We start from the raw sequence: 113,979 nt of genomic DNA on the forward strand, positions 1-113,979 counted from the left end.
CAAATGATGCTCGCACGGAAATGTGGTGCAACATTTGCCGTGAGAATCCCAATGTCGCTGATAAGAGCAGCGCATTTAATGTAGGGTCAAAGAATTTTAGCCATCCAAACTTTGAAAAGCACGAAAAAAACAGAGCATGTGGCAATTAAGCAAAGTATCAATGTCAGACAGGACCCCACTCGCCCTATGGACAAGTGGCGGAATAAAGTTATTGAAGAACAGCGACATGCACTGACAAACGTGTTTTTGCTCGCATTTCACAAAGCTAAACATGCACGTTCAATGAGCTCTTATGAGGAGGACATCCCACTTTTACAGAGGCTTGGAGTTAATGTGGGAGCCGCATATGAATGCCCTTTATTTTGAATTAGTACTTTTATGTTTATTTCTTTACATTTCACTTCAAAGTAATGGCAATTTTGTTGTACTAATTGATGTTCATCAAGCGTTAATTGTTTATATAATTATTTAAAGGTAATTGGCTCTATGTAAAGCTTGTCATAATTTTATCGCATCAGGCGGGTCGGCTCTCAAGCTCAATGAGGACCAAGTCACATCTCCAGGTCCTCCTCTGAGAACCTGGGCAAAAAAAATATGTGCACCCCTGGATATAATTGATCCGACCATTATTAAGTGAATTACAGTACTTTCATTATGTTCAGACTTACATTGACACCTTTTCACTTGCTGAATGTGCCAGTCCATTTTTTTCCCTCAAACGCACAGTTGATTGGCTGATGACATGACCCACCCAAAACACACTTACACACGCATTCACAGCCCGACAGAAATACAACATGCTGCCCCCTTCAAAGACGAGGGATGTTAGAAGTTTTTTTTTCCACCAGCAGCAGCCACTGTAAGTAATGTAAAAAGACTTCAATGTTGTTGATGTGGGGAACACACCACTAATTTTGCTACTGAAAGTCTTACCTGCACTAGAGTTAGCATAACATTAATCTGTGTGAATTTCTTGAACTCGAGGAGGAAGCTGTGTTGAAAGAAATATCCTCCTGTATGTTTTCTACTGTTAATGTTAATTGAACTGTAAGAAGTGTAGTGAACTAAGGATTACCCATATAGATACTTAATTGATGATTAACCAGTTTGTATTTCTTGTGTATTTTCATACAATTTGTATTCAAATATTGCAATTTAAAATTTGTTAATAAAATCCAGACATTTATTCTGGAAGTTTTCAAAATGTTTCTTTAGTACTTTTGGAAAACAAAGGTTTGAATCGAACGGTGTATCATCTGAACCAATATATTTGAAAGTTAGTATAAGTCAATACATATTTATTTTGCATTGATCATTTAACCTATCAATTAATTTGGTTCATATTGATGAGAAATGCATCCCTGACACCCGTTCACCCAGTCTGTTTGGTTTTATAAATGTCCCGTCCCAGCAAAAAGTGTACATGCAGGTTATACTGTTATATCGTCCCTACCAATCTTGAGACCAAACCTTGACTGGTGGATATAAATCTTGATCCTGCAAGAGAAGTTTGCTCAAGTAGCGTAAAACCTTGAAAAATTGGCACAAAAGCATCACGGCTAAGACTTCCCGGAAGGACCATACTTCTTCTGGAAGCACATTGACACGTTATGGCGTATAACGTCATAGAAGCATTCCTTTCATACTGCGAGTTCCATATCTTTGTGCAATATGAACAGCTATGCAAAAATATCAAAATGAAATTAAAATTGAATTTAAAACTTAAATTTATAAAAAATCCTATTTCAAACAAAGTCAATACAGTACTGTATGTACCGGATTTTGGCACAAATTAAGCCCAGGTGTTAGGTCTCCTCAGCCTGAGGCTTGTAGTGTCACCCTGAGAACCAGGACAAGGTAGCCAGACAGCGCGAAAGATGCTAACTTAATCCTGGTTCTTTTATTCTGTGTGGTGGAAATTTTCAATAAGAGTCGACACTGCTTAGTAATCGAGTTTTTTTTTTTTCCTTAAAGAGAAGCATTAGTTTAAAAAAAATTTTTTTTAAGCAAAATACACTTGGAAATAGGAATCCAACACTGGACCCTCATCAAGAGCGTGAGTTCGCCTAATGGGCACCTTTGACCTAACACGAGTCAGTGTCAATATTGTCACGTGTGTTTAGTTGAGTATAAATACACAGTGTTTTATACATTGCGTGAGTAATAAATACTGTATACAGCACAGTGTGTATGTTCATGCAAGATAGGCTTCAGTGGTGATGACTGAAACACTGGATGAGCTTGAGGTTCACTGAGGATGTGTCCAGAAATTTTGGGTTCTTCTTTATGAACTTTATAGTAATTAATTATTTGTATGCAGGGCAGGGAGTTTCATCGAGATAGCTAGAATATAACCAAAGTCACCTGCGATACGTTCCATCTGACCATTACCTTGAAACAAACATGCAGCATGGAAAATTGAGTGTTTAGTTGATTCTTGACCATTCTTGTTATTCTATTCTTGCTATTTCAGTTAACATCTTTAATTTAAATCTGAATCGAGCCGGATGATGCTTTTCTTCTCCGTAGGTCAGTACTTAACAAGTCTTAAATCTCAGTCAATCTGTTTTGAACAACTAAGCAGTCTCTAGTAGTAGTAGTAGTACCAGAAATGTTTCCCATTTTCAATAGAATATTTTTACATGTGTGGATGTGTAGAATGTTGATTTAAGTTTTTTAATACACTCTCCTATAACAGTGATGAAAAAGTAATTCCAAGCCATTTCAGAAGTGAGTGATGATAGGTGAGATGAAATGGATGGAAGGACTCCAAAAAATTTTGGCATTTCATTATACAAGAACTCCAATTTCAAGTTGAAAGAAAAACACTGTGGTTTTCTCTGTGTTTCTTGCCTGTTCAGCCTATTTTTGTGTCACAAGTGAAATGAAAGACAGAAAATAGTTTCTTGTGGCTGAATTTTCCCTAAAAGGACAACGTTAGTTTGTGAAAATCGCCTTTTATTCTTCAGTTTAGTTTTGTAATGATATACATTATTTTTATCTTAATTTAATCTGGGATGCCTCATTGAGATTAGAAACATCTTTGAGGGAGTCGAGGCTATAATGATGGTTATAATAATGTCTGCAGGTGAAAAATGCCCCCCAAATACCATCTTTAGAACTTTACATTTGTTTTCTGATGACATTTGTTCTGACATATTTTGATTGGCCCGTATCAACGTCGAAATTTGTGTGATGTTCTGACTTTGATTTAAATTGAAAAATAATTTAGGAGTTACCGTTACTCAGTGCTTGAGTAATTTTTGTACACTAAGAACCTATTTATTCATACTAAAACAGCTATTCGTATGATTGCCTTTTCTTTTACTTGACGCATTGTATTCCTATAAGCAAAAGTACTCGTTTTGTGATACAATTTACCTCTGTTAATTACCTGCCACTGCCCAAACATTTCTAAAACACTTTTTCTGTTTGCAGTTGAGCTAGACTATGTCCGTCATGAGACCCAAGACTCGGTCAAGGCTCTTCTGAATTTTTCCATTTATTTTTTTGTAAACGAACAGCGAGTGGTGTAAAATTAAGGATATATTAAATATATATTGTTGTTTTTTTTTATATGTGCATTGAATGGTTTAGAAAAGATGTTTGATTGAATTGCAATGGTAGCATGTTTAAAATTCATCCTGAAATTTCACTTGAAAGCCAAGTATCCTTAAAGAGCCTGTGACACAAAAAAAGCATATTTCATATTACACGCTGTATTTAATGCTCCTAAATGAAATGGACCACTTGGATGTGTGTGGAAGTGATTGATATATTTATCTAATTTTTTTAATCCCGCGCTATGAAAATGAGTGACTTCCGCTCGGGTCTCTGGTTGAGGAAGAAGGCGAATGTGACGTCAGCGAAGTAATCATCTCACAATACAGCATTTACTATAGCATCCAGAAGGACTGCAGATTCAACTGATTGCGCGGATTAATTCGTTTATTTTTTGTGTCACGCCAGCCCAGGCTTTTGTTGCAACACCAGGGAGAGTGGTGTGAGGCTTTTTGGATTTCCAAACGATCCTTGTTCACCACGATGGGCAAAACAACTCCAACAACCGAGGAACCATTGGACGGACAAGGAAGTGAGTAAGCTTCGTGTTTTATATTATGTCAAATACTGGGATCATGGCAAACATTTTAATAAGGAGGTGGCTTGTATTTTCTGGGTGATAACATTCCTTGTCCACCATGTGTGACATGAATCGGGGTAGTTTTGTGTGATTTCATTTTCCAAAGGCAAGAAAGACTTGAAAGAGCCGCTCGGTTCGGGTTAGCATGTCGCCTCGCTTTCACACCTCCTGCTTGGTTTACGCTCTTTCCTCAGTCTCCAAAGCCGGGGCAAGGAAATGACAAAAGCTCGACTAACTCCGGTGACATAAAATACCGTTCGGGAGGTTTAAGAAGTCGGCAGTTTTGACCATTATGCAGTAATTTAGTCGTACTGAACAAATGCATCGTTAACATTTCATACTCCATTTAACACAAGAATTATTTGTCATTTCCAGTGTTTTCACAGATTACTTGAAAAAGTAATTTAATTACTGATTACTGATTACTCCTCAAAAAAGTAATCTAGTTATTTTACTGATTACTTTATTATCAAAGTAACTAAGTTACTTTAAAAGTAATTTGTCAGTTACTTTCCCCAATATTTCTCCCTTTGCTGCCTCAACAGAAAAAATTCATCGCATGTAATTAAATTTTTCAGATAAGGCTTTATCTTCGAGTTAGCAGGTGTTTAGTTATTCGATGGAGTTGATTTCAACCACCATTGACTTGCGCTAGCTCAGCCACTCCGGAGCCCTGAAACTAACAAATAACTGACAAACTGCACAGAATTTGTTCAAAACAACTACAACGACTAATTAAAACCCCGCTAACTCGAAGATTAAGCCTAATGTCAAAAATTCTGAACTCCCCCTTTAAAATAAAGACCTAGCCGTTAAAATGCTGACTATAAAGTTGTACAGCAATAAAACAAACTACAAAAACAAATGAAATGAACAAGAATCCTACAAAGTATTTCATAATGCATGCAGTATAGGCCAAAAGTTTGGAGACACCTCAAGGGTGGATACTTTGAAGAATGTAGAATATAAAACCTGTTTTCAAGTACATACAGTGCCTTGCAAAAGTATTCGGCCCCCTTGAACCTTGCAACCTTTCGCCACATTTCAGGCTTCAAACATAAAGATATAAAATTTTAATTTTTTGTCAAGAATCAACAACAAGTGGGACACAATCGTGAAGTGGAACAAAATTTATTGGATAATTTAAACTTTTTTAACAAATAAAAAACTGAAAAGTGGGGCGTGCAATATTATTCGGCCCCCTTGCGTTAATACTTTGTAGCGCCACCTTTTGCTCCAATTACAGCTGCAAGTCGCTTGGGGTATGTTTCTATCAGTTTTGCACATCGAGAGACTGACATTCTTGCCCATTATTCCTTGCAAAACAGCTCGAGCTCAGTGAGGTTGGATGGAGAGTGTTTGTGAACAGCAGTCTTCAGCTCTTTCCACAGATTCTCGATTGGATTCAGGTCTGGACTTTGACTTGGCCATTCTAACACCTGGATACGTTTATTTTTGAACCATTCCATTGTAGATTTGGCTTTATGTTTTGGATCATTGTCCTGTTGGAAGATAAATCTCCGTCCCAGTCTCAGGTCTTGTGCAGATACCAACAGGTTTTCTTCCAGAATGTTCCTGTATTTGGCTGCATCCATCTTCCCGTCAATTTTAACCATCTTCCCTGTCCCTGCTGAAGAAAAGCAGGCCCAAACCATGATGCTGCCACCACCATGTTTGACAGTGGGGATGGTGTGTTCAGGGTGATGAGCTGTGTTGCTTTTACGCCAAATATATCGTTTTGCATTGTGGCCAAAAAGTTCAATTTTGGTTTCATCTGACCAGAGCACCTTCTTCCACATGTTTGGTGTGTCTCCCAGGTGTCTTGTGGCAAACTTTAAACGAGACTTTTTATGGATATCTTTGAGAAATGGCTTTCTTCTTGCCACTCTTCCATAAAGGCCAGATTTGTGCAGTGTACGACTGATTGTTGTCCTATGGACAGACTCTCCCACCTCAGCTGTAGATCTCTGCAGTTCATCCAGAGTGATCATGGGCCTCTTGGCTGCATCTCTGATCAGTTTTCTCCTTGTTTGAGAAGTTAGTTTGGAAGGACGGCCGGGTCTTGGTAGATTTGCAGTGGTCTGATGCTCCTTCCATTTCAATATGATGGCTTGCACAGTGCTCCTTGAGATGTTTAAAGCTTGGGAAATCTTTTTGTATCCAAATCCGCCTTTAAACTTCTCCACAACAGTATCTCGGACCTGCCTGGTGTGTTCCTTGGTTTTCATAATGCTCTCTGCACTTTAAACAGAACCCTGAGACTATCACAGAGCAGGTGCATTTATATGGAGACTTGATTACACACATTTGGATTCTATTTATCATCATCGGTCATTTAGGACAACATTGGATCATTCAGAGATCCTCACTGAACTTCTGGAGTGAGTTTGCTACACTGAAAGTAAAGGGGCCGAATAATATTGCACGCCCCACTTTTCAGTTTTTTATTTGTTAAAAAAGTTTAAATTATCCAATAAATGTTGTTCCACTTCACGATTGTGTCCCACTTGTTGTTGATACTTGACAAAAAAATTAAATTTCATATCTTTATGTTTGAAGCCTGAAATGTGGCGAAAGGTTGCAAGATTCAAGGGGGCTGAATACTTTTGCAAGGCACTGTACAGTAATTCCTCATGTTCATTCATAGTTTTGATATTTTTTTTAGTGTGAATTTACAATAGTAGTGAAAATATATAAAAAGCACAAATGATGAGGCGTGTCCAAACTTTTGACTTTTGACTCACTCCTTTGCCCCCCCCCCCCCCCCCCAAACACACACACAAAGTCACACTCCGCCTATGGTTAAAAACTGCAGCTATAAAATGTACGTAAAGGCTGGTTACAAACTGTAAAAGTGCTGGCTGTCTTGTTCCCTGATGGCTTTGTTTCGATTTTTGTCGCGTTGTGCTGTAATTCCAAGTGGTTCCTTGAATTAGATATAGAGTTATTAGCGGTTGACTGCCCTTTTGAGCTAGCGCAAAGTTTGCGACGCACGGAGATATTTTTGGTCATCTTTAATGGAGAGAAATGTGAAGTCATGGCTGTATGTCCAATAAGGAAATGCAGCCGTTTGTAGTTCTTCTCCTACGTCTTCCACTGTTTGCAATCTGAGAGGTAACCAGTTGTTTGTTGGCCGCCAACAGCACTCATAGCATGGTAATACGCGTGACCCGTTTTTATTTTCCCCCGATGAGAAAACGTGACATCCGATGTCACTGCCAAACTCAAGAGCAATATTTTCTATTCAGATTCTCTTCGTACATGACGACAGTATTCTTTATTCTACATACATCATGAGGATAAAACAAAATAGTAACGCACAGACACTAAGGAAACAAACTTTAATCAGATTACTGGCTTCGAAAAAATCAATGCGTTAGATTACTCGTTACTGAACGAAAGTAATCAGATTACAGTAACGCGTTACTTAGTAATGAGTTACTGACAACACTGGTCATTACCATACAATTTATTTAGCAAATGGGAAAAATACTTGGATGAAAAGAATATCTTGTAAAAATACTGGAGTATAGAGATTAAAACAATTATGACATTTTGCTGCTCTCTGTCGCATTTTGCTCATTCTGAATCTTCCCCCTCAATGGTCTGAATTTTAAATAAGATGAAATCGTTACTCTGTCAACGTCATCACCCAGCTGGAGGCGCTAGATCACTATAATGACAGGCGTGGCTGAACGGCAGATTTCTCGTCATCCACGCTTTGCCAAATTGTTGTATATAGTCAAATCGTCTCAAAACATGATTTTAATTCACATAATAATGCAATTTAAGATTTTTTTAATGGTGTCACAGGCACTTTAACTGTTTTTTTATTGTCGCTCTTTTTCTTCGGTGGGAAGCAATAGGAGACTTCCCTTCTATGATGAAATTTAACCTGGTTGCCTTTTTAAGAAATATCTAGGTGACCTAGTGAAATGCAGCTCTTACGCCCAAACTGACTAAAGCAGATTATACGGACAACTCAGGTCCTTCCACAGAGGCGATTAACACAGTGTAATTAGGTCTGACAATATAATCTCTCCGGAATGACAATTTAAATCAGAGGTTAACTACAACTCCTGGCATGGTTCATTAATCCGGTAATTATGTGTTTTTCAGATGTTCACTTTTGGACAAGCTTGTATACTTGATGGTGCTTATTGAAGGGTGAGGACTTCACATGTAACGGGAAGATGGATGCATTTGAGTCAGTTTGAAGATTTGTCTTTTTTTTTTTTTTAATCCTCTTTCTATTACATTTGCATGACTTGCTGCATGTTTTTTTTTTTTTTTTTAATCTTGAAATTACATATTTGTTGCTTTCTATCCAAACTGGAATTGACACCTGAACTCTGATGTTTCGAGGGCAAGTCTGGAATTCCGCTAGTTCTGAACTATTCCCATTCAGTAAAAGTTCACTACTAGCAGAACTCAGATTTGCTCCCGATGACCGACAAGAGTCAAGACCCTTCATGACCAGCAATTATCTCATTTACTTTAAAAAACAAAACTGTTTTCCACAATTAGATGATGTAATTTTACACTGGTGTGAACTGAACAGTACCTACTTTTTTCCAAAGGTCACATGTTCATTTGACAGCAGGTAATATTCACCGCAAAATGTAAAGTAATTTTTCTTTTAATCATTTTGCTTTTGAAGGTGCTGAATTGGTGAGTAAATGCACAATTTGTTCTTGGGTTGTGTGATTATGGATTGAAACGGTGTCAAGGAGGCTGTTTGCAATAGAATTGCTTAAAATCTGTCTAATCCTGAGAGTCATTAAAGATTTGATTGTAGTCTCAGTATTGATGTAAACTTTGCTTCTCCTAATTTTTTGGAAGTACCTTACAAGTGTAAATGAAAATTCCTTATGTGGATAAGAAATATGATGCCATCTGGAGGTACATATGCACTATGCTACATGTAAGGCCTATACAGTAAATATTTAAAACGAATTTGGAAAAAAAAGTTTGTGTGCCAACAACAATTTTATCGAGTTGTAGTAGGTTTAATTTGGATTCTATGTCTTGTCTTGCTACACATCTGTGGACTTTGGACAATCTACTTACACAGAAATTTGAAGCTCGATGAACAAAATGAGGACTTACAGAAAACTAGCAGACTTCAAAAAGCTAAAGGTAAGCGAATATAACATTTTAAATTCAAGCTAAATTGAGGTGAGACTGTTGGAGAAATAATGCAAAATTCCTTTTAAAAGTTTAATTTTCAACTTGACTTTTGTTTTTCTTCAGTGTAAAGATCTGAATTGAAATATGTGTGCATTATAATAAAACAGGTTTTAAAAAATGAGCTGCAAATTTCATAATAAAGGCCAAAATAAAAATTATATTTTGTTTTTTAATGAGTCACCTCATAAAAGTTGGAAATGATGTTATGTGTGCGCTAACATTGTGTTGAATAATAATGATGTGATTTTTTAAATATCTGATTTTAATGTGAATCTGCTAATTCTATGGAAAATATACTACTCTGGCTCATAAATATTTTAATCTGATCTCACTAGCTATGAACTGTACTGCACGTCCCTTCGTGTGACTGTCTCATGAAAACAGCAAATAACATTTCATTTGTAAATACAGTAATATAATGCCAGTGATTCAATTTACAAGCGTCTTTTATTCATAAACAACACCTCTTCCAGTATTATAAGAAATACATGAAACACATACTGTAAATCCTAAATCGACAATGCTTTATACAATACACATAATTTAGTCCTTTTCGGTTTTCTTTTCTTTTACGAGTCAATCAATTTATTGATATTATGCAAGCAATCTCCATTTACCCTAATACAGTTAAGCAGGACCAACTTTCGAGACTTCAGTGGTTGATTGACTTGATGATTCATCGTCATCGGCTCCACTCAGCCCCAGCATCATCTTCATGCATGAGCGAAACTGAAGGACAGAAGGAACATGACAATCTTTATCAGCATTTTTGTTTTTTACAAGACAAATACATTATAGCTTAATTTGACATTTTTGTTTTGCAAATACAGTGGGGCAAATAAGTATTTAGTAAACCACCAATTGTACAAGTTCTCCTACTTGAAAAGATTAGAGAGGCCTGTAATTGTCAACATGGGTAAACCTCAACCATGAGAGACAGAATGTGGAAAAAAAACAGAAAATCACATTGTTTGATTTTTAAAGAATTTATTTCCAAATTAGAGTGGAAAATAAGTATTTGGTCACCTACAAACAAGCAAGATTTCTGGCTGTCAAAGACTTCTTCTAACGAGGTCTAATGAAGCGCCACTCGTTACCTGTATTAATGGCACCTGTTTTAAGTCATTATCAGTATAAAAGACACCTGTCCACCTGTCAGTCACACTCCAAACTCCACTATGGCCAAGACCAATGAGCTGTCGAAGGACAGGAGAGACAAAATTGTAGACCTGCACCAGGCTAAGAAGACTGAATCTGCAATAGGTAAAAGGCTCGGTGTAAAGAAATCAATGTGGGAGCAATTATTAGAAAATTGAAGACATACAAGACCACTGATAATCTCCCTCCATCTGGGACTCCATGCAAGATCTCACCCCGTGGCATCAAAATGATAACAAGAACAGTGAGCAAAAATCCCAGAACCACACGGGGGGACCTAGTGAATGACCTACAGAGAGCTGGGACCACAATACAAAGGCTACTGTCAGGAACACAATGCGCTGCCAGGGACTCAAATCCTGCACTGCCAGACGTGTCCCCTGCTGAAGCGAGTACACGTCCAGGCCGGTCTGCGGTTCGCTAGAGAGCATTTGGATGATCCAGAAGAGGACTGGAAGAACGTGTTATGGTCAGATGAAACCAAAATAGAATTTTTTGGTAGAAACACAGGTTCTCGTGTTTGGAGGAGAAAGAATACTGAATTGCATCCGAAGAACACCATACCCACTGTGAAGCATGGGGGTGGAAACATCATGCTTTGGAGCTGTTTTTCTGCAAAGGGACCAGGATGACTGATCTGTGTAAAGGAAAGAATGAATGGGACCATGTATCGAGAGATTTTGAGTGAAAATCTCCTTCCATCAGCAAGGGCATTGAAGATGAGACGTGGCTGGGTCTTTCAGCATGACAACGATCCCAAACACACAGCCAGGGCAACAAAGGACTGGCTTCGTAAGAAGCATTTCAAGGTCCTGGAGTGGCCTAGCAAGTCTCCAGATCTCAACCCCATAGAAAATCTGTGGAGGGAGTTGAAAGTCTGTGTTGCCCAACGACAGCCCCAAAACATCAGTGCTCTAGAGGAGATCTGCACGGAGGAATGGGCCAAAATACCAGCAACAGTGTGTGAAAAGCTTGTGAAGAGTTACAGAAAATGTTTGGCCTCCGTTATTGCCAACAAAGGGTACATAGCAATGTATTGAGATGAACTTTTTGTTTTGACCAAATACTTATTTTCCACTCTAATTTGGAAATAAATTCTTTAAAAATCAATGTGATTTTCTGTTTTCTTTTCCACATTCTGTCTCTCATGGTTGAGGTTTACCCATGTTGACAATTACAGGCCTATAATATTTTCAAGTGGGAGAAGTTGCACAATTAATGGTTGACTAAATACTTATTTGCCCCACTGCAGATAACAAAATAGTATAATTTGGTTTTATATACCGTAATTTTCTGACTATAAGCCGCTACTTTTTCCCCCCTCTTTTCGAATCCTGCAGTTTATAGTCCAGTGCGGCTTTTTTGTTGATTTATTGGGTTAATCGGTAATACTTTATTTGACAGCGGCATCATTAGACTGCCGTAGGACCGTCATAATTATGACATGACACTATAATGGGCATTAATGAATGCAAATGACAGATGTCATTATCTGTTATCCGGGAAATTATGTCACTAACTCAATTTATGTTCAGTTTGGATCTTTTACATCCATTCAAAAGTGAGATAATTTGCCGGGTAACACAAAATGACATCTGTCATAAGCATTGATTAATGCTCATAGCAGTGTCATACTTAAGATGGTCTTATGACATTCTTATCACGCCATGTCAAATAAAGTGTCACCAAATACCATAACTAGCAATTAGTGAAACAACTGGAACAGTAACTGAAGAAATAATTAGCACAGAACATGTTGACCAAATGAATCTTCTTGAAGCAATGAAGCTTTGCAGCTAATTGTTTCATGGTTGTTCATTTGGTCTAACGATGCCGCTGTCAAATAAAGTGTTGCCGTTTTATATCTTTTGGTGTAAATACCCCATTATACAGTGCGGACAGCTGCGGCTTATAATCCAGTGCTGCTTATCTGAACAAATGTCGTTTTTGTGTCAAATTTGGTGGGTGTCTGCTAATAGTCAGGTGCGCCTTATAGTCCGAAAATTACGGTATACAGTATTTATAAAAGTGACTGTAGGGTCGCAGTAATTTTTACAAGTTCATTGTGCAACAATAAAACAACCTGTTTGTTGAGAAATATGTAGATAAATGGATTGTAGACAGTTGAGGCTTTAGAAAGACAGGAGGGTATAGTGGCGAGCCTCAGGTCAAAAGGTTGCCCGCGGTTGTTGACGACCCAAACGGCAAAAGAGGCATACGGCAACCAGCACACCAGAAAGCCCATTACCATGACGACAACCATCTTCGTCACCTCTCTCTCCGCTTTCTGGGTAGAAGCCGATTCAGCCTGGGCCCTTGCGGCCTATTTCATTGGAGACAACAGACCAGGTGACATAAATGGACTTGTTTTCCTTTTTTTTTCCTATTAATGTATTTTTATTTTTACAAAGGTTTGTCGGTCACATCACTTGTAACTTACTGATTTCAGCACAAAAAGAAGCTGTGAGTAGCAGAAAACAATAGTGGAGAATGGTACTGCAAAGCAGAAGCAGAAGAGGAACATCACGTAGGACTCATTGTTAAACTTGTTGTCGGACGTGTACCAATCTGGACCACAAGAGCACTGCATTCCTTCAGGGATATACCTGGAGGAAGAGCAACATTACATGAATACGTGTATAACAACACAGCATCTTAAATTTAAATAAAGTTTTTGTGTCTGCTTTTAAGCTCTTACCGACTCCACCCAAACAGTGGAGGAAGAGCAGCCATCAAAGCAAAAACCCAAGTTGCTGCACAGCAAGCGATTGCATGATTAGGTCTGAAGGCAAAGTTTCCCAAAGGTTTGCACACAACCAGCCACCTTTCAAAAGCCACCACTGCCAGAGACCACAGGCTAACCATACCTAGAAGAAGACAGAATGGCAAATAATGAATTTCCTCACAAAATGCACATTCGGAACAAAAGTAATAGGAAATCTGACTTTCTGCAATATTTTCATTTCTGTGGAAAGAAGTAATGGTAATGAAAACACTCTTCCAAACTTTCAAAAAGTTCTCAAAATTGAATAATGACCATAATTTTCGGAATGCCGAACCGACTAAATTTGACAAAACTATTTGTTCATGTACAGGCCGTGCTGGCAGGTTTCCACATTGTATTACGGAGCCCTTTTCACACACATATCCAGGGAAATTCCCGTGTAAGGTGACGCAGGATTTACTCGCGTCATTGCTTTCTCGCATGTAGAGATGTCTCATGAATGACGTGGGTTGGACACTTTCACAGACTTGTCCCATGTTGCCCACTGGCGCTCTCTGTGCGGGAAGGGCTCCTGGCGCGATTTTATAACCCGAACTTTACGTGAATTTTGGTCAGCATGGGTTGTCATAATGTTGATCAAATCGTGTTTTGTTCCGTCAGTGAAGTTCAATTTTGAACTCCAAGACAAGTAGCAATCAATAGCTCAACTGAGAAATAAGAATCAAACAGCCAAGGATTGCCTGCTTCGAAGACTTTATATGCAAGATATATATCAAGGGTACAGTTGATTGATGTGGTCCAGTCAGGACTGTGGCCACGCAAAAGTACAAAGTGAGAATACAAGTCTTGTCTCTTTATACAGAAGAAAGGGCCTTGCTTACTGTGTAACGACACCTTTTTCAGAAACACAAGTGAATGCCTTTTACGGAAACAAGTGAAAGTTATTATTGTCCAAATGTGGTGGTCTTCCACAGAAAAACATTCGGAGCCTGTCCTTGGAACAGGCTGTTCTTGGACAAGAGCCTGTCCTTGGACGAGAGGGAGTCAAGCCAGATAAGGCAGTCCACAGAAATCCACAGTAAAATTTTTGTATACTTTCGAAGGAATATATGTATAGCACACGTACTTGGATAGATACAGACTCTCAAATGAATATGGTATTACAGCAGTTATGTGTTTTATAAGCATGAATAAAAATATTCTTTCACAGTTCCGAAGGGAGTGTTGCTGACTTTGTAACTGCAGCCAATTCAAGCTCATCAAGACTGTATTTAAGCCCTGGCGATCCAACAGAAGGGTGGAAGGAAGAATCCCGCTGGCTCAGGAAGGAAGAATCCCGCTGTTTTGCTTTGTTTTGTTGTCTCATCGGCTCTCTGCCAACCGCTTAGGTTAGTATTGATCCCTGTCAACCTACTGTCATGGACCTATTGTGTTATTCCCTCTTTTCCGCAATCGCATGTATTTTTGTTTGTATTCAATAAACCCTTGAATACATCCCTCCATTGTTTTCTGCTTTGAAGTACAACCTTGTTTCCGCAGTAGTGGACCCTAACATCGGCAACAAAATAAACCACACATTTTCAAAGATGGACGATGGACTTTCTTCCTCGGTTCTACGATCCCGTAGCAATTTAATTTCGTTATGTTTTCACTAGTTTAATTGAGCTATTTCCAGCTTGCTATGTTGATAATTGTGATGTTTGTATACCGCTTTTCGTTTTACTGCAAAGAGAGAGGAAGTGACGATCGGCCCGCCATGATATTTACGTTATCAGCCATAGTGCTGTGACCCTGGAATTTAACGCCTGCTTTCACGCACACCACTTCCTGGGAAAGTCCCAGACATTATACTAAGACGCGACCCATGAAATGTCCGCGTAATCTCCGTGTCAGTCGACCTGGGAAATTGTTTTCACATACAACTGCAGCACGGTTAAACCCCCTCATATTCCCAACGTTTCGGAGTGTGTGAATGGGGCTTATATGCACCTGGAACAATCCATAACAAGCAGCATGGTTCAAAGAAGGAAGTAATAGTGGTTTATTCTCTAAATATTACTTATTAATAAGATACTTAACTTTCTTGTTCATACTATAATTATTGTTGCACGATTTATTTCATTATCTTATCAGGAGTTGTGTCCCAACACTTTTGTTAGTTCATATGTAGAAGCCACAGCCCAGTTAATCAGTATTTAAATTTTAATACACTGTAAGCGTACAGGCATTTAAGGTTCAACACATATGATTCTTTCATGTTATTTACTTTATATTACTGTTTCCAAAAGAAAGAAATATTTTCATTGGTATCATCTGGAGGTTAGAAGGGATCTATGAAAGAGAGAAAATGAGATTTTAGTAAAAGACAAGCAGTGTAGCACGGTATTGCCGGGCATACTACTTGTGCTTGGTTGCTGGGGCAAAGGTTTGTTACATCGACACATTAGAAAGCTCGAAATCAGGGCTTCCCCAGGATTTTTGGCTGCCAGTTCAAAAGTTCCACACTTACCACCTTGGGCCGCACGTAGTTTAATTTTGCTCCCCCGAAAAAGTTTCTAAAAGAAGTTTTTAGAAATGAGTCTCAATTTTTTAAATTAAATGAGTTTCGACGATGCTGGGCACTTATCGTAGCAGGAGAGGATGAATTCCGGCATTACCTAAGCAGCCAAAACTTGTAGTTTTGTCGGAAAAAGGGACACTGAAACGTTGGAATACCCGAGCATGTCAATTTTGTCTCATTCGTACCAATCCAGGCCACACGGGTGCACTTCTGGAGATCTTTTCCCCAATGGTAGAACCATAGTTATCTGGCCATATAAGGCTTGAACCCATTAATAGCGGCTCATTTTAAAATTGCCAATTTAACTCTGCAGCATCCGACTTGCACTGCACTGTTGTAACGGGTACACGCGGATCCGTTGTGGAGCGTAGAAACTTCCCTGCCGATTCCTTCATGTAGGGACGCTGGTGGTTGTACCTACCTGCTGTGTGGAAGCATTGTGTCGCGCGGGATCGCGTCCCAGCCTAGTCAGAGGTGGGAGCGGAACGCGGGGCGGCGCTGACACACCGGTTACAATGGTGCTGTAGCCCGGATCGGCAGCAAAGGTTTCGGGGGGTGAGTGTAACGGGTACACGCGGCTCCGTTGTGGAGTGGAACGCGGGGCAGCGCTGACACACCGGTTACACTACTTCTCCTTCTCGTGTATAATGCGACCATACCGCAGTGGTGTGCTGAGGGTGCTGCAGCACCCCCTGGTCATGTGGAGCGAAAAAAAATGTTTTGGTAGATTATTTTCTTTTTAACAAATTAATAAAACATAATGAAACAATAGCATATTTAACTTTGGGGATTAAAAATACACTGTATGTTGAAAAGTTGAAAGTTTGAAAGTTGAAAAATTTTTGTTGTTGTTAATAACTAGGGCTGTCAAAATTATAACGTCAACGGGCGGTAATTAATTTTTTTAATCAATCAAATTAAAATATTTGAAGCAATTAACGCACATGCCCCGCTCAAACAGACTAAAATGACAGCACAGTGTCATGTCCACTTGTTACTTGTGTTTTTGTCTCCCTCTGCTGGCGCTTTGGTGCGAATGATTTTATGGGTTTAGGGTACCATGAGCATTGTGTAATTATTGACATCAACAATGGCGAGCTACTAGTTTATTTTTTGATGGAAAATTTTTTGAAAATTGAAAAGTTTTATTAAAATGAAAACATTAAGAGGGGTTTTAATATAAAATTTCTATAACTTGTACTAACATTTATCTTTTAAGAACTACAAGTCTTTCTATCCATGGATCGCTTTAACAGAATGTTAATGTTAATGCCGTCTGGTTGATTTATTGTTATAATAAACAAATACAGTACTTATGTACAGTATGTTGAATGTATATACTGTATCCCTCTTGTGTCTTATCTTTCCATTCCAACAATAATTTACAGAAAAATATAGCATATTTTATAGATGGTTTGAATTGCGATTAATTACGATTAATTAATTTTTAAGCTGTGATTAACTCGATTAAAAATTATAATCGTTTGACAGCCGTATTAATAATATGGTCACCACCTGACACCTTGCTCGCTACTAGGTCACGTTGAATAAAGCGCTTTTGGAAAGGAAAATTAATTGTCGACAGATGAGGCGTTAACATGGCGCAAAGCTGAATTAGCGATTTTTTTCTTTACATAAACAGCAAAATTTTCTAAAATTCAATCTGAGGTCGAAAATGAAGATGATTATGATAGTTTAAAGTAGTGCCCAGCGAGGAAACGTTAGCTGCAGATTTAGACTGTGGAGAAATTCAAAAAGGTTACATTGTAGCATTGTTGAATTGTATCGTTTGTTGTTGTTGTTGCGCTGCTGCCGTACAGAGCGATGTCAAATATTCGGGTGTAATTTATTTGAGTGTTGTGAAAAGTGGGTGTTAAACCAAGGCTTATTGGACCTTTTAGTTATCAAATGTGTTTGTGTGTCATCGCGCCAGGGATGTGCATTATAATACACATGCGCTTTTATTTCCAATACAAAAATCCAACACACGCTGTAGGTGATATAGAACGCTGTCTTTGTTGTTGCCTGGTAGTAGTACTTAAACTATTCAGCATGCATGTGCAATGCCATTGTGCACGCCTTGTATGGAGACAAAGCGCGAGCATGACAAATTTGCACCAAAAGGGATGATTTTGGTTGGTACAAACAAAATAAGGTCCTCAGCACCCCTTGCTGTGTGTGACTTCCAGCGCCCCTGCCTTACCGTGACCTACATTCCAAAAACACTTTTGAAAGTAGTCCTGTTAACACTTTATCGATTGTCAATTTGTCGCTCTATTTGGGAGCGCCCCCAGTGTGAAAGATTCCATGGTGACTGTCAATGACCCAACAACGAATCTGCCTATTTTCATTAAAATCCAACATTGGTACCTCGGCATACAAATTTAATTTGTTCCAGGACCTGGTTTGTAAGTCGAAATAGTAGTATGTCAAGCGGGATTTTCTCATAACAATACATTATAATTCGATTAATTTGTTGCACAACCCAAAAACCTATGCTAAATCCTTAGTGCAGTGCAGGTACAATTACAAATAGAAATTACACATAGCAAAACAAACAAATTATTTATACAAACAGCATCATAATAATAAATCAGAATTTAAAAAATGTTTTTATTGTCACCTTAATTTATCAAGACTGGCTCATTTTCCTTAATCCATATCAGCAAAGGCATTCTATCTCTTCCGAAATGGCGCGACGACATTTAGTGAGGATAGTCGTCCCCTTGGATGCTATCATCATTTTTATGGCTTCCATCTGCTTGAGGACTGTCGAGATCGTAGACATATTCCGGCCGTGCTGTAGAGCCAGCTCCCTGACGCGCACACAATGCTCATATTTTTCTGTCATTTCTTTCTTAATTTCAATGGTAAGCATCACCGTTTTCCTTTTTTCATCATATGCACTAACCTTCTTGAGACCCATGTTGATTTCTCTCACAAGAATATCCACTGTGCTGAAATTGCGACAGTTGTAAATCATTGTATTTTAAGCTTGTCGTCATATGTCGAGACAAATAATGAGTCAAATTATATGTCGAATGTCGAAAGGATCGTATGTCGAGGTACCACTGTATATCGGTTTTGGGATTTTGCCGATTTACTGCACTATTGAAAGCTCTGAAACCTTGGAACTTCTGAGAAACACTATTGATGTTACTCTGTATGAGTGTGTCAAATTTGGTTCAAATCGGGCTATTCCTTCTGCAACCCGATTTTTCCAATTAGAAATTTTCGATACTTGGAAATACTCCGATAGAAAACCTATCTAAAGAACACTCGCAGACACTTATAGTACAAGTGTGTAAATTTCAAGGAAAATCGGTCGAGCCATTTCGGAGTCCATAGCGAAAGAACACACAAAGACAAAGTTCCATTTTATATAAGTTTAGATTTGATTTGGATACGAATGTCTAAGAGAAGGTAAAAAGGAATGGATAGAGCGGCAGCATAAAACATACCCCGTGGCCACAGACCTTCGGCACTTGACAGTTTTAAATGTCTTTTTTGAAAATGCCATCTTTCTCTTCATTTTTTTTGTATTATATTTTTCGAATTGTAAAGAAAATGTATGGGTATTCTCTTTAAACCAAACGAAGCGCGGAAATGTGATGTTTCGAGCATGTGATAAAAGAAACTGCATATCTCGGTTTAACATCCCATTCAGCAGAAACTGAACAAACATGTAATCATTAAAACTGAAAATTTAAACACATTTAATAATACAATGCAATAGATCATTATGCATTGTATTGTTGCTGTTAATGTAGTCATCAACCTATTTACAGTATATTTCTTACCGCCAATAGTTGCAGTAAATCCTTCAATCTTGCACCCAAGTGGTCCGAGAATCATGTATCGGAAGGCAAAGCAGTAAAAGCAAGTAAAGGAGCCCACGCATGAGACAAGAAGGTTTGCCACAGCCAGGTTTACCAGAATGTAGTTCAGGTGAGATCGAAGCTTCTTGTATTTAACTGTGCATGCAATAGTGGCAATATTGATTAATGTGCCAGCGACAAATAAAAAGAGCATAAATGCTGACATGGAATAAAAAACGGCCTTGCTCCCTAGATGATCTTGGGGAACCAGGTATGGGCTGAATAAAGAGATGTTGTTGGTGTCCAAAGGAACTGGGATCCAGAAGTCCTCTGGGAGCTCCATTGGAGAATTTCTTCTCATTTTTATATCTGGGTCAGTTTACTTTGTAAGCAAAATTGGAAAACGTCAATAGGATATTCAGATTTAATTTCAGATCTTCTCACGCCAGGAGATTTTTCCAATTGTGACTTCAGGCAGTATATGTAGGAACTTTAACTGTTACTTAGGCTTGACTTAATTGACTTAGGATAAGGATTTAAAGCTTTGTTTTAAATCCAAGAGAACACTCGCATGGCACAGTTGTATGTGTGCTGTACTTCTCACATGTTATGTGTGCTACATTTTGTACGGGAACTGACAGACTGTCAAGAATAATCATTTTGTCTAAGGGAGAACTTAATTTGAGCCTAAGAAATATAGACAAAAAAAACTTTCATCCTGATTTTTGGGTAAAAATCTCAACTAGAAAACAAATAAAATAGTAGGTTTCCGTCATTTACAGAAAGTATTGGATTGTAAAGTGACTTTTCTTTGACAAATGTGACAGAAACTTTTAACCTAATTTCCTATTTTTTGTGCTTCTTATAAACCAAGAAAAAAAAAATTTAAATCATAGTAACTCTTTGTAATTGATTTCTCTGTGTGTAAAAAATGTAACGAAAATTACAATATTCTAAAATAACCTTATGTGATGAGTGAGTAGTGCTGGTAAATATTTTGTAGCATTCAGAAAGTTGCAAAAACATATCACTTTATTATGTTTTTTTTTTTTTTTTTTTTTTTTTACGTTGCGAAAGCATGCATTTAGTTATTTACAACTGACTCATACAACTTATTAGTGGCAAACAAATCGGACAAAGTTTACACACAGTCTAAGCAGGTCCAACTTTGGAGACTTCAGTCACTGATGTTGTTGATGTTGATGACTCTTCGTCACCACTACCCATTCCCAGCATCTGCATCATGCATGACCGGAACTGTAATGGAGAAAGAAATGTAGATTTAGATAGAAAATAAGTATGTGAGTGCAGTCTTGTTTCCAACCTGACAGTACATGGTTTGACTGTATTGGATATTAATTGCTGAATTATATCATTGGTGTTTCATTTATTTTATTTTATATATTTAATTTCTTTAAAAGTGACAGTGCATATTAATGAACATTTACATTTAAATACTGACATGGAAACCTTCAAGGAAAATAACTCCCTAAGGAGAATTGTACACACTGCTTTCAGGGTGGCTGAAGTGAATTTTAACTGCCTAGATCAGGTTTTCAACACTCAGATGCTTAAGAAAGCAGAAACCATCCGACGAGATGATCCTCACCAGGAATACAAGCTTCTTACTTCTGGCCTTTGCCTAAATGTAAGATCCCCGATACAAATTCTCCTTTGTTCTTCTCTCCATCCAGGCTATTACGGTAATACTTATTATTAAGGCACTGTATTATATTTATTTCATTTAATTTAATATTGTATACATTCAAACCAGATATGATTTGTCTATTGTATTTAAAATTTTTGTTTTTCCTTTATTCTCCCTATTTATGTTTTTAAATTTTATTAATTTCATTTGCAGCTTCTGTACATCTGTTGACTATAGAAGTATGCCATACTATGCTGCTACAAAATAGTATGCACTTTATTTTCTATGTACTGTACATGTCCTTCTGTCGCGTGTCTGTAACCTGCCATGAAACAAATCGCCTTACAAGCGACATCTAATAAAGCGAACGGAACTGAACACTGAGGTAACATAAAACAAACCTGTTTGTTAAAGACGACATAGATGACGGGGTTGTATACTGCTGAGGCCTTGGAAAAGCAAGATGGTATGGAGGCCAATCGCAGGTCAAAGGTTTGCCCACGGTTGAGGACAACCCAAACAGAAAAGGACGCATAGGGTAACCAGCAAACCAGGAAACCCAACACCATGATGACCACCATCCTGGTCACTTCCTTCTCTGCTTTCTGAGTGGAGGCAGATTCAGCTTGGGCTCTTGCTGCCTGTGAGGAAAGAGGTAAAACATTTCCTGACAGTGCTTTTAATTTACTGTATTAGGTTTAGTTTATCGTGATCTTTCAGGTTTAACCGCAAACCAAATCCGAAATCATATGAGATTTTTCCTCACCATTTTCATTGTAAGGAGAAGCTGACCATAGCAGAAGACGATAGTAGCGAATGGAACAGCAAAGCAGAAGCAAAAGAGGAACATCACATAACTTTCATTGTTGTATTTATTATTTGTGGTGTACCAATCCGGCCCACAGGAGCACTGCAGGCCCTCTGGAATATATCTGAAAAAACAGACAATCATAATTTCCCTGAACTTTTAAATGTGCAACAACAACATGTAAAGTTCTGCTGATACTGACCTACTCCATCCAAAAAGTGGTGGGGTCGAGGCTAGCAATCCAAAAAACCAAGTGAATACACAGCAAGCTATAGCATGGTCCGGTTTGAAAACAAAGTTTCCAAGAGGCTTGCAAATGACCAGCCATCGTTCAAAAGCAATCACAGCAAGAGACCACAGGCTTACCATACCTAGTAGAACAAACAAATGCTTTGAAACCTGTTTTTAAAGATTTGCAATTCAGGTAGGGTTATAAGTTTCTAAAATGAGACTTTAGCTCACCACCGAGTGTCGCCATGAAACCTTCAATCTTGCACATCAATGGTCCAAGGATAAAATATTTTGCTGAAAAACTGAGGAATGCAGTAAGAGAGCCCACTATTGACACGAAAAGATTTGCTATTGCCAAGTTCACCAAGATGAAGTTCAGGTGGGACCTGAGCTTCTTGTATTGCATGGTGCAAGCAATCGTAAGGACATTGATGCCTGTTCCAAACACAAAAATGAAAAGCATGAATGCAGCCAATCCATAGAAGGTGGCTGAATTCCCCAGATGATCCTGGGGAACCAGGAACGGACTGAGTGATGTTATATTGTTGGTGTCGAGAGGAATGGGTATCCAGAAGTCTTCTGGCAGCTCATTGTTTCGATGTCCCCTCATTTTGCTGAATTTCTTTTTGTCACAAAAAATCAAAAATGCCTTTCTGCTCCCTCACTTAGTGTGCTTCAACCAGTCAAGTGCAGCATCAATCAAAATGCTGTAGATCAACAGCGAATGGATTCTAAGTATCAAAAACAAAATTCGAAATAAGAACGCTGCTACACCAGTGTCCCCAATGTCTTACTCAGTACCTGATGGAACGCCTTTTATATAAAGGGTCAATTAATTCACTTAGCCCAATTAGAGGATAAATGACTTAAGTTTGCAATAATTGACGTAATTCATTTAGTGGTTCCTGTTTTGTCTGTGCTGCCAAATAGGTTAAACAGCACTCGGACTACATTTTGTGAGTGGCTGGAATCAACATCAATGTCATTGAACAAAAGTCTACAACCAACATAAAAATTATTTGTACTTCCTCATTGGAGGTGTATATGGAAGCTGTGGGTCTAATTCTGACAGATTGTTTGAATCTTAAGAACTATGTTTTTAAAACAAATTGCCGATGCTAAATATTAGTTTTCAACTACACGTTACAGTGCACTCAGTCCAGAACTTCCAAGTATTTAGCTAAGGGCCAAAATGTAGAAAGCATGTGGTATGACACACAAACATGAACTGTAGTTCCCAACAACAAACGATGTTTAAGAGGTTAATCCCACTCCTTAAAGTCGCACACAACAGGTCTTTACCTGCTAATCTGGTTTGCAACTGCATCAAATCTTCTAATCTGACTCGCTGTAGCCCTCTGTAATCCACTCTGCTGGTTTAACTTGAGATTTGTGGTGCCTCTTTGGCATTTTGCCCCCTTCATGGTTGTAACCAGCACTCCGGATGTTGAGAAAGGCTTTTTGAACGATACTGAAGAATAATTATTCAAATGAATGCAATTATCACTTCAGAGTTCCCAAACAGCTAAAATAAGTACTGTAAAATAGACATATATGTGCATTGATTGATTGATTGATTGATTGATTAATTGATTCATGAATTCATTCATTGGATTTGATCGGTATCGAAAACTAATTACCGTAATTTTTAGACTATAAACCTCTACTTTTCCCCCTCATTTTGGATCCTGTGGTTTATATTCCAGTGTGGTTTATTTGTTGATTTATTTTAGTTCGTAGGTAACACTTTATTTGACAGTGGCGTCATAAGACTGCCATAAGACCATCATAATTATGACACGATCATGGGCATTAATGAATGCATATGACAGATTTCATTAGGTGTCATCCGGCAAATTATTCCACTAACTCCATTTATGTCTGGCTTTGATCTTTTACATCCATTCAAAAGTGAGATAATTTGCCGGATGACCCAAAATGGCATCTGTCATAAGCATTCATTAATGCTCATGAGAGTATCATGTCATAATTATGCAGTTCTTATGACAGTCTTATGACGCCACTGTCAAATAAAGTGTTACCCAGATACCATAACTAGCAATTAATGAAATAACTGGAACACAAACTGAGGAAATAATTAGCACAGAACATGAATTTAGATTGCTATTTGCATCTGTAGTGCCTCAATGCATGCTAGGAGGCATGTTGGACGAAAACAATGTTGACAGCCGGTGGCAAGAGAGGTTGACTGTCTCACCCAGGGGACAGTGATGGCCGAATTAAGCTTCTTGAAGCAATGAAGCTTTGCAGTCAATTGGTTCAAAGCTTCATGGTGGTTTATTTGGTCTTATGACAGTTTTATGATGCCGCTGTCAAATAAACTGTTACCGATTAATCTCTTATGGTGTAAATATCCCATAACACATTGAGGACACCTGCGTCTTATAGTCTGTTGCAGTTTATCTATGAACAAATGACGTTTTCGTGTCCAATTTGGTGGGTAGTGGCTTATAGTCAGGTGCGCCTTATAGTCTGAAAGGTGAGATTAGCGATCCATTACTGTTGTATCGGTTTTATTTCCTAGGAGTCCAAGCTTGCATTCACAGGAGCACCGATGCCCCTCCATGAAGTGCAGAACAAGAACGTATACTAAATCGTAGCGTACCTTCTCTGAGAAACTCATTGTGATACTTTTCTTTTAGTTACAATTTATCTTGCTCAATATTATGTTTAGAAAATGAAAGATAAAGATAAAATATAAAAGAACAAACATTTTGCAAAAAATATATGAGATGAGCACTTGCCAAGATGAAAGGTAAGAGCAAAAGTAATATTTGTAGTCAGAAAATACAGACGTAATAAAGTTAAGGGATTTGTTTTGTGTGTTTTTGGGAAATTCATAGATTTTTTTTTTTTTTTTTTTTTTTTAAACAGCGATTTTATGTGCAATCATGTGTGGGTAATTTTATGCTCTAATAATCATATAACTGCGGTTAACTGAGTGAAAAAAAATACACTTTGTATTACAACTACAAAGGGTGAATCCTCATATAAAACTTGGAAGGTTCATCACCTCCACGAGGTTAAAAAGCACTGCTCTGTTTTCTTATTAGTCTGGGTTGAAGGATCTGAACAGTTGTCTTTCACTTCCTGGCTTATACATCATGAGCTCTTTAGGGTTTCAAAGTTGATTTCATGGTTGGTCTCTAATGCTCTTACTGTGTATAAACGATTACAAGCAGGTCAAAGCAGTGCAGAAGATCAAGGTGTTTCTCTGAGCCTGTTTAAACCCCTTGCACACTCACTGTAGTCTCATGTTACCATGAAAACCTGAAACTACAGAATGTAGAACTTGACTGTATATATGATAAATAATTAACATGTTGATGTTTCTTGTTTAGATTCTTGGGGAAAAAAACATCAACTCTTTCAATCCAAATATAATCACAAATAAATTATGTCAAACAACAAATAAGAGTGTGTAGTTGTTATTGATAGCATTCGCATGGTTTTTCTAGAAGTAAATTCCATTTCCTTTGAGAGGTATCGCACATTTCGGTCATATACAGTGAGGAAAATAAGTATTTGAACAGCCTTCGATTTTGCAAGTTCTCCCACTTAGAAATGATAGGTTGGTTTGAACTTTTCACTTTTCATGGTTGGTGTTTGTCTACTGTAAGAGACAATCTAAAAAAAATCCCAAAATCACAGTGCATGAATTTTTGACAATTTATTTGTAATTATAATGCTGCAAATAAGTGTTTGAACACCTGAAAAAAATCAATGTTAATATTTGGTAAAGTAACCTTTGATTACAATTACAGAGGTCAAACGTTTCCTGTCTCTTTTTACCAGGTTTGCACAGACTGCAGCAGGGATTTAGCACCACTGCTCCACACAGATCTTCTCAAGATCAGGTTGCTGGGCTGTCACTGAGAAACACGGAGTTTGAGCTTCCTCCAAAGATTTTCTATTAGGTTTGGGTCTGGAGACAGGCTAGGCCCCTCCAGAACCTTGATACGCTTTTTACAAATCCACTCCTTGGTAATTCTGGCTGTCTGCTTCAGGCAATTGTCATGTTGGAAGACCCAGTCACGACCCATCTTCAATGCTCAAACTGAAGGAAGGAGGTTATTCCCCAAATCTCACAAGACATGGCCCTGGGCATCCTCTCCCTAATACAGTGCAGTCACCCAGTCCCATGTGCAGAAAAAACACCCCCAATGCATAATGCTACCACGCCCATGCTTCACAGTAAGGATGGTGTTCTTGGGATGTTACTCATCATTCTTCTTCCTCCGAACACTATGAGGGGAATTAAGACCAAAAAATATATTTTATTCTTGCATGATCACCTGACTTTCTCCCATGACTCTTCCAGATTATCTAAATGGTCATTGGCAAACTTAAAACAGGTCATGACATGTGCTGGTTTAAGCAGGGGAACCTTCCGCTCAATGCATAATTTTAAACCACTTAGTGTATTACCAACAGTAACCTTGGAAATAGTGATCCCAGCTCCTTTCAAGTTATTGACCAGCTACTCCTGTGTAGTTCTTGGCTGATACTAACATGGTCTTGACCATGTTAGTAATTGGAGTCATCCTGACTGTATGGGGTGGACAGGTGTATACAGTATATGCAGTTAACCGACTCAAACAAGTCAAAAAGTCAGACTCAAAAAGTCTACCTCTACTCCCCTTATTCGTTAGTCTTTTTAAAGGCGACTTACGGGTCTTTGAGCCTCACAATTCTAGCTAATAGACAAGTGTTCAAATACTTATTTGCAGCAGTATAATACAAATAAATTGTTTTAAAAAATCATACACTGTGATTCCTGGATTCTTTTCCCTTCAGATTTTCTTTCAGAGTGGACAAGCACCTACCAAGAACATTTCAAACCCGCTCATCATTTCTAAGTGGGAGAACTTGCAAAATCGCAGGCTGTTCAAATACTTATTTTCCTCACTGTGTGATTGACTCCAGTTTTCTTCCACTTGTTCCTCATTTGTTTTGTCGAGCATCCTCTGTTTTCAAGACATTGTTAGCAGCTTTCTGTTTTGGCACTTTGATGTCTTTCCAGTATGTTTGCTCTAAAACCTTCAGATTCAGATAATGCTCAGTTTCTCCCAGAAAATGATTGCAATTACAAATGCTTTGGTAGTAATATCTTTATTTAAAAGAGAATGGAAAAAAATAAATCATTATCATTTTACACAAAATTCCAAAAATGTGCCAGACAAAAGTTTTGGCACCCTCAGCCTAATACTTGGTAGCACAACCTTTTGACAAAATAACTACGAACAACTGCTTCCGGTGTCCATCAACGAGTTATCTTACAATGCTCTGCTGGACTTTTACAGTAAACCATTCTTCTTTGGCCAACTGCTCCAGGGGTCTGAGATTTGAAGGGTGCCGTCTCCGAACTGCCATTTTCATGTCTTTCCACAGGTTTTCTATGGGATTCAGGTCTGGATTCATTGCTGGCCACTTTAGAAGTCTCGAGGGCTTTCCCTCAAACCATTTTCTAGTGCTTTTTGAAGTGTGTTTTGGGTCATTGTCCTGCTGGAAGACCAATGACCTCTGAGGGAGACCCAGCTTTCTCACACTTGGCCCTACATTATGCTACAAAATTTGTTGGTAGTCTTCAGACTTCATAATGCCATGTACACGGTCAAGCAGTCCAGTGCCAGAGAAAGCAAAGCAACCCCAAAACATCAGGGAACCTCCGACATGTTTGACTGTGGCGACGGTGTTCTTTTCTTTGAAGGCCTCGTTTTTTTCCCTGTAAATTCTATGTTGATGCCTTTCCCCAAAAAGCTCTACTTCTGTCTCATCTGACTAGAAAGCATTCTTCCAAAACGTTTTTGGCTTTCTCGGGTAAGTTTTGGCAAACTCAAGCCTGGCTTTTTTATGTCTCTGGGTCAGAAGTGGGGTATTCCTGGGTATCCTACTATAGAGTCCCTTTTCATTGAGACACCGACCCATGGTACGGGTTGACACTGTTGTACCCTCGGACTGCAGGACAGCTTGAACTTGTTTGGATGTTAGTCGAGGTTCTTTATCCACCATCTGCACAATCTTTCATTGAAATCTCTCGTCAATTTGTCTTTTTTGTCCACATCTAGGGATGTTAGCCACAATGCCATGGGCTTTACCATGACACTGCGCACGGTAGACACAGGAACATCCAGGTCTTTGGAGATGGACTTGTCGCCTTGAGATTGCCCATGCTTCCTCACAATCTGGCTTCTCAAGTCCTCAGACATATCTTTTGTCTTCTTTCTTTTCTCCATGCTCAGTGTGGTACACACAAGGACACGGGACACAGGTTGAGTCAACTTTAATCCATTTTAGCTGGCTGCAAGTGTCATTTAGTTATTGCCACCACCTGTTATGTGCCAAAGGTAAGGAACAGGTGCTGTTAATTACACAAGAGTTGAGTTTTGTGTAAAATGATAATGATTTATTTTTATTTTTTCCATTGTCTTTTGTGTTTTCATTGCAAGCAAAAATAAATTAAGATATTACTACCAAAGCATTGGTAATTTCAATCATTTTCTGGGAAAAATTGAGCATTTTCTGACAGAATTGCAGGGCTGCCAATACTTTTGTCCAGCAGTGTAATTTGTACTTGGTCCATATTTGAGACATAACTGACTGGGAAAAACTAAATATTTTGCTTTTTGTTTTGAATCATGGATAAGCGCTATTTCTCCACACTTGTACAAATAAGTGAACATGTTCCTTGTTTGTTTGTTTGTTTGCTTGCTTGCTTGCTTGTTTGCTTGTTTGCTTGCTTGCTTGTTTTGTAGTAGCATATTTTTTATATGCCGTACCATTGTACAGTACTTCAAAGGGTGTAGAAAGCCTGACATCTAACGGACAAATAGGATATTGGGAATTTTGAATGTGGGATTAATTTACCAAAATCTGAATTTAATCTTAATAAAAAAAAAAATAATAATAATAACTGTGAGCTAGCTTTCATATTTCATATATACACAAGAATGTGGTTGCTGTATAAAATAATTATTATACATTGAAAGCGAGCGTACTGCACTAAATGTGGGCGTGGTAACTTTTAAATAAGCAAACAAGAAGGAAAAAATAATGCAGAAATACGAGTATTGTGGAATGATGCGAATGTGCGAAAACAGTTGAGAGTGGTACGAAAACCGGAATCCACTGCAACAAAGTTAAAAAAAAAAAAAAAAAAAAAAAACGGATGTCGCCATCTTTAGTAAGGGACAATAAACCCTGGACTATCATAGAAACGTGCTGTAATGAGTTATACGTCGTTACGTGTTAGCATAATGTGTATTCCGAATGCTTATTAACTTTCCTCTTCGCGCATTCGATATTTTTCGATTTTTTACAGGTTAAATTGAAAGATTATATTAATTATTGGCCAACATAGTCAGCAAGTTGTTCTCCGTCGCCATGTTTACTTTGGGTGACGCCAACTCTCTCCATTTTCCTCCGCCTCTGGTTGTCAAGAAGATGGCAGCTTCCAGGCAGGCATGAGAGGAAATTTTTCTTCGCAAATCGAATGAATCTGGATTATTCCCACAAGATTAGACCACCCATCAGTGCTTTTGCAAATCCTGCATCGAATTAGGTATGTAATTTTTGCAAGAAGTTGGCCGTTTTGAGTTTGTACTGTTTTGTTGTGACAAACCGCTCGGCCATTTTTCTTGTGGGAGATGTACAACTAGGCCGATTGTAGAAAGATGGCTGCTTCCACTGACGGCATGAAACACAATAACAGTGTGTTTATGCAGTTCCAGTAGGTCTAGTCACATTCCAAGGGTTTCGTTGCAGCTTTGTCTACGTAAGGTAGTATGTGCATATTGGAATAGTGCGAAAAATCATTGCATTTAATTGTAAAAATCTGCGACGCTATGACAGATGCTAGCTGCTAACACTTTTGGGTTGACCCGCTAATGCGAGCGAAGTTCGGCTGGCAAATATGTGCTGTGTGTGTTGAACTACACTATGTATACAACTGTGTGGGTTAAGACACGGAGTTGTCGCTATACTTGGAGCTGTTTGAACATAAATTGAATGTTCCGTTGCTAGTAAATGCGACAGGATGGCTTCAGATAATGCTAAGTTTACTGGCTACAATATGGCGACTCCCAGAGAGGCATGAAAAAAGCCGACTGCTGTTTATGAGTTTTAGCTGTGATTTACATGCGAGTTGTATAACGACACGTCCCTGTGTGTGGTCGTTTGCTCTTTGTTTTCGTTTACTGTGGTTTTTAACGGTTCGTAGTTAGTGTAGTCTGCGGCCGCGTATTTTCCTCTTTCATTCGCTTCCGCCATTTTTCAGACTGGCAATATCGATAGCGGGGGCTTGTTTGGTTACAAGATGGCGGCTTCCATAGGTTGTATTCAATGGCTGGAAACAGCTACGGCCAACCGCGAATATTTGTGATGTGATTCATTTCAGTATACGGCGTTATTGGCGGATTAAGGTCACGAATTATTTGTTTGTAGACGTGACCTGATGTTTTTATTTGGCTTCGATTTTTAGGAAAAAGTTTACGACAAACAGAGCTAACAGTAAAGCTAGACTCAGGCGCACCGCACGGTAAGTTAGTCACTGTGAAAAGTTGGTTTTCTTGTCAAGTTTATATTCGTTTTCATTTTTCAGCATCTACTCGTTGGTTCAGCACAAAGACGTTCCAGTGTTTCGTTGTTTCGTTTTATTTACGTATTTTATTTTTTTATTTTGACAGAAGTCATGTCTGTCCCTGGTTCCGCGGTGACTGGGACCTCGGCGTCCGTTCTGCAACCGCGATGGAAACGGGTCCTCGGATGGTCGGGTCCCGTTCCCCGGCCCAGACATGGACACAGGGCTGTGGCGATAAAGGAACTGATGGTTGTGTTTGGCGGTGGAAATGAAGGGATAGTGGATGAATTACATGTCTATAATACCGGTAAGGTTGAAATATTTTTTTTATTACGCTACTCATTTTAGCATGTGTATAAAAATATGAGCATTTTTATATACTACATAATTATCGAAGTGTAAGACGAAGAACTTGATTAAATACAGTTTACATACAGAGATACTAATCAGTACAGGCCGCAGCAGGCCTAAACATATTCAAATTTCTGAACATTACTCCCTCTGCTGGGCAAACATTCACATTGCTCATTAAAAAAGGCGGGCTAAAGTAAAACGGCTGATACTAGTTTCGAAATCTTTCAGAAAACTACTTAAAACGTTGTCAAACATTTTTTGCATGTCTCCTCCTAGATTACATTGTCTGTTAGTCAAAAATAAAACCTTCATACGTAAGATTTTAGTGATAACATTTTTTTAACTTGTCTAATTTTAAAATTATTGTTCTGAAATATCATTTCTCATTCAACATTACGTTATTGTAATGTAACCTGGTGTGTTTTCGTTTAATAGCAACAAACCAGTGGTTTATCCCTGCTGTTCGTGGTGACATTCCACCTGGTTGTGCCGCTTATGGTTTTGTCTGTGATGGCACAAGATTGCTGGTATTTGGTGGTATGGTGGAATATGGAAAATACAGCAATGATCTCTATGAACTACAGGTAAGTTTTAAGCTTATTTCATATTGTCCATTTATACGAAAAAGGAAAAAGAAATCATTTACTGGCTTTTTTTTTTTTTTTTTTTTAAATCATTTGTATTACATGTTTATTTTTTGCATGCATTTCTCCCCTCTATGCAATTACACAATATCGGTCTTTGTATCTTCTGTTTTTATTTATTTGTTCTTATCAGTGCTCAATTTAATTGGCAAGTTTGTTAGCTCTATGACACTAATGAATGTCATGGTTTGCTATACCAGCAGAAAATATCTTTTTTTATATATACTGTATACATATGTGTTGAATGGTTGATTGAGACTAGTTATTTCTGAATTAAGTTGTTACCTTCAATACTAATTTTACCTTCATCACTAATTTTACCTTTGTCTTCATTTTAGGCCAGCAGATGGGAGTGGAAAAAGTTAAAAGCAAAAAATCCCAAAAATGGCCCCCCTCCTTGTCCCCGTCTTGGTCACAGTTTTTCCTTGGTGGGAAACAAATGCTACTTGTTTGGTGGACTCGCCAATGACAGCGAGGACCCAAAAAACAACATTCCCAGGTAGTGTGAGAAATGAATTGGACATCTTTTGTTGGTGCGAATAATGGCAATGACTAATGCAAGGGTCATTTTCCTCAGATACCTGAATGATTTGTACATACTCGAGCTTCGTGCCGGGTCCAGCGTTGTCGCATGGGATATTCCAATCACATATGGAGTCCTGCCTCCTCCTCGAGAGAGCCACACTGCAGTGGTTTACACAGAGAAGCTGAGTAGAAAATCCCGACTGATCATTTATGGAGGGATGAGTGGATGCCGTCTTGGAGATCTATGGACTCTAGATATCGGTAGATTTAAAAGTTGTTTATTAAGTTGAAAACTATCAATTCATTCGCTACCAAATCTGATGTTAAACTGCTCATAAGCATATATGTTGTTGTGTTATGTTGTAACTTTTATGTTGTTAGTACGACACTTGACAAATATTCCTTTTCACTAGATACCTTAACATGGAACAAACCATCAGTGAACGGCACAGCACCACTCCCTAGGAGTCTACACTCTGCCACTACAATCACAAATAAGTAAGACCGCCACTGACTCCTCTTACCGTACATTTTGTGGATGTTGATTTTTTTGGGGGGGTCAGTGTACTATGCTTTGTTACTGAACAGCTCATTATTGTTTCATTGTTAATTGCATTTATTGTGCAGGATGTATGTTTTTGGTGGCTGGGTTCCTCTGGTAATGGATGATGTCAAAGTGGCCACACATGAAAAGGAGTGGAAATGCACAAACACCCTGGCCTGCTTAAATCTTGGTTGGTTTGACTGCCCTTTATATATTCATTAAGTAAATCGTATACAATTTGTAATTTGTTTTTCTTTAGACTCCATGTGCTGGGAGACGGTGTTGATGGACACCCTTGAAGACAACATTCCCAGGGCCCGTGCTGGCCACTGTGCTGTGTCTATCAATTCTAGACTTTATGTTTGGAGCGGCCGTGATGGTTACCGCAAAGCATGGAACAACCAAGTCTGTTGTAAAGACCTGTGGTACCTGGAAACTGGTAAGTGTTTCTTTTTGTTTGTTTTCTTCGTTTCATCATCTCACCATCCAAATGATTGACATATTTTTGCTCTCCACACCGACAGAGCGGCCGCATGCCCCTGCTCGGGTGCAGTTGGTCCGTGCCAATACAAACTCCCTGGAAGTGAGCTGGGGTGCAGTTTCGACTGCAGACACATATTTGTTGCAGCTGCAGAAATATGACATCCCCGCAACTCCAGCTGCAGCCTCGCCAGCAATGGGTTCACTCCCCTCGCAACCTGTGAATTCTCCTAAGAGTCCCGCTCCAGCTGCTGCGGCCCCCTCTCCACAGAATCTGCCACAAACTGGTATTACTGATGCTTCTTCCGCTATACCCCCAAGGGAAGCTCAATTATTCATGTTTTGTACACATGCATAACACTTCTTTAATTTTTTTACAGCTGTGTTGAAGGTTGCCACTCAGCAATCTGCCACAGGCGCATCAGTTGTCACAGTCCGCCCGACACAGCCTGGGAAATCTCCTGTCACTGTGACATCCCTTCCTCCTGGTGTCAGAATGGTTGTGCCAGCTACCCAAGGATCGGTATGAACAGATGTGTTTGACAGTCAAATGAATAAGCATTAATCTTCACCTTCCTCTGATTTCAGCCAATTGGAAGCAGCCCTCAGATGAGTGGCATGGCAGCTTTGGCTGCTGCAGCTGCAGCCACACAGAAGATTCCGCCGTCCTCTGCTGGAACAGTCCTCAATGTTCCCGCAGGCGCCACAATTCTCAAAACAGTTGCCGTTTCCCCTGGCACAACCACAGTCAAAGTTGCTTCCCCAGTCATGGTACGCATTAGAAAGATAAACACTAATGCTGCATTCAGACTGGCCGTGTATTGTCGCGTGAAAATGCGTCGCACATGCTACGCCTATCGCCAAATGCTGTTTTGTGTTCACGTCTTCAAAAATCGAAGTCCACGTACCTCGGAAGAATTCTGTTTTACGCAATCTAATGACTTTAATGTCATAAATGAATTACTTTTTTTTTCTATTATTTCAATCTTCTAATATTATGCCAAAAGTAGTTTTGTGCTGATACAGACCTTATATCGCCAAAGTGAAACCAAACACCGTAACGTTCACGTAACGTAAAAATAAGTACCAAACAACTTTAATCTCAGAATATTACAACCTTGTCATTTTAAAATGTATGACTTCATTCTCGTAATATTGCGACTTCAATGTCCTAATATTGTGACTATTTTTGTAGTCCTATTTTTTTTCTCTTTGGACTTTTGTCAACTGGGTTCTGGCTTTGGCAACTGAAGTCACGTGAATGATGGCTGCTACGTCATCGTCGCTGAAATCTGCCGCAGAAACATCAACTCATCTTCTCTGCGAGGCAAAAATTCAACCCAGAACATTGCTGGGCATGGCCTATCTGTTCAAACTGACGTTATCCCGTCATACCTGACGTGGCCGCCTGTCACCCCTTCCAAGCGCGATTATTTTTACTTTGTACGGGAACCCATCGCACGACCAGAAAAACCACAACCGATCTGAATGCAGCATAAAAGTGTACATCATCGAGCTGTCTAAAGCAAAGTTTTCAAACAATATTGCATGTGTAGGTTAGCAATCCTGCCACCCGTATGCTGAAGACTGCTGCAGCTCAGGTGGGCACCGCAGGCACGTCTTCCCCCACTACTACCACCAGGCCCATCATCACTGTGCACAAGTCTGGCGCGGTCACTGTGGCTCAGCAGGCCCAGGTAGTAACCACTGTGATGGGAGGAGTTACCAAGACAATCGCCTTGGTCAAGAGTCCCCTCACCATGGGCAGTGGTGGCACTCTGGTAAGAAAATAGGATCATATCAGTTCATCCCATGATAAGAATTTTATGCCACATCATACAAATAAGTATATATGCATAAGATTTGTGTACAATAAACGGCTTAAGTCAGGCAAAAGTTAAAACATGTTTGGTTATGAACATATTTGTAAATGCAACATAACCCAATGTAATTTTTGGACTATTATCCTCTACTTTCCCCCAATTTGAACAATGCGGCTTATACTCCTATGTGTCTTATGCAAGGAATTTTACTGGCCAGTGAGCTGCAGGTCTTATGAAATCATCCCATAATACAATGCATTTTTTTTTCTTGATAAAATTTTGTGTGCAGCTTGTAGGCTGGTGTGCCTTTCAGTCCAAAAACTAACAGCAATGAACATATCCAGATATGTATGGTAATAAGCAGTTAACAACACTTGAGTGTCCTTGCAATATTAGTCATAGCTTATTGTGTTTTGATGTTATGATGTAATTTCATTTAATGTTTCTACAAACATAATTATTTGACTTCATTAATTTTGCACTAAAGCTTCATTTGAAGAAAATTTCAAATCATTGAAATCGCAATATTTTTGCATAAGTGTTGCTATGTGACAGCAAAGACATACGCAGTAAACGCTGGGGTGAGTGAAATGTTCACAATATGAGCATAACAAAATAAACAATGTCGCGAATGAAAATAGTTGTTGGCAAATTTGATTATCGTCATGACTTGTCAAGTAATCTTGGCAGCCCTACTTATCACGTGAAAATAAACCTGTGAACGCAGGCAGACGGAAATTTTGGCCTACGATGAGGTTATTTATTGTGACAAACTTTTGTTTGGTTAAAATTGAATATTTCAATCCCTCTTATGTCGGCAGATCTCCAACCTTGGCAAGATGATGTCAGTGGTCCAAACGAAGCCAGTGCAGACATCAGCTGTGACAGGCCAGGCTTCAACCAACCCTCTGACCCAAATAATTCAGGTAGAATATATGTTGCGCTAAGAACCATTCTTGTAGGCACAATATGTCTCTCAACTAAGTTTTTTTTTTTTTTCCTGTTACTCACCAGGCAAAGGGTCCCCTGCCAGCTGGTACCATTTTGAAACTGGTGACTTCTGCGGATGGAAAGCCTGCAACGATCATTACCACCTCCCAGGCTGGAGGTGCCGGAAACAAGCCCACAATCCTTAATATCAGTGGAGTCTCTTCAAATGCAGCTAAACAGGGCCCGACTATTATTAAAACCATCCCGATGTCGGCCATCATGACCCAACCTGGAGCAACAGGTCTGAAGTCACAAGACTTATTTTCAGTGTTTTACGTCTTTTTGTAGCATTGAAGTGGACATTATGCATTCCGCTGTTGGTCCTGTAGGTGTAACGAGCAGTACCGGGATGAAAACACCCATTACAATCCTCACGACCAAAGTGATGACCACTGGAACACCTGGCAAAATTATCACTGCAGTGCCCAAGCTAGGCGCAGCAGCTGGCCAACAGGGATTGACACAGGTACACATATCAACATGATAAAACTCTGGCTGGTATTTTGTTTTGCTATTGACCTTGTGCTGTTTATGCGCAATTAAACTCTGTGGGAATCTGCTCTGTGTAGGTCGTTTTGAAAGGTGCCCCGGGTCAGCCAGGGACTATTTTGCGCACTGTACCCATGAGCACAGTAGGCGGGGTTCGACTTGTTACTCCAGTGACGGTATCTGCCGTTAAACCCACTGTCACAACCCTAGTTGTCAAGGGAACAACTGGTATGAAAATAACTCATTTATATTTTTAAGGGGGGGGGGGTTATAGTCACAATATCATTAAATATATTTTGCTGTTTGGTTGTCACCTTTCTTTAGGAGTCACCTCTCTTGGAACAGTGACTGGTACAGTCTCCACAAGCCTGGCAGGTGGCACTGTGGACACTGCTAACGCATCACTGGTTACTCCCATCACCACATTGGGGACCATTGCTACCCTTTCCAGTCAGGTCATCAGCTCACCTGCGATAACTGTGTCAGCTGCCCAGACCACTCTAACGTCTGCATCCACGTTGCCCTCCTCCACCATTACAGTGCAGGTGCAGCTTCTGGTTTTTAGTTATGAGATTTTTTCAGTGTTTGTATAATAACTTCAATCCTTATCATCATAAGAGAGCTGAAACGAATACTCGAGCATCTCGAGTAACTCGAGTTTAAAAACTGATCCGAGTAATTTTATTCACCTCGAGTAATCGTTTATTTTGACAGCTCTAAGCATCACGTTTTGCTCAGACTACTTTTAATGTGGGACAACGCGCTAATGTCACGTGCGTAGAGGAAGAAGCAAAAAAAAAAAAAAACAACTTACTGCAGCCAACAACCGCTACAAACGACGCCGATGTTGCTAAATACTAGCCCGCACATGCTACGTTAGTTGCAGGTAGCGTCTGATGAGTCTCATAGAGATCACATGTATGTTGAACTAGATGCACAATGACAGACTAGGCCGCGTCTGGGCAGCGTTAGCAAACAGCCGCCATCTTAAAGCAGTAGAGCGCTAAGCGCTAATAAAGAGCGCTAATATAGAAGATTAACGTTACTGTCACTACTAGCTCACCTTACGTTAGCCCTGCGGAGGGCTAGGTTTCAATTAATTAAGACCACTTTCGATGCGTGGCTAACGTGTCTTACATACAGGCTTTAACATAACATAGCGCTGTGGAGTGATGAGTGTGTCAAATAAAAACTCAATAATGCTAACTATCAATTTTAGCTCAGTAGTCATTGCTGGATAAAACACCAAGTAGCACTAGTCCCTAATGTGCTCCAATACAGCCTGTATCATACATTTATTTTGAACAGTGCAAAAACTCAAAATCCTATCTAGAGCTGTCCCGACTAGTCGACATAGTTGACGTCATCGATGACGTAAATCCGTCGACGAGCACAACATCCCGTCGACGGTTAATGAAGGGTTAAAAAAAATATATGCGTGGAAAGTTCAGAATGTCGGATGCTCTGTATGCAAGCGGGGAAAGCAGCACAAAGCCAAAAAAAAGCGCACCAGAGTGTCCAAAACATTGACTTATTTCAAAGAAACAATGGAGGGTACTCTTCTGTCCTGTCTCTTCAATGCCAAGCTTGGCTGCACGTCGGCCGTGAATAAACACCTCAAATGCCGTTACCCAGTTTGTAATTTTTTATTTTATTTTATTTTATTTTTTTTTTTGTACACCAGAGGGTGCTGTCGCCTTACTGAATAATAATGTTTCATTGACAATGGGCCTATAAGTGCTATTAGTATTGTCCTTAATGCTAACTGAAAGGTTTATTTCATGTTATGGTTTATTTTATGGTATAGAAAATTATATAAGGTTAAAAGGTCATAAATATATACAGTATATACAGTGATTGCACTCAAGGGAGAGATTGTCAATGATAAGGTAATAAATTAAGGTAAAGGCAATTCATTGATATATAAATAAGGTTTAAAAGGAAGAAGGTGAAAAGTTTATGTTAATTTCTAATTGTGTTGTTTTATATGTGTGCACCGCAGCTCTTACGGTGTGATTACATCAAGGATGGAATAAAAGTTGTAAACCATCAGTTTAAGAGACCACCTTTTCAATCGGGATGCTACACTAGTTAATTCTATCAGCATTTGAACTCATTGTTTATTTGTGATTTATTATTGTTATTTACGTCTTTATTTGTACTTTAATAAATAATTTAAGTGTTCCAATATGTTTTTTGTGAATTGATAAGCATCAACAAAAATTTCATTGCTAAATTAGTAAACAAACCCCCCCCCCCCCCCCCCCCCCATTTTTTTTTTTTAATTATTAGATTAGTCGACTAATCGTAAAAATAGTCGGCTGACTAATCGGGAGAAAATTAGTCGTTTGGGACAGCCCTAATCCTATCAGGACTTAGTTTAGACTTACTTAAAACTTAACTAGAACTTAAAAATGGCTGGACACAAATAGAAATTCAATTGAAAAACGTGGGAAAAATCCAAACTTTTAAGTGATGTGTGTTATCAAGCGTAAAGGCATTTTTAGGTGTATATATATATATATATATATATATATATATACTTTTTTAAAATAAGATCTAAAGGTTTTTTGAGTGAAAGCAGTGAATTAGTCTTGTTGGCTGTTTTCAACAATATACATCAAAAATAAAGACATTGATTGACTGAAAATTATAAAATGTCTTGTTTTCTCATGTATATCTATAATTGCTCTTCACCTAAAAATGTATTTGTTTTATCCGGTTACTCGATTAATCGATAGTATTTTCAGTCGATTACTCGATTACTAAAATATTCAATAGCTGCAGCCCTACATCATAATTATAAAGGGAAATGCTTACTTAGTTTGTGTCTAACATCTGGGGAAACAAATGGCAATTGATAAGAGCTTTTTGTTTTAAATATATAAATGTTCCTATAAAATATTTATGAATGAACAGCTTTTCCTGTCTTCCCTTATCCCAGAATCAACCCACCCAGGTGACTCTGATCACAACTCCCAGTGGTGTAGAAGCCCAGCCTGTGCAGGATTTACCAGTATCAATTCTGGCTTCACCCACTTCTGAGCAGCCCAGCTCCTCTGAGGCTGGAGCTGCTGGGGATGGGTCCGGGACTGTTACATTGGTCTGCTCTAACCCGCCGTGTGAGACGCACGACACCGGAACTACTAATACAGCCACGACATCGTCTGCCAGCATTGGTGCAGTGCAAGTTTGCTCCAATCCACCTTGTGAAACCCACGAAACAGGAACCACCTCCACTGCCACCACCTCCTCCGCTACAATTGGAGCAGGACAGGTCTGCTCTAACCCGCCCTGCGAGACCCACGAAACGGGAACCACCAACACAGCTACAACGGCATCCTCAAATATGGCCACTCTTCGCGTCTGTTCCAACCCGCCATGTGAAACCCACGAAACTGGAACAACCAACACGGCAACCACAGCCTCAGCTAGCATGGGAGTACAGCAGGTGTGCTCCAATCCTCCATGCGAGACTCATGTGACCGGTACCACCAACACATCCACTCAGGCATCTTCCAACATGAGTGAAAGCCAGACCAGCACAGTGCAGAGGGTTTGCTCCAACCCTCCTTGCGAAACCCATGAGACCGGAACAACGAATACGTCGTCGACGGCCACCTCCAGCATGGGAGGAGACCAGACCACTTCAGCAACTGGTGCCGTTCAAAGAGTTTGCTCCAACCCCCCTTGTGAAACACATGAAACCGGGACCACCAACACAGCCACTACTGCCACCAGCAGTCTTGAGACAGGAGAAGGCACAGGTACTCAAATCATCAAATTTGAACTATATTTTTACATTATTTGCTTTTGATTTGACTGTAAATATTATTTTGGGCTATCTCTCAGCAGCTCAGCAGACAGAGGATGTAACCGAAGCCACCAGCAGCACTGAAGAGGCCTCATCCACTGCAACAGCTGTTACTGCCACCCAGGGCAGGGCCATCACTACTGTCACTCAGTCCACGCCTGCCCCCGGGCCATCCGTACCTGTGAGAATAACTGCCTGTCAAGGGCCCATATAGCAACTGTCTCAGCCTCACTCTTGATAATGTGTTCGGTCAATTAGATTTTTGCAACATAATATTTTCGTGTTTTCTCCAGTCAATCTCGTCAATCACCGAGGGGGTGAGCACTGCAGCTAGTTCAACTGAAGAAGAACCCATGCAGACTGAAGCAACCGCACCTGCAGAAGTGGCGCCTGCAGAGGAGGAACCCACTCCTATGGAAACTCAGGCAGAAGTATGTACCGTAATTTTCGGACTATAAGCTGTTAGTCTTTTCCCACGTTTGGAACCCTGCAGTTTATAGTCTAGTAGGCGTGTGCCATCTTAGGCACCCCACAATTCAATTCGATTACGATTCAGGGTGCTACGATTTGATTATTGAACGATGATCACGGTATTGACGATGATCACGGTTATCACGATTATTGAGGCATCGTACATTACTAATTAATAAAGTAGCCAAACAAATTTGTCCATTATTTAAAGTATTCTAATGTTTCAACAGGAACGATGGAAACATGCCCATACAACAAAAAGCTGCCCTTAAACTGTTTTTTTTTTAATAACAAGAAAGTGCAAAATCAAACCATTTTAAAGGCAGTACCTATTTCACAACATGCCTATACAACACACAGCTGACCTTGATATACTCTTTTTCACAAGAAGGTGCAAAAACATTAGCTATTTCAAAGGCAGTCCTTATTTCTCTCAATAATACAATAAAATTTACACTGGTGGAGTGAATTCCATATTTTCTGTAAACAAACAAAGTGTCTTTAGAAATAAGACTTCTTTTAACCAATATACTTTCTTTTCACAGATTTCTGTACTATTTCGCAAGTTTGTAGTGTTACCGCTGTACTTAATCATGGTTTTACACATTCTGCATAAGGAGTAACTTTTGTACACCAACAAACATCGCACAAATGGACATGGAAATACACGTTAGCGAACTTGCTAATGAGCTTAGCGCTTGGCGCTAATTAGTAGCATCACAAAAACGACAACAATAAAGGCTAAACAGTACAAGAGGGTTCGAGTACTCACCACTGGTAGACGGACACAGGACTTAGCAATGGTATGGACTTTTTCCCCAATTAACACAACTTGAACCTACTGCTGGAAAACTGAAAGACAAGGAGCAACAAACTATTTCTCTTCCCCTCGCTCTAAAACATAACTTGCACACAGAAGCGCGACCGCCAGGTCCCGGCATGGCTCATACACAAATTTATTTTCTAGTCTTTTGAAAAGGAGTAAATCTCTTGCTCAGTAACCGGCAGCATCCATCATAACGTGTGTGCGCCAGTTAAAGGTGTCCAGGCGGCAGATGCTTCTTGAATTTTGTTCCGCTACGAGCGGCTGTCATAAAGTTATGAGGGAAAATCATCATTTTTGAACATTTATGAACCGTAATCGAATCGTCACATGTGGAATCGCAATGCATCTTATAATCGTTTTTTGCACTCTTATAGTCTAATGCATCTTATTTTTTATTTTTATTTTTTAAATGGAATTTGGTGTAAATATCCCTTTCTACAACATTGACACTTTTGCCTTATGGTCCAGCGTGGCCTGTATATGAATGAATATTTTTCATGTAAAAGTTGGTCAGTGTGGGTTATAGTCCAAAAATTATAGTAAATTGTCATGACACTTGGGCTGTACTGCTATTTGAACTCAAGCAGAGATGCCATTTGATTTATCGTAACGCGATAGATTTTTTTTTTTTTTTTTTGGGCACTTTCTGATCACTTAACTGTTTTTGTCAGGGAGACGCAGCAACAGTCGACACAGCAGCAGTCGACGCAGCAGCAGTTGCCACAGCCACAGCTTTGAACCTGCCGTCTGAACTCATGTCTGAAGGCCAGGGAGCCACGTTGATGGTAACGGGACTGTCAGACGAAGAACTCGCCGTCACAGCGGCAGCAGAGGCCGCCGCTCAGGCAGCGGCTACTGAAGAGGCACAGGCACTGGCCATCCAAGCGGTCCTTCAGGCCGCCCAACAAGCTGTAATGAGTGAGTTTTTTTCATCAAACCTGCCGCCGCAGTCTGATATTTCCAAATGTTGTCTAAAATTCCTGACACAATTTTTTTTTGTTTTGTTTTGCAGATGAAGGCGATGCATCCGGAGAGGCTCAGCAAACAACCGGCATCCCCATCATGCTGACACAGCAGGAGCTTGCAGCACTGGTCCAGCAGCAGCAGCAGCTACAGGAGGCCCAGGCTGCCGCCCAGCAGGGCACCGTCGACACGAGCATGCCCACTGAGGGTCTCGCTCCGGCCGACAGCCTCAACGACCCCTCCGTAGAGAGTAACGGACACAGTGAGATGGCTGCTGCGGTAACCAGTGCGGTGGCCGCCCTACTGCCACGTACCACCGCTGAAAGTAGGCAACTTAACCTTGCACCCCGCCCCTCTCCTTTGTTGAAAATACTGGATTAATGTTTCCTGTCTTGCTACTTGCTATCCACAGCACTTGCTCCTTCGAGTACATTTGCGCCAGCTGTGTCGGTGGCCAGTCCGGCCAAGCTGCAAGCAGCAGCTGCGCTCGCTGAAGTAGCCAATGGCATTGAGGGAGAGGTAAGTCTTGCAACTGTTACTTTTCTTCGTGAGACTAGTGTCTGAATTAACTGAATGCGTATCATTTTGTGTGTGTAGAAGCAAGCCCCTCAGCCGACCCCTGTGAAGCCTGCTGTAAAGAAAGAGAACCAGTGGTTTGATGTTGGAATTGTCAAAGTGACAAATATGGTTGTCACACACTTTTATGTACCGGCAGATGATTCTCAAGGAGATGTATGTACCATCTTTTGGTTCTTCTTTATGCTTCAAAGTATTATGGGCTTACTATTCACACTCTTATCATTGTGTAAATCTATAAGGACGACTCTGGAGTCATTCCAGACTACAGCCAGATGAAGAAAATGGAGCTTCAGCCAGGAACGGCGTACAAGTTCCGTGTAGCTGGAATCAATGCATGCGGCCGCGGCACCTTCTCTGAGATCTCAGCTTTCAAGACTTGTTTGCCCGGATTCCCCGGTGCACCGTGCGCCATCAAAATCAGCAAGGTAAAACCAAGTCTGTTCAATTACTAGAGATGTTTCACCCTTGAGCAAACCGATCAACCCAATTGTTTTGTGTGTTGTACAGAGCCCCGATGGCGCTCACCTGACCTGGGAGCCTCCCTCAGTGACGTCAGGGAAGATCATCGAGTATTCCGTGTACCTGGCCATCCAGAGCAACCAGACAGCCGAGGCCAAGGCCTCTACCCCGGCCCAGTTAGCGTTTATGCGTGTGTACTGTGGACCCAATCCCTCTTGCCTGGTGCAGTCTTCCAGTCTCTCCAACGCTCACATCGACTACACCACCAAGCCAGCCATAATATTCCGCATCGCTGCCCGAAACGAGAAGGGCTATGGTCCTGCCACTCAAGTTCGATGGCTGCAGGGTGAGAACCACAAATCACAGACTTAATACTTTAGAGGGCACTCATTGAACTCATTGATCGCACTAGACGTCAAATCAGGCGAATAATCGCTGCCTGCCATCCCAGTCAAAATGGATGGACGTCTAATGCCGTCCGTGGCACTGAAAGAACCAGTTCTCTAGTTTAAATGAATTGGAACATGTCATTTTCAATGGCGGACAATTAGTTAAATGCAATCAAATTAAAAAGGAAAAAAAAAACTTTTTTTTTTTTTTTTTTTAACGTTGCATTTTTTCTTTTTGATGGTTAATTTCAATTGTTTATGAAAATAATATTAAGGTTTGGACCCAATTGAAAAAGTTATCTAAATAATTAGTGGCTTTGTAATGAATTCACCTTGATTAGTTGCATGGCATTTTCCCCTAAAAACCTACTTTTGCCTTTATTTGAAAGGATTTTAATATGCAATTAATTGCATTTCTACAAGGCTCCTAAAAAGGATGTCATGGAATTTTTGATGGAATTTTTTTTATATATATATATATTTGTCGTTCAGATGAGAAACTTAAGAAATCTTTAAGTTTATCAGCTAACAAGAAGTGGCGAGATTGATCATTTCAGTGAGAGGAGGCAAAATTTGAGTGTTTGCTATCATTGTGCGGCGCGATTAGAAGTTGGACACCCATACTCCCACAATTGTTTTATGATGCTGAACCAGTTTATTTGCTTCACTTGTTCCACTTTAAAGGCCTGCAGTTGCGCTATTTCACCTTTGGTGGGCAATGTATTGCATGTTTAAAGAGCATATGACACCAGAAAAAAAGTCTTAAATGGCATTATTATGTGAATTAGAATCATATTTTGAGACGATTCGACTATATACAACAATTTAGCAAAGCGCAGATGACGAGAAATTAGTCTTTTAATCTGCCGGTTAGCCACGCCTACCATTATAGGGCTTTAGCGTCCCCAACAGGTGGATGACGTCAGCGGTAGACTGGGCTCATCGGTTTTACTATTCAGGCCATTGAGGGGGAATTGTTCAGAACGAGGAAAACGCGACGAAGAGAGCCGCAAAATGTCATTGTTTCAGTCTCTCTACTCCAATATTTTTACAGGATATTCTTTTTATGCAAGTATTTTTCCCCAATAGCTATATAAATGGCTTGAGAAGGACCAGTCAGCCCGTCGAGGGGGAACTATTCACAATGAGGAAAACGCGACGAAGAGAGCGGCAAAATGTCATTGTTTCTGTCTCTTTACTTCCATATTTTTACAGGATATTCTTTTTTATCCAAGTATTTTCCCCAATTGCTAAATAAATGGCATGGTCAAGACAAATAACAATCTTGTGCTAAATGGAATATGAAATAATAAAAATCCATTTATTCAAGACGACATGGCAAAATTACTACATAATGGTCAAAACTGTCGACTTCACCTTTACTGTCGCACCTCCCGAACGATATTTTATGACACCTAAATCGGACATATGTCATTTCCCTTCGCCGGCTTCAGAGAATGTAAACAAACCAGAAGGAGTGACAGCTAGCCAACATGCTAACCCGAACCGAGTGATGTTTCAAAGTCTTCAAAGCGGAAAATCACACAAAGCTATCATGGATTATTTGACATGACGACCCGGTTGTCGAATGTCTTAGCGGATCGGCAAGCCGCCCGGCGGAGAGCAATTTACAGTTCGTTCCCCGGAGGAGGGTGGCTGGAGCTAACGCAGCTAACGTGCTGCTGCTAATGCATTAGGAGAGCTTTTTACATGCCTATCAATGATCAAACGTAAGTAGTCCTTCATTTAAAGGAAGTTTGTAGTGTTTACTTTGTAATCGCTGTATTCGTATTTGACATAATACAAAACAAGATGTTTACTCACTTCCTCGTAAGTCCAATGGTCCCACAGTAAATATCCACGGTGAATGGGAACCTTTTGAAACTCCAAAAAGGCGCATACGCCTCTCCCTCATACAGAATGATTTTTCTGCAGCCGTTTGGCTGGCGTGATGCGAAAAATAAACGTATTAATCCGCAAAATCAGCTGAATCCTTCGTCCTCATACACAACAGTACACTGTAGCGTGAAGAGGACGTCTTCTACCGTACACGTCACAGCGCCCTCCTCCTCAATGCGAGACCGAAGCCGGAAGTCACTCATTTTCCTGGCGCGGGATTCAAAAAACTAAATAAATATAGCGATCGCTTCCACACACATCCAAGCGGTCCATATCATTCAGGAGCATAAAATACCGCGTGTATTATGAAATAAACATGCTTTTTCGTGTCACAGGCACTTTAAAGATGTTGGCTGCATCCACATAGCTACTAGAGGTGGGAATCTTTTGGCACCTAACGATTCGATTACGATTCAGAAGCTCCGATTCGATTATAAATCGATTATTGATGTTATACCCCCCCCCCCCCCCCCCCCTTTTATTGTTTTGTCCATTAGTTTCAAAATTGTTCAAAATTCCTCTCAGGCTAAACCAAACTAATATTTCAGTATTATGTTAACAGTTTAAAACAGTAAATAAAATAATCAAGTCCCATTCTGTATCAGCAGCTTTAAACTACATTCAATTAATTTAATGATGTGAATAAACCGTTAAAGTTGTTAAAATTCTCCCGTTATTCCATAATCCCTTCTGTCTATTTTCGACATGTCAAAGTTTTAAATCTGTTACATCATTTCAAGATGGATTCAAGTTAAGCTTTTGCCGATTTAGGAGTATTTTAGATAAAAAGTTAATTAGGTTCGCTACAACCGAGCCTTCTATAGAAGTCTACTGCTTTAACGCGGCTGTTAACAACGCGGCAACTACTAAACGGCAAGTCTGTCATTTTGCATCTAGTTCTTTTTACATGTTCTACCGGCGCCGTCGTCTGTCATTTTGAATCTAGTTCTAAATATATGTGATATCTACTAAAGCCGTATGTGGCCGTATGTTTGTAGTTGGGCTGGGCGATATGGCATTAAGTACATATCACGATAAATTGTGCAGATTTACCTCGATAACGATAAATGACGATAAGTTCGCCCAAGCGGACTATTATATAATTTGAAAATTTGAATCAATTCAATCAATCATTAAACTTTTCTCGTTAAATTTATTTACCAGCTTTCAATTTAACAATTGCACATGCAGTCTAAACATTAAGTATTAAAAAAAAAATTGTAAACAATAAGAATTATTGTGTGAACATTTATAACAGCTTGTATGAATTGAAAAATGTACAACATTATAAAAATCAATATGACGACTGTGCAAACATGTCATTCTAACACAAATGACTTGCAGCTTTAACAGTACACTTTAGACAACTTATTGGTAATGGCTGCTGTGACATAATTATTCAACACAAGTGTTTACGTCAAGGTTTCAGGTTTTTATTTGTCAAAAAAATTTTTTAATACATGCACCCTCCACACAGGCTCAACCAGATTAAAGCTGTATTGCTCTGATGCCAATGAAACAATTAAGATTTTATGATGGCAAAATAAAGCAAACACATACTGAAAAATAGCTGTGGCCATTAAACTGTCATATTATATATAGGCTTCACTGTTGGATTATACTTTATGCTGAGTGCTTTACCATCATGAAAGCTTTCAGAGAAATCACACAGATATGTAACGCGACATAATGATTGCTACATGAAGTCCGTGCCCAGTCCACTCATTAATTTGCCGTTTCGACAGGGTTAGAGCCACTATCCGACTCCATCACGTTCATTTGTAGCGTTAGCTGCTAGCGTTAGCCTGTGGCTTGGCTACCAGAAGAAAGCACTGAAAGCATCCTCTCCTGAAATCGTGAGAACCATGGAGGACAGCGGGTGAAAGCCCGTCTGGAACCCGCCAAGAGTTTACTTAATGTCGGGTGAAAGTTTGGCGAAGCTAACTTAAGCCCGACTCCATCCCATTTACTTGTAGCGTTAGCCGCTAGTGTTAGCCTACCGGGCTTCTGTTTGTTTGGCTTCCTGAAAACCACGTGACTCCATACGTAAGCACACGGTCTGCTTTCTTAAAGGGGAATGAACATAGCCAAACAACACAGAGTCAAAGCGGGATGAAAAGACTATATTTTCTTGTTTTATTAAATTACCGAATTTACCGACATGGTCAAAATTACGTCGGTCATCGTGAAGAATTTCGGTAACGGTAAATTTTCGGTTTACCGCCCTGCTCTAGTTTGTAGCAGCTAGCAACTGGGTGTTGTTTGAAGCAGCTGTCGGCCGCTGTAAGGTATTACTGTTTTTTTTTTTAATCTAGCGGTATGAGTTGAACAAGATATTTACTCTCGGTCCGTTCCTCATTCCGTCCCGAAGACCGCGCTGACTGTATTTTCGGTCTGCTTTACCTGGTATAATTCAATAATCTGAATTTGGATTTTTGTGAATCGTTCTCAAATCTTCCACGGCTGAATCGCGAATAATCTTAGAATCGGAAATTTCGCACGCCTCTAATAGCTACTGATTAAAATACAGGGGTCCATAAAGTCTCTTTACCATTTCAAACATTTATTAAAAATGCAATTGATTAGATATTTTATTCAGATTTGTTCTATTGTATTCAGCGTTTATTGAAGTTTTTTTTACCTCTTTTAATACACTTCTACATGGGCACCATTAGTTGCACGAAGCACATCAAGACAGTACTCGATTTCTTGCCATGTTCGCTGTAGCATAGCCTCATCAATTGTGGCAATGGCATCTGTAATCCTTCGCTTAAGGTCTGTAATGTCCCTTATCTTTGTTTGATACACGATATCTTTAACATAGCCCAATAGAAAGAAGTCCAGGAGAGTGATATCTGGTGAACGTGGCGGCCAAGGAAGTGGCCCATCCCTTCCAATCCATAGGTCTGGAAAGGTTTGATTGAGGAACCCACGAACATGCAGCCCCATCTTGCTGAAAAATGATGGATGGTTGAAGGTCATTCAGTTGTGGTGCCACATATTCAGTTAAAAGGTCAAGGTAAACATTTGCAGAAATTGATGTCTCGATGAAGAAAAATGTTTGTAAGCGTACAAACGCAAGTTCTTTTGTAGGACCTTGATCACTGATGAACGCGGTAGCTGTAACTGTGTGGCAGCAGTACGGATGGACTTTGTGGGAGAATGAGAAAAGGATTGTCTTACACGGTCGATGTTTTCATTAGATCTTGGTCGCTCACTCCTTTTTTTATTTAACACTGTCCCTTTCTCCATAAATTTCTTGTGCCATGCACGAATTGACGGACGTGAAAATGGATCTCTTCCATACTTCTGTAGTTTCGCTGAGTCTGCCTTTCCGATTTTGTTTCAATAAACCATGAGACACAGTGCAATAAAAACCTTTAATAAACACTGAATACAATAGAACAAATCTGAATAAAATATCAATTGCATTTTTAATATTTTTTTTAAATGGTAAAGAGACTTTATGGACACCCTGTACTGTAATACAGTTAGTCTAACTTGGGTTTGCTGCCTGTTTCACACGTTAAACTTCCCTGCTTTCAAATGAGACTGTTAATGGAGAAAAAAATGAAGGGCAAAATAATTTGACTTCAAAGTGTTTAATGTTGTCACTTTATTTGTCAAGATGGTAGTACCTTCGAAACCAAATCAATTCCACATCACATTTTGGGGTCAACTAACCATTTTTTAAAAAATTTAAAAAACTTTTTTTGTAATTAATTTTCAAAAATTGTCTCTTGCACAGTAAATGTTATAAGCTTTGGAACCTAACAATAAGAACACATTTAATTTAACCACTCCACTCTGCTTTCTAGAATCTGGCAAAGACGGTGCCTCCGCAAAACCGGCACCCAAAAGACCAGGCACCTCACCTGATACGTAAGTACTTAAAGTTGTTTGATCTTAAGTTTTGCTTATAATACATAATAGTGAACAATGGTGAACTTGTATTGTTTTTGTGTGCTCTTGCAGTAAGACTACTGGTCCAAAGAAAGCAAGGACGGACCAGTGAGGTTGTCCAGAGATCCCTGCCCCTTTTTGTCCTTTTTTCCTACTTGCTGTCCTTTTTATCCGGAAGACCTCTTCATCCTCAATGTCATCCTAATCGCATCCTCCTCCACCCACAAGTCTCAGGCCAGACGGCAATGGAGGCAGAACACCTGAGTTATGCAGAGATGAAAGTCTATCTGAGAGATGTTTCTGTAGATACACCCCACTTTTCATCCATGTTCCGTTGGCCATGTTATTTGTAGAGACATGACGTTAGCAGCACATTATCTTTTTCAGTCGAAAACCCTTCCACCATTTTAACTTTGCTTTTTGGGGCTTGTTTCAGTACTTTAGCAGTATAGAGAAGCATTTACATCCTTCACAAACTGGGAGCCAGCCCGAATGCTATGTTACTTTTGCGTGTGTGTGTGTCTCTTGTGAATCATTGGGGATGTAGAGAGACTACATAAAAATGTACAGTGTTGGAACAAGGTTGCGGCGGCATTAGATTAGGTGAGAGGAAAAAAATTGGTATGGAATCAAATAAAAGCACTTGTCCTAAATGATAGGACATTATTTTTTTCCCCCTTTCTTTTTTTGCTCCAAATTGCTTCTTGAAGACCCAGGTCCATACAGTTAGAATGGTATTGGGTACATCATCACTGTGTGCTTTTCACTCACACCAACATGTGGACTGTTGACATCTGGATGTGGTCAAGGAAGAAAAAAAAGACAATTTGTAGAGAGTTGACCTTGAACTTTGCTTCGACTGAGACTTGCAGCACATACACACACAGATAGCAACACCCCCCCCCCCCCCCTCCCAAATTAGCGAGCAATGACGCAGAAGATCTTTTTGTGTAGTTTATTTTTGTATTTTTTAAGCCTTTACTCTCCTTCTGTGTGTATGTTGTGCATTTTAAAGCATCACTTTTTTTTTAAGCTATTGTTCATCCCCCAGAATAGTTTGTTTGTTGGCAGACTGTTGGCCATGTTGAAGTTGCCACTATATTTTTAAAAGTTGTCATTCAGTTGGTTGTATGTTCATGTTAACAGACGGTAATTAAAGAGCGAGACTTTGTTCGTATTTGTTCCAAGTAGAACCGAAGTGGTTATAGGACTGAAGGGAACTTAAAAGTGGGAGAGATTTTACTTTTGTTTACTGCAGCTTTCTCAATGCTTGTGTTTTGCTCCGTTTGCCAAACATGGAGTTTCCCGGGATTCATACCCACCACCTTAACATCCCATGATTTATGATGCTTTTTATGCTCATGAATGTGGTATCTCACCTCTTCATTTTTGTTTTGTTAGAATGTCAAATTATAATAGTAGGCTTATTCCCCTATCTTATTGATGTATGTGAACCCATTTAATAAATTTTAATTTTTTTTCCCTTCCATGACTCTGTATTTCAAACTGCAGATGGCGTGCGGGTCAGTCTGAACGGGGTTTTCTAGAGCGAGAGCTTAAATAGCCAGAGTGTACTCACTTGTAAATTAATTCGTTCATAGAGCAAGAATAAAACGAAACAAAATCACCTTGGCCTTTTATATAATTACCTGTGACAAACTGTTTTTACATACTGGTCATCTCTTCATTGCCTTTTTGTGTATTTACTATGAAAGAAAAATTCTATATACAAAGCTATCTATAGTCACTCGACTTGTTTTCGATTTGCTTGTGCCCCGCTGATTCGCTGTGTGAGAGTCAGAATCCCTTTAGAGTACAGCACCAACTTGTACTGGGATGTTTCTGTTTTAGCCACGATGAGTGGCCAGATACCATCGCCTTTTCTCTGGCTCGCATCTAATCTACCATTTGTGGGTTCTCTAAGTTTCTTTCTCTGGCTGAATTCAACCTTTCATATGCATTTTTTTTTTTTGTGCGTGTCAGTGTGTCCGTTGAACAAAACTAGACATGCATGCAAAAACAGTGTATTTTGGTAGTGATGCCTTAAGTTAGATCATATGCTGAAGGTTCTACAAGGAAAAACAAAAAAACATTAAGTTTGTTCCTCTCTCCACGTGGTATTCAAGTGTGTCCTTTCCTTCCTCAGTACCTTTTCAGGGTCACTCTTTTTGCACCCTTGTTAGATAGGTCTCCATCAGCAGTGCCGAGATGTGTCTGAACTTTTCCCTCCACGAGTGGTGCTTTCAGCACTGGCAGTCGTTGCGAGTTTCTCTGTCGGCCGATCGCAAGTTACCTGGAAATGTCCTGTATTTTCAAATGTGTGTTTTTTTGTACTGTAGGGAGTAATGTATCTTTTATCATCAAAAAATAAACATGGTAAACAGAGGCTTGGTTCTTTTTCTTTTATTGTGGTTCATTGGGGATTTCTTTTTCTGTGACAAAAAGCCATAATGACAAATTCTGTCAAATTGATATCAGTACAGTATATGAGGTAAAGTAAAAGATTGACTAGTTCAAGTCTAGAGGTGAAATTAACATTGGCAAAATAGTATATAAGGTATGCAATGTTAAGTTCAGAGCGACAGAGAACCATTCCAGCCTTCTGTAAATATCCAATTTTTCAACTTTTATGTTCAAGTTAACCATTTATAAGGGGGTGAGTGATATTTTTGGGTAAATCTTATTGTTTAAAAAAAAAAAAAAAAAAAGCGACCACCTATGTTGCCAGCAGGGTTGGGGATCGTTTCAATTTGAGCGGTTCCGATTTCACATTTCGATTCCTGTTCCAAACGATTCCGATTCTTTTAATGGGCAGGGTCCAAAAACTTGCATAGTTTATGTTAATTTTAGGGCTGTCAAACGATTAAAATTTTTAATCGAGTTAATTACAGCTTAAAAATTAATTAATCGTAATTAGCTGCAATTCAAACTATCTATAAAATATGCCATATTTTTCTGTAAATTATTGTTGGAATGGAAAGATAAGACACAAGACGGATATATACATTCAATATACGACACATAAGCACTGTATTAGTTTATTATAACAATAAATCAACAAGATGGCATTAACATTATTAACATTCTCTTAAAGCAATCCATGGATAGAAAGACTTGTAGTTCTTAAAAGATAAAAGTTAGTACAAGTTATAGAAATTTTATATTAAAACCCCTCTTAATGTTTTCGTTTTATTAAAATTTGTAAAATTTTCAATCAAAAAATAAACTAGTAGCTTGCCATTTTTGATGTCAATAATTACACCATGCTCACTCATTGTGCTGAAAACCCATAAAATCAGTTGGACCCAAGCGCCAGCAGAGGGCGCCAAACACCAAAAAACAAGTAACAAGCGGACGTTACTCTGTGCGTTAATTGCGTCAAATATTTTAACGTGATTAATTGAAAAAATTAATTACCGCCCGTTAACGCGATAATTTTGACAGCCCTAGTTAATTTCTTAACTTCTCGATTAATTTTTTTAATTATATGAACTTTCAATTCATGATGAATTTCTCACAGGGCTATTTTTAACTTGTATATAAACATCAGTCTTTGAACTTGAATATGATGAAGTTTCTTTCCACAGGAATGCACTTTCACAAAGATGTTTATTTTTCAAAAGCTCACAGAGAAAACATTTACACATATTGTTTTGCCTATGTTTTAGAGTGTCTTGTGCTTCAGGCATTTTTACATAGTGTTGACCTCCCAATAATGGGCTAACCTAGTGCAGAATATTAAACAAAAAAACAACTTGTAAAACCTAGTCCAGATTGGCAGCGGGTATAGTATAATATCAGAAAGTTTTGTTGAGGAAAATGATCATATCTGCCTTCTCAGGCAGTTAGAGTGAGCGTTCTGGACAGAGAGTGTCTCCTGCAGTGGAGAACACGCGTTCACTGGGTGTAGATGAAGCTTGAACGCATAAATATGAGAAAGCGAGAAAAAGTCGCAAATATTACGTAGGGGTGAGGTAGCTGTGAGTCACTACGACCTTTACATATATGTACCTTAGCTGGGAGCTATGACGAAACATTACTATAAATTCTTCTATTGATTATAATTTGATGTAGATGAGGCAAAATAATATGGATTTCCTTATTTATAAAACAAATTCTAAAACAAAAGGTGCTTTTAATACTGTTGACTTTAACGGAGGCAGAGCTGGTTGAAATCAAGTTGCAACGCACAAAGACGCGCTTCATGTGGTTTCTTCTTCGTGGGGTTCGGAAGCGGGTTTTTTTTCTTTCTTTTTTTTTTTCGCAACGACGGTCAGGGCACCGAAACAGGGAATCGACCTGATCCCATCGATGTTCGATGCCCAACCCTAGGTTGCCATCACATTTTGTGTCATGTAGGTAGGCACACAATGCTAACGTTTGTTCTACGTCATCCCTGCTAATCGCCAGAGTCAGCGCTTTACATGGCCCAAATTGTGATGTCCATATCGTGGAGACCAGGTCTCAATTATAAATGTTTTAGTTTTAATGTTGTTAATCACAACTGTATTTTTTCCTCTGTCCGTAGGTGAGAACGAAAGAAGGCAAAGGTTGTATGTACCGTAATTTTCGGACAATAAGGAGCCTTCCTTCAGATAGAACACTACTGCGTTTGTCCACAAGCACAGCCAAACGCAACAAAAGATGAAAGCTCTTTTGGGCTGCTTTAAGACCACATAGATGAGATAACAATGAAAATTGGGGAGAAGGGGTAAACCTCGGTTCAATACGTTTCTCACAGTTTATTTAATGTTAACAGTATGAAAACACATACAGGAGGACACTTCTCTTGAAGCAGCTTCCTACTTGAGTTTTGCCGGTTAGCATGTTCTGTTTAATGTTATGCTAACTTTGATGCAGGTCGGACTTTCAGTAGCAAAATTGGTGGTGTGTTCCCCACCTCCACAACAGTTTTACATTACTGGCAGTGGCTGCTGCTGGCCGAAAAAAAACCTTTGAATATTCTTTCTCGTCAAAGGGGGCGGAGGAGGCGGCATGTTGTCGAGATGTTGTCTGTGTCATGGTTGAGTGGGTGTCCCAATCAAATGTGCGTTTAAGGGGGAAAAAATGGACCAGCACATTCAGCAAGTGAAAGGGGTAAATGTAAGTCTAAACATAATGAAAATAATTCACTTACCGTATTGGCCCGAATATAAGACGATGTTTTTTGCATTGAAATAATGCCTTACATAATGTCTTATATTCGGGGTCTAGACATTATACCCATTCACGACGCCTAGATGGCGCCAGATATCATTGAAGTGAATGCTGAACTTCAGGAGTAATGTTCTGTCATGACAGAACTCAGCTACTCTCAAGTTTAACCAGTTTGCATTATTTTATTGCAATGTTTTTCCGAGTCGGATATGTTTCAAGACTACAGTTACAGTTAGACCTCACTTTTATGGTTAATGCAGTTATTGCAGTTTTGTTGTTTTATCACAATAGATTGGTTTATTTATATTTTAAAAAATCAGAAGCCATTCATTTACGAATGTGATTGCACTTTAGTTTACATATTTAAATGTTCAGATATTAAGGTTTGAATGAGGCAAAATAACATGCTTTTTCTCTTAAATATATTGTCATAATCATTTGTTTCAGATGTACTGTAATTATTTTCTGTATAAAAATCAATTTGGTGTTCAAAAAGTCTTTTTTCAAACTTGAGTCTTGAAAAAGAGGGGGTCATCTTATAATCAGGTCTGTCTTATATTCGGGCCAATACGGTAATAATGGTAATTCTATTCTTACAACATATGGGATGACAATCTAAATAACCTATATAACTGAAGTCATTATATAATGCAAAAATTCGTGCCTATGCAAACCTACGCCCTTGGAGTAAATAAATGTACAAATTAATAAAATGCTCATGAAAACTAAATTATTAAATGAACCCAAAATGAAGTAAGTAATATCATACCAGGGTTGGAAATGCCGCTGTGACATATATGGCACATAGGGATTTCAGTATGATGTGACCTATTTGTCACAATAAGAAAATGGCCAAAAAAAAAAAAACATCTAATTAATTTAGCATATCTGGTAAATTCAGTTGAAGTATGTTCTTATCAATTAAAAGTGTACTGAACAAATACAAACCTAAAATAATGTGAAAGAAAGGTTAATACAATTTTACCATCCTATGCTATGCTGTGGGATCAGCATCCCGCTAAAACAGAAATACACTCTTGTTACTTTTATTTCGGTAACACTTTACAATAAGCGTCCCTTAATTAACATTAGTTAATGCATTTTTAGACAATAACTCATGTTTAAGTAACATGACAATAATTCATTTAATCCCTTAACATTTATTAATGTATAAACATGAGGTGATGCATTAGTGAATGCTTTTTAAGACAATAACTAATGTTTAAGTAACATTACAATAATTAATATAATTGCTTATCTAACAGTTATCAATGTATTAATTAACATAGGTTAATGCATTAGTTAATGCATAACTAGACAGTAACTAATAGTTTGGTAAAATTAAAAATATATTTAGGCCTATATAGGGTTTAGGGTTTGTTAACTTAAGCATTTATAATTTCTTAGTTAAGGGACACATGTGCTACACTTTACAATAAGGGTCCAAAAAGCATTCAGTAATGGTTAATTAAGGTTAAGTTATACTAAAGAGGTACGTTCACGTGAAATAATAACATACTTAAGGTTAGGTTATAATATAAAATATATGTAATGTATACTGGTACTACTAAGTGATTGTTGTTTTAAAATGAGAAACATTGCTCTGTGAGTCCTTGGGTGCTGCTAACCTAACCCTAAGTATGGTATTATTTCACGTGAACATACCTCATAAGTATTACTTAACCTTAATTAACCATTACTCAATGTTTTTTGGACCCATATTGTAAAGTGTAGCACATGTGTCCCTTAACGAAGAAATTATAAATGCTAAATTAACAAACCCCAACCCTAAACCCAAAACCCTACCCCTAAATAGGCCTATGTATATTTATAATTTTACCAAACCATTAGTTACTCTCTGGTTATGCATTAACTAATGCATTAACTCATGTTAATTAATATATTAATAAATGTTAGATAAGCAATTATATTAATTATTGTCATGTTACTTAAACATTAGTCATCGTCTAAAAATGCATTAACTAATGTTAATTAAGGGACACTTAATGTAAAGTGTTACCTTTATTTCATTGTAATTACATTGTAACGCATTGCCTGCCATTGACAAGGACAATTCATTTAAACTGGGAGGTTTGGCATTGAGTGATCATGTTTCAGTGCCATTGTCGCCGCTAGATGTTCTATCCATTTTGACCTCGAAGGTTCGCAGCTTGCCAGCCTCCACCTGCCAAAACGTATTGTATATTTAATAGTGTACAATCTATCATCTAGCGTACACCCGTGGTCAAAATTTTTGAGACTTTTCACCATTCATTTGAATGCTGAAGAGTTTCAAAACCTTTGACCAAGGGTTTCCAATCTAGCATTGGCAGCCAATGAGTTAAATGGGTGCCCTATAAAAGCTTAATACTTTTAAAAGGAGGAAAAAGTTAATGTAAAAAGCCAGGAATGGCACAGAGAAAATTGTGTGTGCGTGTCTGTGTGTATACTGTCCCAGTAGGCCCTGCGTGGCAGAGATAAGAGCACTGCCTACACTCAAGTTGATTTCCTGGGAATTTGTCAGTCAGGCTTCAGAATTTACTAGTGACACATCGCAGTAGATGAATGCCATCCCACTATAAGTGTCCCATGTCTGGTAAATCCATGCCTGTGTTGCTTGTGTCAGACTACCTGAGTGAGTCCATGTATGTGCATGTATGCGAAAGCGCTGACGTTTATCGGTGTGTGTGTGTGTGTGTGTATGTGTTTGTGTGTAAATGTTGTGTGTGACAGCGTTTAATTCCTGGCCTCCTCCTTTCATCTTGATAAGTACTTATCTAAACGGAGCAGCCCACTCACAGAGCAACCCAAGCCACATCCCTGCCCAGTTGTTCTCCTCTCACCGACACATGCTCACCATTGCCCTTATGTACTACCATTTCACATGAGCAAAATCACCCCTTCAGTGAAAGTAGAGCATTCATTTAGATAGCACTATGAAAATAATGAACATATTATTCAATTACCACTCAAATCTGAGCGTTATCTGTCAGCGTTCAATATGATGTGACGATATGCATGCGATATGGCTCCCTTTAGATACCTTGTGTGAATGATATCAAAAAATGTTTACTTTTTTTTTAATGATTTATGAATAAACTATCACCTTAGAAACTTTCACTTCAACGTTTACATCCTAATGTCTCACGCAATCTGTGGTAAAAATAAAGTGTTGTTGCTGAAGACTTTTGAAAGGCGAATTTTTACAAGACTTAGGGCCCAAGTACACCAGATGCATGATCGTTGCGGTTCCGGTCCGACTCCGGTAAAAAATAGCGCCGGAGCCAATCCGTTCCCATTATATCCTATTGTTCAACGTATACCGGCCGCGTCAGTGCTCCGGATTGCCTGCGGAAATAGCCTATACCATCCGGCACGCTGTGGCTATTTCCTATTTTTGTCGGGCGGAGCTGCAAAATGGGCGGAGCTGGGCCTGGACATAACAGCCCAGTTGCTTATTCATGGTTTAAACACTAGCCAACATGGACGACGAACGTTTCATCATGGAGGTGGAAAGTCACAAAGTGATATATGATGCAGCAGATCGTTATTATAAGGACAGCATTAAAAGGGAAGCTGCAAGGTGTCCTATTATGTGTGTTTTTCCGGCAATGATATCAAACACACGACGTGCTGACAACTTTGAGCAGAGGGGAAAAAAGCAGCGTATCTGAAAGTGGCTCCACTGCAGAAATTCTCGTGCCCGGCGCACACACAATGTCGGTTTGTATACAGAGTCGAGGGGGAAATGTACGAAAGAGAATAAAGAGACACCCACAAGTTTCGACCTGGTGGTCTATTCAAGACGTTTCACTTTCTTTCCTACATTTTACTTGACTTTTCATTGAAAAACCAACAGTTTGCGCCGGGCACAGGAATCTGCAGTGTTGAGACACCAATTCCAAGTATGCTGTTTTTTAGTTCGTGTAGTATATAATTTGCTATCCATTTTATAAATATTACAGAATATTTAACAGTTGTTTATAACAGCTCTATGGGATGTTATGTGCCATGAATTTTAAATGTGCACAAATATATAAACCCACCGACACAACCAAGGGCATAATAGGGCCCCGCCCCCCCCACACGGAGCCCTGATCTCAACATGATGCAGTCAATCTGGAATTAAGAGACAGACATAACTAAAATATCAATATGCAAAGAAAAAATGTGCTCTCTCTCTGCTTCTCTGATGAGTGTAGACCCCGTGTGTTTTTCGTTGTTATAAATGGCACATTACAGCACGCGATCACGCGAGCGCTCACGAGGGAACGGGGTTGGCGGACCGCAGCCGTGCGCAGCCGGTATGATTTGCCTGTTTTTGACGTACTGCGTGGCACGCAGTCAACACTGAACCGGACCGGAACCGTAACGATCATGCATCTGGTGTATTTGGGCCCTTAGAAGTTTTAAGAAAAAAAATCTGATTACTTTGCCAATTCTAATTGGATTTCAAACACTTGCGCCGTCTTTTAACCTTAATGTCTGGTTTCGTTGAAATAGATCATTTATTTGTACAGATAGAATTTACAATATAGCGATTGTCTTGTTTCTCAGTGGATTCTGCAAGTATCCAATGTAGCATTTTTAAAACTTCCACAATAATAAACATGTTAACAGTTGCCATTAGGGGTGTGAAAAAATATTAAAATGGTAATATATCGTGATACTTTCTATCCCAAAAGGTTATCGATATGCTCCCGCCAAGAATCGAGATATTGTTTTAAAAAGGTGTCAATGTCTAAAAACAAAAAGAATTAAAAAGGAACCAACAAGTTGCTACCAAAATCTTCCAGCGTAATAGTGTCTCAGTAAACTCTAAATCTGCATTGACGGTGCTCGACGCCCAATCCATTTAGACTTGGAAGGTTCGTTCATTCAAAACCGGAGCATTCACAGTCATTTTGTCTGATTTTCAGGACATTTACAGGTCACTTGCTGTTCATTTTAGGGCATTTACGGGTCATTTCCTGTTGAGTTTTAGTCACTTCTTATTCATTCGGGTGATTCCCAGGTCATTTAATAAAATAAACAGGAAGTGACCCATAAAATACCCCAAAATTAACAGGAAGTAACTGAAAATCAACAGGTGGATGACCTTAAATGGCCCAAAATTACCTCATTGTCTGGCGTTGGCTGCCACCGACGGCCATAGGCGTTCAATCCATTTGAAGTGGGAGGGTGGCAGCGAATGAACATTCGCTGCCACCCTCCCACTTCAAATGGATTGGACATCTACTAGTGATAAAATCATTCCAATTCACAGCAGAAGCTTGTTTTCTGTTTATTAGTTAATTGTAGAATATCCTACAATTATTTCCTGAGCAATGTATCGATAATCGTTGTATCGCCATGTCGTCAGATCATCGTTATCGTGAGCTTTGTATCGCAAATCGTATCGTATCGTGAGGTACCAAGAGGGTCCAGACTCCTAGTTGCCATGTTCATTTCTTAAAACAGCTACCCGAGAGGGGAAAAAAAACACAGTTTTTATTGAATGTAAAATTAACACTCAGTTTAACCATCTCAACAACAACTGGCTGGCTGGTGAAGCTCCACAAACAGTTCCTATAAACAAAGTTGAGTTGGAAAAAGATGATTTCCAATTTGTCTTGTCCTCTGCAACCACACAACTTATCAGTGTGGCTAAATTGCCACACTTTGCACAAATGCTCAATGAGTAAACTTTTTCTTCTACCCCTAATTTCCCTGAAAACTATAAATGAACAAAGAGAGTCATGGTACTGCTTTGACTATCAAATGGCCACCACAGTCTGGATCTGTGTGCATCCAGGCCCATGTCATATCAGACCGTATCTCACGGCGTCAGTGTTTTGCATCGACATGTCAGAGAAATCAGTCTTTATGCTTATATTTTTCTCTCAAACTCAGGTGAAACACCCAAATAGTCGTTCGGTCAAAATGCAGTTAAATTTCCATTGCATAACTCTGACATAATCCGCATGTTTGATTGAATAAAGGGATGTTTACTTTTGGGGATTCTTAATATCATTTTGAATATTAATAATTGCAATTGCGGAATTGCTTACAATATAATAGAAAATTTCATCAAACCAATTTGAAGATCATTTAAATTCCCTTTTTTTTTTGCAGCTTTTAAAGTGCTTCTGGAGCCTTTTCTGGGAGGTGTGTCTCTCTCTGAAAGTTGTCCCCAATCCCTCCCACGAATCGTAGGCCCTCAATGTTACTGCTGGTTGGAGAAACTTTTTTTTTCTTTTAGTCAAGGTCAGTGAAGTTGTGGCACCCTCCATCTGGCAGAACACACTTCATTCTACACATTTAAGCTCAGTTCGACTTTTGACTCCCTTGACAGTTACATCTCGTAAGGTAGGTCAACTCACACACATACGAGTCACTATCAGCCGTGGCTATTGATGAGAATAATTATGTTTGTGCATCTCAAGTGTCACCTTAAGGAGTTTCCAATTGTTGAATTAGGTAATTGTAGATACATAGTACTTTAGTAATAATCTAAAAACCCAACTGTAGTAGTTAGTTTAAAAACACAAGCATAAATATAAAATATACACAGTATGTGTATAATAAATGTACTATTTGTCATAGTATACACAATGTTAGTTAAATTTAATCTAGGGTTGCTCATGTAGTTCAATATACTGTATATTGTGAGTACAAAGATGTATCCTTAAATATATTTTCTTTTAATCGGCTGGATGATTCCATTATTTGTATATGTTGACACATTTCGACCACTATATCAGATATACTGTCTCCTGCTCTCGTGGGTCATCAACTGCACATCCGGTGCCAACATGTCATTTTTCAAAGAAGCTTTTGCAAGCAATAATACATACAATACAATGCTTAAAGCAACACTAGGTAGCTTTTCAACCTTTACAAAACATGTTTATCAATTTTCAATTTTTATCAATCAAATTTATCAAACATTTGTTTGACATGTTGACCAACAACTAGTTGAATGACACCTCTTTTATATCTTGAGAGGGTCTGTATCGCTTTCACTGGCAATAATTAACTACAAATGTGCTGATTACTTTGCGAAATACGTCACTTCCGTTCATTATCAAGACGGAAGTCGATGCGAACGCTTTCGCACGAATTCTGCAAAGATGGCAGAGTGACAAAGGAGACAAAATGTTTTGTCTGAGGAGGCAAAAAAAGAGGCTCCCTGGATATACAGAATAAACATTGGCCCGGCTTTAACTTGCTGCCCCCCCCCCCCCACCCCCGCTACCTTAACCGAACTCGTCAGCGCTGGCGACAGTAAGCCACACGGTTGCTAACAGTCATATGCTATTGTTTAGCCACAACTGGATTCATTACCCTATTACCAGGGGGGAAAGTGGGCCAGAACGGTCAGGAACGCAGTTCCGGTATGAGATTCAGGGCCAGAACATAGTTCTGGTACACGGTGCTTTGATTCCAAAAAATATGATGGCAACTGTCAAAACGCTATGTCAAAAAAAAAAAAAATTGCTAAGCTGCCACACATGCATTTCATCTCCAAGAAGAAAACAATCTACCAACATCAGATTTACATACACAAGTGTTAACAACAAGCATAATAAAGTGCTTGTGTAGCGTAATCCGTTTCCACCGATATTTATTATTTATTTTATTCCACGGATGGCATGGAGGTTTCCCCAGCTGCTGCAGTTATCTGAGTCGATTATGAGTCACGTCAGTGCGAAAGCACGCAGCAAAGCAAAACGCCTGGGCTCATTTATCCGTTCAATTGGCTGACATACTGACATGTGATCAGCAGAGATAGTTAGCTCTGATTGGGTTAAATCTGCATGTTTTCTGGAACAGCAAAAAAAAAAAAAAAAAAAAAAGTTGTTAAATGGATGCGACAAAAAAGGGCAATGCAACAGAAAATGGATCAAATCTTTAAGGGCAAGGAAAGAGTTGACGAGACTTATTTATCATATTTAGTTTTATCTGCTCATTTTTGGGCCAAAAAAGGAAAGGTCAAAGATAAGCAGGCAACTTTGCACAATGTCACTTACAGCTACAAATCAAGTCAGAAACCTTTGCGTAATTATTGACTCAGACCTAAAATTTGATAGCCATCTAAAGTCCGTCACTAAATCCGCTTATTACCACCTAAAAAATATAACCAGAATTAAGAGGCTTCTGACTCAACAAGACATGGAAAAACTTATGCATGCATTCATTTTCAGCAGATTGGACTATTGCAACGGTATATTTACGGGTCTTGATAAAAAATCAGTCAGGAAGCTGCAGCTAGTACAGAATGCTGCAGCCAGAGTCCTCACAAATACAAGGAAGCTGGACCACATTACATCGGTTTTGAAATCGCTACACTGGCTTCCAGTGAGTCAAAGGATAGACTATAAAATACTACTGCTCGTCTACAAAACACTTAATGGCCTTGGACCAAAATACATGCTTGACTTGTTAGATTCCTATGAGACATCTAGACCCTAAGGTCGTCTGGAACGGGTCTTCTGCATATTCCAAGAACAAGAACCAAGCAGGGTGAGGCAGCATTTAGTTATTATGCTGGAACAAGTTACCTGAACGTCTGAAGTATGCTCAAACTGTTAGCTCCTTTAAATCAGGGCTAAAAACGCTTTTGTTTAGCACTGCATATCCATAACTGGCTATATATTTCAATCTACCTGCTTTCTATTCCTCTTGTGCTTATCTCCATTGCTGATTTCAATTATTATTAGTAGTAGTAGTTTTTGTTATATTTTTGTTTTATTTTTATTTATTTATTTTTATTCTATTTGTGATTAAATGCGATCTTTTGTCTTGGTTTTTACGTTGTATTGATTTAAATGTGATTTTTATGATCTTCATGTGATGTAAAGCACTTTGAATTGCCTTGTGTTGAATTGTGCTATATAAATAAATTTGCTTTGCCTTGCCTTGCCTTGCCTTGCTCTGATGGGGAGGTTCAGAACATCTTAGTTGTCGATGTGCACTTTGGACATATAGTTGTTCATGTATGTTAAGCTACTTATTCATTTCCTTATGATGTAAAAAAAAAAAAAAAAAAAAAGAGTCAATGTTTACGCGATCTTCAAAATATATTCCATTTCATTCTGCATAATATAAGTCATTTGTACTTATTTTTCTGAATGTATTTTAACTATATCTTTATTATTTGAAAAAAACAAAGAAAGCAAAAGTAAATGTTTACATTAACTTCAATTGTAAGATACATCCTATGTTATTAAGTAGTTAAAATTGAGATTTGGCATTGAGGATGTGAGGATGTGAGGGAAATAAAAATGAGGAAAATCAGTTTTTGTATGTATTATAGAAATAACTGTGGCAAAAGTTTTCTTTGCATTTCAGTAGTTTTAGGGTGCTGTTCATTCCATCTGCGGGTGACCGGGAGATCATGATTTTACGACACTGTGCGGGTGTGCGCAGGTCCTCATGGGAAACGCAGTCTTCTTAAAGGCAAAACACTACCACTTTTGTCCACCGGCATCGCAAAAATTGAAAAAAACTGAAAAGTTACCTTGTGTTGCTTTAATTGTACACTCGCTATTGTTGTCAAATCAAATTCAACCCTCAACAGATGCTCAAAAACACTAGAAATTCCACATTAAAACTGAAATTTATTATTGTACGTACTAAAACTATTATGTTTTGCTAACTTCATCACTTTAACTTACTTGAACAGCGCCTTGTAATATCGAATATTTTCCATTATAAATATTATCATATTACAAATTTTTCAGGTGTCTAGTTCAAGGTCAAATGTTGTTCCTTACACAAGAAGGGTTAAACCTACACACCCATCTATTCTGTTCTAAAATGACTTTGTGTGAAAGACCAACTACACCCTGGGCTTGTAGATAATGAATCACAGATCAAATACAGTATAGCCAAAAACAACCATATGTTGCTTAATAACGTTCATGTCATCATCACAAATTGCGACTGACTGGGTTAAAACAAATTATTCGATCCAAAGATAAAAACCAGAAAATACAGCCAAATAAAATACATATCAAACACAGAACTAAATGTGATGGCTCACTTTATCCTAAATCATGACTGAGATCAATAACGCGACATGTACTAATTGCAGCACAGGTCTCGCCCAAGCAGCATGGAAGACTCTTCAGACCCATCTACTTGGGTGTCCTCATCAATATTGGGCTCAGATCCTCTAGCAGCCTTTTCCTCTGAGTCTAGTCTTCTGCCACCAGGCGAAGACGCAGATGCGTTCTTCTCCAGCCAGGACACGGACTACACTAACCTGTCCACCTTCTTCTCCAACTCGAATCAGAGTCGAACACCATCCACCTACAGGAACAGCTCAAGTCAGTGCTGACTTATTTATTCTAACAAACACCCTTTTAATGACCCAAAAGGCTTTACCTGACCTCTGCTTTGTTTTAAAGTCCGCCAGGTGTTCACCTCCCCGAGTCTCCTCAGCAACCTCCAGTTGCTGGACGGGCCCACCAATCACTCCCTGGGCTCACCGTACAATCCTCCAGACACCACCTGGACCAGCAGCCCTTTGACCAAAACTACACTCCCGACCTCTCTGTACACGGGGGTATCCTCAATTCTCACTCCTTCCAGGGATGGATACTCTTCTCCTAATAGGGAGACCAGGGAAAGTCCTCAGCCACAGGAAGCCCTCAAGGCTGAGCGCATGAGCCCATTAGGAGGGTCGACGTCCTGCAGCGGTTTTCTAAATCTGACCCCTGCTGTCGGAAGCATGTACACACAGACGTCTCACTCGCATACACATATGCTGAGCCCTTACAACCCATACTTAACAGGCACGCAGGAGTACACACCAGTCAACTACTACAACAGCCCCAGTGCCTGGATAAACCCCACGTACTCCCCAAAACTTCGCAACAAAATGAGAATATCCACGCCAGGTGAGAATAAAGGTTGCCAGAAAGTCACAAGGCACATACAGATAAATGAACAGAGACTGTAGTATGAAAAACTATCTGAACCTTTTGCAATTTCTCACATTTCTGCATAAAATCACCATCAAATCTTTGTCAAAATCACACAGATGAAAATACAGTGTCTGCTTTAACTGAAACCACCCAACCATTTATAGGTTTTCATATTTTAATGAGGATAGCATGCAAACAATGACAGAAAGGGGAAAAATAAGTAAGTGAACAATCACACTTAATATTTTGTGCCCCTCCCATTTAGCAGCAATAAGTTCAACCAGACACTTCCTGTAGCTTCAGGTCAGTCTGGCACATCGACCAGGACTAATCTGGACCCATTCGTCTCTACAAAACTGCTGTAGTTCAGTCAGATTTCTGGGATACCTGGCATGAATCGCTGTCTTTAGGGCATTCCACACCACAGCATCTCAATGGGGTTGAAGTCTGGACTTTGACTTGGCCACTCCAGAACGTGTATTTTGTTCTTCTGAAACCATTCTGAAGTTGATTTACTTCTGTGTTTTAGATCATTGTCTTGTTGCAGCATCCATCTTCTTTTTAGCTTCAACTGTCTGATAGACAGCCTCAGGTTTTCCTGCATAACATCCTGAAAAACTTTTAAGTTCATTCTTCCACTAATGATTGCAAGTTGTTCAGGCCCTGAGGCAGCAAAACAGCCCCAAATCATGATGCTCCCTCCACCATGCTTCATGGTGGGGATGAGGTGTAGATGTTGGTGAGCTGTTCCATTTTTCATTTTCCATTTTGTGTCTCAAACAATTCAACTTTGGTTTCATCACTCCACAAAATATTTCCCCAAAACTTCTGTGGAGTGTCCATGTGCCTTTCTGCGAAAATTAAACGAGCAACAATGTTTTTTTTTTTTTTTTAGACAGAAGTGGATTCCTTCGTGGCATCCTCCCATGAAAACCATTCTTGGCCATAGTTTTACATTTAGTTGATGTGTGCACAGAGATATTGGACTGTGCCAGTGATTTTTTTGTAAGTCTTTAGCAGACACTCTAGGGTTGTTGTTTTTTTTTTTACCTTTCTGTGTATTCTGCACTGAACTCTTGGCGTCATCTTTGGTAGACAGCCACTCGTTGGGAGAGAAGCAACAGTGCCAAACTCTCTCCATTTGTAAACAACGTCTCTGACTGTCGATTGATGAACATCCAGACTCTTAGAGATGGTTTTGTATCCTTTCCCAGCTTTATACAAGTCAACAATCCTTGATCGCAGGTCTTCAGACAGCTCTTTTGACCGAGCCATGATGCACACCAGACAATTCTTCTCATCAAGACATTTATTACCAGGTGTGTGTTTTATAGTGGGCAGGGCAGCTTTAAACCACTCATCAGTGAATGGGCACACACCTGACTTAAAATGTTTGGTAAAAATTGGTTTCAATTGCTCTTTAAGTCTACTTAGGCAGAGGGTTCACTTACTTATTTTCCCCCTTCTGTAATTGTTTGTGTGTTATCCTCAAAATATGAAAACCTATAAATGGTTGGGTGGTAAAGCAGACACTGTATTTTCATCTGTGTGATTTTGATAAAGATCACATTTGATGGTGATTATATGCAGAAATGTGAGAAATTCTGAAAGGTTCAGATACTTTTTCATACCACTGTAAATTAGTCTTCCAAGCCCTTCACAACAGTAAAAAAAAATATTGAAACGAAAGGAGAGAAAATAAAACAATAAACAGTTATGAGTTAGATTGTTAGAATTTGATTTGATTTTAGCATGATTTGTGTCGAATTAACTTGATATATTCCCGAGCCGATCACGTGATTGGAAATTGGGCCCGATCATGTTATTTTTAGAAGATTGGAATCGGAAAGCACTACAAAGCAACAAAATAATCAAGGTACACAAGAATATCACCAAAAAAGACACAAAAATGCTTTGTTTTGCACTACCAACATTTTTAGAACAATTAGAAAAAAATATCAGGTTTTAAGATTTTTTTTAAGGTACATATACAATGCAGTGGAATAATCATAATGTACACATGGATATTGCCCAAACAAACAAAAAAAACATGTTTGTACTACGCCTCATGACTGCCATTCATTCATTCATTCATTGAATGAACGAATGCTAAAAGGTATTAAATGTCTAGTGCTGTGAACGGCACTGGAAGGAGAGCATTGACAGCCGGTCAATTTTAAATGAATTGGCAGTCGATCGTTGTCAACGACATGCAATGAGTTAATTTTGGGTTACTTCCTTGTTAATTTTCAGGTACTTAATCATCACTTTCTGTTGATTTTGGGTCACCTCCGTTACGTTTTGGATCATTTCATCTTGATTTTGGGGCATTTCAGGATCACTTCCTGTTCATTGGCCACTTCCTTTTTATTTTGGGGTATTTCTGTGCCGCTTCTTGTTGATTTTTGGTCTCTTTCTATTGGTTTGGGGCACTTACGGGTTACATTGTGTTGAATTTGGATCATTTTGTGATAATTTGGTGGTATTCCTGGGTCACTTCCTGTTAATTTGTGGGTCACTTTGTGTTTTGGGGAAATTCGAGGATTTTTGGGGGGGGTCAAACTTTTTGCAGGTCCAAATTGAAAATCAAAAGGATTGAATGGACATGTTTTTGTGGGAGTTGAATGTGCCATTAGAAATAAATGGGGTAATTGAAAATGTATGGGGAATTTTCGGTGCAATTGTTTGTTTTTGCCAAAGACTGGCTGATAACTTTTACGCACCTTGATTTTGTGTGTGCATTTTGTGAATGGGACAAAAACTATATGACGATAAGTACATTTTTTTTTAAAAATTAACTTTTATGTTTGTGCCATTGGAAATGAATGGTGCTATTTTTGTCCAAAAAAAATCGTTTTTTGCACAACCATGAGCATTGTATCACAGGAATCAGTCAAAGCGTGTGGGCTGTGTGGTAGGACAAAAAGTAAAGGGAGAGTAAAAAATACAAATTATATGTTGAGAGCTTTGTTTTGCAAAGCATCCCCGCTACACTGAAAAAAATAGCTGGTGGATCTACTTGATAAAATATTTGTAACAATTTGCACTTACTGTTATTACGTAAATTTTACTGCAAATTGTTACAATGATTCTATCATGTAAATCCACCAGCTATTTTTTTCAATGTAGCGGGGATTACGTAAAATTTACGTAATAACAGTAAGTGCAAATTGTTACAAAGATTTTATCAAGTAGATCCACCAGCTATTTTTTTCAGTGTAGCGGGGATGCTTTGCAAAACAAAGCTCCCAACATTTAATTTGTATTTTTTATTCTCCCTTTACTTTTCCATTTACTTATCGGGAAAAAAATGGTGGATTTACTTGATAAAATCTTTGTAACAATTTGCACTTAGTGTTATTACGTAAATTTTACTGCAAATTGTTACAATGATTCTATTAAGTAAATCCACCATTTTTTTCAGTGTGTTACTGTGGCATTATACATATATAAATATATAGTATACATCAGGGGTGTCCAAACTTTTTGCAAAGAGGGCCAGATTTGGCGTGGTAAAAATGTGGCTTGTATGTAAAAACCTTGGCTGACGTCCTTTACGTAGAAGAATATATTTAAGCAAAATTTAGCAAGCCATTCAGTGTGTCACATTTGCTTTATTATTTTTTTTAATGAATAATTTCAACAATCTCGCAACTAGCCTTTGCGGCGTTCACTTTCGACTCTTGGGCTCTTGCGAAATACTACTGCTGTGAAATTAAACTAGCTTCAAGTTGCTTCAATTTCTTGCTGCGTATCTTCCCTGTAATCTTGTCGTACATGTCAGCGTGTCTTGTTTGGTAATATCGCCTCACATTGAAATCTTTAAAAACAGCGACTGTCTCATTGCAAATGAGGCAAGACACAGTTGTTGTGTATTTTAGTGAAGAAATAGTCCAATTTCCACCTATCCTTGAAGCGTCGGCCGTCACAGTCAACTTTTTTTTGTTGATTGTCGCCATTTTAGAAAACTGGAAGTAGAGGGTCACACGGAGTAATGTTGCTTAGCCCTTAAATACCTGCAACATGAACCAATTATCAGAGAATCCCAACATTTGAAAAATAAGGTCCTAATGAAACCTTTTTTTTCCAATTTGTGAAAAGAAAAGTCAAAATGAATATGTGTAATAAGCGCTCTAATATCGATAACCCATGCTAAATCATGTTTTTTTTCTCATGGAACCTGCAGATGCATGTGTCGACTTGCATCCATCATTTTTTTTCTCAAAAAGAAATGTCAAAATTCTAAATTAGTCTGAAAATCATAACATTTTAGGTGTATCAAATGCGATACATTTTACAATAAAGGGTTAAAGTGCTGCTGCCTTTTAGTGGGGAAATGAGGAGCAGCATTTCGTGTGTAAGCTACTTCATTTGCTGGTTGCAGTACTGCTGACCAATTTATTAAGTCTGTGTGCGGGCCAAATGTTATTGATTTTATGACAGAGGCTGGGGGCCGGATGAAATTTGACCACGGGTCGCATTTGGCCGCCAGGCCGGACTTTGGACATGTCAGGTATACATCTTTAAATGATTAATTTAAAATTTGAGAGATAATAATGTCGCAATTGCACCTGAACATTTTACACTTAAAAATTAATGTTATCTCCTCATTTTAAATTAAGATTTTTGAAATGCTGTGCATTATTTTACATTTACAATTTTCCAGCAATCTTTTAATATGGCAGTCCAATAAAAATATGTTGCAATATATACGAATATGTTGCTTGCGACTGGTCCCCAGGTTTGGCTATCCTTGTTTTACAGCATTAGTAAAGGCAATTGGATTTCATCCAAGATCTTTAAAATGTGATATAACATCTAAGAAAACGTCTAAATTGGCTTTCACACATGTATGTTTAAACAGAGGCCAGAGAATGTGTTAACTGTGGAGCTACAGCAACCCCTCTGTGGCGCCGCGACGGCACGGGCCACTACTTGTGTAACGCCTGTGGACTGTACCATAAGATGAATGGCCAGAACAGACCCCTGATCCGACCCAAGAAGAGATTGGTATATAATTAGTTAATAAGGCACTTTTATAGGGTTGGCTTCCTAAAATAAAGAACTAACTTTGTTTTTCAGATTGTCAGCAAACGTGCTGGCACACAGTGTGCTAACTGTCACACCAGCACGACAACACTGTGGAGGCGCAATGCAAATGGCGAACCTGTGTGCAACGCTTGTGGACTCTACTTTAAACTGCACAATGTGAGTTATTTAGTCATAACGTGTTTATATATATGATTTCATTTCCCTGACAGTAACTCACAAATTAAACATTTTTTACAGGTCAACCGACCCCTCACTATGAAAAAAGATGGCATTCAAACTCGCAACAGGAAAGTGTCCAACAAGAACAAGAAGAGTAAGAAGGCAGCCATGCTGGATCCGTTTGCAGAGGTCGCTCAGCCGCATTCACTGGAGGATGGCGGGCCCTTCGCTCTCGGCCCTGCCACTCTTCTGACTTACAGCCACACACCCCACCTCATTCCGGGTCCATCGCCTCTGCACAGCTCTGCTCCCTTACCGTACTCGCACCACTGCAACCCGGGCATGGTGCCCACTTTAGTGTGAATGAGGGTGGGGACCGGGTGGCTCATGATGTAAATATAAGCAAATGTGACTTAACTGTCTTTTGTATTATTCACGGTGTGAAATTATTTGGATGTGATGTCTGTTTACTAAATTTACCATGCAATGTAAGTAAAAGGCAAATAAACAAAATGTGTGAATTTTGTGTTCTGGGACAATGTCTATCTAGTCAACCAATCATCCATGTATTTCTGGTCATGTGGGTTCAGTTGAGATTCAAGTGCATTTAAACTAGATCAAGTGAATGTATGTATAAAATTAAATTTTAAGCACAACCGCTCGTTTTATTCTACAGCGACAAGGCCACCATGATATCGATACACCTTTAATGTCGTAAAATCATGTTGTTAGTACTATGACATCCCATTTGCAGTAGATACATAGACAGATTCATAAACAGAGAAGTGTGAAAGATACATGTGTGACCTGGCACAGCAAAATGAGCCGCAGTGACATATTTTTTGAGGTTTTGGTATAAAATAATCTTTATAATGACCAATCAGTTATTTTTGCTACATTTGAGCTGTGAGAAATTGTGACTTGAAGTTAGGTGGTCCATGCATTTTGAATTTTAAAATTTTTTTAGAAAACAGACTCAGAAATGGCACTTATATTTTATTCGATTTCAATTATATTTTAATTTATACTTGAGAATGAGAATGCTTTATTTTGAACATGACAAGATAAAAGTAATAAACAAACAAACAAATAAAAACAAAACAAAATTGACAAACCAATTATAATACTTGAGATAACAGCAACAATATTTAAGACAATAATAATAATAAATTCTTCAACCCATCACTTGTCCTTAGCAACCAGCATGTTAGTTAGGCCGGACAACTATGGCGTAAGATACCTAGCAAAAAGATTCGTACTCGTATTTACAAATTCATGTTCGTATATAAAAGATTCGTACTCATATTTACGTATTCATGTTTGTATTTAGGCATTTGTAACCACAACATTCTGACGTCGGATTTTTTTGGGAGTGTGTGAATACAACTCTCTTTGAAAAGAAAGTGATTCAATTGCAGGTAAACAACAAAAATTAACACTGTTTTTCAATTATATTTTAATTTATACTTCAACCCATCACTTGTCCTTAGCAACCAGCATGTTAGTTAGGCCGGACAACTATGGAGTAAGATACCTAGCAAAAAGATTCGTACTCGTATTTACAAATTCGTGTTCGTATATAAAAGATTCGTACTCATATTTACGTATTCATGTTTGTATTTAGGCATTTGTAACCACAACATTCTGACGTCGGATTTTTTTGTGAGTGTGTGAATACAACTCTCATTGAAAAGAAAGTGATTCAATTGCAGGTAAACAACAAAAATTAACATTGTTTTACTCATTAAGCCAAATATACAGTGGGGCAAATAAGTATTTAGTCAACCACGAATTGTTGTTCTCCCACTTGATAATATTAGAGAGGCCTGTAATTGTCAACATGGGTAAACCTCAGCCATGAGAGAAAGAATGTGGAAAACAAAAAACAGAAAATCACATTGTTTGATTTTTTAAAGAATTTATTTGCAAATCATGGTGGAAAATAAGTATTTGGTCTATACCAAAAGTTCATCTCAATACTTTGTCAACTTTTTCTGTAACTCGTCACAAGTGCAGGTGATTCAATAGGTCCTACAGAGAGCTGGGACCACAGTAACAAAGGCTACTATCAGTAACACAGTGCGCCGCCAGGGACTGAAATCCTGCACTGCCAGACGTGTCCCCCTGCTGAAGAAAGTACACGTCCAGGCCCGTCTACGGTTCACTAGAGAGCATTTGGATGATCCAGAAGAGGACTGGGAGAATTTGTTATGGTCAGATGAAACCAAAATAGAACTTTTTGGTAGAAACACAGGTTCTCTTGTTTGGAGGAAAAAGAATACTGAATTGCACCATACCCACTGTGAAGCATGGGGGTGGAAACATCATGCTTTGGGGCCGTTTTTCAGCAAAAGGACCAGGACGACTGATCTGTGTACAGGAAAGAATGAATGGGACCATGTATCGAGAGATTTTGAGTGAAAATCTCCTTGCAACAGCAAGGGCATTGAAGATGAGACGTGGCTGGGTCTTTCAGCATGACAATGATCCCAAATATGCAGCCAGGGCAACAAAAGAGTGGCTTCATAAGAAACATTTCAAGGTCCTGGAGTGGCCTAGCCAGTCTCCAGATCTAAACCCCATAGAAAATCTGCGGAGGGAGTTGAAAATCCGTGTTGCCCAACGACAGCCCCAAAACATCACTGCTCTAGAGGAGATCTGCATGGAGGAATGGGCCGAAATACCAGCAACAGTGTGTGAAAAGCCTGTGAAGAGTTACAGAAAACAATGTGATTTTCTGTTTTTTCCCCCACATTCTGTCTCTCATTGTTGAGGTTTAACCATGTTGACAATTACAGGCCTCTCTAATATTTTCAAGTGGGAGACCTTGCACAATTAGTGGTTGACTAAATACTTATTTGCCCCACTCTATCAATAAAAATGCATATTCTAACTGAGGAAAAAGTTAGGACACCCTACAACCTAATAGCTAGTGTTACCCCCTTTTACCTCCGTAACTTCAGTGAGACACTTTTTGTAGCCATCTACCAGTCTTTGACATCAGTCTGATGAAAGTTTGCCCCATCCCTCAATGCAGAATACTTTCAACAGTGACGGATTGTTGAAGTGCGAGAAAACAACATTGTGAGATCAAAAGAGCTGTCTGAGGCCTTCAGAAAGAAGATTGCAGACGCTTATGAGTCAGGTAAGGGATTTCAAAGGTCTCAAAAGAATATAAAACCAGCCATTCCACTGTCCGGCAAATAGTCTACAAGTGGAGGACATTCAAAACAACTGCCAACATGCCTAGGTCTGGCCGTCCAAGTAAGGTTACCCCGAGAGCAGACCGCAAGATGCTAAGTCTCCAAAAACCCTAAAACGTCATCACAAGACCTTCAGCCGGCTCTTGCTACTGTTGATGTGACAGTGCGTGCCTCTACAATCAGAAAAAGACCAGGACTCCTGGAATAATGTTCTTTGGATAGATGAATCTAAAATTAAATTATTTGGAGACCAGAACAGAGGACATATTTGGTGTAAATCCAATACAGTATTTCTGGAAAAGAACCTCATACCAACTGTGAAGCATGGAGGTGGAAGTGTCATGGTTTGGGGATGCTTTGCTAGAGCAGCACCTGGCCAGCTCACCATCATAGAATCCACCATGAATTCTATCGTGTATCAAAGGGTGCTGGAGGAACATGTGAGATTAGCTGTGGAAAAATAACAGCTGAAGAGAAAATGGATCTTGCAACATGACAATGAACCAAAACATAACAAATCCACCAAGGACTGGCTGAAAAGGAAGAATTGGAAAGTCCTGGAATGGCCGAGTCAAAGCCCAGATCTTAATCCCATTGAGATTCTGTGGGTTGACTTCAAATGGGCTGTACATGCAAGAAACCCCTCAAACATCTAACAGCTGAAAGTATTCTGCGTTGAGGATTGGGGCAAACTTTCTTCAGACCAATGTCAAAGAAAGGTAGATGGCAGCAAAAAGTGTCTCACTGAAATTACTTCAGCCAAAGGGGGTAACACTAGCTATTAGGTGGTAGGGTGTCCTAACTTTTTCCTCAGTTAGAATATGCATTTTTGTTTATCTATTTGATTTAATGAGTAAAACCATGTTAAATTTTGTTGTTTGCCTGCAATTAAATCACTTTCTTTTCCAGAGATAAAGAAAAATAAGATCAGACATTGATATGCGAACATTTCTTAATAAAGAACTGAATATTCCATGGGCTGTTCTTATTTTTTCACATGACTGTAACTTCTTTTAAATTTATTGAGTTTTAATTAAGTTCGTTCAACAAAGACTGCAGTAACCCTATAGCAATGTTTGGTTGTATATTCCACGGTGAGAAGCAGAGCAGCTTACACATTCAAGAATGGGCATGGCTGATTAGTTATCAGTAGGACTGCAGACCACGGACCAGTTACCTGCTATTGGCATCACCAGGCTCACACTCCCTGCAGTTAGAAAATGGAGGTTACCAAGTGCTACTCTGCAACCATACAAACCACCTTAAGACTCAAAGTATTTTTAGTACATTTATTACAGTGTTACAGGAAACACTAAAATTGCATTCATTTTGTTGGATTTAAACAAACAGTTTTGTACGGATAATTTAAATTTACACGGACAGACAAACATTTGCAACCATGCGCAAATTACTATCCTTTTAACTTATTCCAATTCTTAAAGCAGTTCTATCATTTATACTGTTTCTCCAACTGCCTATCCCCGAGGTCGGCATCCCAAAATGTTGAATCAGCCATACTGGACAAAAAAAAATAAACAACTGATTATATGTCTGGAGCCGCAAAAAAAATTAAAAGCCCTATGTAAGCCTTATAGTGAAGGCAACACATGCTGCATGTATCTATATTAGCTATTTTAGCCTTCTATGAAAATGACTACCAGTAACTTGGCTACAAACACATAATGAACCTTCATGATTAAATGTTTATTATCCCTAATGTACATCCGACAGAGAATGACACACCGCGTTACTACTATGTTGTATGATGCCGCCTTAAGTTTAACTTCACTACAATATTAATGAATAAGACTCATGTTTGTCCTCCTACAGAAACCATATTAAAATATATATATATATATATATATATATATATATATATATATATATATATATATATATATATATATATATATATATATATATATAATTTACCTCCCCAATCTTTTTCCATTTCCACACATTTTTGAAAAAGCTCGAGGGAGCTATTAGGGCAGCACTAAAGAGCCGCGTGCGGCTCTAGAGCCGAGGCTTGCTGACCCCCAGCCAATTCACTGTTGCTCCACAGCTGCCAACTATGCAAGAGGGAGCAAATGACATATTGATAAGGAACTACTTGCACGTTAGGAAATTTAAATACTGAGCCTTATTTGACCCTCTCATTATGGAGGACCAGGAGTAAAATATATATATATATATACACAATTAGATAATTATTAAAATTTTGAACTCCTGGTCCTCCATACCTCACGAATCCGTTCAGAACAGAAAAAAAGACCAAAGTTGAACATATGCACAAGTCTGAGGGGGGAAGTAAAGAGCGTATGCTCACGCCGACACAGTAAGTTTAGACCAGATCATTTTAATTTCAGTTAATTTACTCGTGGTGACATGTTTTGAATGCTAGAGTAAATTGACATTATCATTATTATTTACATTACGTGCTTTGCATTTAAAAAATGGTTGGGAAATATTGTCAGTGTTGATATGCTGTTTTATTTGCCAAAATTACATGGAATTGAATTCCTCTGAATCATTTTTAATTTGATCTTGTTATACTGTATATTATGATTTATGTTTTGGTTTACGGTGTAAAACCTTTTTGAATACTCATCACCAGTTTGTTTCAATTAAATTAAAACAAACAAAAACACGCTAAATAGCGCCACACAAAGGACATCAAAAGACACTGCAACCGTGTCCCTCTCAAATTACATAAATAAAACCAGATAGCACATATAGAGTTAAATGCAAGGAATATGAGTCGACGGCGTTAATCTTGACGGATTAAAAAAATATATATAAATATATATATAGAGAGCAACCATTAACCGGAAGTATGACTCATCATGACGTATATCCGATGCCTTAACACGCCGCCATGCTGCTTTTATTTTCGTACATTTGCGGATTAAAATCAAAGTATTCATGGGTATCTACCCCTTAAAGATCAAGTGACTGTTTTGGATCATTTAAAAAAAATATGGACACTAACTAAATACATATCTATGTCGTTTTATGAATATAATTATGAATCAAGTCAAAAGGAATAAAAACAAATACTTTGGTATTGCCCCCAATAAAACTAATACTGATCAATAATATTGGTATTGCCCCCAATAAAACTAATACTGATCAATAATATTGTATGTCAACAAGCAAAATATATTTATATTCACATTTTTATTCAAGAAAGGGAGTTATTCATCTAAAATGTTTTAAATAATAATTGAAATTGGAAAAATATTTACGACCCACCTTTTTAAAATAGAATATAACAAAATATTTCCTTTGTAATCATTGCCTGCCAAGTCATTTAAGTGTGTGTGTGTGTGTAGGGGGGGGGGGGGGGGGGTCTGTGAATGCCCATGTTTGAATCCCTTTGAAATGTTACTCAAAAGCTGTTTGAAATTCCACAATTTTCCATCTATGATTATTTCCAGGAAGTCCAAATAAAAAAATAACAGGATCGCCATTATAGCAACATGTGTACAACACGTGCGACCCTACAGTACACGTTAAATAATTTTGGTTAATGAATGCCATCTACTTTGCAACATTTATTTCAGTGAGAATGTTTCCAATTCTAAGGGAGGATTAAATAAATTAGATTTTTTTTTTTTTTTTTTTTAAACAATGCTTTTATTGAAAAAGTGAACATAGGCAATAATACACATTACATTTTCCAACTTAACATTGGCAATTCAATAAAGGTTTAATACAGTTGCTGAAAAATATATATATCTCTGAGAAATGAGACAGCATATTTAATAAGTGAACAGATTACTGGGCGGAGAAGAAGGGGCAACTAATGAACACTAAGGATATATACAGTATAACAAACTCCTGCAATCATGTGAACTTGTGCGCCATTTTATTTCACTATTGTCCAATTAACTCATTAGCTGCCAGTGACAGGGATAGACATCCAATTTCTGTCCGCAGCCACTTGATCCAGCTCCTCTGGGAAGATCCTAAGATGTTCCCAGGCCAGCCGGGAGAAATGGTCTCCCCAGCGTGTCTTTTAGATCTTTCAGGCATTAACAAGGCACACTTCCAAAGCAGACACTAATAAGGGTTTGTGTTTTCATCTCGCAAAGACAATTAATTGGGGCTTGAGGGTTCTTCTGTTTGTACAGCTTCCTTCTCTCCTGTCGGTGTCGAGTCGGCCTTCTCATCGATTTCTGGTGAGGTTGGCGACTTCTCGCTCGCCGGAGTCAAGACACCTGGAGACTTGTTTCCCATATGTGTCAACTCCTCTCTCATTGCTATCGACTCCTCTACCCTCGCAGTCGAATCGGGTGGCGGTTCTTCTCCTGACGCAGTCGAGTCAGCCGGCGGTTCCTCTCCTGACGCAGTCGAGTCGGCCGGCGGTTCCTCTCCTGACGCTGTCGAGTCGGCCGGCGGTTCCTCTCCTGACGCTGTCGAGTCGGCCGGCGGTTCCTCTCCTGACGCTGTCGAGTCGGCCGGCGGTTCCTCTCCTGACGCTGTGGAGTCGGCCGGCGGTTCATCTCCTGACGCTGTCGAGTCGGCCGGCGGTTCCTCTCCTGACGCTGTCGAGTCGGCCGGCGGTTCCTCTCCTGACGCTGTCGAGTCGGCCGGCGGTTCCTCTCCTGACGCTGTTGAGTCGGCCGGCGGTTCCTCTCCTGACGCTGTCGAGTCGTCTGGAGACTCCTCTCGCATTGCTGTTGGCTCCTCTCCTGTCGGTGTCGAGTTGGTTGGCAGTTCCTCTCCTGAAGCTGTCGAGTCAGCTGGAGACTCTTCTCGCGTCGCTTTTTGCTCCTTCCCTGTCGGTGTCGAGTCGGCTGCCAGCTCCTCTCCCGTAACTGTTGACTGCTCTGCAGTCACTATCGGCTCTTCTACCATTTGTGTTAAGTCGGCTGCCAGCTTCTCTCCCGTTCCCGCCGAGTCACCTAACTGCTGGGATTCAGTCTTGTGAAGGCCTGTGTCACCATTTCTCTTAGCAACGGGTGTCTGTTGGACTTCTGGATCACTGTCCGAATCAATTAGGATGGGCTCTGTGCATATTTTCTTCACATTGGAGGAGACACTTTGAAGATTTTTGGTCATGTTTGGAATACCAGTCTTGAGTCCTGCACGCCTGCCCTTCGAAGTGCTTTCAACAGAGATGTTCTGAAAGGTTATGTCGTGGTCCACTTTCTTGAGGGCCTCCATGTCAAATCCAAGCAGCACAGAAGGGTTTGATTTCTCACATTGACTTTTGCAATCCTTTTGCATTGTTGCGAAATGTCTACAGATGTCAGCCTTCCATATCCAGAGGCTCGCAGAAAGTTTCTTCTGTTCTTCAGGGGAAGGGTACGGTCTGTGATTGAAGTACGATTTAAGGAAATTTTTTCGAGCCTCAAATGTCTTTTCGTCATTGACTCTAGGATCAATACCAAGCTGTCCAGTACCAGTTCTCCTCAAAGGACCGGATTGGAGCATTGGCCCTGCGCTAAGTTTGATCTTCTTGGAGTACGTGGCCACACGTGTCGGTGGTGGTGGTCTCTTGAGCACATTTAATCCTGATGAGTTAAGTGCCAAGGCTGATTTGGAAGTTTGAATGGACTGCTTTCTTCCTACCGCTCTGCACTGGACGAGATGCAGTGTAATTGTGGAAGCCACCATGTTGCTCGTGTACACGCCCAAGCAGTGGATGCATTTGAATGTCATCTTCTTTTCAACTGGATGCATTGTTTGGAGCACCTGATGTCGCTGCCTTAGGTGAATAGCCAAAGAATTCACCACATCTTCTTTCATAGGGGTGCAACAAAGCGGACAGATGTTCTTGTTAGAGCCATTGAAATCTGTAGGTAACATACTTTCCCGTGCTTGAGCCTGCAATTCTGCAATGGAAGGTGTCACAAGAGGAGCAGTGGACTGGTCTTTGCTCTCAGATTCTTTCATGTTAAAAGTGAGAATATTGAGCTGTACATTTTGTTTGATGGTGAGATCAAAAGTTAGCGGTGCAGAACCAGGCGGTCCAACAAAAACATTAAGGTGAGCCTGGCGCTCATGTTCAAGGAGTTTCTCAACACTATGGAAAGCAGAGTGGCACTGTGGACAAGTGATCCCATGTATTAGCAGGTGGTTAAGCAGTGAATCGCTGGGAAGGTAGCGGTTGCAAAGCAAACACTTGCTGGTAAAGTTGTGGATTTTCATAATATACTTTGCCATTGCCCACACTATTCTAGCTTTGTGTGCACTTTCAAAATGAGCACTGTAGAGGGTCTCGGGAAAGAGCTCATTGCACACTGTGCATATCTTCCATTTCTGTGTATGGGATGTGTTGACACCAGCCGCTTTACTGTCAGCCACATTACTGGGGGGAGCTTTAACATTGGGCTGTTTGGCTTCACCAGAAGACTGACTTTTATAACCAGGGCCAGTGGGCTTTAAGTAGCCAATGACTGGTTGAGCTTTGGAATTGACAGCGAGTGAGGACCCCCCATTGATAATCACGGAAGACTTCTGGGACATTGATGGCAAATTGGAGGCAACAACATTAGCATGTCCAATCATAGCATTTACTTGGGCGCCTATGCGCTCATGGTATTCGATCACATGCTGCACCAGTGACTCATAGGTTTTCGTGGTAAATTTGCAGCGTTTACAAAGAATGCTGTCGCCGTTAAAAGGCGCACCATTTGGAACCATTGATTTGGGAACCATACGCAGATATGGTGCGGCAACCTGCTTAAAATGTTCACGGTAGATGTGCCGTCTCACAGCACTGTACAGACTGTCACGGTAAGTGCATTTCTTGCAAAAGTACAAAGACCTTGATGGACCTACGTTAGGGTTGTTTGGGGCCAGTTGTCTCTGTTTGATTGCATTCATCCGAGAAAGCTTTTGGTCCAATTTGTCTTTGTGGAATACCCTAACATGAATGTCCAACGTTCTCTTGCTTGCAATGAATGTGCAGTACGCACAGTTGAGAAGAGCGCTATCCTGGAACAATTGCTTGTGTGCATGGCGAAAGTGATTCTTGTAACCTTTATAGGTTGCACAAGAAAATCGACAATCCCTGCAGCAATAAGACCTTGATCGATAGTCCTAGATGACAAAAGGAGACGTGTTAAAACTGTTACAAGATATAATCGAAGTTTAGACAGACTCCACCATCAGTTGACAAGACAGCTCCCACAGACATTGCGCCACGCCTTCCTGTTGGGGGCCGACCCAGGCAGAACGTTGAGTTGGCCTTTACTGTGATAAACGCAAACGCACGCTGCGTTCTAACGCTGGATTTAGGTGGAAAGTGGAAACACGACAAAGGTTTAACTGCATACAAGCAGGCAGGAGTGTCTCACGTGATTTGATCGAGGATTCAAGGTAATTATTAAGGGAGTGCCAAAAAAAATCGATTATTAGATGCATCGCGATTCGACACGTGACAATTCGATTACGATTCATAAATGTTCAAAACCGATGATTTTCCCTAATAACTTTATGACAGCCGCTCGTAGTGGAACAAAATTCAAGATGCGTCTGCCGCCCGGACACGTTTAACGGACACACGCACAATGTTATGATAGATGCAGCCGGTTACTGAGCAGAGATTAACTCCTTTTCAAAAGACTGGAAAATAAATTTGTGAATGAGACTGGTAGGGACCCGGCGGTCGCGCTTACGTGTCAAGTTATTTTTTAGAGCGAGAGGGGTAGAGATAGTTCGTTGCTCCTTGTCTTTCAGTTGTCCAGCAGTAGGTTCAAGTTGTGTTGATTGGTAAAAAGTCCCTAATTTTGCTAAGTCCTGTCTCCGTTGATCACAGTTGAGTACACGAACCCTCTTTCATTGTTTAGCCTTTATTGTTGTTATTTTTGAGATGTTACTAGTTAGCGCCGAGCGCTATGCGATTTTGCTAACATGTATTTCCATGTCAAGTTGTGCATTGTTTGGTGGTGTACATGAGTTACTGAAGATGCAGAACGTTAAAAACCAGGCTTAAGTACAGCGGTAACTCTACAAACAAGCGAAATAGTACAGGAATCTGTGAAAACCAAGTATATTGGTTAAAAGAAGTCTTATTTCTAAAGACACTTTGTTTACAGAAAATATGGAATTCACTCCACCAGTGTAAGTTTTATTGTATTGTTGAGAGAAATAAGTAGTGCCTTTAAAACAGCTAATGTTTTTGCACCTTCTTGTGAAAAAGAGTATCTCAAGGTCAGCTGTGTGTGTATGTTTAATTTAAAAAATATAAATAAATTTAAAAAATATATAAAAAAACAGTTTAAGGGCAGCTTTTTGTTGTATGGCCATGTTTCCATCGTTCCTGTTGAATCATTAAAGTGATCCTCTAGTTTTAAGACAAGTAATTCTTAAAAGATACATCTTAGTATGAGTTATAATAATTTGACATTAAATCCCTCTTAATGTTTTCGTTTTAATAAAATTTGTAAAATTATTTTAACTGATTGTTCGCCATGGTTGTTGACGTCGCAGTGCTGTGACGTCACAAATCCCGCTGCCGGACTTCTCTCGACTTCAGCGTGTCATTCATTAGCAACATCTCGTCAGTTCGTCCCTTCCAATTTGAACCAGAGCGGAAAAGTGAAGAGCAGGACAGCACTGTCGGTCGTTCACAAGACGAGCAGCAAAGGCGAAATGCAGAGCAAGAAATACCTGATGAGGCAAGAGTTGGGCTAAATTTCTGGTGTACTTGCGGCAAGTGCATCTCGATGACAACGGAGCGAGAGAGCGTATGTTGTCGAGAACTCAGGTTTTTGTCAGCAGATCTTCAAGGTGAGTTATTACGTCATCAAACTCATTCCAATATAATTGTGTAGATTGTTAGCATCCAGAGCTGTCGTATGCTTTACATACAGTACAGGCCAAAACACATTGGCATTCGTGCCTTTTTATTTTCTTGACCATTGACATTATAAACTCTCACTGAAGGCAATAAAACTATGAATGTGTGGCGAGCTAGGGAAGGATGCGGAGTATCAAACCACGGAGCTAATCCACGTTGTTTTATTGACATTTAGGCTGCAAGAAATAGCAATGTCTGTCTGGCATGCGACCCGCGGAAGGTAACAGTTATTTCCAGCTGTTCCCTTCACAAAGTACCCCCCCCCCCAACCACACAACGTGCCAACATAATTTCCGCCGGTGAATTCTGTTATAACTTGCTACAAATGCACACGTGTGTATTGTGTACTTAGAAAAAAGGTGAAATAACTAAAAACGTGTGATATTCTAGTATCTTCAAAGTAGCCACCCTTTTCTCTGATTACTGTTTGGCACTCTTGCCATTCTCGCGATGAGCTTTCAGAGGGATTCCCCTAAAATGGATTTTGACTTCACATGTATGCCATTCCGGCGATGAGAATTTATTGCTTTATCAATGGGGTTGGGACATTTGTGTTGCATTGAATGAATTGCATTGGACGTGCTTTGATCAGTTTGAGTGGCAGCATCACTCATATTAGCTGAATACTGAACACACACTGCCTGATGAACTGACAGTAGAGGTGAATTATTAGCTTCCTCTGTGACTAGCGGTACGCCCGAAGGTTCGCCTCCCGCTGTAGCGACAGGAGCGGCTTGGGTGCTTAAGAGGGCGGCCAGAGTGTCTCGTCCGTCTCGCTTCATTGCGCGCATTTCACTCGATATCCGAGCAGGCTGAGGCTTCTTGTGCGGGAAAATAGTTGCAACAGCATTTGGTTTTAGTCTGCGCTTATATCTAGCCGCTCCGATGAGATCTTTCATTAGTTGTCATCTACTAAAATCCTCAAACGCGGTAGGAGAAAAATGGCGACAACAAAGCCTTGGTTGTTTGGGAAGATTTGCTTGTCTACAGGCATTTTCCCAAACCTTTCTCCTCTTCTTGTCAACAGGAAATTTGTGGAGACTCGCATCACTCTCCTTGTTTCCATTTGACTCGAAATTGCATCCATAAGCAGCACATCGTGGCATTTTACTTCGCGAGTTAAGCCAGTAATACACAGTTGTTGTACACACGCTACACGATTGGAAAAATATCATCTACGTCATCACTCCGCGCCCGCAGAACATGGCGCCAACTATCGGTCAAAATATGCACTAAATATTATAAAATATTTCCATTGATTTAACATTTTATGTGTTTCTAACGACATATTTTAATACAAGAGAACAATTGTGATTTATTAGAGCCTACATGTCTTTAAAATCGAGGATCACTTTAAGATATTTTAAATGAATAATGGACAAAAATTTGTTTGGCTGCCTTATTAATAAGTAACGTACAATGCATCGATAATCGTGATACTCGTGACAACCGTGATCAACGTCAATATCTGAATCGTAGCACCCTGAATCGTAATCGAATTGAATCGTGGGGTGACTTTGAAACGTTGTGGGGATTTTATTATTTTTTTTAAATCAATGGATAAAATTTGTGTAGCTTTGGCTTGAAATAGTTACGTAAAATGAATGATAACTGCCCGTTTTTTGCTTCTAATAAGGAATGTAGACTGTTTTACGTTTATATCTATAGAAATTCTGCGATTTAAGCATTTATTTACAAGAACTTTCAACTTATGAAGCTCTTTGTTTCGTGACAGCCGCCATGTTGGATTACATAATACCGTAACTTTGGCTTGAAATATTAACGTAAAATGAATGATAACTGCCCATTCTGTTTTGTTTTTTTTTTGTTTTGCTTTTAACCAAGAATCTAGACTGTTTTACATTCATATCTTTAGAAACTCTGTGATTTAAACATTTATTTACAAGAAATTTTTTAATTAAATAGCTCTTTGGCTTTAAGCATTGATTTACAAGAATTTTGAAGTTATAAAGCTCTTTGTTTCATGACGGCCGCCATGTTGGATTACATAATAACGTAACTTCGGCTTGAAATATTTACGTAAAATGAACAATGACTGCCCAAGTTTTTTTGCTTTTAAACAAAAATCTCGACTGTTTTACGTTCATATCTATAAAAATTACGCAATTTAAGCATTTATTTACAAGAATTATATTAGTAATGAAATGCAAATTAAAATGTGACGGCCACCATGTTGGATTTTGTATCTCTACACAATAGCGTTGTTCAATAAATTGTCATTGTATATTGAAAAATGCTAAATTTTCTTGTTTTGAATAGAATTAAACATTTTCTGCATGCTTTCCTCAAGTATTAAGTTTCTGAAATGAAAATTGAGTGATTTGTTAGCTGCTGAAAACTTGCGTCAAAATTGCACTAAATTAAGAACATTTAAGTTGCTATTTCTGACAAAACATGTTAAATACAGTGGTACCTCGATATATGATCGCTTCGACACACGATCTTTTCAACAGCCGACGTAAAATTTGACTCGCCATTTGTATCTACATCTGACGACATGATCAAAATAAGAAGATTTATGACAGCGCAGCAGTTTCTTTGTTTTGCCGGAAGACGTACGCACGGCGGATTTTCTTGTGAGAGAAATCAACACTGGTTCCAAGAAAGTAAGTGCTGGTGGGGAAAAAAGAAAAGGTGACATTTACCATTGAAATGAAGACATAAATGATTCAAAATATGAGCATGGTGTGTGCATCCATGAACTGGGTGGACAATACGGCCGTAGAATGTTAATCTCGACGGTCCTCCTCCGACCTCCGTTCGCAAGTCTTACTAAGTTAAGGTGACAATTCTTATTGCGGTAACATCGCCAAAGAAATCGCCAGCTTCGTCAGGTTTCTAAGCATTCCATCAACTTGTGCAACAAAACACGCCGAGTGTCGGCTGCGGTTGACGCCAGCATCAAAACATTAAAAAAGAGAAAGTAAAATAGAACCGCGTACTCTATCTCACCGTCACGTCAGCCCCGTGGTGCGTTCAGGTACAACAAAAAACGTTCGCCACATTAGAACCCGATTCGTTACATTATTACAGGTATTATTATTACTATTATTCCGATTTTTATTCATAATTTATTTGATTTGCTTTTTGTAACTGCCATTTGCAATAGTAAGAGCAGTATTTTTTAGGGATTTAGTGTAGGTTTTTGGGCTGTGGAACAAATTAAAGGAATTATAATGTATTCTTATTGGGAAAATCCTACTTGACATTTCGACTTACAAACAAGGTCCTCGAACGAATTAACTTCGCATGTATAGGTACCACTGTATTGCTACTGATACTGAAAACATAGGGGATTATCTCTGCATTTGGTGATTTTTGTGCATCTAGTATAAAATCTGAGAATTTTATAGCCTTTTTAAGTTTTGTTATATAAAAAATAATCAGAATTTTATTATGGAACGACTTTGAATTTTTTGATGCCGCTGCTCATGGAGACTCATATATGCCTAAAGGAGGCGCCCGCTTTGGTTTTAGGTCGCTAGTGGCTTTGGTTTTGAAAATACAATGGTACCTCTACATACTAAGTTAATTCGTTCCAGGACCTTGATTGTAAGTCAAAATGGTCGAGCAGGATTTTCCCATAAGAATACATCATAATTCCATTAATTCGTTCCACAGCCTGAAAACCTACACTAAAACCTTAATAAATACTGCTGTTACAATTGCTAATAGCAATTACAAAGAGCAAAACAAAGAAATTCTAAATAAAATCGGAATAATAATAATAATTCCTGTAATAATGTAACGAATTGGGTTCTAATGTGGTGGATGTGTTTTGCGTACTGTACCTGAACGCACCGCGTGGTTGACGTCAAAGTGAGATAGGGGCGTGTAGAGACTTTCGTTTCACTTTTAATGTCCCATTGTTTTTGGCGTATACTGTGGGGGACAGAGGACGTGTTGCGCTGCACAAGTTCTGAAATAAATGATTAAAAACCTGACAAAGTTGGCGACTTCCTTGCCGATGTTACCACAATTATAATTGTCACCTTAACTTATAAGAACTGGCGAATTGAGGACGGAGGAGCACCGTTGAAACAGGAGACATTCTACGGCCATATTGTCTAGCCAGTTCACGGACGCGCACATTTCATTTCAATGATAAGCCTCACCTTTTTCCTTTTATCACTTCCTGCACTAACATTGTTGGAACTAGAGCTGGGAATCTTTGGGCACCTAACAATTCGATTACGATTCAGAGGCTCCGATTCGATTATAAAACGATTATTGATGCACCCCCCTCCTTATTTATTTATTTATTTATTTTTTAAATGTTTTGTACATTAGTTCCAAAATTGTTCAAAAATCCTCTCAGGCTAAACCAAACTACTATTTCAGTATCAAGTTAACATATAACAGTAAACAAATATACAAAAATAACAGTTAATAAAATACTCCAGTCCCCATTCTGTATCAGCAGCTTTAAACTACATTCAATGAAGTTATTGTTGTGAATCAACCGTTACAGTTGTTAAAATTGCTCCCGTTATTCCATAATTTCCCCTCTGTCTACTTTTGACATGTCAAAGTTTTAAAACTGTTTCATCATTTAAAGATAGATTCAAGACAAGATTTTGCAGATTTAGGAGTATTTTAGATAAAAAGTTTATTAGATTCGCTACAACAGAGCCTTCTAGAGAAGTCTACTGCTTTAAGATGGCGGCTGTTTACTAACGCCGGCAAGTCTGTTCAATAATACATGTTCTAACACCGCCGCCGTCTGTCATTTTGCATCTAGTTCTACATATATATGATATCTACTGTATCCGTTTGTTTGTAGCAGCTGTCGGCTGCAGTCAGGTATGATTGTTTTTTTTTATTTTTTATTTTTTTATCTAGCGGCATGAGTTGAAGATGATATTTACTCTCGGTCCGTTCCTCATTGCGTCCGAAAGACAGCACTGACTGTGTTTTACTTCCGCTTTACCCGGTATAATTCAACAATCGGAATTTGAAAGTTTGTGATTCGTTCTCGAATCTTCTACGGCCGAATCGCGAATAATTTACGAATCGGAAATTTCGCACGCCTCTAGTTGGAACCCATGGTGATCTCTCCAAAGAAAATCCACCCTGCGTCTGTCTTGCGGGAAAACAAAGAAACTGCGGCACTGTCATAAATCGTTGTATTTCAAGCATGTCGTCAGATGTAGAAAAAAATGGCGAGTCAAATTTCACGTCGGATGTCGAAAAGATCATGTGTCGAAGCGATCGTATGTCGAGGTACAGCTGTATTTGAATTCCAAGTTTTTTAACATAGAGGCAGTTGGACATCCGGGCATTAATGACGTCTCCAGCCACAACAAAGCGTCGCCATATTGAAATAGGGGCAAAAGACGAGTCACAAGCAGTTGCTCTGTCGTGCATTGTAATACAAACGCGTTGAACTTTCGTCTTATTTGCGGTCTTTCTTCCGTCGGAATGACTAAAAGTTGCTGTGTTGCGGGTTGTCACACAAGGAAGAGTTTGGAGCCGCATTTGAAGTTCTCCATTCTTCCTCGTGAGAAGAAAAGGAGAAACAAATGACTGAAAGCAATTAATCGAGGAACAGTAAAAGAAGCCACATTTTATTACTGGTGAATAAACTTTAATTGATTTTTTTGCCCCAATTAGCTGCTAGGATTCAATAGACTAGGCAGTGGTTATTATTACCGTAACCGGCAACTCGCAAAGCGTTATTTTTCTTTTGCCATGAACTACTCTGATTAGTCAATCGGTATATTATTGGCCTGGTGGGAATTGGTTAGTTTGCCGTGACGTGTTCACGGCTAAATAACGCTTGGAGGCGAATTACCGGTTACGGCAGAAATAATATTGGCCTGGTGGGAATTGGTTATTTTGCCATGACGTGTTCACGGCTAAATAACGCTTGGAGGCAAATTACCGAATTATCACTCCGTATATACTACCAGTTTTCTTAGTTCCACACAGTACATATTCTACGTAATTGATAAAGGTCAATTTACTGGCTGACTTTATGAGGTAGTTGTAGATGTTTCCGAACACCACTGCAGGCTATTCCTTTCGATTGTTCATCCAGCTATCAGCTGCGACTTAGTACAGGCAGATTTGCAAGCCAATACAAGGTAATTTTAAATTGTATCGCCTCCTTGCGTCTGTCGGCAGTGACTCGTGATAATAGTAAGCCATGTTTAAGACGTTTTTATGAAAAAAGACGCAAAACACACCTGAAACATACGAATTTCAGATGTTTGTCTACGGAATGTTTAGCTGTGCGTGCCCCCTTCGCAAAATGGTGAGACGTTGCTAAGCAAGGTGACGTCATCGTGACATCACGCAGACTTCCTCTATAGGCCCCCTACGGATCTGCCCCGAGCCCCGTCAACTGATAGTGAAGTCTATAGTTTCGACAAGAAATATGTTTACCTGTATTTTGGAAAATGCCCGATGCCAGACACAGACATCAGTCAACTCAGTCTCATTAAAAATGCTCTCACCGGGACTGAAGTCTTTGTATTCCTGCACATGAGAAAAAATCTAATAGATTAGACAACAGGAAAGGTAACCCAGCAATTACCCCATTAACATTCAAGATGTAGAAGAAAATAATACACGGTGACTCACATTTACTGCCTCCTTGCAGTACTCCAATCCAATGTCTTCAAGTGCAATTTTCACTTGTTTCCTGGCTTTTCTGAGTTTTGTCAAGTCGTTGACAGGAATTTGATACATTTCTCCTGACGAACACAGTAGTGTCCACATTAAGTCACATACTTCATTTCAGACTCAAGAGTTACACTTCCTAGCAAAAAACATTGTTTCTTATAAAATTCACCATAAGAGCTCGTTGTGCGAATAAAACCTATCCACGAGATGGGCAGTGAGGCCCGACACGATTTTGGGCGGGCAAGCTTTGATAAAGGAGTTTCGAAAAATCTGAATCAGTGTGCCTCTAATTGCGTTACGACCCGTGCCGTCCATTTCTCTGAACAAACTGATAACGTCTATTAAACACGAGAGAGGTTTGTTTTGTCCATTTTGTGCGCCATCGTCCATCTGGTGGCTAACATTAGCTGCTGCGTTAGCTCATCACGGTCCGGTTAGCACTCTTAGCATCACTGCATCCCTTTTGACAATTCTGTGATTGCGTTCTTCGACGTGCATACTTTACTCACCGGCTGATAAACCAGATGGTCCGATAAACTCACTGGATTAATGAGGGGGGAAAAATTGGCGGGCCTGGCGGTACTTCCTCTGTTCAAAAAGCCGGTGCCGACGCAGCTTGGCGGCTAGCTCACAAAAGCTATCTCGCTTGCAGCTAGCTATCACCACCAAGTGTTCAACTGCCTTAATTCAGCAGCTAGTCGACGAACGATGGCACGAGTTTTGAAAAAAAATGAATGCAGGGAATGCAGGCCTGTGGAAGCCGACGTTCCCTGCAATGATTCTGTCAGCACCACCCAGTGCTCAGTGTGGTAAGTGAAAGCCTCTAGCCTGGCTGCGGTAAGGTAACACGCCAAAGTAAGCCAACTCCAGTTCGAATCCAAAATGGCGGTTAGGGGTGAGGGGGACGGAAATCGGAACAGGCAGCCTGTTCCATAGCTAGTGTTGGATTTCAGTCCTAAATTGTTTTATTCTCTGGCATCGATGGCTCTTGTGTATATTCGTACGATGTGTATTCATAAGTACTTACCTCAAGCAATATAGGACAGTGTTCAAAAAGTCTGTACAGAATGTTTTGATTGACTGTTAATGAACCTAAACACAAGTTAGTACAACCCAGGGATTCTCAACTAGTGGGTCGGGAGCCAAAAGTGGGTCGCAGAGGCAATTTGGCTGTGCAGCAATACAGATCCCTTTATGATGGCACGACAAGGTTTGCATAAGGACGGTAGGGACATAACACTACCAACTTTTCAGGGTGTTCAAATTATCCTCACCAACTTTTAAGCAACCTTATTTGCATTATATAATGATTTCAGTTATATAGGTCATTTCGATTGTCTTCCTATATGTTGTAAGGATAGAATTGATCCTACCATTATTAAATCAAATACAATAGTTTCATTATGTTCACTTACACTGACCCCTTTTCACTTGTTGAATGTGCCAGTCCATTTTTCCCCTGAAACGCACTTTTGATTGGCTGATGACTTGAACCCCCGCCCCCTATAGACCCCACTCACCGATGTCACACAAGGACGTGTCGCTGTATCCGCCCACCATATTGTCCGTCATTGTTTATCCGTATTCTCAATGGTTTCAATTTGTCGTGCCATTTATAGTGCAATTCATGGAAGCCCCAGTGCTTTCAGACGCTGTAAACTCATTGGATGCGTTGCATAAAAGGCGTTATGTGGAAAAGCTTCAGTCTATCCATTCGCCAGATCCATATTTGATGCCTAAATCGATATTTTTCGACCCGCTGTCTTCGCTGTCTCTGCCTGACATCTGCTACTCTGATATCTACAACTATCTTGTCCACACAAAATCAGCCTATTCTCACGAAAGTTTGAAAAACTTTAAGAGCAGCATTCTAAGCAACATTACCCCGTGTGACCCTTTACTTCCAATTTTCTAAAATGGCGACAATCAATAAAAAAAAAGTTGACTGCGATGGCCGATGCTTCAAGGATAGGTGGATATTGGACTATTTCTTCAATAAAACACGCAACAACTGTGTCTGCCTCATTTGCAAAGAGACAGTCGCTGTTTTCAAAGAGGTCGAAGTGACGCGATATTACCAAACAAGACACGCTGACATGTACGACAACATTACAGGGAAGATACGCAGCGAGAAATTACAGCAACTTGAAGCTAGTTTAATTTCACAGCAGCAGTATTTCGCAAGAGCCCGAGTGTCGAAAGAGAACGCCACAAAGACGAGATTGTTGAAATTATGAATTAAAAAAAATAAATAAATAAAGCAAATGTGACACACAGAAGGGCTTGCTAAAATTTGTTTAAATATATTGTTCTATGTAAATCAGCCCAGGTAGCCTCTGCATTTTTACCACACCAAATCTGGCCCCCTTTGCAAAAGGTTTGGACACACCTGTTTAACTGATGATCCGTAGACGAGGCCAGCTTCTTTCACTTGGTACCAGCTAAATATTATTCCAAAAATAATGATGGTGGAAGAAATAAGCATCTTGAGTTTGAAACTGTATGTTGTCGGCGATTAGCCTCGCAATGATCTTAATTGTGGTTGTCAGCCCAAAACCCTCTAAATATATATTAAATGCATCTTACCAGATATAAAATGACTACTACATAATCTGTGATCGTTTGGTGCCCAGTTTTCTCATCGAATTGCAGCAGTCCATCTTGCTCTCCCCTCCGGGTCTCTCGGAATACGGTAGAACTTCAAGTCTCTCCGTCTATCTTCTCTGTTACTGCAACCAACCGCCACACACGCCTTCACTATTTTGATTATTAATGTTAACGAGCAGAAAAACACGCCATAATAGGAGGAATTTACGTAGCGGTAATGCGTAAACACGACGAGCTGACGGACAATATGGCGCGGAGGTGTGTGAGTGGGGTCTATACACACACACACGAACACACACATACACGCATTCACAGCCCGACAGAAATACAACATGCCTCCTCCCCCGCCCCCTTCAAAGACGAGGGATATTAGAAGTTTTTTTTTTACGCCAGCAGCAGCCACTGGTAGTAATGTAAAAAGACATCAATGTTGTGGAGGTGGGGAACACTCCACTAATTTTGGTACTGCTACAGTGCTTCAAGTCAAATTTACTCACGGACATTTCTTGAAATAAGAAAAACAGCTAGCTGAAAATAAGCTTAACAGACTTATTTTAAGCTAAAAGTTTGTATATTTAATCTTAAAAGAAAAACTTGTTTGTCAGAAATGGTCTTAACTCAACAATATTGTTCAAAACATTATTTGAAAATGTTTTCTTGATTTAGGTGAAATATGACCAACTTTTAGATGTATGGGCTCAATACGAACAAATAGTAATATTTACTTAAAGTACCGTAATTTCCGAACTACAAGCCGCTACTTTTTTCCCTCATTTTGGATCCTGCGGCCAATTTGTGCATTTTTGTGACGGCCGCCCGGGGCGCTCGAGCATGGAATGTGGGAGTGAGACAAGTGGAATATAAGTGTCGAGGAAGACGCTTGTTTGCACTATGGCCGGTGGTTTAACTTTGTACGTTGTGCATGAATAGAGGTGGCGGACTCTCGTCTTTGTGCATGAGTAGAATTGGCAGATCTGCATCATGAAGAACGCTAGAAAAAATTAAATTGGCCATCCAAGTTGTATGGGAAGTTTTGACGACTCGCGGCGAGAGATCGTTTGCCAAGACTCGCCTCATGCGTAAAGCAGCTATTGCACAGGTATGCCGGGGGAGCCTGGCAGCGTGAAGCAGTGTGAAAAAAGTCCGCCATCACCAACGGGTTTCGAGGGGCCAGTCTGCTGCGTGCCGAAGAGGACCGCACAGGCTCAGGAGTGCATTTGCCTCATTACGGGAGACATTGAAGGCGACAGCGAGGGACTGAGTAGGTGCGTGGCGAAGTGTATCTGAGCGTCTTCATATCCGACACTGAGGATGAAGACTTCCATGGTTTGAGTGCACAGGAGGAAGATGAAGATTGCTAACAAAGACTTATATGTTTTTAATAACCAGCCTAATTTGTGCTGTACCGCCGTGCTGATGCTATGTAACTTCCGTGCCGCTGCGATATAACTGCCGTGTTTGCTGGCGCTGTTTGGAACGAAAAGTTAAGATGTGTTATTAAAATTTGGAAAACTGTGTATTTCTTTGTCAATATCTCATATTACTAAGTGGGCACACGCGGCTTATAGCCAGGAGAGGCTTATGTATGTACAAAATGGTTTTTCCTTTAAAAATATACTGGGTGAGGCTTGCAGTCAGGGGCGCCCAATAGTCCAGAAATTACGTTAAGTGGAAGAATCTGACGCATTAATCTGTTAACTAGCCTTTAACACTCAAAAAACGATGGAGAAAATTATTTGACTAGATTTAAAATGTATATATATATCAGATTAAGACATTACAAATTTGCAGTGTGAAAGTTAGTGTAAGTCAATACAGATTTATTTTGCATTAATCATTTAGCCTATCAATTAATTACATTCATATTGGTGAGATTTGTAGCCCTGACCCCCATTCACCAAATATGTTTGGTCTTATTAATGTCCCGTCCCCTGCAAAAAGTGTACATGCAGGTTATGCTGCTATATTGTCCCTACTAATATTAAGACCAAACCTACGCCCTTGTGGCACGACACATTTTCAATTTTGGCAAAACTTGGAATTGCATTTTGTTACAGTCTCAAAAGACCCTAGTTAAAATGTACCCAGATAGCAGACCGGCGTTGAATAAACATTGACTTCCCATCAAAACAGTAAACAATTTTGAATCAACATTGCAAATACCGATGACACCTGACGTTGAAACAACATTGTTCTATGGTGTGTCAGGCGATGGTTGGGTTAACATTGTTTTATAGTTGATGAAATAATGTTGACAAATAGTTGATTTTTGATTGACTGGGAAATATGATTGAAAAGTCATCGAATGATGGATGAGCGGGAGTTATGGTCAAAAAATAGTTGTGTTCGTGGTTGAGCGGGAAGACAGTGTATCACCTCAAACAAACTCCACTGGAAACGCCTCATTAAAGGATAGCCATATACTGTATAAAGGTAAGCCTGTTGCTTTTATTCAGAGCATTTATCAGCAATGATGTCTTACAGTAGAATAAACCGGGTTTGTCATCAAAGTTGTACATAAAACTGTTTTCCTGACACAGCGTGACAAAGTTGCCGAAATTGTAAGAAACTGTGCATTTGCTGTGATTGGCATACAAGCCAAGACCTACTTAGCACTGGATGTTAGCTAAGTAGAACTTAGTAGAACAGTAAGAAGAGTAAGTTAAGTATGAAGAACAGGCAAACATCATTCTTTTTCCAATTAAAGCGCTAAAATCACTAGATATGACACAATTGAGCCTGGTCTAAATTAATGAATACAAAGGCAGTGCGGTCATGTTTCCATCGTAGCTAGCTAACTAGCTAGCTCTGTTCCCATATGTAGCCCTAATTTGGTTTGGGATTGGTTGAGAAACTCGCTTTACCTCAAAATACTGAAGTATGTTTTAACTAACCCATGACACCTGCTTGAATTCATTGATATGATATAACTGTCGTTTTGTTTGTATTTTTCAGATTCACTGAAGAGGCAGATTGGGATGGCGTTGGTGGCAAAGTTCACAGCAAAGCTCGTCAGACTGAGGAGGAGGCTTAAATTTGAAAAAACTTTACAGAGAGTTAATAAAGTTTTCTATTGCTGTGATTCAATTAAAAATAACCATGAAATCTAGCCAAGTTTATATTTTATTATTTATTCATTTTTAAACCGATATATTTTTTTATTGTTCATATATAATATTTTATTAGTCAGCCTAGCTGTTTCGTCTGTCTGTAAATAAAGCAGAACCTCTTAAGTATGGGCATATTTGAAAGCATTACAAGCATCATAGTTGAAAATGAAGGAAAACATGACATTGATTCCGCGTTGTTCTAATATTATTAATAATGGAAATGATGTTTAGGTTTTGTAAGGATTTCAATGTTGGAACAACATTAATTGAGGGTGCAAAAGTGACGACAAATCAACGTTGGGTGTCAACGTTGATTCAATGATATGATTGACAGCGGAATGTTGATTCAACATCATATCAACGTCTGTCTGCTATCCGGGTTGTTTATGTGACAATTAGAACTACTTTCTCAAAGTAATAGAACTCATTAGATTATTATTTGGGACATTGCAAGGCAAAGGCCCATATGATATGATTCCTTTTTTTTTTAAATGGCATTTCTTTGGTCCAGCTCAATCCACTTAACCGACCGTCACCGTTGAAATGTTAAAATGACTGGGATTTTTGTGCGATGCAGGGAATTTTTCGAATCCCCCCCCCCCCCAAAAAAAAATATTTCCATTTGCCGGTAAACGCGGGCTTTCCGGAAAAAAAAAAAAAATGGTAACTACTGTTGCATAATTTACATTCCAGGATTGTAAGGGGCATAAAAGTTGTATTCAGAATTTGCCCAAAAAATATGGTTCCCCAAAAACTTGCCTATTCATTTCTAATGGGGATGCCGTTGACGGCCATGTACGTCGTTCCATTCATTTCCTATGGCAAACATTTCCCCTTCTTTTTCAATGGTGGGAAAACATAGGATGTGGATAGGATTTTTGACCGCTTACCATTACAGCCCATTGACATTCAACTTGTGCCCTAGTAAGACGATTCCATTGCCAGCCATACACGTCCTAATTTCTCATTCATTTTCAATGGCAGAAAAACATGTATGGTTTTGAATTTTGACCCTACACTTACCATTAGAGCCCATTGATATTTAACTGGTGCACAAGTAAGTTGATGCTACTGACAGGCATGCACATCCATGCCATTGGAAGCAATTTACGTCCAAATTGCCCATTCATTTTCAATGGCAGGAAAATGTGTGTTTTTGATATTTGACCATACATTTAACATTACAGCCCACTGACATTCAACTGGTGCCCAGGTAAGTCGATGCCATTGACAGCCATGCATGTCCATGCCATTGCCGGCCATGTACATCAAAATATCAACAGGAAGTGTCCCCGAAATGTCCCTAAATCAACAGGTAGTGACCTAATAGATCTGTATATACCACAGCAAAGCCCCATCGTAATTTGCCCAGAAATTGCAATTTGTAGTTATTATTATGCAGTTGGTTTCCATTGACAGCTATAGATATTGACTGAAAGTTACAATGGACTAATATTACAAAATATAAAATTATAATATAAAATAATATAATATATAATAATATTAAAAAATAAAAAAATATAATATAATATAATATATATATATATATATATATATATATATATATATATATATATATATATATATGCTTGTTATAAGTATTTGATACACTGCCAATGGGAAAACCCATTGGCAGTGTATCAAATACTTGTTCTCCCCACTGTATATGTATCCTTATACTGCTGCATTATTTTGTTTCTTGTAACTCTTGACTTATTCACTGCCATTTCCAGTTCTAGACATCAAATCCATTTCAACTGGAAAGGATGACATTGAGTGAACATGTTTCACGCCATGGACAGCGATAGACCTCCAATTTGTTTTGACCGGTCAAATTTGATTGGACGTCTATTGCCCTCAATGGCAGCCAATGAGTTAATACATTTTAAAGAGATGGATAGAGTATCCCAAAAAAATACTCCAGTAAAAGTAGCGTTATTTCAAATTAATAGTACTTAAGTAAATTAATCCAAAAATTAAAAAAAAAAAAAAGTATTTGGTGAAAAGAATACTCAAGTCACGAGTAACATTGTGAGTAACTGCTTATGATATTTAACTTTTTTTTTTTTTTTTTTTTAATCAATGTTATTTTTTGTCTCTTTGAACTGTTATTATTATACTTTGAGCACTAAAACAAGAATCCATTACATAACCATATTAAGACAAAGAAATTTGGAAAAATATGTAATTTAATTAGGTGAGAGGGAAAAAAATACAGAAATCATTTTGTGATGTCCCTGATCTGATCACATGAGCAGAAAGTGGGCCATTATTTAGCAGAACGGAATCGGGTGAAAAAGAGAGGAAGTACTGTAACATGTTTGGAACTTGTCTTTAAATAAAAAAAACAAACTTTTCAGTACCAGATCGAAGCTCAATATTGGCAGATTTGCAGAATCATGTGACTCGGGTGCAAAATTATGCGATCGGGACAGCACTAGAAATAAAGCATCATTTGTCCAAAGAGCATGAGTGCCCTCTAATGGAGAAAACATGTTTCCTTTTATGAAACTTAAAAGGATAATATCACCAGTCAATCAGTGCCACATAAAAACTGGGAGACAGGTTAAAATTTGTGTTTTCGAGTCATGTTGACGGCAGCGGTTGATGTCAAATGATTAAATTTTTACGATGCTTTAAAGACACCACGTGATTGAACAAGCCGTCGTAATCATAGAAGCTTGAATCTGTTTGGTATTATGGAGTCTTGTGATTATTGTTGCGATGTCTTTCATTGGTGAAACTGGTAGTGCCACTTTTGGCGTCTTTGGCACAAATAAAGTAAAAGTAAAACGTATGGCGTAGTAAAACTACTCTTATAAGTACATTTTTATTACTTAGGTAAATGTGACGGAGTAAATGTAACGTATTACGACCCACCTCTGGTTCCAACCTTTATTTGCTTTGACATATTCAGTTGTGACTTTTGTCACCCTTGAAACTTGATTTCAAATTCAAAACTATTACTTTACACCACATGGTGGCGCTTGGATGTCATTTTGTGAAAAATTATGTCATGCTTGAAAGCAACTTTGAATTCATAACGCTATTCTTGCATCACAAATGACATTGTTTGACTGCTGTCTCAATAACAATTTCAACTGAGAAGAGCGGCATAATGGCACATGACCAGAGGCAACCAATCACAGTGTGTGAGGTCCACAAGGCAGAAAAATCGGAGTAAATTTGATAAGCTTTTTTTTATTTTATTTTTTTATTTTTTTATGAAAAGAAGACATTAAGAAGTAAAATAACAATTGTTAAAATTCCAAAAGTGAATACAAATTAATTACATATTTTCTGTAGTTAGACTAAATTGTTACAGTGCCTTGCAAAAGTATTCGGCCCCCTTGAACCTTGCAACCTTTCGCCACATTTCAGGCTTCAAACATAAAGACATAAAATTTTAATTTTTTGTCAAGAATCAACAACAAGTGGGACACAATCGTCAAGTGGAACAAAATTTATTGGATAATTTAAACTTTTTTAACAAATAAAAAACTGAAAAGTGGGGCGTGCAATATTATTCGGCCCCCTTGCGTTAAAACTTTGTAGCGCCACCTTTTGCTCCAATTACAGCTGCAAGTCGCTTGGGGTATGTTTCTATCAGTTTTGCACATCGAGAGACTGACATTCTTGCCCATTCTTCCTTGCAAAACAGCTCGAGCTCAGTGAGGTTGGATGGAGAGTGTTTGTGAACAGCAGTCTTCAGCTCTTTCCACAGATTCTCGATTGGATTCAGGTCTGGACTTTGACTTGGCCATTCTAACACCTGGATACGTTTATTTTTGAACCATTCCATTGTAGATTTGGCTTTATGTTTTGGATCATTGTCCTGTTGGAAGATAAATCTCCGTCCCAGTCTCAGGTCTTGTGCAGATGCCAACAGGTTTTCTTCCAGAATGTTCCTGTATTTGGCTGCATCCATCTTCCCGTCAATTGTGGCCAAAAAGTTCAATTTTGGTTTCATCTGACCAGAGCACCTTCTTCCACATGTTTGGTGTGTCTCCCAGGTGGCTTGTGGCAAACTTTAAACGAGACTTTTTATGGATATCCTTGAGAAATGGCTTTATTCTTGCCACTCTTCCATAAAGGCCAGATTTGTGCAGTGTACGACTGATTGTTGTCCTATGGACAGACTCTCCCACCTCAGCTGTAGATCTCTGCAGTTCATCCAGAGTGATCATGGGCCTCTTGGCTGCATCTCTGATCAGTTTTCTCCTTGTTTGAGAAGAAAGTTTGGAAGGACGGCCGGGTCTTGGTAGATTTGCAGTGGTCTGATGCTCCTTCCATTTCAATATGATGGCTTGCACAGTGCTCCTTGAGATGTTTAAAGCTTGGGAAATCTTTTTGTATCCAAATCCGGCTTTAAACTTCTCCACAACAGTATCTCGGACCTGCCTGGTGTGTTCCTTGGTTTTCATAATGCTCTCTGCACTTTAAACAGAACCCTGAGACTATCACAGAGCAGGTGCATTTATATGGAGACTTGATTACACACAGGTGGATTTTATTTATCATCATCGGTCATTTAGGACAACATTGGATCATTCAGAGATCCTCACTGAACTTCTGGAGTGAGTTTGCTGCACTGAAAGTAAAGGGGCCGAATAATATTGCACGCCCCACTTTTCAGTTTTTTATTTGTTAAAAAAGTTTAAATTATCCAATAAATGTTGTTCCACTTCACGATTGTGTCCCACTTGTTGTTGATACTTGACAAAAAAAATAAATTTCATATCTTTATGTTTGAAGCCTGAGATGTGGCGAAAGGTTGCAAGATTCAAGGGGGCTGAATACTTTTGCAAGGCACTGTAAATATTGTAATTAGATGAGTTTTGAGCCTCATAACTTGTTACTCCTCAGCCCTGAACATTTTGAGGCTACAGATGGTGTGAGAAAATATTTTCACGCAGTACAAGAATTCACGTTCACCACCGCATTTACTGCGTTTCATATTTTTGGCCTTGAAGTGTTTTTCATACAAATATTTACTGAAGTTTTGACTTTCGCTGATTAGTGAGTAAGACGTACTCCAGCTTGAAAAATACAAAACATTAGATGTTAAACCTCCTTGTATGACACAGTGCAATATTACACGACTTAAAAATGTCAACAACCACCACAAATTAATATCACTGCCTTTGTAAAGTTTGTCACATTGCTATTGAATCAAAATATATGGTGCACCTAAAGTGTGGTGAATATAATCACGTCATTTTAACTTGCTCAGAGAAAAAGCCTGTTCATAGATACTCTATTCTGAAATATATATTTTGTTAATCCAGTGATTCCATCACTTCCAAGACAACAATGCGAGGTCCTGTCATCACCAGTGTGGTCACTGTCCTGTAGTCCAGGTAGAGTACACACTGTCCATTCACCTGACATAACAATTGTCGCACCTAAAAAAAAATAAAGGCATATTTTCAATGGGACACTTGTTATTTTTTTGATCGCGTTTATATGTTCTTGTTTTGATTGTATTTTAATGTCATGTGCTTCACTTTTATGACCTTTACTCCGGCAGCTGCTGCAGGGCTTCCGGGATCAACAGCTTGCACGTAACAAGGGGCCACACCTCTAAGGACAAAGCCCCAGCCCAATGCATCACCTATCACCTAGGATCACGATGAGAGAATTTTTTAGTTGGGGGGGGGTTTGATAAATAGTGTTATACTCTTCTATAGACAAGTTTCCAAGGTACTTCCGCTTTACTTCCGCATTTCTGCTCGCGACTTCCATTTTTCACTTTCTCTAACCAAAACAACAGTGGAGCTGGAGTGGCATCACTCATCAAAATCCTTCAAAAAAGACTATTTGGGAATAACGCATCCATCTGTCATCATCAGAACATGGAAGGACAACATGGTCATGAAGGCAGATGTGGAACCAAGCCCGTGCCACCACGAAGACCGGGCGTTTATGTAGCTATGTTGCAGCAGTGTTATGGAAGGTATGTTCTTTTTATCCCTGCATTTTCATGTGTCCAGTGCTCCAAAAATACTAAAGCTAAAATCTTGCACATGAAACGACTGGTTGTCTTTAATATTGTTGTTACGATGATGATTGTATTTATGATTATGCATTCATGTTTAATATTATTTACAACAACTACTGTACTGCTGTGGCTGCAACACATGCTAACTGCTGTTAGGCTGCTGCAAATCAGTACGTGTAGGATGGCACAATTATGTAAACGCATAAATGCAAGTGTTACAAGTTTTTTGTTCGTTTGATTACAGGTGGAAAACGCGGTTAGGCAAGGGAAGACAACTTGATGTGCCTCATAACAACACTTACTGTACGTTGATGGACATATATCGAGACTACGTGTATACTACCTTGACGATGGAAGCCTCGACTTATGCTCCACCTTGGTTAATATTTTTCTAATAGTTTTTAAAAATTGGGATTTATTGACCTGTTTTGCACATGCACCAAAATAAAACAACAAGTGGAATCATGTTATCCAAAAGTTTTATTGCGATCAATATCTGCAATAAAAAAGAATGACATACTGTTTGTGTTTGTATGTACATGTGTGATGAGCTCATCACACAACTATAATCTAACCAGATGAACAATACCTTGTAGTATTTCTTTGTAACAACAAATTTTGTGTCAGCCCTTCTGCATTCGGCAACTGTAATATTATTTGTAATTTTGCCTCATTTTGGTCACCCAAATGGCCGGCGTATCAGTCTACGCTTAATGTTAAAACAGGCTCAACAGATTGTTAGAATTTTGTCCACGAACGATCAACGAAGTGATAAGAACAAACGCACAACACAGAAAGCCACGGAGCCTCATCTACGTCGTGCTGAATCCATTTTTGGAGATTCCATGGGTTCCTCTGGTTTGATTTTGCAGATTTAAATTTGTCTACACACTGCTGACTTCAACCGCACTTCATGTTGTTCTGTATAAATCAGAAGTCCGTAGCAGAAAATGTCAAAAATGGCGGCGCCCATGTTTTGCTCAGGAAACTTGTCTATAGAATATCTGAAATTTTCAAAATTTTCCTTGCCTTTTTCTGACAAAATGATTACAATGTAAAAGAAACAGAACGATGACACCATTGCAATATGTCCTCTGTAAAAGTCTTCATAAATAACACAATCGCTTGTGATATGCCGTGGCTAATCTTTAAAAAATGACATTATATCCCTTCCGATTGCCCCCATTTATGCAGTTTAGTGTCAAGGTTGAGCTGTAGTCTATCCCAGTTGACTTTGGCAGCGTAGACCCTCAAGAGAGAATAGGCAAGCCACAATAAAGAAAGACTAAAAGAAAAAAACATATTTTACTAATGCCTCTAGCAACTCACCGTCAACACTCTTTTGGAAAAATGTGCTCCTGGTGCCAGCAACTCCTCACATGTAAAATGTCTTTTTAGAACTGCAAGACCAACAGTTAATCATATATTTCCTATCTTTGCCAAAAGAATTATACAGTACAGCACTTTAATTGTATACTTGCCTGATTTAGGGTTACATCTTATGACTGGGGTTGAAGACAGCTGAACAATCGGGGGAAATCCTGCAGCATCAAGCTGCAGGGAATTCAAACTGCCTCGGCAGCCACTGGTCACCTGCTTCTGGTCTTTACTGGCTCCGACTATCATTAAATTATGGGTGAATTACTTTAAGAGGAATATTCTAGAACAGAAAACTTGCATTTCTCTTACCTGACTGGAAGCCATTGGCAGCCTCCTGTGGTGAACCTTTGTGCAGAAAAAATGGACTATCAGGGTGGCTGTCCTCTTGTGTGGACACCACTGTGCCTACATAACCGTCTTGCTTGCTTTCACAAAGCAGTTCAGACAAGCGTCGTCTGCGGCGAAAATTGATGCAGAACTGATAGAGTAGTCCACTATCAAAGAAATCGTGTTTTTTGGCTACTAATGATTGAAAGAAAGGGGGAAAAAACATGCAAGAACTGTTGTTTAGTTTTTTTTGTCATTGATTGTCCACCAACTCGGATGGTTGCTGTTCTTTCACCATGCTGAATGATGCCTTGGCCTTGTAAAGCACGGCACAACTCCAGACCCTGGGACCGGCTTACCGCCTCTCCGATTTGAAGGAGCCAATCAATCAGCTGGCAGCCAGGAAAAGAGCGCTGATACGAAACACCCTGCTCCTCTCTTAGCTGCAGAATTGAGTGCTTGTCTGCAATGAGACTACCAAAATAAGAACACAAATTGTGTTCTGTGTTAGAAATAAGCCTATCTGTATCGTTTCAGACCTGGTTGGACTTTTATTCACAATGCGCGCTTACTGCTCATACAATCGTTGTCCTCTCATGAATATTTTCACTTCTGTGTTGAAGGGAAATGTGCCATCATCTTTGCGGAAACGATAGAGCAATTTGGCATCCTTGAATTCGGACCACTTATCGCAAACTACCTCAAAAACAACAACAAAAAAGGAAAGCTTGATTGTCGTATCCTGAAATAAATCATGTTAGCGTTACACTCTCTTAGATGAGGCTTGTCTTGGTGCTTTCTCTTACCGTGATGAACAATGTCCTGATCCATGAGGTGCTGCATCAGACGCACAGCTGTTGTCCGATCTGGAGCCTCCTTATGGTTCACGAGCCAGGCTATCAGCTCCTCCGCTTCAAAGCAGTTAGGATATGTCCGTAGGTGGTACCGTCTGTCCTTGATCAGTTTTCCATCGTGAAGCCGCAACCTTCAAGGAAGTTTTGCTCACCCACCTGACTTTGATGTGACTTTGCAACGTGACCACATTTTAAATCATACCTCAGTTGTTCTCCTGCAATCATGACTTCAGCCTTGTGTTGCCGAGCCATGGCTTTTCTCTTGACGCTACCTGTTCGCTCCATGTGTTAATCTAATGGCTAAAGAGAAAAAGTAACGCTGATCGGCGCTTGTGGCCCTTTAGTGTTTACATATCATACACTCGGACCAAAAATAATGTGGGAAAGATGTTATGTATACACAGATGAAGAGAAGTAATGACGGTCAATAAATCAGACTGTAGCAGCTTTTTTCCACCAGAAATTGCGTTTTTATTTTTATACCACTCTGATTTTAATCACTCAATGGGAAATGCAATCTACACTTTGCTGTGTATTTAATGTTGCACTCCAACCAGATCACTCACATGTAGGCATGAAAGGAGAAGGATTATGTATATATGGGGCCTGAAAACAGTATTGCAGCTTCTTAGCTGTTGCTCAAGGGCACCTTGACGTTATAGTCAGTAAGCAGACTAGCATCCCTGCAATATTGTCTGTGTTATTTATTTATTTAATTTGACATCAGGACTTGAAACCTGACCAGTCTGTTGGCCCCAAATTTTCCATTTTTTTTGGATAAATATTTCCGGCTTGTTTTTACTAAAGTATATGCATTAAAATTGTGAAAAAAGGCATGTTTAATCAGTTTGAAACTATAGGTAAGTTTCACTTTTTGACCAAGTTTTCTGTGATGCTATTATTATTATTATTTCTTGGGGGTTGGTGGTGTTTTTTCTTTTTAAATAAAATATTAAAAAGGCCCTTAACTTTTTTTTTTTTTTTTTTTTTTTTTTAAAAACCTGTCCTGTTCAGCTGTTTGACACAGAGAATGGAAGTCTAAGTGCCCGGATTCTGAACAGTTTTAATGTTTCACATGGAGAGTCTGACATACTCCCATTGTGATCATTCAAAATACCTTTTTATTATGACAAAGCAGCGAACAGGAAGGGATTATGGGGGGACAGAAGAAAAGAAATACAAGAGAAGAAAGAAAAGAAACACATACACAAACAACAACAAGAAATACATTGAACATCTAAACTAGTTACTAATATGCTGGTGCTATTGTCAGCGAGATGTATTTCCAGTTTACACCATGTGGGGGCCAATTGGCCAGTGAAAGAGGAGAATGGGGGTGGGGGTGTCTATAACACTATAAGCTAAGTGATTGAAAGGGGTAGAGTGTACACAAATCAGTTCTGTGATCTAGAACCCAGTAATCGTGTGAATCTCTTATGAGTGTAAGCCCGTTGGCAACCAACCCTACGCCGCCGCATCGCCAATCCCGGCACCGGAACCCCCAACCCGAGCATGCCCTACCACATCCAGCAGCACGCAAGCCCCACCGGGCGCGCGACAGCCACGCAGACGGGCGGAGAGACCGCGCGGGCGCCAACCCAGGGCCACGGCCCCCACCCAGCCAGCCCGGGGCAGCCCATCCCTCCTCCCTCCGCCCAGCAAAGGAGCCACCGTCCCCCCCCCGGGACCCAGGGTGGTCCCTCGGGCCACCCGCGCGCCCATCAACCGGCCTTCAGGGATGGCAGGAGGGGACGCATCACCAACCCCACGCCTACACCCACCCCCCGCCCGTCCACCCGGGCCACGAGCCACAGCCACAGCCCCCCAACCGGCACGGCACGCCACGGGACCCCCAGCGGCCCACCAAGCCCCAGGCAAGGCAGGGTCCCCCGCCGGTGCAGGCGACACCCCGCTGATACACAGGCGCCCAGCCAGCGACCCGCGACGGAGCGCAGGGCGGATGCCCAGCCAGAGAAGAGAGGGGAAGGCGGAGGCAGGAGAACGCCCAGGGACTGCCACGGGGCGATGCAAGATCGGAGACCCGACCCCCCAACCCACTCCCGCGGCCGGCAGCCGAGGCAGAGGGGAGGCCACACCCCGGGAGCCACGCCATATAGAGGCCCGTAACTAGTTTAAGAATTTGTTCAATTTTGTGTGGTTTTATACAGAACATCTCTGCATAGGGAAAGTCTTCCAATACAGTACAGTGATCCTTAGGTACTTCACGCCCTCAGTCCATCGCAGGTTTTTTTTTTAAAAAAGGAAAATAATACTGCATTTAATTGTTTATTCATTTTATTTTATAGAGCTATCCCGATCCGATCACGTAGTCTCTCCACTATTCCTCCTGCCTCTTTTCTTGGTCAGGCAGTGCACTGGAGTTTCTTATTAAAGCTAACAATGATTGACAGACTTTAAGGTTTGATCTTGCCAGAGACGCTTGGAAGCCTTCAAAGTGCCGCATGCGTCAATCATTGTTTAACTTGTTAAACAGTTGCTGTGGCAACTCATTGTGTGTAAGGGAGCAGCTTGAGCAGATTTGAATGTACTCACTCAATGAAGCATTTAATAAAGACATGCATCATTTTTCAACTTTATTTTTGTTTAAAAATAACTAGGTGGGACAGTAACATGTTTAAAACTTATCATAATTATTACATTTGAAGTGCTTAAACATATATATATATATTATTATTATTATTATTATTATTATTATTATACTTTGGGAGAAAGTGGGTAAAAAAAACATGCCAAACAACAGACTGAACTATTAATTAATGATTAATTAATTTAATTGATCATTTCAAAAGAATTAAAATAACAAGTCTTTTTAACTAGTAAGTAATTTTAATAAATTAAAAGTTATATTGACTTGATGTTGTTGCACTTGTAAAGCATGAAATTAAAACTTAAAGTTATATACAATACTTGTATCCAGCTAGTTATTGTTTATATATATACAGTGCCTTGCAAAAGTATTCGGCCCCCTTGAATCTTGCAACCTTTTGCCACATTTCAGGCTTCAAACATAAAGATATGAAATTTAATTTTTTAGTCAAGAATCAACAACAAGTGGGACACAATCGTGAAGTGGAACAACATTTATTGGATAATTTAAATTTTTTAACAAATAAAAAACTGAAAAGTGGGGCGTGCAATATTGTTCGGCCCCTTTACTTTCAGTGCAGCAAACTCACTCCAGAAGTTCAGTGAGGATCTCTGAATGATCCAATGTTGTCCTAAATGACCGATGATGATAAATAGAATCCACCTGTGTGTAATCAAGTCTCCGTATAAATCCACCTGCTCTGTGATAGTCTCAGGGTTCTGAAAAGATTTCCCAAGCTTTAAACATCTCAAGGAGCACTGTGCAAGCCATCATATTGAAATGGAAGGAGCATCAGACCACTGCAAATCTACCAAGACCCGGCCGTCCTTCCAAACTTTCTTCTCAAACAAGGAGAAAACTGATCAGAGATGCAGCCAAGAGGCCCATGATCACTCTGGATGAACTGCAGAGATCTACAGCTGAGGTGGGAGAGTCTGTCCTTAGGACAACAATCAGTCGTACACTGCATAAATCTGGCCTTTATGGAAGAGTGGCAAGAAGAAAGCCATTCCTCAAAGATATCCATAAAAGGTCTCGTTTAAAGTTTGCCACAAGCCACCTGGGAGACACACCAAACATGTGGAAGAAGGTGCTCTGGTCAGATGAAACCAAAATTGAACTTTTTGGCCACAATGCAAAACGATATGTTTGGCGTAAAAGCAACACAGCTCATCACCCTGAACACACCATCCCCACTGTCAAACATGGTGGTGGCAGTATCATGGTTTGGGCCTGCTTTTCTTCAGCAGGGACAGGGAAGATGGTTAAAATTGACGGGAAGATGGATGCAGCCAAATACAGGAACATTCTGGAAGAAAACCTGTTTGTATCTGCACAAGACCTGAGACTGGGACGGAGATTTATCTTCCAACAGGACAATGATCCAAAACATAAAGCCAAATCTACAATGGAATGGTTCAAAAATAAACGTATCCAGGTGTTAGAATGGCCAAGTCAAAGTCCAGACCTGAATCCAATCGAGAATCTGTGGAAAGAGCTGAAGACTGCTATTCACAAACACTCTCCATCCAACCTCACTGAGCTCGAGCTGTTTTGCAAGGAAGAATGGGCAAGAATGTCAGTCTCTCGATGTGCAAAACTGATAGAAACATACCCCAAGCGACTTGCAGCTGTAATTGGAGCAAAAGGTGGCGCTACAAAGTATTAACGCAAGGGGGCCGAATAATATTGCACGCCCCACTTTTCAGTTTTTTATTTGTTAAAAAAGTTTAAATTATCCAATAAATTTTGTTCCACTTCACGATTGTGTCCCACTTGTTGTTGATTCTTGACAAAAAATTTAAATTTTGTATCTTTATGTTTGAAGCCTGAAATGTGGCGAAAGGTTGCAAGATTCAAGGGGGCCGAATACTTTTGCAAGGCACTGTATATAAATATATATATACCGTAATGGTTTTGGCACATTCTTTTTTAATCACCCTGTATTTATCTCTTTCCAATGCTCAATCTGAAAAAATACATTGAACCCAAAGGGGGCGCTACCTCATGGTTTTTCACTCATCGCGTGGGTTCTGGTCCCCATTAACCGCGAAAAACGAGAGATCCCTGTTTTTTTTGTTTGTTTGTTTTCTTTTCTTTTTTTTTATACTCATTTCTGGACCCCTGTGGTTAATCAAATGGCCATGAGATGTCAGTATTGACTAGAGGCGCTTCAGATGAACGCCAGTCATGGTGGCGGTTGAATTGTGTTACATAAACATTTTTTGTTGTTGAGTAAGCGCAACAAGGCCAGTCTTGGTTTACTGATTGATTGTTGTTTTGTTTTTTAAGAAAGCCTGACTGATTTATGCAGTTTTCTAGTTCTCTTTTAACTCTTTGGCTGCCATTGACGGCGCTAGGCGTCCAATCCATTTTGATTTGATACTTCTGTACTCATGCGTACAACTGCAAACCTTCGCAGTCGAAATGGATTGGACGTGACGTCAACGGTACTGAAAGAGTTTAAATGAATTGAACGTATTAATGCATATGTATTAACTAGTAAAATGCATTAAGTTGGTGCAAGTCAGACAAGTTTCTAACTAGATGCAGGGAGAAAACGTGTGCGCATGACGTATAGGCCTATGCGTGTCGGTCAAGTGATGGTCACGAGCAGCTCTCCTATATGCAAATATCTTCCCATGCGCTGTGATTGGTGAGCAGCGTGGAGGTGTCGTCTGGAGGGCGGTGACACGGATCCTGTGCAGCTTTATGAACTAAATGTGCCCCCTCTTTGCACAGTTTTTAGACGAGTGCGTCAAGTCTTCATGCATGACAGTTACTTTCGACTGGATGTTGTTGGACACGCTTTTTTCACTTCTGGGTGGACATTGAATTTTTATGAAGGTTTTTGGGACGTGTGAGTACGAATTGATCGACTGCTGAACAAGTTGTGGACATTCCGGAGCTCTTGCAGGAGACGATCCAAAGGTGATGATGAGCACCGAGGCGCACTCGCATTTGGGACTGCATAAACCCCCAATGAGTTTCGTCAGCGATTTCGACTTAATGAAGTTCGGCGTGAAAAAGGAGGCGATGCAGGCGATAGAACGCTCCCTCATCGGGCCGTGCACCCAGCTCCACAGACCGGACTCTGTGTCGTCCACCCCTGGGAGCACACCTGGCAACTCGATGCCCTCGTCGCCAAACCTCCCTCCGAACGAGTTGCGAAATAACCCCGATGACTCGTTTTGGATTGCAAACAACGGGGGTTACCCTCATCCGCAAATGTACCCTCAATCTTTTGGGCTGACCCCCGAGGACGCAGTCGAGGCCCTCATCGGGGCCACGACGCAGCAGGGACATCCTCCAGCGGCTCACGGCCACCAGCAACCACCTTTCCCGGTTGAGTACGAAGGCTATAACCAGCTCGGCGAGACTGCGCATCACTACTCTGAGCTCTCGGCCCCGCCAGATATGCTCCCCGGTAGCCACTGCCAAGATCCATATCTCAAGAATGACATGAGCAGCGCATCCCCTCAGTCCCCAGACGAAGTCAGCGGAGCGCACCGTAACCACCCCCACCTTCAGGGGCAGCACAGGCGAAGCAACGCCGAATTGCACTTCTCAGACGACCAGCTGGTGTCCATGTCGGTCAGGGAGCTCAATCGGCTCCTGCGTGGACTCGGCAAGGACGAAGTCATGCGTCTGAAGCAGAAGCGGCGGACCCTGAAAAACCGAGGCTACGCACAATCGTGTCGCTACAAGCGCGTCCAGCAGAAACACATTTTGGAGCACGAGAAGACCAGCTTGGTGTCCCAGGTCGAGCAGCTCAAACATGAACTGAACAGGCTCGTCCGGGAGAGGGATGCGTACAAACTTAAGTGCGAGAAACTGTCCGGTGCAAACTGTTACCACGAAACCGGGTCAACTAGTGACAATCCATCCTCGCCCGAGTATATTATGTGAGTTGTGTTGATTGTACTGTAGCTACTTTTCAATAACCAGCAGTCAACTTCGTTTTTCAACAATCACCTCCTGTTCGTTTATTTCATCATGTAAGACTCAAATATACCAAATGTTTGTAAAGCGATTCAACAAGTGATGAATGAAGACGCCCAATGTAGCATGCATGCAGGACATGTGTGAGCAGTTTATAGAGACATATCTGCATTTTGTGTGAAATTACCTACTTGAAATCATCCCTTGCAGTTTCCTTTTTGTTCGTTTTCCACCTGATTTTTGCATTGCATTTTTATTATCACTTGTGAGTTCCTCTTTCTTAAAATACATATTGAAGACAATGATGCTAGTTTTCTCTGCAGCATTATTTTTACTCAGCTGATTCTGCTGGACAGATGTCTTCTTTACTTGCTTGTATTTTTTAAAAAGAAAACACAGTTATGCAAATTGTTGTTTTTCCACATACTATGGATCAATAAAACTTGTGACTTTTTATATCATGCCTCATCTCTTTGTGGAGTAAATTGTCTTATCTTGGTACATTCTGTTCATATGGAGAAGCTAATTTCAGAAGATTTTAATAATTCACATATCCACACAGTAAACTTTAAATGCACACTTGAGGATGCATCTAAAATATCGGCAGGTTAGTTAGTTCAAACTTATTCAGCCCCCACTGTAGTATAGTTTTATAGTATGACATTATTATTTTGTTCTTATTCATTATCTGATCAAATTAAAATGTATAAAATTGACAATATTACACTTAAATCGTTGTTTGATCAATTGTCAGACTTGCTACAACACTATTTGGCAATCGGGGTTGTTATGAACAGTACATATGGTTTGTTTAAAAAAAAAAAAAAAAAAGGCAGAACAATTACATTAAGTGTAACATTATAACAATTTTATTGTTTGTGATATATAGTTATTTTTCCTCAATCAAATGAGTGAAAATGATTTTTCATTTTTGATGGCTATTAAAAAAAAAATCCATGAAAAAATGGTGGCAAATTAAACGACAAGTTCTTTCTCTCCTTCCATGACCTTTAACAGTTAAGGAACGTTGCTTCCTGCGGGATCCTGACATGTGAAAGCACAGGAGGCTGGCTGGCAGGGGCTGTGGGGCACAGATAAAACACAGTGGAAATCAGGCTTCCCCTCATCTCCCTTCCTCAGACAAACAAATCACATCTGTATTCAGTGACAGAGGAAGAGCGAAGCGGCAATCCACGGCAGCCGGTTCCAGTCCACACTCCTCTGGACACTTAAAGAGGAATGTTTGCACTTGATACCTTTTCTTCTTTTCTGCACTGTTTGCCACTTTGTAATCCACAAGCCTGTTTCCTCAACACATTTCCTTCACAGTTCAGGAGTGCAATAATATTTGGATGACCAATCTGCTTCCAAGGCCAATGTGATAAGTGGTCTCATTGAGAACTGACATTCTACCTAGCTCCAGTGAGCCTTCCACTGTCACAGAAGGCTTGCCAGTTTTCTCTTGTTGTGTGAAAGTTCAGCTAAGCAGGTGGGTCACTTAATGGCACCGTCTTTTTTTTACTGGACACCAGGTTCTCTCATGTTTGACCCCTGATAGCCCTCTGCTTACCCTACTCACCACAGGTGCAAAAGCACTTTCCCTCGAAAAACAGGCATTGGCCCTGGAGCCTTTCCTGCTCTTCTGGGCCCGCATGAATCATGCAGCAGATAGTATGGTGTAAAATTCTGTCACCGCTTTCAAAATGGCAATTCCAGCACAATATAAATTGAGACCAAATGAGCTGTGTCAAAAATGTCAGTTTTACAAGAAAAATAAATTTGCATAATGATAGGACCGTATTGATACGTCACGAGGGGTTTTTCTCGACAATATGCCTGTCAACAGTGCTTATACAGTGTAACACAATTTACCATTCTAATAATTATAAAAGCATTATGCAATTTTTCCAAGTTGTACAGATGTGCCTAAGGTTGCGAGTGAGTCTATATGGCATTAAATTAAACCACTCAATTTTTAAAATATTATATGTATTAACCTGCTTTTTGTGAGGTTTAAGTCCATTAGTCAAATGACTGCTGTGAGGAAAGGGTAATTCTTATGTACCGTAATTTCAGACCTATACCTATTTTCTAAGTGGGTGAACTTGCAAAATCACAATGGGTGGAAATACTTCTGCTCCTCACTGTGTATATATATACAGTCATGTAAAAAATAGGAAACCAAATGGAAGCCCGTGTGTTTTCTAACATATTTGGTTATATGGATATTTAATATACATTTTTAACAATCTTCAGAGATTCAAGTAATAGAACTAAACTATTAAAACTGAAAAACAGATTTGTTCTAACTTTCTGTAAAATGTCATTTTAAATAAATGCAATTTCTGTTGAGAAATAAATTAGGACACCCCCTCATTCGATCCCACTTAAAATGGCTAAAATCACACACAGGTGTATCACATCAGGTGCACATAATTAGAACATCATTGCCCAGTGTTTTGAAGGAGGCATGCCTTATTTAAACCTCCCATTTCGCTTGGTCTGCCCCTGACTGTTGAAGTGAGAGAAAACACCATGGTAAGATTGAAGGACCTGTAAGAGGCCTTAAGAAAGAAGATTGTCGACGCTTCTGAGTCTGGTAAGGGATTTCAAAAGACCCCAAAATAATATAAAATCAGCAATTCCACTGTCCGGAAAATAGTCTACAAGTGGAGGACATTCAAAACTACTGCCAACATGCCCAGGTCTGGCCGCCCAAGCAAGTTCACCCCAAGAGCAGACCGCAAGATGTTAAAAGAAGTCTCCAAAAGCCCTAAAATGTCATCACGGGACCTATAGCAGCACTGTTGATGTGAAAGTGCACGCCTGGACAATCAGAAAGAGACTTCACAAGTTTAACCTTCATGGGAGGTGTGCAAGGAGGAAACCTTAGCTTTCAAAAAAGAACATGAAAGACAGACTGAAGTTTGCCAGAGTGAATGTAGACAAAGACCAGGGCTTCTGGAATAATGTTCTTTGGACAGATGAATCTAAAATCGAATTATTTGGACACCAGAACAGAGGACATGTTTGGTATAAATTCTATCATGTATCAGAGGGTGCTTGATGAACATGTAAGGTCATCTGTGAAAAAATTGAAGTTGAAGCGAAGCTGGACCCTGCAACATGCAATGACCCAAAACATACCAGTAAATCCACCAAGGACTGGCCGA

The 113,979-nt window shown here is 39.6% G+C and overlaps 7 protein-coding genes and 1 long non-coding RNA gene across 9 annotated transcripts; 4 read left to right on the forward strand and 4 right to left on the reverse strand.

Moving 5' to 3' along the window:
* Nucleotides 1-8,307: 8,307 nt before the first annotated feature.
* On the forward strand, nucleotides 8,308-14,780 carry LOC130921775 (uncharacterized). Its single transcript, XR_009064398.1, has 3 exons — nucleotides 8,308-9,280; nucleotides 14,189-14,292; nucleotides 14,425-14,780. It is a non-coding gene; the product is annotated as an uncharacterized LOC130921775 (long non-coding RNA).
* Nucleotides 9,840-20,446, reverse strand: LOC130921774 (blue-sensitive opsin-like). Its single transcript, XM_057846045.1, has 5 exons — nucleotides 19,575-20,446; nucleotides 13,188-13,356; nucleotides 12,930-13,095; nucleotides 12,573-12,812; nucleotides 9,840-10,060 (listed from the first exon to the last, which is right to left on the reverse strand). Exons 1-5 carry the CDS (start codon nucleotides 19,951-19,953, stop codon nucleotides 9,959-9,961), a joined length of 1,056 nt encoding a protein of 351 aa, XP_057702028.1. The 5' UTR covers nucleotides 19,954-20,446; the 3' UTR covers nucleotides 9,840-9,958.
* A 166-nt stretch (nucleotides 20,447-20,612) lies between these two features.
* Nucleotides 20,613-22,934, reverse strand: LOC130921773 (blue-sensitive opsin-like). The gene is made up of 5 exons (XM_057846044.1): nucleotides 22,511-22,934; nucleotides 22,251-22,419; nucleotides 22,007-22,172; nucleotides 21,642-21,881; nucleotides 20,613-20,849 (listed from the first exon to the last, which is right to left on the reverse strand). Exons 1-5 carry the CDS (start codon nucleotides 22,887-22,889, stop codon nucleotides 20,745-20,747), a joined length of 1,059 nt encoding a protein of 352 aa, XP_057702027.1. The 5' UTR covers nucleotides 22,890-22,934; the 3' UTR covers nucleotides 20,613-20,744.
* A 6,583-nt stretch (nucleotides 22,935-29,517) lies between these two features.
* On the forward strand, nucleotides 29,518-52,415 carry hcfc1a (host cell factor C1a). The gene is made up of 28 exons (XM_057846834.1): nucleotides 29,518-29,861; nucleotides 30,985-31,185; nucleotides 31,668-31,816; nucleotides 32,215-32,375; nucleotides 32,454-32,662; nucleotides 32,815-32,899; nucleotides 33,029-33,135; nucleotides 33,205-33,384; nucleotides 33,470-33,712; nucleotides 33,806-33,948; nucleotides 34,014-34,196; nucleotides 34,982-35,206; nucleotides 36,070-36,174; nucleotides 36,263-36,479; nucleotides 36,568-36,704; nucleotides 36,808-36,955; nucleotides 37,052-37,272; nucleotides 39,672-40,494; nucleotides 40,580-40,722; nucleotides 40,835-40,972; nucleotides 42,510-42,756; nucleotides 42,851-43,126; nucleotides 43,214-43,320; nucleotides 43,399-43,533; nucleotides 43,620-43,805; nucleotides 43,888-44,185; nucleotides 49,946-50,009; nucleotides 50,103-52,415. Exons 2-28 carry the CDS (start codon nucleotides 30,990-30,992, stop codon nucleotides 50,140-50,142), a joined length of 5,166 nt encoding a protein of 1,721 aa, XP_057702817.1. The 5' UTR covers nucleotides 29,518-29,861; nucleotides 30,985-30,989; the 3' UTR covers nucleotides 50,143-52,415.
* Nucleotides 52,416-61,411: 8,996 nt separating this feature from the next.
* Nucleotides 61,412-71,938, forward strand: gata1a (GATA binding protein 1a). Of its 2 annotated transcripts, none has more exons than XM_057844809.1 (6): nucleotides 61,412-61,535; nucleotides 65,271-65,500; nucleotides 65,582-66,073; nucleotides 70,965-71,110; nucleotides 71,183-71,308; nucleotides 71,390-71,938. In XM_057844809.1, exons 2-6 carry the CDS (start codon nucleotides 65,287-65,289, stop codon nucleotides 71,672-71,674), a joined length of 1,263 nt encoding a protein of 420 aa, XP_057700792.1. In that variant the 5' UTR covers nucleotides 61,412-61,535; nucleotides 65,271-65,286; the 3' UTR covers nucleotides 71,675-71,938. The 2 variants fall into 2 exon arrangements, with proteins under 2 accessions (XP_057700792.1, XP_057700791.1); XM_057844808.1 differs by having other exon boundaries at nucleotides 61,418-61,535; nucleotides 65,266-65,500; nucleotides 71,390-71,937.
* Nucleotides 71,939-77,569: 5,631 nt separating this feature from the next.
* Nucleotides 77,570-90,876, reverse strand: adnpa (activity-dependent neuroprotector homeobox a). Its single transcript, XM_057846861.1, has 4 exons — nucleotides 90,487-90,876; nucleotides 89,936-90,048; nucleotides 89,738-89,830; nucleotides 77,570-81,567 (listed from the first exon to the last, which is right to left on the reverse strand). Exons 2-4 carry the CDS (start codon nucleotides 90,041-90,043, stop codon nucleotides 78,616-78,618), a joined length of 3,153 nt encoding a protein of 1,050 aa, XP_057702844.1. The 5' UTR covers nucleotides 90,044-90,048; nucleotides 90,487-90,876; the 3' UTR covers nucleotides 77,570-78,615.
* An 8,315-nt stretch (nucleotides 90,877-99,191) lies between these two features.
* On the reverse strand, nucleotides 99,192-104,554 carry si:dkeyp-97e7.9 (DEP domain-containing mTOR-interacting protein). The gene is made up of 9 exons (XM_057846507.1): nucleotides 104,459-104,554; nucleotides 104,209-104,387; nucleotides 103,975-104,098; nucleotides 103,698-103,876; nucleotides 103,385-103,597; nucleotides 103,177-103,314; nucleotides 103,025-103,095; nucleotides 101,211-101,315; nucleotides 99,192-101,099 (listed from the first exon to the last, which is right to left on the reverse strand). Exons 1-9 carry the CDS (start codon nucleotides 104,539-104,541, stop codon nucleotides 100,974-100,976), a joined length of 1,218 nt encoding a protein of 405 aa, XP_057702490.1. The 5' UTR covers nucleotides 104,542-104,554; the 3' UTR covers nucleotides 99,192-100,973.
* Nucleotides 104,555-109,613: 5,059 nt separating this feature from the next.
* Nucleotides 109,614-111,262, forward strand: mafbb (v-maf avian musculoaponeurotic fibrosarcoma oncogene homolog Bb). The gene has a single exon (XM_057846233.1). It carries the CDS (start codon nucleotides 109,799-109,801, stop codon nucleotides 110,771-110,773), a length of 975 nt encoding a protein of 324 aa, XP_057702216.1. The 5' UTR covers nucleotides 109,614-109,798; the 3' UTR covers nucleotides 110,774-111,262.
* Nucleotides 111,263-113,979: the final 2,717 nt, after the last annotated feature.

This window comes from Corythoichthys intestinalis, chromosome 9, assembly GCF_030265065.1.
Source record: "Corythoichthys intestinalis isolate RoL2023-P3 chromosome 9, ASM3026506v1, whole genome shotgun sequence".
Classification (NCBI taxonomy): domain Eukaryota; kingdom Metazoa; phylum Chordata; class Actinopteri; order Syngnathiformes; family Syngnathidae; genus Corythoichthys; species Corythoichthys intestinalis.

Excerpts from the sequence above, each read along its gene's own strand:
- LOC130921774 (XM_057846045.1), bottom strand. The coding sequence starts at position 19,953 with ATGAGAAGAAATTCTCCAATGGAGCTCCCAGAGGACTTCTGGATCCCA. Across the intron at positions 13,357-19,574 it reads ATTTACTGCAACTATTGGCG|GTATGGTTAGCCTGTGGTCT; the intron begins GTAAGAAATATA and ends GTCTTCTTCTAG. Across the intron at positions 10,061-12,572 it reads ACATATTTCTCAACAAACAG|TTTCGCTCATGCATGAAGAT; the intron begins GTTGTTTTATTG and ends TCTGTCCTTCAG.
- LOC130921773 (XM_057846044.1), bottom strand. The coding sequence starts at position 22,889 with ATGAGGGGACATCGAAACAATGAGCTGCCAGAAGACTTCTGGATACCC. Across the intron at positions 22,173-22,250 it reads CCACTTTTTGGATGGAGTAG|ATATATTCCAGAGGGCCTGC; the intron begins GTCAGTATCAGC and ends CTGTTTTTTCAG. Across the intron at positions 20,850-21,641 it reads ATGTCGTCTTTAACAAACAG|TTCCGGTCATGCATGATGCA; the intron begins GTTTGTTTTATG and ends TCTCCATTACAG.
- hcfc1a (XM_057846834.1), top strand. The coding sequence starts at position 30,990 with ATGTCTGTCCCTGGTTCCGCGGTGACTGGGACCTCGGCGTCCGTTCTG. Across the intron at positions 33,949-34,013 it reads TGCCAGCTACCCAAGGATCG|CCAATTGGAAGCAGCCCTCA; the intron begins GTATGAACAGAT and ends CTCTGATTTCAG. Across the intron at positions 50,010-50,102 it reads CCAGGCACCTCACCTGATAC|TAAGACTACTGGTCCAAAGA; the intron begins GTAAGTACTTAA and ends GTGCTCTTGCAG.
- gata1a (XM_057844809.1), top strand. The coding sequence starts at position 65,287 with ATGGAAGACTCTTCAGACCCATCTACTTGGGTGTCCTCATCAATATTG. Across the intron at positions 66,074-70,964 it reads AATGAGAATATCCACGCCAG|AGGCCAGAGAATGTGTTAAC; the intron begins GTGAGAATAAAG and ends ATGTTTAAACAG. Across the intron at positions 71,309-71,389 it reads TCTACTTTAAACTGCACAAT|GTCAACCGACCCCTCACTAT; the intron begins GTGAGTTATTTA and ends CATTTTTTACAG.
- adnpa (XM_057846861.1), bottom strand. The coding sequence starts at position 90,043 with ATGTATCAAATTCCTGTCAACGACTTGACAAAACTCAGAAAAGCCAGG. Across the intron at positions 89,831-89,935 it reads ACTGCAAGGAGGCAGTAAAT|GAATACAAAGACTTCAGTCC; the intron begins GTGAGTCACCGT and ends TCTCATGTGCAG. Across the intron at positions 81,568-89,737 it reads GGGCATTTTCCAAAATACAG|GACTATCGATCAAGGTCTTA; the intron begins GTAAACATATTT and ends TTTGTCATCTAG.
- si:dkeyp-97e7.9 (XM_057846507.1), bottom strand. The coding sequence starts at position 104,541 with ATGGAGCGAACAGGTAGCGTCAAGAGAAAAGCCATGGCTCGGCAACAC. Across the intron at positions 104,388-104,458 it reads ATTGCAGGAGAACAACTGAG|GTTGCGGCTTCACGATGGAA; the intron begins GTATGATTTAAA and ends ACTTCCTTGAAG. Across the intron at positions 101,100-101,210 it reads CAGCAGCTGCCGGAGTAAAG|GTGCGACAATTGTTATGTCA; the intron begins GTCATAAAAGTG and ends ATTTTTTTTTAG.
- mafbb (XM_057846233.1), top strand. The coding sequence starts at position 109,799 with ATGATGAGCACCGAGGCGCACTCGCATTTGGGACTGCATAAACCCCCA.